The sequence below is a fragment of the Gymnogyps californianus genome, chromosome 4 (genome assembly GCF_018139145.2).
Source record: "Gymnogyps californianus isolate 813 chromosome 4, ASM1813914v2, whole genome shotgun sequence".
NCBI lineage: Eukaryota > Metazoa > Chordata > Aves > Accipitriformes > Cathartidae > Gymnogyps > Gymnogyps californianus.
The window spans coordinates 69,734,644-69,859,181 of NC_059474.1; the positions used below are offsets into that span (position 1 = coordinate 69,734,644).

Here is a 124,538-nt window from a genome sequence, read left to right on the forward strand (position 1 = left end):
CTGCTACAAAGGATTTGGTTTTTGAAAGAGAAGGAAGGGAAAAGAGAAGACAAAGTCTTTCCAGGCCTGTGGGGTGTTACCGGATAACCTGCATGTTGTGGGTGACAACTGTTTAATTATTTAATCAGAACACATTGTGCAGTTATATTTAACGCAGTCAGTAAGAATATCTTCTGAGTGAAACCTAGCTCTGATGGACTCATGGTACAGGTCTAAAACGTCATTTGCAAATTGTCCCTCAAACAGATCAGATTTACTGAATTTCAGCCTAAAATGAACATTTGTCAATGATATAAACAAATGAAAATGACCTTTTATATAAATATTCTTAATTGTGTTTTACTACATTTATCACAGATGAGTCTTAGTGTGCATTTTTTATGAAAAACCTCACCAAGGCATAAAATAAGTCTCAGATGAGAAAAACTATTTGTAAACTTTAATTACAGTCTAAAGCTTTATGAAATATTTTTGCATTGGTATACTGGTCTAGAATTTTGCGCTTGCAAAAACTTTTTAGGTTGATTTCACACCTGACTTCTGTTCTGTGTTGGTAATCCTGAATTTTATTGCCTGGTTGTCATAATAATGTCCTCAAAGGTTCTGATTTAAGTGTTCGCAGTTGTCTCTGGATCCTGTTTCATTCTGTGTCTTATTTCCTGGATGACACTTGACTTGACTGGCTTTTTGAATATTCCCCTGAGTAGAATACACAATTTTAAAGTGGGTTTGTTCTCTCTCTCTCTTATCTTAAAAATAATTAAAAGCCAGACATTGGGTATTACAATATTTTGTATATTGAACAAAACTTTTTGTGTATAATGAAGGAAGGGCTCCAAGAGGTGCATATCTAATTACCTAATGAATATTCAGGAAAATATTCAAAAAGAATTTAAAAAAGAAATGTCAACTGATTGTAGATTATCAGAACTGCACTTTTGCTTAGAAATATTACTTACCCTTTTTCACTGCTGCATTCTCTCATTCAGAATGCTAAACTGCTGGAAAAGTATATTCTTCTCTCTCTGACCTCCAAGTAATATTTGTATTCAACTGTAGAACTGTGTCTGGCAACACTGGTACAGAACTTTGTTGTTGAATTACCTGACTTGTGTTTTGATCCCAAATACGTTATCACGTCTCACATGTACTTTTAGTTTGAAAGAATTAGCACTTTATTAAGCTATTTTAACTAATGCACCAAAGCTCCAGCTGAAATGAACATATTCCTTAAAGAAATCCAGGCTTTGACAGCCCAAACGCAAGCATCTTCACAAAGTTGTGTGGTCCAGGGGTGTTGCTGACACCTTCCTATGGTCATTGCCAGTGTGTACCTGTCACTCATTGATCCAGACTCTCCAGATACTTCTCCCCAGGTTCTCTACAATTCTACAAAATCAAAGTTACCCTCAGGGCAAGAGACCTGAAAGTAGGCAGTGAGCTTTGGTTCCTCACAGCTTTCTCCTCAACAGTTCCTTTTCTTTTCACTGCTGAAGTTGGTGGAGTTGCAGTGCTCCATAAAGGTGAAAGGTGTCCTCTGCAGCAGCAAAATCTGAATTCGTGCATGTTAGTATAAACTTCCTTGTCCACAGGGCTTAAATTTAACCCTTTCTTCCACTTGAATGTTTCCTAGGCCTTAGCTTTTGCATGTGCTATTCTCTCCTTATTTGGAGCCCTTCTTAGAGGCTGCCAACTGCAAGGTATCAACACAGCCTAGAAGAAACAATCCAAACTCCAGCTCAAGACTATTCTAACTCTTGATGTTTCTGGATTTGTGGGTGGGAATTTACAGAAACGTTTATTTCATTTGTTTTCTGGGTTTTTTTGCATAATTTTATTCTATTAGTCGTGGCAGATAACTATGCTGGGAAAGCACTGGCGAAGGCTCTCTGAGACAGCGCTGAAATTTGATTCAAACTAACAAATACTTGTACTGACCCCAGGGTCGCCAGGTTCGCTCTCCATGCTAGCTTTTAAAGCTCCTGAAACAAGAGGCAGGTCTCCCAGTACACCTTTAGAGGTTTATCTTTTTGCAAATCACTATAACTGTGAGAGAATGTGTGTACATTAATTTCTTCCTTTTGAGTGCTGTTAGGACTGTACTCATGTATTATGCTCTCTTTTAATAGTAAGGCTCCCTGTCAACACTTTTCTCATTAAACTGTTGTGTAGGTTATTGTTTTTCTGCACCAGCGCTTCCATTTCCTCACTGCAAAAATTGATACTCATGTCTGTTGGCTGAGGAGACCTTGCAAGCTACTCATGGCCCGTAACAAATGAAAAAAACCCACGTGTGTGTGTGTGCACGTGCACACGTGTCTACACTCAGGAAGGAAGACAGTGGAAAGGGAAGAAGTTTGGTTTATATTTCCCATCTTGGCAGGGATTTGGACTTGGCAATGAAGCTGATGCATGCATCTTACTGCTTATGTATACTATTTTTAAAGACTTGTTGTCTGACCCTGTATATTACAGCGACACAGTTCCCCAAAGCAGACAGCCCTGTTTGGGTCGGCTAGCTCTCAAAGAGAGGAAGAGGCTGTGGGGTGTGTGTATTGGCAATGAGAATTTTGGCCTGACTTGTCAAAAGGGCTGGATTACCTTAGTTCTACACTCACTTGTTTTTTCCTTGCCCTAACTCAAATTGGGTTTGGGCCTTATTTATTAATATATTTCTCCCTCTTCCTTTAAAAACCAAAGTAGAAATTAGGAGCCTGAATACCCTTGGAAACATGGGACCCAAGAGCTAAAGCAAGCAGTTGTACTGATGCACGTGGAGAACAAGAGAAGGCTGAGAAAAGCAGTAGTTCTGTTTCCTCCTTTCCATTTTTATTTTTATTTTCTGTTCACAAATATTGTAGTGCAGCATCTTAATGAAAGTGCAGTAAGACTGCCGGAGTAAAAGAGGCCATCTATTTCCTTCTTGTACCTCCACTAGAAGACCAGTCAGTATGACAGGCTGGGGCAGAGGGTGAGTCCAGCGCAGCCCAGCCAGTGAGAAGTGACAGCTACAAGCCAGGCTCCCACCGCTGCCCTTTCCACCCAGCAGCCATGGGGCTGAGCTGCCCTGCCGGCAGCTCCAGCTGGGATGAGACTTCCAGCACCTTCCCTGTAGAAAAAGAGGTAACCCAGTCTGAGAAGTAGCGCTAATTTGTGGGCAGCTTGCTATCCCTGTCTATCTATATAATATGGGAGATGGGAAAGGTGGTGAGGTTTTGGGGGGATTGCTGTTGCGTTTTAATTTTAAATGCATGAGTGAATGCTTTGAATCCCATGATACATCTATAGCAGAAACTTAATTTTGGTATTTTCTTGAGAGTCATTTGTCTTTGATTTTAAATATTTCCACTAGTTTTTCTTGTAGGTATATGATAAATGAAGGGCTATCTGAAGGACCCTTGTTTTGTGAATGAAATTCTTCTGTGAATCTCATTAAAGGAGTTCACCTTTCATTTAAATGGATGATCAATATGTTAAAGAAGTGCTGTTTGACCATCTGGTTACCTAGTAAATGGGGAGATCTGTCCCTGGTAATCTCATCAGTGAGCTGGAGTAGGACCTTCCATCAATTTTCAACACAATTTCTATATACCTTGTGTCAACTTTATTGCTACAAAGGACTAAGAGGAAGAACAGGTTTAGAAGTCTGTCTTAAATTGCAAAAAATCCTAGGAAAATAGGATTAGGACTGAAAACCCATCCTTAATTTATTTCATCGTGCCTGTATATTGCAGGTGTATGTCTGCACTTGCACGTGCCATCACGCTTAGGCACACACAGGAGGAGGAAGTTTAGGATTGCTATTTCAGCCTTCACTCTCACTCTCCTGGCTTTTGTGTATTTTGAAAACATACCTGTGACATTATTTTAAAGATCTGTAAGCAGCTTATGAAAGACCTTTGAATAATATTGTGTCTGGAGTGCCCCAGACAGTGAAGTTTGAAGAGCTATCCTACAAGTGAGTTTAAATATAAGGAGGCCACATAGTGATATTGCAAGAATTTTTGCATAGGATGACTTATATCTGACATCCCATCTTGTTTTTTTTTTTATTATGTAGACGTGAGACCAACCCACAGAATTCAGGAATGTGCTTCACTGGGCCATATTCAAGCAAAAAAGATAATAAAAATTAGAATAAACAAAATACTACCAAATTCATTTTGCATTTGGAGACATTTTCCCAAGAGGGGTAGGCTGAAATTTCAAAGATAGTCTTCGCTACCCACAATTATCCCACTTTGTAACTGGCCCCCGAACTGTGAAGGTTAAAAGCATGAACACCTTTCTCGGCAGAATCCCGTCCCTCCTGCCCTGTGTCCAGTGGCAGCAGAACTCTGACTGGTTTGTTTCCTAAATTACTTTTATCTGTTTGAGAAGCAGGCAAAATCTTTCTTTCCGTTTCAAAAGGAGGGCTAATTCAAGCAGGCTTCGCCTGTTGTGTTTTGTATGAACAGTTTCTCATGCCTTCAGCTCCTCAGAAGAAATTTTTGGGAGAGTGGGTAAGCAGAGCTAAGTCAGTCAGCTGGCGCTGGGAGAAAGAAGTCTCACCTGGACAGTGAGACAGCCAGCGCTGTTATCTCCATCTGCCATTTTCAGAGAGCACGGGAAGAGGCCTGCCCTGCTGCCTCCGCCCTATTTGTGTATGTACACTAGCTATATTTCTCTATCCTTGTACCTGGCTAATAGGCTGGATGTAGAAGTGCGTGCAAGCTATTCTGCTAAATTCCAGAGTTTTACTGAATTGGCTGGGCTTTGCTTTACTTATCTGTTTCACTAGCTGTGAAGACAGGTTTTCAAGACAACCAAATACCATCATGCTTCATACTGAATTGTCATTTAAGTAGGAAGTAACTTGACATTTGTTCCCTTGTTGTAATTGATCACTCTATTTTTTTGCTGAGTGCCGTGACCATGGATTATAGTTTTGTTTTAAAGCCAGGAGACAGATGAATGGCAGGACTTCAGATAGGAGGAAAGGAGTTTGGAGTTTTACCTCTTTTTGCAGAAATTTCCAAGTTACATAATTGGACCCACTGGCTGTCTGAGAAGAGATTAGACACAAGTAGGATTTGTTAAAACCATACATTAAAGATACAAGAAAGTCAGTCAATTGTGAGGGTGAAGTAGTCAGACATCCAGGAAGTCTGAGAACAGGAGATTATGTATTGCTCCCATAAAGAGAGCATGTCAAGGAGAACAAGATTAATCAAATGCTTTTAGGTGTCATTGCCAATAGAGTGTTATTGTTAACTAAGTAATGTTACTTGAATCTGTCTGCTGGTTCTCCCTACCTGTGTAAATCACTCTGATCCTTCTAAATGAGGCTGATTTAAAGCAAAGCATTGTCATTGCCCACATGTAAGAGATTACAGAGCAGACAGCGGGATCAGTTACATGTCTCAGTTTTTGAGTGTTTTTATGAGAAAATGGAAAAGGAGGAAAGCAGCTTCTGATTTTTTGGGGGGATGAAAAAGGGAGAGTGTCTTCACGTATGCAAACAGGCACACACTGTACGTAGTTCCCTACAAAAGTTTCCTCTTTTGTTTTGGAAGTATGGCATTAACTAACAACAATGAATTATCATTTATGAATACTAAAAATTGATGAAAATTTAGTTCACTTAAATTCAAAGACGACAAGCAGTCATTCTCTGAAGATGAGAAAAGAAAAATCTTTCATTTTAAACAATATTGTCCTTGCAGCAGAATATTTTATGTCACATTATCATACCTCCAAACTTACAGGTTACATTGATCACACCTATCTAATCTGTAAGTCAAATTCTAATACCGTCTTTTTTGGCTTGCCTGTTTACTTTTCCTGTTGATAGATAGTTTTAGTTTGTAGAGGAACACTATTGCATTTTATTGTTGTTATGTGTTGGTATCAATTTCCATTCAAAGGCCAACTTTATTCTCAAATGATGTACAGTATACTGGAGCTGGATCTAAACTTCAACACATTTTTCTTGTAGGTAAAGACAATTAAAACCCCTAAGATATCTTCAGAAAAACATGATTAATAAGCAATTACTGATTTTTTTTTTTTTTTTCTGGGTAATTTTGGTGACCTTTCTTGCCTTGGAACTAATGACAAGATTTGTGGGAGCTTGAGTCTCTATTTTCTGGACTGTTGGTAGCATCACAGGGTGGATTGGCCCTGGGAGGGCACTGGAGCTGAGTTGCACCTGCATCTGCTCTAGTTCACCTTCCCCTGTAGAAGAACTGAGTAATATTACTGGCTTCAAATGAGTGAGAGTAGGTCAGTCAATAAGGTCCTGTAAAAGGCAAACAAAGCTGGCCAGCTGTGAGGAAATTTAGGGGAGCGAAGTTGCAAGAATTCATGTTAGTGGGGAGGAAAAGCCAAACTATTTAGACGCCCCCTAAACCCTATAGCTCCTCCTCCATAAATGTGGATTATGAGGGGCTTAGAGGAGGTTTGCAGTGACCTGTGTAGCTCTGGGGTATGCCACAAAAACAACTTGAGAGGTCTTTGAGAGCAGATCCAGGGAAAGCGATAGCAGAACATGGACGTGAGTGGGATCATTAGGGGAAATGTGCCTGGGCTGAGTCTTGGTGCACAAGTTTGTCTTGATGCACTCAAAGGTGTAGTCAAGTGAGATTGTCCTGGAAAGAGCAGGTCAGCTCCATGATAGAACTGTGTTCAAGGGAGGCAATAGAAGACCAGGGTAGCTGAGATGAGGGCAAGGTCTGGAGTTCATGTTAATCTAGCGCATGCATGCAACCATTACAAATGGGTAAAGTGTATAAAATACCTTGTTTGATCGTGTTGTAACTAAACCTTTCTTCCTGAATGAGGCTTATCTTTGTGTTTTGACTCTGACCTGAATTCCTTTTGTTACATGCCATAGCTACTTTTTAGGCACAGCCAGCCAGAGCCCTGTACCACTTTCGTAACTTCAGTTGTTCAACCACCAAAGTCGTGTGGGCAAAAATTTACGCAGAAATGATGGGATGTGTACACCTACACTAACATAGTTGGAATCTCTGTGTGTCAGGGAAGATGACTTAGACAAGAATGGTAGGAGAAGTGCTATTGGTTTCAATGTAAATGCCTGCCTCTCTTCCCTTCATCTGTTTTCCATCAAATGGGAATGAACGAATGAACGGAAATAAATGAAACATATGACTGCTGTCCCAACTCTTGTTCCTTTAAAAAGTAAAAAAGTGTTTTGTACTGTGGTTACTTACTTTTTGGCTTTTTATTTGATTAAAAATGAAATCTTATTTCTAGACAAGTATTCTAGGGAATGGGAACTTGCCCAAAAGAAGGGCCTGTGCTCACTTCGTTTGCAACACGTGATGGGCCCAACATAGCAAAATACCTTTTTGTGAAGCTTTGCAGTGTTCTCCATTTCTCAAGACCTGCTACTGCAGAGGTGTTTGCTGGCTGGCCTAATCATACCTGTTTGATTAGCATGCAGATATCTGAAACATGCAAAGATATTTTTCTGTACTTTAGGCAGAATAGGTGATCAAAGAAATGGATGAAATATGAAAGTTTGATGCTAACGAACCAAGTTCTTGTGGAACTTGGCTGCAAAGCTCCTGTTGACTTCAGAGGGACCAGGGTTTCGCTAATGTTAACAGGTTTGTGTGGCCAGGACCTTGGGACTGTGTTGTTAGCGTATGCTTAAAGAAGGTTATAGAACGCTTTTGTTTGGCAAACCCCAAGTTTAGCATACAGAACAAATATCTCTAAAGATATCTTTTTAAAGCCAGCTAACAATACCTTCTATTTCTGGTGACAGACACCTCTTCATTGCTATACAAAGATGAGGAGGCAACTTGTCAGAAACATAGGCAGGATGGAAATTCCTGTATTTTTTAAATCTTTAGGTTTTAGGGTCTCACAGACAACTGTCATTCATCCTTTAGATTCTAAAAGTTCTTGAAGAAATGCTAGGTATAATGCTACAGGGACAAAAGAGTTCCCTTGGGGGTAGTAAATGAGTTTTTCCACTAATTGGATGAAATTGATTGTATTGAGAAATATTTGCTGAACTTGATGCTGAGGCAATACAAAAACCCACATTGTTTTAAGTATAAGTAATATTTAGAAATATTCTGTATTATATTTGTTGATCAAAACCATTGTTAATTATAAAATACGTTAACAAGAGAGATTATTCTTTACGATCTTCCAAAGCAAAAAAGCACAGCATGCAGTGTATTTCCTAACCGTTAATAAGCACCTAAGGTTAATCCCAAGGGTATCGGCTTCTCTTGGTCACTTACTAATGTCCAGGAAATATCCTCTGCCTGCTTATTACTGCTTCAGTTAATGTTTGGTGCACTCAGTTTAAAGTATCATATTATTCCGTAGCAGACAGAGCAAAAAATGACAAAGGAATACCAATAGCCAGCTGTAAGCTTCCTACTGCTACCAAAATGTCATAAATTGCATCTCATTTCAGGGTAGATTTTTCAATTAAAACCTAGTTGAAAAAAGAAAGTGAATGTTTATTGAGCCCTAGAAATGCATTTTATTTGTTTTGGGGATTTTGTTTATTTGGGGTTTTTGCCCTGAACATCATAGTGGACTTGATTTTCTAAAATAGTTTAGGTAGGAATTGCAAGCTCTTTTGATGCTCTTGCTATTACACATTAAGAAAATGTGTAAAAGTGTGTGCTTTTGGGTAAGCAACACTAATTGCATTTTTTTCATGCCTTCTCAGAAAAATTAATCCGTAAGAAATTAGAAATCCTACCTAGCAAACTATTCACACACCTAAATTGTACTAGACATGCAAAAGATGACGTACAACCCTGTGCTAGTTAAAGAATAATTTTTTCACTTAAGAAAAGCTTGTAGAAAATCATAACATCAATTTAAGGGTGTGTAGTATTCACTGTAAAGATGTGTGGATCCAGTCTGAGGCATACAAGCGCTACAATTTCTAGTATTATTGGGGGAAAAAAGACCATGAAACATGCATTTAAGATCAAGGAATTCAGGCCCATATCCTGGAAGGCAGGCAGACCCAGAGCATAACTCAGTGTGAGTTTTCAAGTGTGATTAAGAAGGTTAATGTAAATGTTGGATGTATAACTAAGACAGTAACTAACAGAAGTAGGAAGCTGATCCTACCTTTTTGTAGCTTTGGTAATGGCAAGCACAGATACTGGCAGCACAGATTTCTAATATTTATGATAAGAAAGGCATTAAATTTAGTGAGAGTTTAGAAAACAGGGAATGTAAAGGCTTTGAGAAAATGCCATGCTGTGGCATACGTTTGTTTATAATAAACTTTACCATGCTCTTAAGGCTAAGTAGTTAGAAATATGTAAGTACATCTACAATACAGTAGTGGTATTCTTCAGATGAGAACTTTTGGCCACATAACCTCTGAGTGGTTGTTCAAATCAAAGATTTAAATAATTGCCAGAGGAATGAGGTCACAATAGCTTGCATCTTGGCTTATCAAAGGACATAACTTAATAAACTCATCTACCTGTTGTGAAACTCAGTGCTGTAAATGGAGAATAACCAATAGCTTGCAAATATAAGCTACGATGAGGGCTTGTACACACGCTGCAGCCTGAAATGAATTGCTGTCCTTGTTCAGTGTTTCCAAACATGCTGTTAGGGTGGAGAAGGAGAAAGTTTTGATGAGGGAGTTACTTCAGAGTGTCGGAGGGGATTGTTTTTTTAAATAAAGGACTTCAATATTTGTAATGGGTGACTTAATAATAGTCTCTTTGTGGTGGGCTCTTTGTGATAACGTGATTATTCTGCGATCTAAAACCTCCCTTTCTGCCTTCAAGACAGCTACAAATTATAGAAGGTTTTGCTGTGAAACCTCTTCCTCTCAAAAGTTATAAGCTTTAAAAAAAACCCCAAACAACAAAGTAATTATATAGTTTAGATCCAAAGCTTGTTTCTTTTCTTATTTAGCCTCTGGTCTTGCAAACTCAGAGCAATGGGGCAGTTTCATGTATGCGGTGACTCCATTGACCTCAGCTGCTGCTGGGGGGGCGGGGGGGCTGGGCAGCAGCACCTTCCCCAGGTGTAAATGAAAGCTGGTGCCAATCAGGTCAGCCGAGCAACACCTGTGTGTAACCCCTGACAGGAGAATCGGACCTTAAAGCACTGGTTTGCAGACGAAGCTAACTTCGGAGTGTGGAAGTTTTAAAAGAGCACTGGCAAGTCTGTGAAAATGAGTGTTTGCCACCAGCTGTAGAGGTAGGCAGGTCTTCTTTCTAGGGGTTTAAATGATTTAGTAAGTTTTCTCTTGGGTTTTTTGCATTTCTAAACTTGGGAAGGTTTGTCTTACTGATAACCCAACTGAATATCTCTCAAATTAGCCTTAAAAATTTTGTTCCTTGCTTAGTTTCTGTTTTGTATTAGAAATAGGTTTTGTTTGTTTTCTGGTTGGGGGTGTATGTTTTCTTTTTAAACTATGTGACTAGCCAAAATGTTTGTGACTACTGAGAAATACCAGGAGGCACAAATGATGCAATGCTGTTTTATCAAGGGAGAGAACAAGAAAAAGCTCTGTAGCATTCCATTTCTTAGGAGATTGTTGTTCTGATATAAAAACCAACTTCTTTTTAGTCAGAGCTCCTACCATGTTGCAGTTATGCTCCTAGCTAAAACCTGCCACGATAATGGCATGGTACAGAGTCTTCTTCTGGCATGTGCTATAAGCCAGCAACTTCCTAGGTGCTGAACCCTTAGAGAACACCGTGAGAGGTCCAATTTCTGACCTTGGGAGAAGCTCACTGCTTCTCTGGAACAGTTAGAACTGTGTTGTTTGTGGATGGAGGGTAACAGTCTCCTGTGTCGGTACCACTGAGGTTCCTTGTGTGCCCTAGGGATGCAACATGAACAATTGAATCTAAAATGCCATGTGATGTTCAAACTTGCTTTAAACTAGTGCAACTGTATTCTGACTTTATATCACCAAATAAATCAGTATAGCTGTTACCTCTTACTGATTAAGCTATTATCAGGGTTAAGGCAGTATTTATATTTTGCAGTCAGAGTGAGTAAGTTTGTATATTACTTTTTAAACAAAAACTACAATTATATGTGACTATTTAAAAAAAATTAAAGCATCAGCTTTCAAAGACTCAAGCTGTAAATGACGACAACTTTTTTTTCAAACTTTGTTATTGTGTGAGTGGGGGAATTGCTTCTGATTGGCCATAGTGACTGTAGGATTATAAAAATAAATGCCAGTTGGTTGGGTCTGAGTGCCTGAGGGTGTGTGAGGCTTGCTAAAGGAGAGAAACAGCAGGATATATTCTAAGTTGGTTGTAAGTTTATTTACAATTCAGTGCAGTGATAGTACTTTATACCTTCTGAGAGTCTCTTACCTGTTTATGTTAACCTTGCTTATGTATCAGATGGCTTGTGTTTGCTGCTGTTCCTGTGCACAGCCAGTTCTGCTTAAGCCCCTGATTGCTCACATGTGGTTAAACTGCCTGTGAGCCCCTGGGGTGTGTTATGGACCTTGCAAGTTGCTATTGAGTATGGTCCGTAAACTCATTGTCCATATCCAAAGAAGTTGTTTCTGAAGATGTATGATGATTGTTTCAGTCTGATGCTGTAGTTAAACAATTTCTTTACTGAGGTATGGAATCAATAAATAGAGAAGAGAGCTCAGTAGTACAGAATGAAGTAAAGAACACTAGTAATGTCAATAGCCAAATCTTATTCGATTATTATAAATTTGCTATGCTGTATAATGTTGGTATTTGTCCTTCTGTTTACACTGGCAATGTAAAGTATTGTATTAGTGAACGCTCTTAATGTTAAACTTGATAGCTCCTCCATTGAACTGTACCAGTTAGTTTTGAAAAAGTATTACAAATTTAAAATAAGCTCTCCAGTTGGAACAAAATTGTTCTTGTTGCTGCTGGAGCTCCTATGAACTTCCTGGTTGTTATCAGATTACACCCTATCTGCATCCTTAGCTGCTGCAAAGTGGTGTTAATGAGGATTTTAACACTAGCCTAGCAGACTTTCTGATCTCTTACTAAAGCTCAGAGAAGCACTTTGCTCTTAAACACTGTCTGCAGTTCCTAGCATGAAAACTCTCATTTGATATGTAGAGCATTTTATTTCCTGATACTTACCAGCTTCAACATAATGTGGCAGAATAATAGAATTATGATTCTTTAACAGTTTGTCTCAGACTTCTCTAGTATTTTATAGTTTGAGTTGAACAGAGTTATAACTTTACACTGAGTTCTGATAAGATATACAAAAATCTAGAGGCAGCTTTCAGTGCAGTCTTCCACATGTATGTATTCAACATAAAGCACTTCTGTCTGCTTGCAGACCATAGAACTATCAAACTTAAAAATAATCTCAAACATGAGATTTTCAAATATTAGGAAGACAAGCAGTTGCTCAGAAGGAAGTGAGTGCTACCTCTGCACAGTGTTGGACTCTGAATGTGTATTTGAGACTTATCCTAGAGAGACAAAATACGACAACATCCATGTTAGGAAATTAAACTGCCAAATACTAACCTCAAGGGTATTGCTGAAATATATTAAAAGTCAATCAATCGAGAGCACTTGAAAAGGTCATTATTCTTTAATTTTTTTTGGAGACCAAGGTGGCAATAAGAGTTGGATTTAATATAGTGCTGTGTAGGTATATGCATAGTTGAGGGACTACTGGCAAGTATAAGCTGTTACTGCTGTATTGATGGTGGCTACTTCTGGACAGGGGACTTGGAAGAAAGTACGACTGTTATGGGAGGCTCATACAGTGCCTGTAGCGTCTGATTCGTCTCTTGCTTTATTGCTGACTCTATATAGTCAATATATGTATATTGACTACTATATAAAGTCAATTATTTATATATTGACTATCTAGCAATATAGTACTGGAGAGATGGGTTGATAGGTCTCCTTCTACCTTAGCTGGAGGCTTAGCTGTTTGCTTTCCATGCATAGTTTGGGATCATGGGAGAAGAATTCTGACAGTTTTGTGCATAGTGTCTTATATGTAATGCTTTGATTAATGAGTGGTTGTGCCCCCACCTAGGCAATACTGCTTAAAAGAGGTTTCTTGCTTCAATGGGAGAGGTTTTCTCTCTCTCTTCTCTCTTTTTATTACTTTTCTAGCCTTGTATTTGTTTAATCTAACTATGAATAGTCTTCCTTTTCACAAAGTTGACTAGCCTTTACTTATATTGTACCAGTTCTTGTTAGTAGAAGAATGATTGTATAAAGTAAGTGTGTGTGTGGGAAGTCAGATGTCCTCATTAAAAGGCAAAGGTGACTCTCTTCTTGGGGAGGCAGGGTGGAAAAACAAACAAAACGAGACATGGCATTAGTTATTTCTTCTGCGTGTGGTCTCACTGAGCAGCATCTTTCTAGTGATGTTTGCAACATCTGTACTGTGCCTTGGAATGTGCAACAGCTAATCTGGGTACATGTGCAGGGTGCGTGAACATCCTACTGTGGACATTCATGTCAACCAATATCCTGTATATGGGTTTTTTGTAGATTTTATAGGTTTGGTCTTCTAAAAGACTTAAGTCAGAAACTGTTTTCTCAAAGTTGAGACATGGAAAAAGTTAATTTTTCAAGTCTCTTGCTGTTTCTCTACAGCAATGTGGTGACCAGAGTAGGCAAGGAACTGCATGCTGAGATGTCAGAAGCGGAAAAGCCGTAATAAGATGTGTTATGCTGTGTTAAAGGTAACCTGAGATTCTCCAAGGGGGTGGATTCACCTGATCTAGTCTAGCCTAGATATTAATTTGGGCTGTGGGAGATCCCTGTTCAAGTGCCCGCTTTGTCTTTTGCCCTAGGTTGCCTGGGGGACGTGTGCCACAGGTTTTCTTTTTGGCACCATCCTCCTGTGTAGCTGTGCTGCCTGGAGCCCAGACTTGAACCTGTCTCCTGAGTCCTGCCTGGAGTCAGCTGGTTCCACTAGCTTCATGAGTGCTCTCTGCACCATAAGTATCTACTTCATACCACTGAAGTAGATGTCTGTGTTGAAAAGCTGTTTTTTTCTGTCAAATCAGTGCTTTCCTTTGGAAGAGAACCTTTTTGTCAAAAAAGAAAGCAAGCAAAACCTCCAGGTGAACCCTGGTCTACTTTTACTTACTTGACATATAAACCCTGAAAAGTGGTTTTATTGCTTTCATTCTCCTCTCTGGGCTGTTTTGAGTAGCCTGGTAATATTACAAGCACCTACGTTCAGTCTCTTTTGTCCCATGAATCTGAATAACTTTCTCATTTAGCATAAATAGAAACAATGCAGTAAGAAGGAGAAGACTAATTCTAGAATCTTTTAAAGATTACGTATGGGTAGAGGTATTTGTGGTGGTGAAAAAGGGGATTATTTTTCAGATGGTTAGCATCAACAGTAGAGTACTCTTATTTTTCTGTGTTGCAGGGAAGCTAAACAAGTAGGAACTATTTCCACTTCACAGAATAGGAATTTGAGAAAAGTACTGCTGTGATCTAGCAATGCATTTTTGCTCTATTTTTTTTTTAAGAAACACAAGGATCTTTGTCCCAAAGAAAGATATGGATCAGATCCCCTGAATATTGGAGTGTGCATATGACTCCCTAGAGCAGAATGGCATCACTGACTAGGAGCCAACTAAATCCTCTTTATATTTAACATACAACAGCTAGAATTTGAACTTAGATCCTCTGATATCTATGTCAGAGCAGATGGTGCAGATAAGACAGGTAGCATCTGGTTTCATGGGTCCTAAGCAGACACATCACTGCGTCAATGTAGCAGCACATCACATGCCAAAACTCCCCAGTATGTTGTTGAAGATAAACCTGTGTGGAAAAACTCTGATACAAATACAGGACAACTTCAAGTCCATTCCTAGTAGAATATTGAAATGTTGGTTTTGGTTTTAATTTGTGTAAGCTTCTTCTGTATTTCTTTATCAAAGTCAGAACAATTTGAATAGTTGCTGCGGGGCTTGGGAATCTTAAGGGATAGATTGAGCTCAGATTCCTAAGTTTGGGTTGCACTTAGGAAAAGAATAATAGCACTAAAACATAACAGTACAGGGTGAAAATGGTGGCTCTTACAAATAAAACAGGGGATTAACCTGATTTCAGTTTCCTAGGACTTCTGACCAATCCCACTGCTCTTCCTGTATGTTAAGTTCTTTTAATCCATCAGTCATCAAATATTACAAAAAAACATACAATTTTCTCCTTTAAAATATTAGAAATGACCAATTCTTAGAGTCTCCCAGCTGCTTTTGGTTCTGTAAATATAGGGAGCAAGTCTCCTGAGTGGCAGTAGCTTCTAACAATTGTGGGTGAGCAAAGAGTTATCAAATTATACTCTGCTAAAGAATAGATCTGAAGAAAATTTTGCTGGTTTTGTAGTAAAGTTGCTAGGTTGCAGATTTGATGAAAACAAAACCAATTGATAAAATGGGCCGAACTGCCATAGAAGACCAAATTTGTGTAATCTATCCTGATTTAGAATGAATTAGAGCAAAGATAGGAAGAAAATATTTGGCGTATCAGCCATTTTCATTTTGCATGAAATAGAATTTACAGTGACAAACTCTGGAAAGATGTGTCAATACCTTATAACTTTTTTGTATTGGATTTTTAAAAAATCCTTTTATATCCATAAATATTTAATGGATCTAATTTATTGCTGTATTTCTGTATTGTGGTAAAATACGTGACATTTGCTTTAGCTTAAGGTTTCTTTAACTTCCACTGGCTTACTTTCTTGTCTATTTTTCATACCTACCAACTTTCATAGGTGGTGAGATGCATTCTAAAATTGCATAGTTTCTCTTCCACTAGGATGACAGCTAGAGGAGCCCACACCTCTCAAATAAACCTCAACGGTGAACAGTGGATCACAAATGTGCTCCTGTTCTACTCCGCAAACTTTTTGTCTCCTCCACGCAGAGGTGAACAGACAGCTCCTCTCTGTGCATGAGAGTTAAAGCTTTCTAGCCATTTCTCCTGTCAGAGAGTTTTGCGTAGAATACAGTGGGCTGCTTGCATGAAAGGCTGGCTAGTCTACCTGAGCAGATCTCTGAGGGTAGCTATCGATTCTGTAATTCTCTCTGACGTTGGTAGTGCTCATGTGAACAACCTCGTTGACCTTTTCCTAGTTATTCTAAAGAGTACTAAGAGGTATTAAGAAGAGAAGGACTAGCCTATTCATTTCAAAGAACCCAATGCATGGTTTGGGATTTACTTATTTAAGACGGAAGGAAGATTATAGGCAGCAGAGTATTAGATAAATTAGCAATCTGACCTACCTTGGCAGAAGTTTGTCTGTGTATCTTCTATAAAATCAGGAAATGTCACAGAGGGAACACCTGCAGCATGAAGGAGGGAAGGAAACCTGTGCCACGTGCTCGGTAAACATGCCTGGGTAGCTACTTGGCCACCAGAAATCAAACACAGATGAAGTGTGTGTACACTGAAATGTTTTGAAACTTAAGTGAGAAGAATGAAAGGCTACTTTCTGTTTCTGTACTTCCTCAAAGGCGCACATAACCATTGGGATCTCACTACATTTGTATATAAGTACAGTTTTAAAAGATGGACATTGTAAACTTTTTAGAATGTCACATATATTTATAGAAATATGAATGTATGAAATAGCAGTGTCTAGCCTTTGGCCATGGTCTTAACTACTTTCTTTCTCTTAATTGAGGTGTAAGGCAATATCTGTTTCTGCTCTGAACTATCATGTGTGGTTAGAGAATTTATCCCTGATCTTATTTTCATGGATAGTCACTGGATATGCTTATTGGTTTCTAACTACGTTAAATTGATTTGAAAAGCACATTGGTTCAAAATATGCCTCTCCCAATACAGCTGTCTAGTTCTACCTTTGTGTTCTGGAGCAATTATTGTGAGGTCCATGAGATGTTAATTTTCTTGGAGAGAAAAGGAAGGATTGGTTTTGTTGTTACACGCCTGGACTAATCAGGCAGTCTGGGAATGCATTTAAAGGCAAATGCTGCTCGTACTCGCTGTACAGGGTAGAACTGTTGTGTGTGCAGGAGTACATGATTTTAGGTGACTACCTTTCCTCTTCACTCTGCAGAACATGTTTCTGGGGGGAGACTGGGCAGAACTGCCCAAGGGCATATCTGGAGTCTGTAGCCAGATACCAAAGGCTTGTTGTTTCCCCCTCTCCTTGTGGTAGAATACCATTTTGTCTGGGCAGAATGTGTTGGATCTGACACTAACATTAAGATTACACAAGTAAAAAGTTGGTCTTTTCAAAATCCGTAACTATTTGCAAGCCTTGTGTATGTACCCCAGAATGCTACTGCAAATTAGCAAAGGGACAGCAAAGCCGTGAGTTTGGGAGCCTTGTGCACAGGGGAGCTTCCTTGATGTTTGCATGTGTCACTGCCCAATTGCTCCACCTTGTCAATCAAACTCAATGAAGCCACTGGCTCCATCGTAGGGGAGAGTTATGGTATGAAATGCCTATTGGAGTGTTCCACGGGGAGCTCCTGGACTTCATTTGTGCTCTGCAGCTGCAAGATGGAGAGGGTCTAAAGAGGTCCTGAGGATGGCAGCTGCAGCATCGTTTTTTTTCCCCTGTTTAAATGGAATAAACCTTTCTAAAAATTGAATAGTATTCAATCACTTTCAATATCAAATTGCTACCTGTTTTTTTTAATTTCATCTGACTAAGAACTAACCAGTCTGTGAGAAAAAGAATATTATAGATGGACTACTTAGTGTTTATATTTGCAATGTTAACACAGAAGGAAGAACCTTTATGTAGCTTTAGTTGGTCATACACTGTTTGCTTAGGAAACTTCATCACAATGTTTGTGACTGTTTTGTAATAATTACAAAGTTCTTCATTAGTAATTGTGTTTTTACAATAATATGCAAAGTTGTTATATGAACATGAAGCCACTGTATGCACTTATACAATGTTGGAAGATTCTCAATTCTAAGTGAAGACTGATCACTCATAAATTTACTTAAACTTCAGAGGGAGCTCTCTTACTCTACACATGGATTTAAATACCTTATGTCTTCAGAGTAATACTGTAATTTAACCCTAAAATAGTTTTACATGAAAATCTTCTAATTAGCGCATTAGTTTGCTTTCATTTATTGTATCTGCTCATCCAGAATGCAAGGAGCCCTGTGCTTTAACATGAAGTCAGCACTTCAACTGACCAGGGGTGGGGGGTGTTGCATGAATGATCATTTCAGATCCCATAACATCCTGTCTGTTTGAAATAAACTTGGGGAAGCAGGCCTTGACAAATGTCCCTGCATCTTGCAAGACTGGCAGCATCAGGTTAAATAAGAAAGAGTACATCTCATGGGTATGGACTCTTTAATGTGAATGGCCTCCTTTGAAGATAAACATACCTAAGGACTGTTATCTCAAGCATTATAGTAAATCCTTGTTGATTTATGGGGGGTGAGGGGAAGGAAGAATGAACAAGTGTGCAAGGTCCCAGTATCCTCAATATAAGGCTGATTTTGAGTCGAAGATGTTAGTCCTGACGTTTTTCCTATCACTATTTAAATAGCCTCTTGGATACTTTCGTTTTCCTGTAATTATTTAAAAAGTGAGGAGTCATTACACTGATACAAAAAAACACTCTTAAGAATCTGCTGAATCTCCAGTTGTGGAATGCTTACTTATTTGAAGTGAAACATAAAATTATACAAATTAAACACTGTACAAATTAACTTGATCTTTGTTAGGGGTTTTTTGCGATCTTTTTCCTTTCTCTACTGTAAGGAGATTTTTACTTACTGAGGATATTCTTAGCATTCCACTTCAACATATAGTGTTAGCCTACTTGACCCTACCAAATCTCTCTCTAAAAAAGGTGCGAAAGTGGATGGCTCTGGGTTCGTGCTAAAGTTCCTAAGAATCCCCAGCTATTCCTCCTTATGTTGACAAGACTTCAGCCAGTGCAGAAATCACATGGAAATTTATTAGGAACTGTGAAAGGGCTTTTAGACACTTTAAAAAACCCTCAAAAGCATATGCTTTATATAGGAAGTTGCAGCAGATGTTCTTCTTTGTTGGGTGTTCATCTATACAGCCAAAACAGCCAGATTCTAGGGGCTGATTTATCCCCAGGCTTTGTTTTCTGCTGGATAGTTATGTACCCTGAATTTAGGGAAGGGTGTTCAGTGATACTTTCTACTCCAAAAGTTATCCCTCTGCTTTTTTTAACTTGTATGAGTATTTCTAAAGGCGTTTAGAATACAACAGAAGAAAGGATTTCAGTAGTGCAATCCTAAGACCTTAGCCTGGATCTGAGGTTTATAAGCTGGTTCTAGTTCTTGAGGTTTTAAGGATTACAATATTGCTATCCCCGAAGACCTGTAAAGCTGCTGAGTTTTAGAAATCAAACTTGTACACATATACACACACATGTACACACCCATCTTTATCTATACACACACATAGACAGCTGATCAGGACAACTGTTCCTGGTAGAAAGCATTGCAAAAGGTACGGCAGAAGCATTTCAACATCTTATTTTACTAGAACAGGTACGTATATCTCATAGTATGAGATCTTGGAGATCTACTCTCTTTTCTTCTTATGTACTTGGTTCCCTGTAAAGTGCAGCAAATCTGCTGCCTGAAAGTGCAGGTACATGCTTGCTCTCATTCATTTGTCCAGTTAGACCCTATGGCATGATATAGTATAGCTTAATATGTCCTAACATAATGTAATGCCGTATGATAGAGTTTTTCTCTTCTCCTGAAGAGAAGCATGACAGATGGTGTTGGAACTACATTAATTTCAGGCAGGCAAAGCCCTGTATGAAATTCAAAGGTAGCATGTGGATGTGAATGCACGTATGCACGCAGAAACCCCAGCTGTGAAGTGCCAGGGATTGGTGCGCTACTCACAGCCTCTAAACAGGAGTGTTTGGTACCTGGTGTGTGGGCAGAAGAAAGGTAGATCACACAGCAAAAGCTCTCATAAGATACGGGGCAGGGTCCTGACACTTCCAAACCGGGCATCTCATCTGCTTAAGGTAGAATTTTTTTAAAGGGAGCCCTTGCTGGCTTTTGTTGTTATCAAAATCGTGTTAAGTGATAGTAGCAGCACTAGTATGCTCAGCCTTGCAAAGCAGTGTTTGCCTGACACTACTACTATGGAATTAAGATCTAATTACTTCCAGGGTAGAGGACAGATGTTTAATTTGGTCATTGGTGCATCTCAGACTGCCATTCATAAATGAAACAAATATATTAGAAAAACAAATGTAGTTATGCACTTAGCAAAATAGTTATATTCATTAGGTTAATTCAATAAATTACTTATTTTTAATGGAACAGGTGGAGATTTTCTCTTCCAGCTTAATGAATCCTCTAAGCAACTATTTTTGCTTGCCTTTTTTTTTTTTTTTTTTTTTTTTTTTTTTAAAAATGACCCAAACTTAGAACTTGAGGATCTAGCTGTGTATGTTGTGCTGCACCAAGTTTTGGACTGTCTCCTAGCTATGAATGCCTTATGCTCTTTTATGTGGATGTACACAGAAATGTTCTTGAGCCTAATTTGGGGTCAGGAGTATTAATAATAGATATATAGAACGTAGAGGAAAAATGGGCAACTTCAATTTTTTTAGTTGTAGTTATGCTACCATAACACTGGACTAACGTGGTGATAAATCAAGATCTCTACAATCTTTCACTAATATCAAGCATCCATGTTTTACTGACTTTCTGATCTCTCCTGTTAGTCATAACTTGCTTTAATATTGGAAGACGGTGGTGGTTTTTTTTAACTGGAATATGACTGTAGGAAGGAAGCCACTTGGCTATGTTTGAGGCACAATGGAGCTACTTGAGCAAGTAAAACTTTGTTTTCGTTTAACAATTCTTTGAACTTGATGCTAAATATCTTGTATAACTAACATTGTTCCAAAGCCCATCAAAGTCAACTGAAAGGTCATTGCAGGACTGAGAGGGCTTTGAATCAGGTCCTAAGAGCTGGAAAAACAAATACTCTTTTTCTGCAAATATATATGAAAGCATTTCCACCAATTTTAATATGTAACATGAGTACCTATGTCTACATGCTTATAGGACTGGGCTTCAGTGACATAACAAAGAGGAAATATTTTAAAAGCCAGTGAAACAGAAAGAGGAGAAAATGATTCTTGTACTGTGCACAAAGTCAAGAATTGGTGCGAGCGAGGCAGTCAGAACCATCGCATGCAGTTTGGATTTTGTTTGTCAATGCTTTAATGTCAGGTTTCCATAACTTCATAATACATCATCTACTTTTTTTCTGGTATACGTTCATATTTCTGATAAATTATACTACCTCACAACAAACTGAAAGATAGAAGCAGGTTGAGCACAAATACGTGGGAAGGCAATTCCTCAATTTTTCCTGCCCAACACACTCTTGAGATAAAAATTGTAATTGAACACATTTCTCATTCCATTTATTTTAATGGGAAAATTTGTGTTACCTTCCAGGAAACTTGATGGAAACAGTATACAATCTTGGAGTTTTACACAGACCTTGTGTACTGGCACTGTTCCTTATAGAACAAATGCCTAGATTTGATTAAGGATGGAAAAAAATGCAAATTTTGTGAACTTTGCATGCTTGTGTATATATGTAGATGTACACACAGGTTTCAGTGGGTAACTTGGGTTATTGGTTACATGGTTCTACCAAAGAACGGAACTTGGCATAACGGCTTTGAATCTATCAAGAACAGAAAACCTCTTTCTATCTGTAAGTGATTATTCAGCAACGTCTTTGTTACTGATTAGTCCAGTTATATTTGCCCAGAAATATCCTATTGGCTTGAGTAAAATAAGCTGGACATATTTAGGTTCCTGAAAGGACAAGTCCCAGTAAAAATTTGTTAGCGTCAGCCACACCAGGGGCTCAGTCCTCACTCCAGAGAACACTTCCATGGAGTACAGAATTGCTGTCTAGTGTACATGGAAACTTATATATAAGGAAGTCCTTATGCTTCCAAAAAAAAAAAAGCCATTGATAAACTAATAGCAAATGATTGTATAAACCTTGTACTAAACCAGAGAAGTGTACTTGGTCTCCCTAGGCACTTTATTTTCAAATATGTGTTGATTTTAATAAAGATACCAGAACACAAGCAAAAGACTTAAGAATGAAAAGCTCAATCCTGTTTTATGGTAGTTAAGAGTGGGTAAGCAATTAATCTTCATGCACAGGGGGACTCAGTAAGTTCCTGAAGAATTTGAAAAAAAAATCATAAACAGTAAATAAAGCTTTAAGCAACTTGTCCCTTTAATGAAATAGTAGGCTAAATGTCCAAACTATTAAAAAGTGCAGTAGTAATTCCAACAGAAACCTTGTTTTTTAAAATCCAGTAGCACTTGTATCTGCTGTCCTCAGCCAAGAGCCTGAGCAAGGACTGAGCACCTGCAAGTGAAACTGAATAGGAACGGTCCCAGCAAAGTGGAAACTGCCTAGGCTGCTTTCATTTTTCTAGCTGTGCAAAATTGCTTAGCAGTAAGCAACCATCCTAAAGTCAGTGTGGTTTTGCTGATTTCCCCCTTCTCCCCCTTTACTGTCTGCACATAGCATGAACTGTGTGCCAGGTTTGGAGGTGAAGGGGAGGAAGCTTCTGTCTGTACAAAAAGATGCGGTATCAGTAGAGCACGAAGGGATGGTTGTGTTGGCTTTGAAATTCTGCATCTGCTCCTCTCCACACTGAATTCGCTTCCCCCTCGAGCGGAAACTTGTATTTCGGGTTTTCAGCTGGATAGTTGCTGGCGGGCAGGCATTGCAGTAGTCCGTGCGGGCTCCTGTACCCCGGCGGCGAGATGAGCCCCGTCCCCGCCCGGGAAGGCTCGGCCGAGCCTGCCCGGCTGCCGCCGGCCGCCTTAGGTGCCTGCTCCCCTCTGCCTCTGCTTACACCTCCCCAACTCCGCCTCGCTCCTCCTGGCTTGCTCGCTCCCGCTCTCCTGCCTCATCTACCTCCTTATTTTCCGCCCTTCATCTCCCTGCATCCTCTCGCTGTCGCGCCGCCCGAGGGAGCGAGGCTGCGGCCGAGCCTGGGCGGGGAAGGGGTCCGGGGGCAGGGGCGGGCTTGCTGCTCCCCTCGCACCGCTTCGGCTCGGCAGCCCGCCCCGGGACACGGGTCGCTCGGGCTTTTCGCCGCACCTTGCCGCCGCGCCTGGCGTACGGCCACCTCCCGGCCCCGAGCCGCAGCCGGGGACGGCGGCCCCTGCCCCTGCCGCCGTGCTGGGGGACGGCCCTTCTTCCCCCCCCCCCCACCCCCCCACCCCTGGGGCGGCGCCCCCGCCCCGGCCCTTCAGTAGCCACGGCGGGGCGGGAGGCGCGGCAGAGCGCAGGGCGCGCCGCAGCAGCCGGGCCATGGCCAGGGGGTCCGGGGGGATTCCGGCCGCGGCGGCAGCGCTGCTGCTGCTCGGGCTCCTGAGTGCGCGGGGGGCGACGGAGCCCCCGATGGAGCCCGATGCCTCTGCTATCCTGGTCTCTAAGCGGGGGCTGCGCGTCCCCCTCGGCCGCTCCGTCTCGCTGGACCCGGCGGCGGACCTGGTGCTGCGGGTGCAGCCGGGGGACAGGTGTGCCGTGGCGGTGCTGGGGAGCGGGCCGGGCCCGCAGCCCGCCGGCGCCCTGGATCCCCCGCGCTTCCCCTGCGCCTTCGCCCGCGGGCAGGTCACCTACACCCATTTCGGGGCCCGCAGCCCCAGCCGGTACCGCCTGCGCCTCCAGCTCCGCTACGACTCGCCCCGGCGGACCCTCGTCGTGCCCTTCACGCTGGAGGTGGAGGTGCTTTTCCAGCAGCTGCGCCTGCTCAGCCGCAACCTGCCCCTGCCCGTGGAGAAGCTGCGGGGGCTCAGCGCCCCCCTGGACGGCAAGGTGCTGGGCTTCCCCGAGGGCGAGCCCGGCCGGCGCTGCCGCCTCACCCTGCTGCCCCCCGAGGCCGCCGGCGCCGGCCCTCTTCCCGCCTACGGGCGGCTGCTGGACGCCGAGGGGCGGCCCCTGCCCTCCGGCTACAGCGGAGGCTGCTCCGCCGTGCTGCAAGCGGGGATCCGCTACCAGCACACGGCGGCCACCGCCTCTCCCGGCCGGGACTGCATCCCGGCGCGGGTGTCTGTGCTGCCTGCCGCCGGCCCGGAGCAGCGGGAGTACTTTCAGGTGCTGGTGCGGATCCACGAAGGGGCCAACAACACGCCGCCCAAGCCCAGCTTCCTGGCGCTGCTTATGATGGAGGTGGACCAGTTTGCGCTCACAGCCGTCACCCTGGACATGCTGGCTGCTGAGGACCTGGAGACCCCCCCGGACCTCCTGATCTTCAACCTCACCTCTGTCTGGCCCAGTGACCCACGGCAGCAAGGTTTCCTGCTCAGCACCGATGACCCCAGTCACCCCCTCATTGCCTTCTCGCAGCAGGAGGTGAGGGAGCTGAAGATTGCCTACCAGCCCCCTACCCTGGACTCGGACCATGAGCGGCTTTTCCAGGTGGAAATGGAAGTGCTGGACCCTGACGGCGCCTCCTCAGAGCCCTTTGCTTTCATGATCCTGGTAAAGCCCATGAACACATTGGCCCCTGTGGCCACTTTCAGTCGTGTGGCTGGCCCACAGCTGATGCTCTTTGAGGGCCAGTCACGGCCCCTGTCTGGCAACTTGGAGATCAGTGATGAGGACAATCTGAAAGAGGTGAAGGTCTGGGTCACACGGGGCCTGCGATATGGGAAGCTCAAGGTACTGGGTGTACCGCCCAGCCGCAAGTACTTCACTGCAGCAGAGCTAGCAGCAGGGCAGGTGATTTACCAGCATGATGGCAGTGAGCACAGCTACAGTGACAACATCATTTTCCGCATGGCAGATGGGCAGCACCAGGTCGAATTTCTGTACCCCATCGCTATTGCTCCTGATGATGATCAGCCACCACTGCTGAATGCAAATACAGGGCTGGTGCTGAGCGAGCACCAGACTGTCCAAATCTCACCTTTTGTCCTCAGTGCCACAGACATTGACTCTGATGATACCTCTATCCGATTTGTCCTGGTTGGGGACTCTGCAGTGTCCCTTCTACACTCCCACCGGTTTGGTGAGCTGCTGCTGCGTCAGGCAGAGCAACCGGCATCTTATGAGAGCAAAGAAAGCAGAGCAGGGTTGGAGAGTGACTCCTCTTCCTCCCCCTGGCACTTTGTGGAAGATGAACGCGTGTATGAGAGGGTGGTGAATGAGTGGCTGCAGCAGGACATCCTCGATGGGAGGCTGTTCTTCAGGCACACGGGAGCTCACAGCGCCAGCCCAGTGATGAGTCGCATTGTATTCCAGCTGCAGGATGACAACAACCCCCCTAACCGGTCAGGGGACCATGTGCTCACTGTCAAAGTCCAACCGGTAGACAACCTGCCACCTGCACTGTACCCAGGTACTAGCCTGCAGATGACAGTGCAGGAATACCAGCTGACTGTCTTTAAGAAGCACTATTTACGGTACACTGACCTGGATACGGATGACAGGGAGCTGAAGTACACGTTACTGACACCCCCAACTGACACAGATGAGAACCGCTCTGTGGTCACTGGAGAGATCGTGTTGGCCGACAGTCCCGAGACGTCCATTACACGTTTCACCCAAGCCCAGGTCAACCACTACAAGGTGGCGTATCGACCCCCGGATCAGGAGCTGGGGATCACACCACGGGTGGTTCAGTTCACATTCCTTGTAGAGGACTCAGCTGGCAATTCTCTACAAGGTACCTTTACTCTCTTCCTGCAGCCAGTAGACAACCAGCCACCTCAGATCACCAACAGAGGCTTCACTGTGCTTGAGGGAAACAGCTTCGTTCTCACCAGCAATCAACTGGATGCCACAGATGAGGACACATCTGCAGACCAGATTGTTTTCACTGTAACTCAAGCTCCGGAGCATGGCCATTTACGTTATCTGGAGGAGGGTCTGATGGTGCAAGGGGAATCTTTCCTGCTAGATGATATTGCTGGTGGGCGCATCTCCTACAAGCACAGCGGCGATGAGTTTGCCAGTGATTCTTATCAGTTGGAAGTGAGTGATGGAATCCATCATGTGCCAATCACAGTCAAGATTGCTGTGCAGCCTGTGGATGATGAAAACCCAAGTATCGCTCTCCCTGGTGGTCACAGGCGGGTGGGAGCAGCCATTGATGTCCTGGAAAATGGTGCTACTGAAATTACTACATCACTTATCCAGGGTACAGATGAGGATACAGATGACTTGGTGCTGACCTTCATTGTGCAGGATCCACCCAAGCTGGGTGACATCCTCGTCGATGGAGTGCGATCAGAAAAGTTTACCCAGCATGACCTCATCAGTGGAGCAGTAGCCTACGCTCACACCAGCGGAGAGATTGGCTTGAAAAAGAGGTATGATTCCTTCAATCTCACCATTTCTGACCTTTCCAGTGAACGGGTGGTGGGAGGCAGCACAGTACAAAGGGTGCGTGTGGCTGTAACTATATTGCCTGTGGACAGCATTGCACCTGAAGTGATGGTTGCGGCAGAGCCGCTCAGTGTCCTCGAGGGAGGGAAGAGTACGCTAACACTGGATCAGCTGGATGTGGAGGACGTAGATACTCCCAGAGATGACATCTTGTGCATTGTCACAGTTCAGTCCACTTCAGGATATTTGGAGAATGTCTCTCCAGCCCCAGGGTCCGAGAAGTCTAGAGCCGGTACTGCCGTTAGTGCTTTTTCCATCAAAGATGTTCGTCTGGGCCATGTCAACTATGTGCAGAGCATTCACAAAGGGGTGGAGCCTGTGGAGGATAGATTCACTTTCCAGTGCTCTGATGGTGTTAACTTCTCACCTCACCAGTTCTTCCCCATTGTCATCATCCCCACCAACGATGAAAAGCCGGAGCTGTTTGTGCATGAATTCATGGTGCTTGAGGGGATGAGCCTGGTGATTGACACCCCCATCCTCAACGGAGCCGATGCAGACGTGCCTCCAGATGAACTGCGTTTTGTTATTGCTGTCCCTCCTAGGCATGGGCAGATTGTGCAGCAGCTGTCCGCAGGCATTGTGCCTATTCACAGCTTCACCCTGGAGGAAATCCAGGAGGCTTCCAGCATTGTGTATGAACATGATGACTCGGAGACGAAAGAAGATAGCTTCCAAATTCAGCTGACTGATGGACACCACACAGTGGAGCAGAATGTGCCGATTATGGTGATCCTGGTAGATGATGAGACCCCCAGGATGGCAATCAACAATGGTCTGGAAGTAGAGATTGGCAAGTCAAAGGTCATCTCTAGTCAAGACCTTAAAGCCACAGACATCGATTCAGAGGACAAGAGCCTTGTTTATGTCATCCGTTTGGCACCTGTGCAGGGTTTCTTACAGCACCTGAACAGACAAGAGGAAGTGCTGTACAACATTACACAAGGCACAAACTTCACACAAGATGATTTAGACCAGGGTTTTATCCACTATGTTCATACTGGCCTACATGGAGTGCGTGATCTGATTAAATTTGATGTTACTGATGGTATTAATGCCTTGATAGACAGGTACTTTTATATTACCATTGGTAGCATTGATATGGTCTTCCCTGAGGTGATCAACAAGGGTGTAACTCTGAAAGAAGGAGGAAAGGTGACACTCACAACTGATCTGCTCAGCACAAGTGATGTTAACAGTCCTGATGAAAATTTGCGTTTCAGTGTCACCCGGTCCCCAACCCGGGGCCATCTAGAGAATTCAGACAGTCCTGGAGTGCCTGTTGTTTCCTTTACTCAACTCCAGCTTGCTGGCAACAAGATTTACTACATCCACACTGCAGAGGATGAGGTGAAGATGGACAGTTTTGAGTTTGAAGTGACAGATGGGTATAACCCAGTCTTCCGTACCTTCAGGGTCTCCATCACAGGTGTGGACAATAAAAAGCCAATTCTAACTGTTGGTGACCTGGTTGTTGAGGAAGGGGAGACCAGGCTGATCACCCCTTTTGAGCTGACTGTGGAAGATGGGGATACGCCTGACGATTTACTCCTATTCACGGTCACTCAGGTTCCAGTGCATGGCCAGATTTTGTACAACAACAGCTACCCAGTCACCAGCTTCACCAAACAAGACTTGAATGAGAATCTCATCAGCTACAGACATGATGGTACAGAAACCAGCCAGGATAGTTTCTCCTTCTCTGTGACTGATGGGACCCACACGAACTTTTATGTTTTCCCTGACACTAGCAAGGAGATCCATCAACCCCAGATGATGAGGATTCAGATCAGTTCCCTGGACAACAGAGTGCCACAGTTAGTGGTGAACAAGGGTGCCCCTACTCTGAGAAGACTTCCAGCTGGGCACCTAGGCTTCCTGATCACTAGTAAGGCACTAAAGGCAGAGGATCGAGACAGTCCACACAAGCTGTTGAAATACAAAATAACAGATGGGCCGGAGCATGGCTTCATCATTAATACTGACCTTGGAAATGAGAGCGCTAGAACATTTATGCAAGGTTGGTGCTGATGGTTGTATTTGCTTCTAAACATTGGGCTCAGTGAGCTGTTATTTTGTGTTACATTATTTGAATCTTTGTTTCAGGGGATTTAGAAAGTAATGTCTTTTAAACTACGAAGTATATGCAAATGATCAGAATTATAATACATGCATTTTAGAAATGAAGCTTTGTTTTACCTATGAAGACACAATAGAAAAGTTCTGTGTTGTATGTGCGTGCATTAATGTGTTTCCTACTGTGTGTTAAATGTACATCTTACTGTGTACATAGCGTGGTACTGCTCATAAGAAGATGGGATAAAATCTGAAATGGTGATTTGCAGATCCTGCACCAGTTTCTTTTTGAAGACTGAAGTACCTGTTTGCCTGCCTGGAAATTAAACCCAGGCTCAAAAATTGCTATTGTCTTCAGAGAAAATTGTTTGGAAAGGTGCTTAACATTTCTGCACATCACTGGATCTAGTATTTAAAAAAAAAAAAAAAAAAGGGCAGGGGACACCCAGTATAGCCTCAGTAGTTTGGGTGACATTTTGTGTGATTCTGTTCCACAGAGAAAGCTGAGTAGGTAGGGGGGCCTCCTTTAGGTCAGCTCCACCAAACCTGTGCAGAGGGCAGAGCCTCAGAGGATGGTGGGGCACAATGACGGCAGCCAGACTCTCTACAAATGTCCCGGTGCTCCAGCCAATCTTAGGGAGCTGGGTTTAGGACTGTCATTCTTCTGTCCCGGATGGAATAGTATGTTGAAAGCTTTCACAAGGAAATTTCCAGCCTAGACTTTGCCTACCTCCAGTGTGCTTTGGCTATCAGCAGGGGGGACAACATTTACCAAAATTCTCATTAGACACTGTAATAGGATTAGAGGTCTCTGTTACTTTTATGTGCTCAGGTATGTTACCTTTCTTTTGCAAGAGAAAACAATCTGGGGAGAGAAAAAGTCTTTATCTCCATTTTATGTATTTATCTATAACTTCCAGACAGGTTGTAGCTTTAAGATTATAACACAATTTATTTTTAAAAGTCTGCAGTTCATCTGCCAAGCTACAGTGTTGTGAAAAATCATTTGCCATTCATTCAAGAATGTTTCATACATTTTTCAGTTGACAGAAAGCACCCAAATCTGCCTTGGCAGAACAAGAGCAACTGGTAACCCCAGGGGAGTAAGTCTCTTATTAGATCAGAATTAGGTCTAGAACAGCTTAATGCTGAAAGGAGTGTAAAGAACATATAAGTATGTCCCAAACACTTTTATATCAAAATTGTTGTTTATTTAACTAAAATAAAAGCAAAAGTAGAAGACTTCTCTGAAGTCTTCATATTGATGAAATGTGGCACAGGATAATACACCTGCAACTTTAGGGTAGTAGAAATATCCTGATGGTTTTCCCATATTCTCTAGCAATATCAAATCAAAGTTGTATTGACTTTTAGACCTATTTGTGATTTGTTTAATACATTCTCATATGCACTCCCAATGTGTCTGCAACAGTTTTGTGTCATAGAAGGGCTTAAAAAACTGATTAAAGTTAAATTGATCTTTAAAAAATGGGCAGATCTTTAGTCCCAATAGATTCAATTTAGTTATAGCAAATTATTCCTAATGTGCTGAAACAAGGATTTTAAACTAGTATTTAAAAATAAATATTTATGGTAAAACTATATCTCACTGTCTTTTTGCCATTGTTCTTTGAGCTAATAACTAAATTCATGTTGTGTTGCTGAGTATAGACCAGTGTAAGAAGCTATGCCACATTATATAAATTTGGTTGCTGAAATGCTTTATCCACAAATTAGCCAACTTATTAGTAAGTAATCAAATAGTAAAGGTAGAATGAACTATGTCCTATATTCTGTAGTAAAATTCTATGACGATTCATTTAGCATATTCTTTTCTTAGCTGATATTGATGAAATGAAGATCAGCTACATCCTGAAGGAAGGTGATAATGCTACCAGTGACATCTTCTATTTCTCCATTGAAGATAATGGTAAGATTAAGATGCTTAATTATACACATCTTAGAATTACACCATCTGGAAGATTGTTCACGTTAACTAAACAAGTCATCTATTATTTCTTTATAAGTAATATGTAAAAGTGCCATGAACACATAGGAACACAAATCAGGATATTTTATTCATTTTAATGTGTAATGTCACAATTAATGCAAACTGCTATGGCAAGCTATGAACTCTTAGTGGGATATACTGTTGTCACAATACTGTTTGTTCAGTGGCCTTTATGGAGGACTGTTGGCAGTGACAGTCAATCCCTCATAGTCAGCTGTGCATGTTACAGAAATTCAACCATACAAGGTGGAGCAATGATGGTTTTGGAATCATGGCCAACTACTGAATCAAAAGAGAAAATTAATGCTAACCTTTGTTAAATAAGGAGAGTTCAGTTGATCTAGATCATGGCTGAGAGCCTGGCGAAATGGTAAGATAGGCTGGTTAAGTCCATTTTGCTCTTATTTATACAGAAGCACATCCTTGTTTTGCATAGATTGTTATTGTTTCAAAGGCTTATTTATATCAACTGACACACGTATGTTGCATTTTTTTTGCATATTCCTTTGACGACCGTTGTTTCAAAATCTGTTTTGTTCTGTTTGTGTATTGTTGTTTTCCTGTAGGCTGCAATATTTTTCCCCAATCATCTACATGAATTAAGTTCACTGAGAATTCATCACAATTTTACAAGTTCCTCTTAATTAAAGGCAGACAAGAAGATTCGTAAAAGAAGTTTGCCAATTCAGTTAAATAACTTCTGCGTAAGGATCTGCCTTCACAATAATCTCTGTAAACTTTCTGACTAATTTGATGTAATCCTGAGTGCACAGAACGTGTCAGAATAGCATTCTAACACAGTGTTTGACAGAAAGTTAAATTTGTATTTCCTAACAGGCCTCAAAACAACTCTGAAACACCGTTAAAATATTTTGTCCAAAATTGGCACTCGATAAAAAGAAATCCACATTGATAGTTATGAGGATAGTCACTGAGAAGCAACAGCTTCGAGTTTGCTAAGGCTTCCTATTCTAATTATTGCAAACCATAAAATGTATATCTTGATCTCTTGAAAACCAGTTATTACGTTCTATCTATAAAGAGTCTGTTTCTGTTCTCGTAGCGGTATAAATCATTGTAGTTTTATGTCCACCATTTGCTATAGACCAATCCAGCCACAGATAAGTATGTGCCTGAGAAATAAGCATTCTGTTATGGATTAAGAACTATCTTGCACTTCGGTTAGGTGAGACATTTTGATTAGCTGAGATGAACCCATTCATTTTATGACTTGAAGATGAATGCGAGCACCTTGGATATGACTTCCAGTGTTTTCTTTATGCCATCTGTAGGGCAACACTTACTGTTTTTGGGCAGTGCACCGAGGCTATCATTTAGCAAAACAATGAAATGTGACTTGTTTATTTTCAATTGTCCAAGAAGTAATTGAACGTTTTGAACCAGTCATTTGGTATTGTCACTTTGCTCATATATGAGAGATTATGTAGCTTAAGGGACATTAAAAACATTTTCAATATTAGATCAACCACACCTCTGGTTCATTGTGATCCTGTCAGGGACAAGTTTCTTTTCTCATGTTTACAAATGAAGATGGAATAGTAGGCAGCTGGGGATGTGCACAGTATTCATAGCTTGAAGGAAATTATTTCCTTTCTAGTTAAGGTTTGGGTAAGCAAATCATTTCATTCAGCAGTTGTTACACCAGGCTTCAGGAAACTGGAAGACCTGTTTCATAAGCAAAGAATGCACCCCCATGGCTGGCACTTTGTATCCTTGACAACTTTACAGCTGGAAAGGTCTTCTCTTTTAGGAGCCAGTAGAGTAATTGGGAGACAAAGCTATGACAGGCTGAAAATGGCTTTTGGTTTGTGCTTCCTCTGGTTATGCTGAAAGAAAAAGGTTGAACATTGGCCAGCTGAGGAGGATGGAAAAACAAGCTAGATTTTACAAGCCAATTATTTTCTAGCTCATTTTGGAGTAGTGTGCAACCAATGCAATTAAAATCAAATGGGGCTATTAATTTAAGAAAGGTTGGAGATGCATTCTTTGTCTATTTTTGCTTACATTTCACTTAGCACATAGGAGAAGGTGCTGTGAACTGCTACCTGTGTTTCTTACAAACATCTTATTTTGCTGTCACTTGATCAATATACAAGTCTTTGTGGCATGACTAAGTGGGGTAATATAATAATGATGAGAAACAATGGAGAAAATGGAATGACATAACTGAACAGATGGTAATTCTTATTCCTTATACACCCAGGGACACAAAGGGAGTCAGTTACTAGATGTTTTCATTAACAGCACTTTCAGTCTCTGCTAAATGGAGTGATTCTTTCAGCTAGATTACTTCATCATCTGTCTGTTCCAGATATCAACGGAGTAAGAAAAGCTGTGGCAATAAATGTGTGCAGCTATGCTTATAATGAAAGTACGTACTGACGGAAGGGTTGTTGTCTACTGATGTGACTGGCACAACTACAGGAAGAGTACATGGCTACAGGAAGGTGTGCTGAGCGAGTAACATCTGGAAATTCACTTAAAACTTGTTTGCTGTGGGAAAGAAGGTTGAAAAGTCAATGCTGTCATTACTACTATAGCACAAGGAAATGCTTTTAAAAGAAATTCTATCTGGATTAGTCTTTTGATGACTTTGGTGCTTAGAAATACATTAAACATATTCCCTCAGGGGCATTTACCTCCCAAGGGAGTGACTGAAGGAAGGCACAACTGTAATAGCTGTTGTACAACTCAGGAAAAAATACCTAAAGGCCCAGCAGGAGGAGAGAATGTACACTGCTTTAGTACGCTTTGCAACTGCTTCAGCGACGCTCAAGAAAGAGCCTGCTATTTTCTATGTTTTTATGTTCTAGCTGCTAAAGTCCTCTTAAAAGCATTTAATTTTGCATCAGTGCAAAGGAAACTCTGAGCAATGAAACGTGTGTGTGTGCATATCGAATGTGAGGAGAAAATGCATGCGTTTTTGTCTGTCTCATCACTTCCCTTGCACAAACGCAATCAGGTTCTTCCAGACAGAAGTTTCACCCTTTAATAGGAGAGTATACCTTTTGAATAATAGCATTTTGTCTAACCTGAGGGTAGGAAAGATTCCTTTAGGTTCTTTATCTGGATAACTACTTGTTCTGCTATTTAAGAGAGCTGCTGGGAAACCTTTATCAGTGAAAAGTGTGAGAAAGAATGGCTGGCAGCTTTCAGAAAAGTCGATCCCTCTAACTTAAGTAAACTGTTCCCATTCCTGCCATTAAACTGAAGATTTGGGCAGAAGTACTAGAATTTTAACCTACTAATTATGGTGCACGCTGACAGCTCCAGTTTGTGAGTGTTCAGTGTTAGGCCTGCAGTTCATTTCACAGAACAAATGTTGGTACAAATTGAATACAAAGTAGGTAAGGTTCAGCTGGTTTTAATGATTTATTCTGGGGTGAGTATACAGGTAGCATAATGTTAAGTTTGTTCAAAGATTTGTAATGGAGCAATGACATGCAGTAAACTTACAGTGGTTATTTTCGACTTTACCATATTTGATTTCGGAAGCATTTGTTGTTTTTCCTTAGTGATTTTTATGCAAAGATCAGCTTAGTTAGACTTGGTTAGTCCAATGCCTCTCCACCTGGTTTATGTTCCGTGATGTTTTGTATGAGTAACTCCTTTATTTACCTGTAGAGTTCACCTTTGTTATTTTGTAGTTTTTTAGTACACTTGACCTTTTGACACTCCTGTCATTGCTGCCCTCTAGACCTTGTTTTCAATTACTACTGCCAAAAGAGTAATGAGAGCTTGCTGATACTGAAAGCTACAATGTTTTGCTGATGTGAACTTTGTGGGTCTAGTTCAGGCTTCTTTCAAACCTTGTGTGGAATGCAATTTTAAAACTTAGAATACCCTTTGGATAAAGGAATCGTACCGAAATGCACTAAAGAGTATTTGCAATCCATAAAATATTAAAGAAAATATTGTATTATGTACTTCTAGCTACTAAAAAATAGCTCTGTAGAAAGAAAAATTTAGAATGTGATCTAAAGTGTGAATTTGTTCTGTGCATTTTGCTCGATGTGGTCCCAGGTCCATGGGGTGAAAATCTGACCTCGCTAAAGTTAGCAGGAGCTTTGCTATTAATTCTAGTTGGCCTGGGATTTCACTCAGAGGCCTTCTTACCCGTATTTGATTGGTGCTACTGCAAATAAACTGCATGGGGGAGGCATGGTTGGGTGAAAACCCTAAGGAAAACCCAGCAGTTTTCTGGTAGTATGTGATTTTTTTCCACCTTTTTTTTAGCTTTTGCTTTCCAAAGACTTAGACTGTTCAGCTAGGGAGTTGATCCAGCTGATCCAGGCTTCCCTGAGGCTGATATAAGGACCCTCAGCCTTTTATCTTTAAGCTTGTTAATGTTTTTCTAGGCAAGGAGTATGGCTCCTTAATTCTGAATAACTTCTCGGAGTTTTGATTGAAGCTGGCACCTAAGGAGGTACAAGAATACAGGCTTTTGTAATTCTGTGAGCTACATAGTTCTCACAGATTCTAATACAATATTATAGTAAGTCACATGCTTGCTTATAAAATCTAGAAACGTTATGATGTCTGGTCACTTAAAAATAGGTATTCTTGTTAATGCACAATGTGCAAGTGAAAAATTAATCTCTTGACAGAATTAAAAGGTGTTTTGTTGTTTCCTTTTGTAACACAAACTGAAATATGGCAATTCCGGCAGCCTGTTAGCAATCCTTGGTTTGAATTTGGTCGCCTAAACTGGCAGAACGTAGTTACTGGTCAAACTTAATATCTACTGAGGTTTGTGCGTGTTAACGACAGTATTTATCTAACACAACTGTCTACTCTTACATGTAGGTAATATTTCCTCTAATTTTACTAATGATTTTACAAATCAGTTTTGTGTTACCATACACAAGTCAGTGTACAATCCTCTTGCTGAATAATTCTCCTTTTTAGTAGGCAGGTTTTGTGCACCTATCTCCTCACATCCACAAATCTGAAAATAGTTTGCAGACCTTGCAAAAGGTGTTGCAGTAGTATCATTTCACCACTTTCAGACACAAAGGTGCATCATTTAAGAGGCAAAGAATTTCCAAATGATGAGCCATTTTCAAGCAGCCTTAAAACAAACCCAAAGCTACTCTTCTCCCAAGTTAAACAGAATTTTTAAGGGGTTTACAAAAACTTTTGATTTTTAATAAGGTTTGAAAACATTAGTCAGCAAAGATGTATGAATTCTTATGCAACAAAGCTTGTCAAATAACTTGCACTGCAGGAATCTTTTGAATTCAGTAGGAAAATGCCTTCCATTTGTAATGTGTTTTTGGTGTGGTCTAATTTGCTGTCATGCTTGACAGCACTGAAGGATGCAGTTTACCTGTCTTGACCTCAAAAATGAAAAGCTATTAGGTGGGGAGGCTTTATTTTGATACAATTGTTTGCAAAGGCATTATGTTTCTGCTGAAAGAAGAGAACTTGAGCAACTGTGGAATGAAAACATTGAAGTGTTTCTGACATGGCTTTGATTCATCCTTTCATCTATTGCTATTTCAAGATATGCACTCTCCAGTGTTTTCAATTCTAAAGCCAGATTTTCCAAGTGAATAAAGTTACACACCTGAAGACAAGGCTTTATTTATTTTTTGTTTTATTTTATTTTAATCCTCCCCTCTGAGGTATTGGATACCATTTCTGCTGATGCAAGTTTTTTATTTTTTTTACTAATAGAGGACAATCATACTGGAATAGAGGAACTGGATGACAGTAGTGTTTTTAAGATGCAAGAAATAATTGTTCCACTCGGTGCTAATAAGTCCCATACTAGACTTCTTGTACAAAGTTTGTCTGAATTTGTGAAGATGTAGAAAAACTGGAGAAACTGTCTTGGAGGAAGAAATGAGAATCACCAGCGATCTAGAAAACTTGACCAGTAAGAAAAGATTAAAGGATTTGGTACTGTTCAGTCTGGAGTAGAGGAGACCAAGAAAGGATATGGCATTTGTTAATACAGATAAGAGGAAGAGAATGAAGTGTTATTTACCACTATGGTTAGCAAAGTTTACATTTAACACCCTGTACAATGTGAGATGCCTGGCATGGAAGAGAATAGTCAAATCGCAGGGCCCAAGAACATCTTAATTCACAAGTTTGTCTATTTTGCCTCCTCACTATGTATATGAACATTATTAATATCTTGAGCTGCTTGATGGGCCTGAGAGTCAAAAAGATGCAGAGGCTAATGGTCATCCCTATTCGAACATTTTCGGTTTCATTTTCCTCTCTGTGCCCTGACGCTACTAGGTTCTATCATTAATCCTTATTTTGAACTACTACTGCAACAAGGTTTTATGTCCACTCTTTCCCAAACGTGTTTCTTTCAGTCTCCTTTCCCTTCTTTACTTCCTAAAGCTGCTTGACTGCTCTCTTCTTCCCTTACCAATCCAACTTTGCAGCCTTCTATTAGTTCCCTGCTATGATGCCTTTGGTGATGTTTTTAAAAAAAAGAAAAAAAAGGTATGTTGAAACCAGACATTTCTTCTGTAAATTCTTCAAGCCAGGTGTTTTCAGCTGAAGGGGACCACTAGGTCATTTGCTCTCTTCTGCTATGTATCCCAGGTAGTTTCTCTCAGTTATTTTACTAAGTCCAGAAGCCTCTTCTTTGAACTAACACATTTCTAGAATTTCTAGGCTTGATTTTTAGATTAAAAGCATAAATAAGTAAAAGGAAAAGCCATAACGTTCCATGCTAATATGCTCTAGTAATTAATCATCCTCACTGAGCAAAATGTGTGTGTTTACAAAAGCTCGAGTAGTCTAGCTTCCGCTTTGGGCTACAGATTCCTCTCATGACAGTGCTAGATTGAAGAGTTGTTATCACTCTTGGTTTTCTCCTAGAAATAATATTTCTACTCTGCAGTGAAAGTACCTTTTGGTTTTCTTTTGACTGAGCTTTTGAAGCCCAGTCAGAATCCAAACCTGTATCTCTGCACATGGTGCTGCTTTGTTATTTAAATCTATTTGCCAGCTAGAGCTGTCAGGTTTCTTGCCACAGCATTATTTTACACAATGTAGTGTACTTCATTCTAAGTACATACACATACTCTATGTACTTCATTCCTAATAGGAAATACTTTTTCAATGAGGCAGTAATTATTTTTGTGTCCCTTTTGCTGTGCCTACCCCGCTTTCTCAAAGGCCTTTTTTAACTGTAGAAAGCAGAACTGTGTGCTGAGTTCTGATTCTTAATAATGTAGAGAAGTAAAATAACCTTAAAGCTCCTAATTGCTGTTCTCCCCTTTGTAAAGCAAAGGATTCTCTAGCTCCAGTATTGCAGTGGAAGATTATTTATTATTGATATTTTTTTCTGCTTTGCATAATAGATCCTTTTCAGAAATGCAGCTTTCCAGGACAAGGTGCCTCATTCCATACGTACTATCTACTTTATATGTTGATAAGATCTACGAAGATCTCTGTAAAACTTTGCAGTTGGAAGTATTGAAACATGGGAATCATTTTAATAGACTCTGCCTACTGAGCAGCTCACTCAGTTCAGCAAATTTTTCCCTGTTCTTGCCTCTCTTTTTTAACTTTTTTAACAATCTGTTATCATCAAGTATTACCACAAAAGACGTTGTGTTCCTAGATCACAAAAGGAACAGATTAGCATCCCACCGAGTACCAACCTTTGTTAATCCCATTTAGAAATAGTGTTTTCGGAAAGAGAGTAAGATCTGCCAGCTGTTTTATTATTGGCACATACTACATGTGTTTGAAGAGTACATGGGATTGTTGTTTTTTAAAAATATGGTGTTTAGTCCTTTCTAGTGGCAGTTTAGAAATTGGCTTGTGCTGCTTTAGAAAGTAGTTCCTCCTTCTCATATAATACAAGGCCATCAGTCTGCTTCTATCGATTAAAAAGAAATCTCTGCTGAACATTTCTGTCCTTCCTGTATCATTAGCAATTTAAGCATCTCTTTGTAAAAACTGATGTTGTTATTTAGGTTTTGAATCTTTGGGGATGGAAAGAATGATTCTTTGATTTACGAGTGTTAACTTTTTTTCCCTCGTATTGTTGTCCCTTATCGATACCCAGTGTCAGGGCAGGCCCAAAACAAGAGACAAGAAAATAGGATGTGAAGGCTCTAACAGGCAATAGCTCAAAGAGGCTGATCTCTACCTGCTAACCAGTTCTGTTCTGACGACAACAACAACGGCTACCAAAGACATAATACTTACAGACTATCATCTCCTTTGAAGGGATACAAGCATAACCCTGACACTTGGCACTTGATAATTTCTATTTCACACTGATTACTCTCTGTTTTTCATTAGCTCATGTGTTGCTGTTTTCCAAATGGCTGCCTTCGTGTCTTCACTCAGACATGCTGGCTATTTGCAGAGTTGCCATCTCCTTGATTGTGGCTTTTTGGTACTTAAGAATTTTGGTTCTAAAGAGCTAGAAGGTTGTATTCGTAAAAGCCTCATTATTTTCTGCTATGTACAACTCCTGTCCTTGCGGAGTAAGAGTCTTCTCTAGCCAGTAGCCATAGGGTTCAAATCTGTACCCTTTATGTGTGTGTAGCAAATAGGATGTGTATCTGAAGTGGGAGCAGTCACCCAGAGTAGTACTACTTACACTGTAAGCTGACCGTATGGAAGCAGCCCCGTATGCAAACCAAGTATTGTGAGGATGCTGCCCTCTGTTTTGCCTTTACGTTTGAACTTTGTTTTTTGTCTGGGATCTTACAAAGCCTGGATAAAGCAGCAAAGATGCTTTGGCAATTCTGAAGCTGAACCAGCTTCGAGCTACTCGCTCACCTGCTATGCATCTAATAAGAAAATTGTATGTTTTGTTTGATTTTTGAGGACTTCCTCAACTAAAAGAAAAAAGTCCTGAGTCTCATCTCATGTTGATGCTACTCCACTGACTATTGTTTCTTCTAATAATAACAGCGTATGAGGCCTAGGACTGGGATGAGATTTGACTGTGACTGAACTGTTAATTTCAAGAATTTTAAGAAATTAAAGATGGGTGCTAAAAAAGTAATTCTAGTATTGCATCAGTATGAATGAGATTAAAACCAGGGCTCTCTAAATCCTGAAAATTCTCTCTCACAGAATCTATTCATTATCAATGTCACAACAAGACCTACTTTAGAAGATGTCAGCTGGGAGGGAGTTTTGGCCAATATTATGGCTTTTCAGAAATTACTTTTTAGTCCCATAAGTTTGCTAGATTCAAACAGTAATACAGACTTTTAGAAAAAAGTACTTGATTTTTCTTTCCTGGGTTTTCTTGAAAGTCCTATATGCTTTAGCTGGAGATCCACAAATGCAGTGACGTCTGAGTTCAGATTCATTCTGGAGTGTGATCTTTGATATTCCACTAAAAGCTTTTAAAACCTTAATGGTGAATGCTGAACTGTGAAATACTATTATTAATTAAGTTCAACATTATTTGAGCATATTGAAGGAATTTAAAAGGAGATAAAGGGATTTTTGCAGCCTAGAGCACAAACTTTTTCACACTATTTTCTTGTCAGTGCAGTGGTTGTCCCAGTATTACGTACTGGGATTCAAATAAAACCAAAATTCCCCCAGACTGTTTGCACTGAACATACTGAATAGTGTTAAATCTTGAATTTGTTAAGTAGCTGGGATCTGCTGCACAGCTTCGTTCTCATAGTGCCCAAGATAATTGTTGGGGCAAGCAGGGCAACTATGCTTTTGCCTTCATTGATCTTCATCTGACCTCCCTATTAAGTGTGTTTAAAGGCATACGCGGAGAACTGATTCTGAACACTACTATTTCATTTGTCAAAAATATTTTCATATTGTTTAAAGTTAAATACCGTATTTAAACATTAATACCAGCATAACCACCTGTAAAGAGACACGTTAATAGGAAAGGAAACTGTATTCATTTAAAAATGTCTTAAGAGTACGGTATAGAAAAACTAAACAACAAATGCACGTGAAATTAGCAAGGTTTAAGGCACATTTCTTTGTACATAGAGGATTTCATGGTTGAGTACTTGTTTTTAAGCATGCAAAACAGAGTACAGAGAACTCTGTGTTAACTTTTCAAAATCATGTGTATTAAATAATTCCTTGCTGGTATCTTTTCACTGGACTAAACTTAGGATAAAATGAATTATTAAAAAAAAAAAATTGCTATCTTCTTGTTTATATACTAATTGCACTCAAACCTACATCTTGCCCTTCAAAAGCCACAGTAATCTCTCTTGTACTTTCTGTAAGCAGACTCTATATAAAAAAAAAAAAGAAGTAGTTTTTCCTCTTTCCTTAGAAAATGTATTTATCACCTATGGTAGCCCAAAGGCCCTTCCAGTCAACTCTGCATAGATTTAACTGCTGTCTTTGAGCAACCCACAAGTCTGCTTTTCATTTAACCTAGTGATAAAGAACCCAATGAATGGTATGTGCGTATTTTTTTAAGTATACTTTAAAAAAGATAAAGCTATGTTTTTGCTGTACAATATGATTTACAATTTTATTTTAATCCTTCACTTTTTTCTATCTCTTCTTCATGTCCCTTCTCATCTAGGAGCCTAATAAAAACTTTTTGAAGTCAATGGAAGTCTTTCAAAAAAATCCAGTGAGCTTTGATTAGGCTTCATAGACTGTAACTTTTTCTAAACAGGAGCAACAGTGCAGGTCCTCAGTAAGCTGCTTCCATCTACACAAAGCTGCTCAGATGGTGCAAAGCAGCTGGAAAGTTGCTTGCTGTGAACCTAAGGTGTCGCCTACCATGGAGGCATGTTCTTGGATAAGGTGTGCAAAAAAAGAGCACCTTAATATAAGCACCTTTACTATTTAATCTGGATTAAATAGTAGTAGCAGCAAAAGACTTATTATCATTGACTTCTGTGGTTTAATTTTCTTTTAATAGGTAAATTAAACTTTATTTACACGGAGTACTTTTTTAGAGAGTCTTGGCGCCTTGTTATAAAAATTATTAATGTTGATGTAAAGTGAACAGAGTGGACTAGAGAATGTTTGTGTTTTCCCCTTTTTTAATTTTTCATAGGAAATCTGAAGGAATTTTTTGTTTGTGATTTAAATCATCATGGACTAATTCAGTCTTTTGGGGCAATTTTTTACTATAGCATATGCTGGAGGTAAGCAAATTTTCAGACTTGAATTTTATGCAAACATTTTGTTTGTCTTCATGATTTTAGCTCTGTATGCTAATGACAGGAGATAAAGTATGTATGCATTGCCACTTTCTTGCATCTGGGAAGATGGGGAAAGCAACTACAAAATGTAACAGAAGATTTTTCATATACTTTTGAGAGCAAACAAAATACTTGATTAAAATTTCATTGCTGGTTCTTTCCGGTTAATACATTGTTGCCGGTTTACATAGGATTACTGTGTCAAGCAAAAAGTCAGATCAATTTCTGTATTTTTTTGTATAACTATCACAGAGATTATTAGAGCTTCAGGCTTCATAAGTAGATTATTTTCCTGATGGCTACCAAAGAATGTAAGAAGAATGCGGGTTCTACAAATACAGTCCCACTCAAAATGGTACTTAACACTTATTTAAAGCATGGCTTCAAGAGTATCATGGATTCATATGCTCTCCATGTGTTTCTCTCAACACCTACATAAACTCAAGAAAATGGGACTATGGTAATTTCTGGCCCTCCCCCCCCACCTTTTTTTCAGTCTTAGAGCATGTACACAGAGTTATTACAGATCAGCTCTCATATGTTACTGTCGTAACTTGCTCAAGTGTTGAAGCCCTCTGATCTGACTCTCTCCCTCCATCACGTTCCTTTGAATGGGCTTGACTAATCTGGCGGTTCCTACAGAAAATTTAACTGCTCTGTTTTATTCTTTTCACTGGTTGGTTGGTTCAGTGCTTGCAATAGAAGGGTTCACCAAGAATGATAAAAGCCTTAAAGCAAAATCTTCCTCTTCTTCTAACTTATCAAATCCAGAATACCTTGCCTGCACCAGAACATAATTTTTCTTAGTTCTCTTATTTTTACTACAAGGCTTTTTCTCTGTCCTTTTAGCCGTAAGACAAAATTTAAAAGAACATGAGAGAGCGCAGGAGTGAGAAAGAAGGAAAATTATATGAAAGGAGGAGTCTATGGGATGGCTGTCTCTTGCAATTTGTCTATGGACACTGATAAGAATTTCTTCATGTCTCAATCTGTTTACATCTTCATTTGACAATTTTAGCCTGAGACATTTAAAAGATAACATTAATAGACATTTAAGAACTTTTATGACTTACTGTTGAAATTAACCTGTCTTTAGACCATCTTTTTTTTTTTAATTCAATTTATGCATTTGCCTTCCTTTCCCATTACCGATGAGTTAATGTGTTCCATAGACGTTTTGTTGTAACTATAATATGAGATAATAGAATTCTTTGGGTTTTACTTGAATGTATATGGGTAAACAGGCGTGCACATGTTTTAGTCTCTGATGTATTCAATGTGTTGTTATGAGATATGTAAAACATATCAGGAAGATTTTTGTGTATCAGGCGCTTGACATATTTGTCATTGCTTCAAAACAGTAACAGAAGTTGAATGGAAACTAAAGCAAAACACAGTTACCCCAGTCAACTGATGTTGTATTGTGAATGTGTGGCAGCAGATAAGTTCTTCCTGGATGGCATAAGATTTTTCTTTTTAGAAGACCTGATGTAGGTCAACTCTTTGATTAGTTTCTTTTTGTCTGCTTACCTGACATCTTTGCTAATATTGGATTTCCCCCCAAAATACTGAGTAAATATTTCTCAAATATATCACTTAAGGAGGATTGCTTTCCAGAACAGGACATACTTAATTAAAGGATGTAATTTTCTAGTGCCACTAAAATTGATGACTTGATGGTCCATGATGTTCTTCCTGAAGACATGACATGCCTTGGGCAGTCTTCTGTCCTCCTCTGGTTCTTTCAAATCTCAGATTCTTTTCTTCTACATGTCTTTTAGCAATTCCTCTTTACCTCATTCCTTTTTTTCCTGTGTTATGTATCAGTAAGCTCTGCAAAAATAAATTCAACTACTGTCTCTGTGTTCAGGATTCACATGGGCCTGTGATTTGTCTTTCTAAGGTCTTTAACAGCATAAGTAGGTCATTTTCTTTAAAGTATTATTAAAAGGAAAATATTTCTGTTCCGTAAGTGTTGTCAGTGATGGGAATTTTAAGCATGAGGATTAAATGTGCATTCAAGATGTTGTGAAACGGCTCCTAGTTTAACTTCTTGTAATTAGAGGGGCAGAGATTCCCCTGTAATTCCCTTAACATCTGGTGAATCATCTGAATACATAGATGGGCAATTAGGAATTGAAGTATAGTTTCAAAGTGCAAAATCTGAATCCAGAAGGTATTTATAAATAACGTAGAGCTAATTAACTTAAAAATGTATTGATCATGCCATTTACATGTGTGATACGTTCAGGAAAGTGTGGTTATTCCTTTCTCTGTCACTATCCAGAAGTTAGGGGAAGAAAAAAGAACATATAAACCTGTTCCATATAATATGCCTGTCTCAAACAGAATACAAATTTATTTATTCTGTTCAACATGTATCTCCTATAGTACTCAAAATGTTTTTAGGATACTATGGGATTCAGTTTCAGATGTTTGGAACTCAAGCTGAATTATGCAAAATGGAAATTGAAATAGTGACAAGTTGCAAACCTATCTGATTTCACCTACTTTTCTTTGAAGTTCATTGTCAGTATCAGCACAGAGCTTCTCAGCATTAACCTCTTTGATATCTGAGTCTAATATTTTCCATTTGTTTCAGCCTGTTATCAGTTCTTAGAAGTCAGCCATTCTGAAACACTAGAAAATGCATTTTAGTATTGTTATTCTTCTGTGAAAAATTAAGTGAAGGTACTTTAACGGACAGAATATGCAGACCAGACATTGCTCCAAAGCAGTTTCTTCCAAAGGAGGTTTATAAGGGGGTTGTGTCCCAAGAGGCAAGTCTCTGAGTCTCCAGAACTCATGAGGGACACAGCTGCTGCATTGATAGCACTCATCTTGATGAAGGTGGTCCCAGATTCTCCCTTGTTAGCTTCATCTTCTCTGTAGACAAAGGGAAGAGCCATTGTGCTCTTCCTAAGGCAGGGCCTGCACTGCCTTGTCCCGGCTGGCTGATCGTTGCTGGGATGGGAAGGAAGGGTGCAGGATTTTCTACTTCCAATGCTGTGACCAGGAAAATACTTCTTAAGGTATTTGACTTCTCACATGTCATTTGAACTTAACTGGCATGAGTGATGAGACCAAACTTTCCAAGGTCAGCCCTGTTCCTGTCCGTTACTCTGGCTTGTGCCCTTCTTACTCAGTGTGTATTTCACTTTGTTATGCAGGAAATGGCTCCACAGGTCAGCAACAATCACATTAGCCTTATCTGGGAAAGAAATCTCTCTGAAGGTAGGCAGCTGCTTTTCCTGATGTTATAGAGGTTTATGACTTTTCTTTGTGATTACAGATAAGAAATGAATAATATATTCTTATCATTCCCAGATGGCAAAGCTCTTTCTCACTTCTCAAAGGTACTGTCCATTGTTCAGCCTCAGCCTCTACCTAATATGGCACTTTAAGAAGCCTTCCCTAATGACTGCCTGTAGTATCAACTGTGTTGCCTAGTTTTGACACGTTGCTGTAATTTGGGGAATTATGAAGGCCATAACTTCCCAAGACAACCATCATGCTTATGAACCCTGCAGCTTCAAACTATGGATGAGTCAGCTGCCTCTTGCTGGAACACTTTAAAGGTCAAACTATAACATAAATCTCTTGCACTGATCCTTGATTTACAACATCTCCAAGGTCTCACTGTGAAGCCTCAACTTCTTCAGGGACCTGAAATGCCAAGCGTATTAAAGTATGTTGCAAAAGAGCATTGATTCAGGGGAGGAACTTAATTTATGATTAAAGCTACTATTTCCATTATGGATGGGTAGTTTTATCTCATGTTAGCACACATGGAAAGTTACCTTTTGGAAAACGTAGAGGCTTTCTGTTTATAATGAAAGCTCTGCACTTCTGAGTTACAATTAGCATAACATAATTGCACCCTTTGTGCATTGCATATGTGTGTTGTCAGTCATTATGTTACTTTTGCACAGAGAAAGATAAACTTGGTAATATATCTTTCCTCTCTACTTAATTTGAGAGTTATGAAATGTAAAGCATTTTGGCACTGACCATGTAACTGCATAACTGAAATTATATTTTGTTCAGGATGGAGTATGCAGGAGTATCAGATAGAATGAATGCATCCATTGATCGTTCCTCCTGCTTTCTCCTACAGGAGCCAGAGAGATTCAAAGAATTGTTGTTCTCCAAGACAGGGGTTGCACTTGTAACTGTGTGATGAGTACCGTTTGAAGAACAAACACACGAAGAACAGCCTTTTTTAAGATTGTCATGTATATCTGCTCAGCTGTATGTATCTATCTACATCACTTTGATCTTGTCCCAGCACAGTGAGCAAATTAAGCTTCTTCATGTAATCAGGCAGTTCAAACAATAATAGTGTACCTCAAAATCAGGCCTATGGTTCACTTGAAAGAATTATGGAGTTTTCTTCCAATCCAGGTAGTAAATTTTGAATTTTTATATTCTATAACATTACAATGCATAGTCAGTTCATCATAGTTATCATGACTGGAACATGTCACTATACCTTTGATTAAATTTGGTCAATGTGAGGCATCAGATAACTTACTTTGTTGTTGTTGTTATATGCTCGCACAGTCATAGGCAGTGACAGAGCTGTTGGGAAGGAGACTGCAAGTTCAGCTGATAGGCTTTACTCTAGCCTGTCACTGACAGGTTAGAGATTCCTTTTGGATTCAGTTCATCTTAGCAAAAGGGCTAGGGGATAATTTAAGACCAGATCCAAAGATTTTTGTCTGCCGAGTAATGTAGTTTCTGGGACAGAAGTTTAAAGAGCATTTTTAAGAAACAAATGTGCACCAGTTAATCTGTCTGCAGTTACTTAATTAGGTTGTGATCTTTTCTGCAGATTCAAGGATTAGCATAAAGGAAATACTTGCCAAATCAGTACATCCATAGGTAGAAATATCATTCTTCTCCTTTGTGTACCACATTCAATAACTCAGTCATCAGTTTTTCTTCAGTGGCAATTATTCACTTGTGTGGTTTGGCTCTTCTTAGATTTTCAGCAGTTATCTCCTAATTTCAACCTGCTCCATGACTAAATGGCATTGGCATCACTCGTTTGCCATGTCATGAAATTGCTACCAAGCTTTCTTTATTGTGATACAGTGTGTAAGTAATGATGAAGCTCTTACCAAGGACAACTTAGCTGCTTCATGAGCTCTGTGAGTAGAAGTGAGCAAGGTTGTATTCAGAAGCTTTCATTTCTGTTTTGGGTTCCTGCTTTGCCTTCCTTTACACACGCTTGCCTAGAGAATGTCCTGGCCAAGTGTGAAAACATGAGCACTTTTCATGATGCTCTAGTGCTTCTCTTTATTGTCTGCAAAATGTAATTATATAAAAAATGATCATTCTCTTGAAACACAAGCAGCACGCTTCTTCGGGCAACCCAGCTGGCACTCCCCTTTGAGGATATCAAAGGACAGGGTGTGTGGGCAAGCAGCCTTCGTGTGTGAAGAAATCAAGACTGTCATGGAGTTACAGGGGCAGAAAATCTAGAGAAAGTGAGGCAGAGGCAGTCATCACTTCTTGTAATGCTGATCCTTGTTAGACAAATACTGATTTCTATAAGGTTACTGGAGAGGCTCCAGGTCATTACTCTGTGGTGGAATTTCAGCCAACATCAAGTGGCTGGAGGGTTCAGGGAACCTTTTTGTCATCATCCGTCCTCATCTACTGGTCTTACTATGGCTCTGCAAAATAGCCATGTGGCAATGATCTCTAAGGCTGAGCAGGCATTTCACCAGGGAGTAAGAGGGAAGGCCTCTGAAGCATGAAAGAAACGTGTCTTACATTTCTGTGATAGCTCTTGGCACCTCTCCAGAATTTAGACAGATGTCTGTGGAGCCTGGTGATCAGTCTTTCTACTTTCATTTATGGTTTGTTACTTCCTGTATTAATTTCCCTTGGCTGCACTGTACTACCATCCATAAGGCATGTTTATTATACTGCCCTTTGAAAAGCTTAGAGTCGAGTCTGTAAGGCACTTATATTCTCGTGATAAAAGGATCATGGTTAAAAATCATATTCTGTATATTGTTCTTGTGATATTTTAGCGATTTGGCAAATCATTTGTATAGGTAATCAGACATGACAGCTTGCAAATGGATTGATAGCTGTTTGAAACAACTGATGCTGAGGAAGCCTAAATTAGATCAGATGTATTGGGTTGGATTAGGATCAAAGCCCAGACAGACCATAAGTATATGCAAGATGATGACTGGGTAAGGAAATTTCTAATGAAGAATTTAACACACAAGTTTTGCTGGTTTATCAGTTCAAATGACTAGCAGAATTCTTGAATGTGTTTTTGTTACTGTGAAGCTCTGGTAGAATTCTCTGGTAAAATAGTCTTTAGTGTATGGATAGCTTGTAAACTGAATATTGCACAATTTAGAGTGTCTAATTAAATGAATTGATTGATGTTGCTGCTTGTATAGTGGCAGGTAGTTTCTGTAATTAACCTAAACACGGAAATGAAGATGATTCCTTGGAATATAATTTTTTATGTAATTAATACAAAAAAGGATGGTGGTGGAAGAACAAATTCCCACAGTTACCATGACTTCTTTCAGGCCAAATACAGTCCAGAAAAGCAGGGACTTTACTATTAGCTTTACCTGCAAACATTTTTCAAGGAACACTCATCGCTTTCTGCAGACAGTGTATTTCCTTAATAGTCTGCACAATAAAAATCCAAGAACCATCTAGAGCAAAAAAGTGTCAAGGAAGTTTTTCAGTTCCTTTTTCTGATGAAGATTTTTTCTGGCACAGAACCGGTTAGCCAAAAATTCATTTTTCTGCTTGTTCAAATTAATGTGAAAAATGACTGAAGAGCTCACTGTTAGCTTCCCTCAGGGGCATGTTCCAGGTTTTTAATTTTTTTTGTTGTTGTTAACTTCACTATTCTGATGTTCATTTATTCTGTCTTTTTTTCTCTCTCCTTTCTCTTTTTTTCTCTGAGTCTTTCCAGACAAAGAGACTTTTGTGAAATAATAGCTAGCAAACTCCTGTTTCCCATCTGTCTTGTATATATCTTTGTTGGACCATAGGCCCGATTTCAGGGTAGTTTATTGTTGTCTGAGCTGCCTGGTTATGTGAAGAAGATTAATTTGCTCTTAAATTAAATGAGGAGTAGGAGTTAGACTTAACTCAAAATGAGCAGAGTATGTAAGACTATGTATGTGGATGACCTCTAATAAATTTTGTTGTATCTCTGTAATGATATAAAGTTGCCCTCAGGGACAACTGGAAATTCCTTGGATGGTGGTAAGGAGTGTCGTTGTGCCTTCGTAGCACACATCCTTCTACAGTAGCTCTGTCTCAGTCCCTGCCCCATCTCCTCTTCTTGAACCCTCCACTTCTAAATTTTCCATCTCTTTCTAAAAAGGGGAATGTTTCTAAATAGAATGTGTCATGGCTAGACTACCTTCGACTGAGGCTGTTAGAAAAACAGACAAAAATTAGACAAGCCTGTGATACAAAACTTCTTTTCTCTTTATTTTTCTCCTAATTGTACTATTAAACGCAACTCCTGTCTACCAACAAACCTAGTTTATTTAGAAGTGCAGTGATGATGGTTTGTTGCAAATACCAAGTTCCCTTTTGCCAGAATAAAAATTCTTGGGCTTCTCATGAACTCCTCTACTTGAAAACATTTAGTCTCTGAAGCAGGAGTAAGTTTGTTTGAGAGCTGCTTTTACCATCTGATCTCTTGCAGTGTGTCCATATATCAGAAAAACTCCAAGAATTGGGAAGGCCTAGTTGATGGAAAACACTTTCCCAGCCATGCAGGCTAAACCATGTTACTCCATGCTAATACTTACAGCAAATTGGAGCATGGCTTTTGTGTTCCAGTGAGCTACGCTGGCATGGATGAACAGTGTGTTATGATGACTTCCACCAGATAAATAGTTTTAGTACAGAATTACATAGTGCAGCAAAGCATGTTATTGTGAGGCTTTAAGGACATGTTTTGTCTTTGAGTTAATGGCTTCCAGAAAGAGAAAGACTATAAAGATACAGTGTAAATGACAAATTTTAACAGAAGGATATAATACTTGATTTAGGTGGAAGATGACTGGGTCTGGGTCAAGATTACTAATTCATGATAAGAACAGGCCAAAGCAACTAAGGCAAATAACGTGAGTAAAAACACTGGAGTCACAAATGAAGTAACGCTCTTTCCTGATCGAGAATGTGGCAATGGATCAGGGTTGTTTGTTTGTTTGGGTTTTTTTATAAAATGCATGTTGTTTTTGTTACATAGACAATGCACTGCAGCCTTCCAGTCCTGGAGCAGGAGTGGGGAAGGGTGGGCAAGCGAAGGCAAAGATGAGATTGGACTTTTGATCTCCTGCTGCACAGGCTCGCCTCATGTTTCACTGTAGGCACTGGCTTATCATTCTCAAATTACAAATCTTTTAGTCAACTTCCAGGTCTCTTGGAATTCAGCAGGATGAAAAGACAAAATCCTCATAATTGGGTTAGATTTAAAAGCAGAAGACAAGGTAATTCATCCTGTGTGCACCAGCCCTCCACCACAAGCTGCAATAATGAAAGTGGCTCCAATGAAATATGAACAGTGTGCCTGTTCCTTTAACCCCGCCCCGTCCAACCACACCAAACAGGAAAAAAAAAATCTTGAGTATAAGCAGCTTTATGTAGATTCATTAAGGCCTCAAAATTTCTTGATGATAACTGAAATCAGGCATGAATTGTAAAAGACCTATTAAATACTGATTTAAAGGCCATGTAAAAGTCTTGACTATGGTGCAGTACCACTGTTTTAGATTTGTGCACTCAAAATGATCAGGTGTACTTTTTTGTCAGCTGATTTTGCTCTTTTGATACTTAGTGCTTTTTTCCAACACCTACAATTTTTTCCTATTTTTGACTTGCATAGGCTGAAAGAAAAAGCGTGATACGATACAGCAGCCACTTTTGACATGTATTCTGCACTTTGCATTTGGATATTTAAAAAAAAAGTGTTTTTATAACTTGCTTGCTCTTTTTTTTTATTTATTCTTCAAAGTCAACTCTGATGTCTTTTGAAATGCTGGCATGTCCTTAAAATGGAATTTATGTTATAATCAGACTTAAGGTATTTGGGAGACCAGAGTGATGCATTTCTTTAGAAAGCCTTTTCACCAATAATTTGATGTTTCTCTAGATGTTCCTTTAGCTCAGATAAAAGTAGCTGCTTAGTGTAGGCCAAGGAAGATGACTTTTTCCTGAAAAAAGTGTTTTTTTCTAGGTTGATAGCCTATGCTGTTATTTCAGCTCTTGAGACATTCAGGAGAGGAAAATCTATTAATTACATCAAAAGTAAAGACAAAGAACTAGTCCCTTTTTACATCTTCTAATTTTGCAAGTTGTGCTTACAGTATTAATTTTATAGAAACAGTTTCTAGAATTAAAAAAAAATAAATTATTTTTAGGAACAGTAAGTCCACTTCTGAATTTTCAGTCTGAGGTTATTGCTGGCTGTTTATTTATTTATTTAAAGTTTCTTGGAAAATATTTTTGTGAGAACAAAGTTTTCTTGAGTCTAGTAGTATGCCTGCCTGCTGCTTGTCTGAGTAGCATGTTAGACCTTCTGTGCATGCCAGCGAAGAAGGAAGATAAAAGAAGATGAGGGATTAATAGCAGCTGTTTTAGCTGATCTGCTCAGAACAGCCACTTGTTCCTTCTGAGCTAGAATGTTTGCTCATTACAAATACCAGACTGAGAATATTCACTCATTACAATACAGCCTGATATTGTGGTACACACAAACAAACACCCACCAAACAAACAAAAAAAGACCAAAGCCCTTTCTAAGTGCACCTATGTAAATGCAGGGGAAAATGAAATATCTGGGGCAGGGGACGTGTTGTTTTGCTTTGTTGTGTTGGGTTTTTTTCTTTTTTTTTCTTTTTAGTTTCTTGGAGCATGACTTCTCTGAAAAAATAACTCCTTGAGCCATAGTACAAGATTAATTTTGTTCCAAATAAAGACAGCAAGAAAAACTGCCTAGTTCCCAACAAACTTTACATTTCCTGACCTGCTATCTGTCCCTTGCCCAAGAATTTTTGAAGCTTTTTGGGTGGTAGGAGGATGAGTGCCCATTTGTGACTTTGCCACCCCTTAATTCATTAGCTAAAGTTACAAATTAATTTAGATTTTCCTCTCCCTTTCATCTTCCTTTTTAAGTTTTCCAACATTTGGAACTATTTCCATTTCATACATATGTATGTTTACTTTCTTACGCTGGGCTGGTGGGTTTTGTTCTTTCTTCCTTCTGTGCTTCTCCAACTTTTCATTCCTTTTATTTCCTTCACTGTTTATTCCCCTGAACTGCTTTCTATCTTTCTGATCCCTTTCAGTAAATTTTAGCTATCCAGCAAATCAAAGCCAACTGCAAATATGCTTGTATCCACAGAGCAGCTGTTGTAAAGAAACATAACTTCACTTGAAGGAATTGATAGAAACACTGCCAACCACCCAAGCTAAACCAAAGTCTGCGATGGTGGTCAGATGGACTTTTCTCTAGAGCAAAAAGACAGAAAGTGTCCTGCCATTTGGCTATTAATCTACTATTCCTTACTAATTTAGAACTGCTGAATATATATTTATGCTGTCTGTGAGGGTTACAGAAAGAAAATCTGTGTTTCGTAGTGTGCAAGACCCATGTGCCAAGCACATGGCCAACTTTTACCTCCTTGTATTAATCTGGTCTTTTTCCCCAAGATCTAATAACACTTGGCATGACATCAACCCTTGCCTAGGGGTAATAAAACCAAGAAAGCAGTAACTAGGATAGTATTTTTAGGAAAACACTGAAAATGGAGGGCTCTCTTTTATGAAACTCAGGAGGTTTTTATGAAATTTTCTTTGACAAGAGAAAAACAGTTCTCGCTTTGTTAGATTTATGAAGCTGATGGTATGAGACATCCCTTGAAGGCTTCCCTCTTTGGCCAGGAAAAGGCTGATGGACTGTGTAGTGAAAGAGTTAGGGGCCTTATTCATTGTAATATCTTGTTGGAGTACCTCTGTTTATCGTAACTGTAGAACTGACAACCATCTAATTTCATACTGGCCTGTTTTTAAGATACGGTTTGTTGTAATTTTCAGTGTTGTCTGTTTCTCTGAAAAATGCAAATGTAAAATACTTAATATGAATGCTTAATTTTTCCAGTAATTGCCCCTGCACATATATTCTTCCTAAAAATTGCAAAATGGGAAGCTGCAAGATTTTACAGCTTCTGATGCATATGCAAGTAATCTAATGAATTTGTGGTTTACTTGGAAAATAGAGATATTTAAGCATATATTTGGAGCACACTTTACAGAATAAAGTTCTCCTGCTTTGTTTTTTTTTAAAAGTAGAAGTACTAAATCCTCAACATAAAGAGTGGATTCCTTAGACTACACTTTATTATCTCTTAAAAACTACAGAAAATGTATTACCTTAAAAATTTAACCACCTCGTGCTCTAGCCTTTTCCCAGTTCTGAAATAAGGAATGGGTGAAGAAGTTGTGAGGTGGTAAACAAGTGTTGAACCTCACATTAGTATTGTGCATTGTACAAGTCCCTCAGCTATCCTGATTTTCACTGACGTTAAGCAGCCCAAGGTTGGGAACCTGCTGTTGGAAGTGCACCTACCAAATGAGATGTCTGTTTGGAATGGGGAAAAAATTGTCTAGGCGTACGAATGGGTATTTTGCTATTTGCGTATTAAAAGACAGGGCCAAAGGGTGTTCCAGACATTTATCTTCTAGGATGCTGAGTTCTGTGATATTCCCAGTAATAGGGAATTATATGAGTCTACTTTGAGCCTACTTTAAGCCTACAGAGTGTTTGGGGTCTGCTTTTGGGATCGTTTTTTTTAATGCAGGAGTTCACAAAAAGCCAGGTCTTGAGTTCAGTTGGATGTGATATACATACCACTGAAAAGTGATGTGTATCTTTAGCTCTCCTGCTCTCTGATCTTGCCTAGCGATGATGAAAGCAAAAGACGTTTTCTAACGATTCAGGGCGGCTACTTTGTATCATGAGCTCCAGCAGTCGGTCATCAGACCCTGTGATTCACACTGTGCTGAGATTGCCAATGCTATAGGTGAACATATGCAATATCCTCCCCCCCCAGTGTTTCCCAGCAGTATGGTTTTTTGCATGTACTGCACACTAAGGAGAACAGTTTGGGAGGTGTTTTACTTTAGTTTTTCAGCAACGTTATGTTGTGACTAAATGGTCTGGGGATAGTTATATTGCAGATTAACCTTCCTAAAACCCTTCCCACTCTGGCAGTAGCAGACATTTCCAGAAGAAAATATCTGTAGAATACCTGAAGAATGATGAATATGTCTTTGCTAAACAGCCATATATAGTAGTGTATTCACCTACACATGTAAGCGTGTTTTGTATGTATGGAGGGAGGAGGCTGTATGTGTTTTCTGTGTATGTAGGAGGGCTTTGCAGTGCAAATGGACGACAGATGTTGGTACTTGTGACTGGAAACAAGTGTGCAGGTGGTCCCATCGCATCTGGGTTTTAGCTCTGTATAGATCTATACAGCAGTTCGTCAGTAATTTCACACTTCAGAACTAGCTTTTGACTGTAGTTGTTGACTAGAAGGAAATTGGCTGGTTAATCACGAATTTATTATTGAATTAAAGTTTTTTCATGTTGTGAGCCTTTTGGTTGGTTTTTTTTTTTTAATCCAGCCTTAAGTCAGAGTTTCCCTTTGTTTCCAGTCCTTCGTTTCTAAGCTGGTATGTCTTTGTTGATTTGGAGCACACTGTGTTCAGTCTTATTTGTAAAAAATGGGAATAAAAAATCCCAAACACTGAAGTCTGTCAAGAGATGAAGGCTGTGAAACAAACAGCCACCAGGAAAGATGTCTAGCAGAAATATGATGATCATGCTGAAAAGCATTTTTTAAGCAGAAATAACGTCATTTGTTGGGATGTTTCTAGGATAAAAAGAAGCCTTTCTGTTTTCTGCAAGGGAGTAGTCACCAAGAAGCACGTGTGAATTATGCTTTCAGAGGTCTTTTTCCAGCCTACATGCAGCAATAGTGTGTCAGCCAAAGCAGCAGCCAAACAGCTAAATAGAGTTTTTTGAAAATATTCCAGTTGGTAAATAAGTTTAGGCTTCAGCTTACAACTAAGGTGATTTTTCCAAAATCTGTTTTCTTCAGTGCTTTTTTCACAGTGTTGCTGAATGACTTGCATTTTTTTGTTTGAAGGCACAATTAATTCCAAGTTGTAACTACTTAAAACATCTTAAAATTGATTCCAGGTTTATAGGTTTTATGCAGCTGTAACCTCACTAATTACTGGAATTACTTGCCATGTATAATCTGGAGTTGCTTCCAGCTAGCAGGACAATCCTATGCTGGACTTTGCCCTACACTTTTTAAGAGCCTGAGGCAACTCTCGTAGAGATAGTGTTAGTATAAGAATTTGCAGCATTAAAGCAAATGAGAATTATGTGGTGATTTTGATTAGATGTCAACCAAGCACTAGTAGAGAATTAGATCCTTTAATCCAAAAGTTTTAGTGCTTATTTTATCCAGTGCTGAATTAGTCAGTTGATCTCCTGTTGTCACCATTCTGTAACAGAAGTACATAATCATAGAGCAAAACGTGGGTTTCATTTTAAAAGAAAAATGTTAACCAACATAATTTTTAACAAAAAAAAAAAAGGCAAAATGCTAGCAGGATACAATTTTCTATTTTATTAAATTGTCTGTTTCAGTAAGTAGAGGCTTCTTAAATATCTGAAGTACTCTTTTTTGCAAATTTCTGTTCATTGTGTGGAAAATCATCAGGCAAGTGGAGAACAGAGTCTTATTAGTTCTTGATGTGAGCAACTTCTTTCTTGTCTATTCTTATCTTGTCTATACCTTGTCAATTATCTATAAGCAATGAAAACTTTCTGAAATTAGATGTTATAATCTTGTACTACAAAGCATACTGCATGCAGCATAAGGCCTAATTTTGCTAGAAAAATTAATTAATGAGCTGGAAGCTTATGGCTTCAAGACTAGTTGTTATTTGATTACCTTTGTTGTGTGGAAACAGGGGATTTGCCAGATCACATAAGAATTTTACAGAATACTTCTAAAGAGTTATTCTCCAAAACAGAAGAAAATTATGACCTAAATTTTGTTGGCTTTGTACATTTTAAATAGCATTACATTCATAATTTGATTTTTTTCAGTTTTCCTTTGTGTAATACAAAATAAATACTGTTTTTAATAAATTATTTTCCTGAAAGCAAAGAATAGAAGCTTAGTCACAGTTTCCAAATATTTTTGCACAATCAATCGTCATATAAATCATGATATGATATCTTCCTTACGTGATACTACATGTTGCCTACATTTACTAGGAGATGCTGAATTCAGCTTGTGCTCATATTTGATGCTGATAGGCACATACTAGCATTGTTAAAAAGAGTCAGTAATGCGAGGCTACAATGTGACCCACCTAAAGCCTCCCAAAGAATTATTTTCACAGCTTAATCCCACTCCTGACAGAAATAATCTTTGCAAAAGTAATCTTTGAGAGTTAATAGGTAGCTTAATTAGGGAGCCGGTGTGCTAAGACACAGGCTGTGACCCCTGAACTAGCCTCCAGTCTCTTGGAAGATGTGTGCTGGTCAACACTGGAAGGTCTGGGAGAGTGAACCATTGTGGTTCATGTGATGCAGCTCTGTCCCTCATATCTGCAGGTGAAAAAGCAGGCTGGCTTTGTCCTGGGGTGATATAAATATACTTAAGCAATGACCTTAGGGAATTCTAGTTGTGTTTTGCGAACTATATGTAGTATTCAGGATACTTTTTCTGTGACACAGGGGGCAATGTGTTAAAGAGCCAGCCATTTCGATTGAACTGGGCTTGGATTTCACTGGAGAAGGAGAACTACATCGTAGATGAGAACTCCAAATTTCTGGAGGTGACCATCAGACGCAGAGGATACCTGCAAGAAACTTCTTTTATCAGTAAGTAAATCTTTAATGTTTGAAGCTTCTTGCACCAGAAAAGGCAGCTGTTAAGGAGCTGTTCCATAGGTGCTTGTTCCTCTGTTTACATAATAAATGCCAAATAAGGAGAATAACAATGGTATAGATTTTTACTGCTCAGATGTGGCTATGTGTTTCATTTTCCACTGCTGCCACCCAGAAATCTAAGTGAGTATGTGTATTAGTAGATGTAAGAACAAATCAATAGAAGGAACTTCTGTTTGCCCAGTGTCTTTTTCCTGAAGTCACTTGCCAGACAACAAAACAGAATTTGGGATACTCTGCTTTGCTTGTTTTGGCAGGAGGATACATTTTGTAACATATTAACTTTAGCTATAAGTAAACAAATAAGTTCTTGAAGTAGCTGGTCTCTGCTTGCAGAACCAAATTGTGGAGGAGTTACTTACAACTCCTCACTTTACAAGGGCAGTGTTATGCTGGCCTTTGAGCGACGAGAAAATCTGAAAGCCACTAGAAATTCTCGAAGGGTCGTCTGCTAGCAGAGGCGGCAGGTGTAGAGCATGCTGAAGTTACGAGTGTGCTGTCATGGGATAGCAGAGTGCCCAATCGTGACAGCTCTGCAAAGTAAGTAGGAATCATAGAAATCTTTGCACCAGTGGAGCGACTCCAGGAGCACTGAGCAGAAAGGTCTTTTTCTCCCTGATTTAAAAACAAAAAGAAAAAAGGTTTAAAGTTTTAGGGTTTTTATCATTTAAACTCATGTGTGACAATATTCGCTTTGCGCAACACAAATATATTGGGCTATTATCTGAGGATTAATTAAATCAGGCATTTAAAACCTAAGCAGTAGTGGAATAGAAAAACTGTGGGAATTTAGGAATTAAATCATTTAGGAATGATTTCATACTCCACAACCTTCAGAAGCTCTTCACTAGTCATCAGATTCTCCAACAAACACGTAGGCCATTGACTTGAGAGGAATTAATCACTCTCAACTGGGGAGGTAAAGTGACTTGTAATTGCTGGTGTTGAACCTTAATAAAAAGATGCTTATATATTTGAACTAGTGCTGGATTGAAACCCCAAGGCGGTAATGAATTTCAAAACCCCATGGTGAGTTACAGATCTTCACTTCATTACATCCACAGTTGGATTCTGCCAGTGTGTGTGCACCTGTGATTAAAACAAACAAGAAACCTAGCTATAAAAATATGCAGGCTTAAAAATGTGTAACAATTCTTTGTATTTAAAAAAACCTTTTATTGAGTGCCTTCCTATGATATATTTTTATGTATGATACAGTCTCACTTAAAAAAAAAAAGTTTAAAAAAAATAAAAAAATTGAATGTTTGTGCTGCATTAAGTAGCAAAAGCTGAATGAATCCTTGTGTCAGTTGTAGCATGCTCCAATAAAGCATGTTCACATTTCTGGATGTTGTTTTTGCTCTTTCAAACGTTCATGGTTTATCATCATTTTATGAACTCATACTGCAGCAAAAGCCATCTGATCTGAATAGCAAACAAAACCTACTTGGAGTTAAATCCTCATCTGCTGCTTAACTTTGAACTAAATGGATTAATCTCTAGCCCTAGAATCTCTATGCAACTATCCTCTGTGTTTTTTATTAAGATGAGCATGTGCAGTCTTTTAAACCTGTACAATGAAAAGCTTCTGCTTGGATAAGACCCCAGCAGAAAGGATGGATATGTGATTAAGTATTGCAGTTTAGAGTTACATGAGGAAGATAAAATGGGAGTAGGAGAGAAGGAGCAAATTTGCGTAGTGTAGTAACCCAATAAACCCTGAGAACATTGTTCTGTTGCACTGAGCTGCAATTCCACATCAAATGTTCAGTTATTTACTCACCTAGCTAGGAGAGCATCTGCAGAAGCAAGACTTGGACAGATGGCAAAACTCTTTAGGGCTTATTTAGTGTACAGGTAAAAGTGATAAAAGAACTTCACAGGTCTTAAATGTGTGTAAGTACAGCATAGATACAGAGCAGTAACAGAAACTGTAAGCACAAAGTATTAAACATATAATGATTAGTTTCTCTTTGACAGAGTTGAGCAGTGGGGTTTTTTTGTTTGTTTGTTTGTTTGTTTTTATGTGAGTGACTAAATTATACCTTCAATGAAGCCTTGAACACCTTAAGTGACATAACAGGCTGATACATCTTTTCTGAAGGCATAACTGGAAAACTTGTTTCAAAAATTTTTATATAGATGGGAAAATTGGCCCTGTTGAACAGTTCTGTTCAGTCATATTTGATAAATAACCTCATGCCTCAGTAACTTTGTTGATGCTTGTATAGGTTTTAAGTGCCCAGCAGATGAAGTCAATTGAATTTTTCCTGCAGATACAATTCTTTATGCACACAAATGTTGGCAGGACCCTATCCTAATTACCTTTTTTTTTTTAAGAAGTATGCAACAATGTTAGAGAAAGTGCAACATAACCATCCTTATTTTTTTCTGAAGGTCAGTAACTGCCAGATTAGCATTTAGCATAAATAGTTTTAACTATTTTTTGTGGTGGTTGTTTTAATTCTATGAAAATACTGAAATGCATGGAGAATAATTCCTCTGAATTTTTATGCAGGTATTGGAACCAAAGATGGTACAGCAGTAAAGGATAAAGACTTCAAGGGGAAACCTCAGAAACAAGTCCAGTTCAATCCAGGACAGGCTTCGGCTACCTGGCGAGTGAGGATATTTGCAGACAATGAATACGAGGCATCTGAAACATTCCAGATTGTTCTGTCTGATCCGGTTATGGCTGCCCTTGAGATTCCAGCAATAGCAACGGTTGAAATCGTGGATCCTGGTGATGGTATGTATCACTTCTCGTTCCCTTAGAATTTGTGATTAGGCGCAGTATTGTTCACTTGCGGGTCCTGTGAGTACCTGTATACCTCATCTGTCTTTGCTCTGTTGTGGTTCAGCCCTGTCTTAAAGCTTTACCTAGCTGAACAAGGAATTTGTATTTCTTATTAAATCTCTTCCCTGGCTAAATTCATACTCTGTGTGTAATGTCATACACGTGTTCAACCTTGGTCCCCGCCTTCTCTCACTATGTTTTTCTTCAGTATCTACAGTGTATATTCCTCAGCTGGAATATAGAGCAGAGGAAGATATAGGTGAACTGCTGATTCCTGTTAGAAGATCTGGAGATGTCAGTCAAGAACTGATGGTCATTTGTTCTACACAGCAAGGTATGTTATCTAGCTAGGTAACAGATTATTCAGCTGTAATATTCACGTTTAGGTAAGTAAGAAAGCAAATGCAATTGTTAGTCAGCAAGTATTGCCAGTAACTTCAGTAGCTGGAACAAGTGATTTTTACAGGCAACTTATGTGTGTCTAGTTCTCTGCTTACAGAGTGTTTTAAAACCCAAAATGTAAGAATATGTGTGTGTGTGTGTGCACGCACGTATATACGTATACGTGTATATACACCTTCTTTTGAAGAGGCACATTTTTTTTCCTGCTGAAGAGGAAATGTCTGTCCCTGCAATGATTGTTTAGAGGGAAAAAAGGATTCTTCTAGTCTTAAGCCCTGTACCTTTCCTGTTGTTGAGGATCTGCACCTTTGTATATACCCTGAATGAGAACTAAGGTCCCCAGTGTGGGGTTTTTCCTGCTGTCAGTGTTTTGCTTTTTGACTATAGCTGAAAGAAGCCGAGTCAGGGCTTCAGATGATTCAGCAAGAACTAGTATTGCAAAATTGACAGACTACAGGCATTGAGTATCGCTTTTTGTTTAAACATAACTGACACAGAAGGCTGCATGAAGCAATGATCTGTCTTAATAATGCTTTTTATCTCATTTGTGAATCTGTGTTATCAAAGAAGGCAATGCGTGGAGTTTGTCATGAACCACAGAGAAGAGATGTAGATTTAGAACTAAACCATTTCTAAAATCAAATGAGATTTTGGGGTTTTGGTTAGGTTAGTGGCCAGCTATAAAGTTCAGATCACAACCCTGTCTTCACTAGATATTCAGAGATGTGTGAATGTAAGTTTGTGGTGGTGCGCTGACTTTCAGTATGGTGATAGTCACTCAAATACTATAGTTAATACAGACAGCTAATTGATAATATGATTCTTTCTTCAACTCATTTGAATCTTAAGTTTTCCAAATATAGTTCTTGACTACAAAATAAGCCTGCTATAAACTGAAAAAGCAAGATGGCAGAGGAGAGAAAATATTAGATATTGTAAAAATACTAGATGTTATAAAATATATCTGATAACTCTTAATCAAAATGAAAATGTGCATTCAAAAATAGATTTAATAAAGATAAGGTGATGGGCATTTAGAAATGAAACCAGGCTTAAGATAGAGGTTAGCATTTATCCTAAGCAGTGAAATATGAAAGTTTTGATTGAAAAGACTCGTTTTCATATAGAAGTCTTCTATCAGCTAGTCATAGCTTGAGATACCAGCATTCAGTATGCTTCGTGGGCAGGGAAAACGGGGGGTCATCCTCAGTTCTGTGACTTATTTAAACTTCTGGTTCAGAAAATCCTTCTAACATCTTCTGTTTCTATTTTACCCTTACCTGTAAGAGTGAGCCTGAGTGGTTGGCAGGAATCTTCAGTGTCAGGCATTCAGAGGTCATTTGTTCCTTCATCAGTGACTTATAAGGGCTTAACAGAATTTTCCCCGCTTTTGTTGTCTATTGAGGCACAGAAAATCTTACTGAGTTACTTAAGGCTTTTTGTCCTTGTAGGCTGTCAACCTGTCTGGCCTTAATAACACTAGCCATTTACCCAAATGCACAATTGCTGTAGTTGTTGTCACGATCTGTGTTTTTCATAAACATGCTGCAGTAAAATAATTTTTCTCAAAGTTTTAAACATGATAAGCGTAGTAAACATGACGCTGTCTCTCATTTAATCTTTCTCAGCCTGCTCACTAAGTGTCTGACACATTACTAACGCCTGTCCGTAGTAAAGGAAGGCAATCAACGCATGGTGCGCGTACTTATGACCTCTGAAAATCAGGTCACCTAACATACTCAGAATTATGTGGGTTAGAAGGGACCTTGAGAGGTCTCCAATTAGATCCGCTCCTCAAAGCAGGGGCAGCTGTGAGGTGGGACAGGGTTGCTCAGGCTTTTGTCCCCTGAAAATCCCTGTGGACCCAGGGCAGGCCGCTGAGGAACTCCACTTGTAAATGGCCTTCAGGTGGAGTAAAAACTATTAACCACCATCCTTTGATCCTGGTGATCTAGCCAGTTTTCACCCATCTAGCAGTCCATCCAACCAGATAGTAACATCCCAATAGGCTACAAGGATGCCAGTAGTGCAAATCCACAGCGGTTCTTAGGGTCATATTGCATATAAGCCTTACTTTTTTTTTTTTTTTGACAAGTATTTCACACAAATAAATGCAGCAGAAGTAAGAGGAAGGGATTTTTTTTTTTCCCCACCTTCTAAGAATCGCACAATGAGGTAAATGTGAAGATCAAGTTCACATTCATTTGTTCAGGAAAAGTCCTCATCCTAAAGTCCCAGTGACTTTCATAGGCATTCTGATCCATGAAGGAATAGTGTGTAGAAGTGAAAAGGGAAAAAATCTTACCATTTTTCAGTGCAAATGTTATGATATGTGGTCAGTCGTGTGTGATGTTAAATCGGGTGTGGCTCCACGTCCTCATCTTTCAACAGCAAAACCTATTTGGGGGTTTTGCCCCTTGCCTCACCTAACTGCTCTTGCACTCTTTTCTTCTTCCCTCACAAAATTGCTTTTTATTGTGACTGTTCAACTGCTGATGGGGCTGTGCTCTACATAATTCAAATCAAAGCATATTTTTCGAGAGGTTTTTTTTATCAGTTGACTCACTTCTTTCACCTCGTTGAAGTGCAGCCCCACAAAAAAGTCAGGATAACTGGAGATAATAGTGAATTGGGAGCAGGAATGGTTTCATGAGGGTGCTGGGTGATAATAAGAGCCCTCTGAGCCACTTTGCTACTAGAGAAGTTGTAATTATAAATAGGAAGAATTTCTTGTGTTTAACTTGTTACCAAAGCACATTTATTAGTCAGTTCCAGCATAAAACACTTTTTCTGCGTTTGTTTCATTTAAAGGGCTGTTGTTCTGCTTCTTTAAAGTCCTGAGTCCCTGTAATTCATTTTTTACCCTCTCTCCTCATAGGTTCTGCTACTGGCACAGTACCATCCACTGTCTTGTCTTACTCTGACTACATCTCACGTCCTGAAGATCATAGCAGCATTGTTCATTTTAATAAGGATGAGACTGAGAAAATCTGTCGTATTATCATTATTGATGACTCTCTCTCTGAGGAAGATGAGACCTTCAATATTTCTCTGAGCATGCCAGTGGGTGGCCAAATTGGCACTGAATTCCCAAGCACTAAAGTAATAATCTTGGCTGACACAGATGACGGTGAGCATGAAGAAGCAATTTTGTTTTGCTGCGACTTTCCTTTTTGAAAGTTTTACTGATTAAATAATCTCTTCCACTGTTTTTGTTTTGTAAACAGCTGAAAACATGGGTCTAGGATTTGCTTACTCAGTAGAAAAACTGGCAGAACAGATATGAACTATGTTTAAGATACAGTGTAAATATGTATCATGCACTTTGGCTTACGCTTTTTTGTTATTGCAGTAGGAGTTGAGGATTAGATTTTATTTTCTTTACTGGCATAGGACTAGATGGCTGTTTTATTACTCTGAAGTAGATCTGTGAGGATTAGATTTACTGTTACTGCAGCAGAGTCCGTGATTACAGTAGTTTACACGGGTATAGGATTAGTTTTGTGACAATATTATAGATGAAAAAATTTGTATACTATCAGATAAAGCTAAAGAGTAGAAATAGTTAACAGAGGCTAATTTGGCATGCACAGTAATTCCCAGTGTGTCAAGATTAGTGCACTTTTAAGGTAGAAATGCAAGTCTTCCTTTTTTATTATAAAGTTGGAGACACAGAATTCAATTCAAGAATTGATACTATTAGACAGAAGCAGAAGAAAAGCCATGTACTTTATTGTCATACTTCTGCTTGTTCTTTTAGTCCCTGTCTAAATCTTTCTTGCTAATCCAATCTTGTGAATATGATTGTGCTAAATAAGGCAGGCGTTTCGTACTGTGATTAGACAAATCCACGATATACAATAGTGGTCAGGTTCGGTATTTAAGCTATACTGAGCTGATTCTTTGGAGCTTTTGATTAACTTCATAAATAATGAGAATCTGGGGGCTGATTTCTGTGTCCTGTAATAAAAAAGCAATTTTCACTCTGTTATATGAAGAAAAGTAAGAAGGTAAAGATCCAGGAAAATATTTCTATTAGCTACTGTTTATTTCTACCCTTTTGTATGTCCTGCAGAAGTCAACTAGTCAAAACAGACACAGTCAAATTGATGAGGGCAAAAACGTGATTTTCTCAAATGGAACATGAGTGGGGCAAAATAATCACTGGTGTAATTCCTCTGAGGCCAAAGGGATTTACATCAGAACTGAATTTGCCATAAGAATGAAGTTAATAAGAGTATCACAGTCTTTAGCTTCATGATATTTGTCGAAAGGCTTCTTCATCCTTTTTGGAGAATAGGAAAGGAAAATAATGCAGAATTAAGCCATTGCAGCAAGGAAAGAGTTGTCTTCTTTACCAGACTCAATGACCAGATTTTTATTTTCACGGAAACCAAAATTATTTATCATCAGCAGATCAAAACTGATTTCTATGCAGTTTTTAATAGATAGAAAACTATTTTATATATATAAAGCTAAATTACTATATAGATAATTATTTTATATTAATTGACAGAAAATTATCATGCTTCTACTTTTCAATACAACTTTGATAGGTTATCTTATATACTTTCTTTCTTTCTTTGTTACAAAGCTTTCTTTCTAAGAGTACCATCTGGCAAAATTCATAACAACCTATCATCAGATAAATTTGGAGTAATTCTGAACTCAGCCCGTGTCATATGGAAAGATAGCCAGGGCTTAAGCTCACTTTGTTAAAGAGTGAGCTCTGAAATAAAAAGTCTCTTAAGAATTTTGTAAGACTTTTTTCATTTTGAATAAACAGACAGGAAACAGGCTGACACGCTATTTTGATCTGACCTGGAAGTAGACTGCTGGCATTGGATTGATTGATAAGAAACTGGACAACCTTCTTTCTCAAATGTGTAAAATTTGAGTTTCAAAGAGTAAAGTTTCACCAGTTTTGGTTTTCTGTAGAATGATACCTTGATCCACCAAACGTTTCTAATACTTATATAGTACTGTAAGTGGATAAGTATATATACTTACCACTCCTACAGTGGATCGTCCTACAGTCCATTAAAGTGAAAAAGAAGATCTCATAGCCATGTTGCCTGGTTGTGTCTGAAAGATGAATGCTTTGGGGTTTTTGTTAATACTGGGAAAAGTGGGTTGTTGAAACAGATAAAATTTCCCATTGTAAAGAGCAGTATGCTAACAGCTGAAGTATGCAGCCCAAACTTGGAATGATTTTTAGACTCAGCAAAGGAATAAGGCAATAGTAAGCCTGAAAGTGCCTCTTTCCAAATGGAAAAAAACTGAGCACAGCTTTGATATGGGATGTGACTGTATTCGCACAATCCTTTGGACAAGTTAGTCATGATGAGGTGTGCTGTGATGCCTCTAACAACAAGGACCGGAGAACCCTACAAGGAGAAAAAGAAAGAAATTGAGAGACAAAGACTTTAAAATATATATTAATAGAATTATTTGCAGCATTAAGGGATAATAATAATCCTGTATTAGCCAGCCCTAGAAAAAGAAAAGGAAAATGCAAAATTTTATTATTAAGGTCTGATAGTGTTCCAAAACTACTTGTATGGCTAAGTGACCATACACAGCATAAATTAATGTTGATTCAGGCCATGACTAGCTTTAATATAAATGAACCTGGAACATGATACACATTTTTTACATTTGTGGGCTTTTGCTATATTACGAATTTTTACAGAAATGTCAATAATATTGGCAACACTTCCACAATTTTACAGTTTTATGAACTGCTTAACAGTTCAAATAAAAAGTAGGTAACCTTGCAACAAAGTACTAGGCATAGTCCTTCATGTGTAATGGCAAGCTCTGAACCCATTTACTTGTAAGTACAGAAGGTAAAAATATAGCTGGGATTGAGTAAAGGGCAATATAGCAGATAAGCTTGCATAATTACATCATAAGTGCTTAAATACCTACAGAGGTGTTAGACTGCATTAGTGCAGTCAATGGAGTTTTTGTCGACAGCAAGATAAGGCCTTTTGACAGGGCAGAGAAGCGTGCAGCTATGACCACATACAGATACATGCAGTCTGAATGTGTTCCTTGCTATAGCAAGCAACACAGGAAATACTCCTCACATTTTTTCTAAATAAAAGTAATTTGGGGATGATTCCTTTGCTCTTTTGTTCACCCATGATGAGATTCTGGGAACGCTCCCTGACATACATATAAAAGCAAATGCCTTGTGCTAATTTTATTCACAGCATTCCACATCTCACGATGATCAAATACAAAGAAAACAGGTTATTGCTTGGTGTTAGTATTGGTATTGCTTAACATTAGTAAGATTTGAAGTAACAAATATATTTCTTGTCAACAATTTAAAAAAAAGAAGAAATTTTGGAGAGAAAAGGCTTGAGTTTCTTAGGCCAAAGAAAGCTGTATGTAAATGCCACGGCTTTAATGTCAATCACTTTGGTGCTGCGCATGTCAGTGAAAGTTGAAGAATTAGTTATATTAAGTAATCTGAAATGTTTTTACTCACATTAAGCTTTACAGCAAGAAGGAAAGCCACTTAAAGTGTCATCAAGGAAAGCAGTCAGGTATGTTGTCAGAGTTTCTGTTAGTGGAATTACTGCTGTTTAAATATTTATACAGAGTGGTTCACAAAGTATGTAACATATTTCAGAAAAAAAACATTTTATCAGTAAAGATAATGTTACCATAAGGCGAGATAAATACCAGGCATTCAAACATTATTAAATTCTCTTAGTCACTATTCCCATTTTGAACGTCTGATACCAGAGCACAGGCGGGAATGGAAATTATTTTTGTCTTGCTGGCTGTTCTCTGCTGAGATGTCTCAAGAGAGCTTCATAAAACTTGTGAGATCACTGGTATCCACGGTGCTATGTGTGTGTGAGGATGGAGGAGAACGCAGTTTCTTGGTTTTATTTTTTCAGGGTTTGAGGTTTCTTACATATATTCCGCTTAGGTCTCCCTCTCTGAAGGGCCCTACCTTACTGCATTTTTAAATAAATGGTTCTGTATAATGGCCTTATACTGGAAAATAAAGCAGACATTACAGTGACTTTTTTCTGTGAAATGCATGAAAATTTTCAGTATTAGTTCTGTACACAGGCCTATTTTCATCTCTCAGATTACAACTGTAGAAACTTATCCCTATTTAGCATCTGAAGGATTCTGATTTCCACCATCTCTACTCAGGTGTGATATGGTTTGTGTGTTATACGGAGGAAGGCATTGATCAAAGCTTGAAGTATGGTTTGAGAGGCATATGCCCAGGGATTCCTTAAAGAGAAAACAGACTTTTAAAGAAAAGAGTCCTAAAACTTTCTTGTCAATGTCATAAGGAGAGGCCTGCCACAGACTGCCTCAAGTGAAGATCCATAGCTCATCACAGAGTCATGTTACATGCACATAAAAAGCAGAAATAACTTGTTATTAGGTCTCAAGAGTCTTCAGAGTCACCAGTTTCATATAGCTTAGTGCATGAAAAAGTTTAAAACTTAAATATCTCTAAAACTAATTATTACTCCATGTTCTCATTGCATCATAGTAACATTTAAATAAAGGAAAATGTTAGGTCAAGAATTAAAAAGAAAAAGAAACAGCAAGTTAATAGTCAAGACATAATGTCCATCCTTTGATCTAGGGTCTCTCCAAGCCAGAGAACAATGCAGGTTTTGTAGCAGACCCTTGATCCTAAACCAGTAAGCTCTGAGTTGTGTATCATTTTCCTGTAACATGGGCGCCTGGGAGCACGCTGTCCGTGTCCAGCTGAACAAAGGGTCCGGTTGTTCAGTAAACGGCTTTGAAGAAATAGGTGCGAACAGCTTGTGGTTTTCTAGGCAAGCGGAAATCCACATTAGCTCTTTGCTTGTGTGTTTAAGTGGCATCAGAGGTAGAACAGGTTTCAGGACCACAGCTTAAAAAAAAAAAAAAAAAAAAAAAGAAAATTGGCTGGCTTTCCAGGCCAAACTAACTCTTAGAGCTAGTATTTTATGAAGGAAAATTGATTTTAAATAGTTTATGGCATTTCATGATTGAAATCACTATTGTTTACTAAAGATTACCAGTTAGCTCAGATGCTGTTCTGCTTTCTTAGTTAAATGTTCAGTAATTAATATAATGATTTCTTCACTGACCATCCTAAAAGGGAAAGAAAAGAACAGTATAAATACATGAATGACCTCCACTTTAAAAACTGCTTTTCTTTTTTCCTTTTTTTTTTTTTTTTTGGCTTGGTGTGTCAGCTTTTGAAATCCTAAATAAGGTATGTGTCTTTAAAATATATTGCCTTGGTAGAATTTAAAGGATACTGAGGTTATCTTTGGGCTCCATAGTACGAATGGATTGTGTTTCAGAGACAAGTGATTAATTTACTGTAATAATTGAGTCACAAGTGTCATCTTCCTTGAGGGCTGGACCTGTATCTTTAATAGCCCATTGACTGATGTTTATTATCCCTATTATTTTTGGGAGAGTAGGTGTATCTAGATTAGACATTCAGAAACTCTGAAGACACAGAAAATGCTGTTGAATATTTCACTGGTCACAGTATCCAAGGAACAATTCTCTCTCATTGTACTACATTTATATGGGAAACGTGTTCATCTGAAAGATTAAAAAAAAAGAATTATAGAGGTACTTATTTTTTTTTATCTTATTTTCATCTGCTTGTGTTGGAAACGAACAAAAGTATTTGTTTACTCAGTATTTTTCATTGATAATACAATAAGACTGAGAAACTTGGGATCATTGCAGCAAGCATTTCAAGTTCTCTCAGCAGGAGAATTATAAAAAGCTTAGCACAATTTAAGATGACAAATTACAGTGAGTATAATAGAAATAGGAAAGATGACTGTAATAAGAATAACATGACTGATTATTGCATTTCCTTAAGCTATATTTCAAAACAAAAAGCTTGTTATCAAAAGGCGCAGCACTGATTTCTGAAGTTAAAATGTTGCAGTCCATGTAGTTGTAGACACAGTATGGACATTCAAGGGGGGAAAAAAGCTACTCTCCCAATTAAGGAGGCTGGTATTTAAAGGCCCATTCAAGACAGTTATCATGGACTGCAATAAGCTGAACTGCCTGATCTCTTAAAACTTCAAAGGAATTTACAACCTGTATTTGAAAATCCATTAAGCTGTGCCTAAGGGAAATTGATGGACTTTTGATATTTGAAAGCAGATTCCTATGTAAATATAGAAAATTAACCAGTCTAATTTTTAAACTAAATCTGGACACTTGGACAGTTCTTTCAGAGGGGAAGAAGGAATGGGAAAGAATAGACAATATTATATTACAAATATTTTTTTTATTTTTTTAAAATATAAGTAACAATTTTCTTTTAATTACAAAGATTCTTGATTACTCTTGCCAGAGTAAATACTTTGCAGTGATCATCTTCATGAAATGTGGCCAAAACTGTAACAGTTTTTGTCAAATTGTATTTTTCCAAATGATTTTTCCACTCTTGGTGGGGGACCCCAATGATTTTTCTGCCCCCTTAGTTGAAGTAGGATCCTGGTTCCAGTGACACCAATATAACCTGGAGTGTTCCATTGCCTTGTGAAGAATTACTCTTTCTGTGCTTTACACAAGTTAGTTAAACAGAACTGTAAAAACTTATAGGGCATCATTCGTCACTTGATAATCCATTAGCTGTGACAAAAAGGCATGTAAGTTTGGATATTTAGACTCCTCTGCTCCCCACCATGTGGGGAAGACTTCAATAGTACAAAATGTGTAGCTGGTGGGAAGGGAATGTGATCATCTTCAAACTCGTACGTGTCACGGCAGAGGGAAAAATGCCAAAACTGGCAAATAACTGATCATTAAAACTGCTGATTGGAGGGGTGGGAGGAAGGTGGGGAGAAAAATTTCTGTTGGAGTACTGCTTTAGGCAAAGCAAAATTTTCTTTGAAAACAGCTTGAAGTATTTAATTGCATAAAATAAGACATTCAGTTTGACTTTCAGTCATGATACCCTTTTTCTTAAAACACAAAAATACTTCAAGAATTGAAAGAATTTTTCAAGAAGAGCCAACACCTTCAATCCCCCAAAGGCTGTGATTTTTAGCTAGAAGTCCTGCAGTCCTGATGAATAGATCTGTCCCTCAAAAAACCACATTTTCAAAGAGCTTTGTGTTTTGTTAAACTGTTTGATCCATCATCAAGTGTCTGGTTTCATTCTCTAACCTTTTTCTTGAGTTTTGCATGCAAAAGCTTTGCTTTGTCAGACATCCTGCTGGCCTGACTAAGGAAGGAATTGTTTCAGCCTGTTTAAAGGTAATCTATCAAAAGGTTGAAAATAAATTATTAATACAGTCCTGCTTGGAACACTTGTACCTTCCTTAATACTGTGTGCTGAAGACCTCATCTGCTTCTGCAGCAAGTCTTTGTGATTATCAGGGTTTGCTCTGATGGTAAAGTAACGCAAAGGTTCACAGTTCACTGGCTCATGAAAATTACAGTAAGTATTCAAAGGTGCCTGCAAGCTGGAGTGGCAAGGTTTATATAGGTTTAGGGCCAGATGGTGTTCTGATGTTTTTATATATACATGGAAGAAGCAGATAGCGCCTCTAGGCAAATATAAAATTTGCAATTAGCTGAGCAGTGCTGTCTGTCCCTGTTGAGAAAAGAACTTAGCTAGATATTCTCCCCCATTCGCAAAAGAACATTTATTTAGGTTTGGGAAGGTGAGATCCAGAATGTAAAAAGTTATTACTAGGATGAGGCACTTTTATTGTTGAGTTGCTGCACATTATGCAGAAAAGCCTGTGTATTTTTCTATGCTCTACTTGGCACATTTAGTCATTGGAAACTGTCTGTCCCTTCTGTAAAGCTGGCTTTAAGCTTGGTAATAAACTAAGCTCTGGAAAACACTAGGTAGCCAAAAATTAAAAACTCTTTATGGACCATGGTGCTTTGCTCTAAGCTTCCATTTCCCGAGCTGTAGGAGACAACAATCACGACTTCTAAAGCTTTTTTCAGAGTTCTTTGAATTTCCCAAGAGATACAATAGAAATGCAGCGTATCAGGTGAGTGCCAGGCTTTTGTGCAACTGCGGTGGTTCTACTAAAGAAGACGCTGGCTATTGTGATAAAATAATGTTGCTGTGGTATTGGAGAGATTCTCTACATTGTGTTAATACAGATGAGTAATAATACGCAACGCAGACAAAATGCGTCAGGCTTTATTAATACTGATAGCAAGATAAAGCTTACTGTTGTTTAGGTGACAAAAGTAAAGGAGGCCTTGTATTGAATTTAGCAGACTCAATCCATTACTTAGTAAGAGCAGCAGGTATAACATGTCTCCAGTGTCTGCTGCTTCATTCTTCCTGATGGGTATTCAGACAGGCGGCTAAATTGGCGCTAGTTTGAGACAGTCTCGTGATGTTTGATCTCTTATGCTAAACAACAGAGTCTGCTTAAACCCAATTTAATATTGACCTTTTCCATGACCTGGGTTGTGCAACTTTGTGTATTCCCTATGAGTAACTAAAGCCCGTTTACCACACTGAAGAAAAAAACCAGCTTGTAACCCTTTAATCTGCCGCATCCATGTCAAATGTATGCTTTGAAAACAGTTTTAAAAAAAAAGTCTAAACTCTTGAAATCCTGCAAACTGCCTTTATCTTTTAGGGAGGGGGCAAGGTATATTTAGGTATATATTTCCTTTAATAGTAAATTTAAAAAAATTTCTGCCTTAGTTTACTTAACAAAAATGTAATGGAAGAACTATCCCATGTCTTACGTCTGCATTATGCTACATAGACAGAATTTTTGAAATGGCTCTTTTACTTCAGATGGTAAGGTAAACAGCCAGTAAGCTAAGCAGCCGGCTGTGGAAGATCTGTCAGCTGCAGATAAGATCAAACATACATAGATATAACACTTAATTCAAGGAGTGTTTAGTTTGTTTTTTAAAGGATAAAAAACCCCCTTACATTAAGTGGTAGACAGGTGCATAATAATATTTATGTAAGTGGATAGTAGATATTACTGGGATTTGCAGGGGAAATTGGTAATGCTTTTTTTTTTTTTCCCCCAGCTGTTAACATATTAAAAGTCAGACTGGAGAGTTTAAGCACTAAATATACATGTACACAAGAGCAGGCCAAAAGAGGCTCTTTCAAAAATATACACATTTCTCTCTGTATTTAGAACCTGCTTTGTACTTTGGTAACACTGAATATCGAGTGGATGAAAGTGCTGGTTATGTGGAGATTCGTGTCTGGAGGACTGGAACAGATCTGTCCAAAGCAGCCTCTGTCACGGTGCGTTCCAGAAAAACAGAACCAATGTCAGCAGAGGGTGAGTTACTCGTCAAAATGTTGCTCAGGTTGCTTTAGAGTATGTGAGCATGAAAATGGGATATCTGGCGTTCACTCTTATTTATCTTCAGTGTATATATGGGGTGGAAAAGTTAAGTAAAAGACACCAGACATGGATTTGTCAAGTAGAAAACGTTTGTCCCCCAATTGTGTGTGGCAAGGACAGCTTGGCTAAGCTCACTGACTTTCTGATTGAGACTGCAGAATGGATGTGAATAAAATGATCGTTAATTTACTCATGCCTTAACTGATGGCAGACATTGGGAGAAACAATTGGAGTGAAAGTGAGAGTATTGTCTTTATAGCACTGTGTTTCCCTGGAATAAAACTGCATTTACAGCATAAATCTGCAGTTGCCCTGAAATGATGCTATCAGTACATTAGCCAAGGAAGTTTTATTTATCTATGAGAGCTGGTGTATCTGAGATTTTAGGGTCTCTCAGTTACTGTGGAGAGAAATTGTGGACAGCACCACCAGTGTGACCTCCAAGGATTTTCTCTGTGCAACACTGAACCAAAATACCCAAAATCTCGTGACTATCTCTGTAAAACCCTTTTTTGGTTTCTCAGTCACAACAAAAAGTCATTTTCCCTATCAGACTTTGGGAATACTTAGGCTGGCCAAAATTTTGTGGTGCTGTTTAAATATGTTGCTTGACTTGCTAGCTGCTAAATTAATTTTAAGGAGCAGTTATAGCTGCTGAGTGTCAAGGAAATGAGTTGCATTAATGAGAATTTCTCTGTTCAGCCCAACAAATTAATGACACACTTAGACTTCAGAAGATAAGGCTTCAGAAATTTTTATATTCACCAAGCTGAAAGCAAAATTGTCTTTTTTAATATGTATGTGACAGATGATCAGATATGCTACCAAAATAACAAAGAATTAGAGCAACTAGTAATGCAGCGTGTATGATTGAAGGGACAGTTAATTAACTTATAATGTACATATATGAAAATAGAATTTGACTACAGTTACTGAAGAACAGAGAAGTGATTAGGAAAACAGACAATGTATATAATGAATATGTGAAGACTCACTTATCAGGTGAAGAAATATGATTGGGTCCTACAGGATTTTCTGTGTTGTGTATAAAGTAGTGAACTAATGTTGCATTTCTAATCTTGTATTTATAGGTTTTTTTTAAAAATCACTTCTGTTAACGCCTAGTTATGAGATTTGGAAAAAATATCCTTTTCACTAAATCTTTTCCTAGTTTCAAGTATTTATAGAGTTTTGCACACAAAAAAATATTCATATGGTTGTATATGAAATGCCTATGCACACAATATTTGATTAAGGAAAGAACAAAACCTGTGCAAGAATTGTGGTTCTTCATAGCGCACAGAGCCGACCAGGGAGGTCAGCTTTTATGCAGGTAAGTGTTCCTTGCCTCTAATCCAGAGGCTGCAAAATGATGTGTAAAAGAAAAAGGCACAGTTGCTTTTAAGTATGTAAATTTCAACATACTGTGACAAAGAAGGGAAAGAACAAGCAACATTGTCATTACAAGCAACAAGCAGAACATTTAAAAGGGGATAGGGAGGAACACTCTGGCTAAAAAGAATGCAAAATTATGGAAATAGTCAGAATCTCAGTGAAACAATGGGACACAAGCGGAAGGAAGAAGTGAAGTCGTTATACATCTTCCAGTTTAGATTTAACAGTCTCATACACACAAAAAAGTCATTCTAGGTGTTTTCACCTGCACTCCAGCTGTCTGCTTCTTTTAGTGATGAGGCAGTAGTAACAGCATGATTTTCAAGCTCAGTGATCTAGCCTAGTGCAAGACACTTTTTCTTAGGGTACAGCTGGAATTATTCTGGGACAGACATCTGCTCCTTTAAAGGTAAATAGCTAAAACCTCATGTAGGTAGTCCAGAGTTGAGGAAAAGGGTCAAATTGCTGTGGAGATCAGGTCTGTTGCATGTTGTTGAGGCTGTAGCCTGTTTACTCTGCAGTTTAAGGGATCTTAAACAAGTTTTAATTGTGCTGATCGCATAAAGAGTAAATGATGATCCAGGTATGAATTGGTGTGTGTGTTGCACTGTATGTTGGTTGTTCCCAAATTTATTTGCACGTGACAAAAATCTAAATTAAATTTTCTCCAAGACAGCAATAGAAACAGCTGCAAACACACTTCACAAATGTACAAGTGAATGTTAACATATAGTAGAAACTGACCGTACAAGTCTTGTTGCTTCCCAAACAGCTGGAGTCGATTATGTGGGCATCAGCCATAACCTGGATTTTACACCAGGAGTCAACATGCAAGTGTTTCGAGTGATCATCCTTGATGATTTGGGCCAGCCTATTCTGGAAGGTCCGGAGAAGTTTGAACTAGTTCTCTGCATGCCCGTGAATGCAGTGCTTGGAGAGCCTGGCAAAACTACTGTCTTTATCAATGACACTGTCACTGACTGTAAGTATAAAGAGGGTGGGGGAGAGTTTTTTCAAGGGTTTTTCCTCCTAGTGTTTTAAGTGCACTTAGAAGATGGAAGAGCTCTTTTGGCAGTAGCATAAATTACTATGTGTATAAGTGCTGTGATATATCATTTACCCCAACTACATTATAAAGATAAACAGCTGTGTGTTACACCTGAAGCTGGAACATAGGGCTATAGTGCAGGTTCTTTACTCTGGTTTGTCTTCCTTCTCATTATGTACTTGGAGATAGTGTTTTGGATAAGATAACATAACAGTGGAACTGTGCCATGAGCTGAAAGTACATTTGTTTATGCCTGCTGCATTAAGGCTATTTGTTTGAATGAATATTCATTTTGAAGGTAGAGAAGCCATAGGGATTAATTTTTTTTTTCCCCTAGTAGTTATTTGAATGCCAAAAATTGTAGGGAGCTAAGTTTTTCAAATAATTATGCAGCTATTCATGCTTATGCTATTGCATGAAGCTGTAACTGTATTGTCTCTTCTAGGGGAGCATTAAGGGGATTTAAAAAAAGGTAGGTGTAAATCTTTAAAAGTAAACAACACTCAACACAGCACCATTTAGAGGTTCTCCAGCACTTGGTAAATAAACCAAGCTGACCCTTAGCAGTCTCAGGTTTCTGCAAATTCACTGCACTTCAAAGACTTAAAGAAGCTGTATTGTTTTAGAAAGCTCGTTCTCAAACAGAACTCTGAAGAGCAGTTACAGTTTCACTGTGAAATGCTCACTTGTTGAAGTCGGCGCAAAGTCTGATACTGATTTCAGTGGAATGGAATTGTGGCCATCACCCCTTTTTGCCCTTGTGGTATCGTGCACCTATTTCCTCTCTACATCAAAGATAAAAGAGACTGCTTTATAGAAAATAATCCCACAGCTCAGAAATGGCTCAAATAATGTTTTTTTTTTTTAAAAAATCACCAATTCTTAGCTAACTGTGAGAAGACTGGTGACAGAATTAGTACTAAGTTGGCAATTAGTTGCTGTAGACCAGGAAAGTATTTGAATTCATCTAGATTCAAAATCTGTGTTTAAAAAGCATGTGTAAATCTGAACCTTCTTCAGTTTATTGTAAAATGTTAGCAAATAAAATGCTAAGTTAAAGAAAATTGCTCCTTTTTTTTTTTTTTTAATCGAGGAACGTAGTTAATATTTTCTGCCCATGTGTGAGGGTCCTTTTCAACTTGCGTAACATGTTCTGTTGTCAGTACCCAAAATGCAGTTCAAAGAACCAATGTACATGGCGAATGAAAAAGATGAACAGCTGTTGGCCCTCATTTATCGAAGCGGTGACATTAACCATAAATCCACAGTGCGTTGCTATACTCGCCAGGGTTCTGCCCAAGTTATGATGGACTACAAGGAGAGGCCAAATACAGATGATTCTGTAGTGGAGTTTCTCCCAGGTAAGCTTTTCCCATTGGAATTTGAAAATAACGTGTTACTTTTGTCTGACAAGTAATCTGATGGTAAATAAGAGCTAGACCTCCAGGACATTTTGGGACTTGTTATGCCAGTTGAGCTTCTGCGGATGAAGAAGGCAGCACAGGACTATTTAACAGATAGTTTTGTGATTATGACAGCCAACTTTATGGCTCAAGTTGGACAATAAAGAAGTCGGTAATACTGAACATCCTCTGCTACGCTTTTGAGCATAGCACTTGTTCATGAGAATAAGCAGGGATAGTACTAATACAGTACCTTCAGCAGAGGAGAATCAGAGCAGCAGATTCTTTGCCATACAGCACCCTGCTAAACGGTGCACAGATGCTGCTTCGTTCCCATTGTGGCAGAGTCATGGGATTTTTCCTTAGCACAGATTGACTCAAACACAACAAAAAAATGAAGTGTGCCAGTCAGCGCTAGTCTCTGCTTCCGTGTTCTTGAGACTGTCTTTTCTATGGCAAGCCTGAAAAAGTGTGGGGTTTTTGTTCTGGTTTTGTCCTGGTCTTTTGTGCTCCTATGAAGATAATGTCTTGTTCTTGCTTCATACCTTCTGCAGGAGAAACTGAGAAGCCCTGTGTGGTAATTCTGGAGGATGATGTAATTTATGAGGAGGAGGAGGAATTCAGATTGGTGCTTGGAACACCGAAAAGTAATTCTACTTTTGGTGCTTCCCTTGGGGATCAGAAAGAGACCATGATCAAGATTAAGGATGAAGACGACAGTGAGTTTTATGTTAATTGTTCATTATATATGTAGCTGCAAATGGGAAAATGGGACTAATTCCATTCAGTGTTTGGTTCAACAGTTTTCAAAGTACCCAGTACGAAGTTTTTCAAAAAACTGTCAAGTAATTTATTTTAATGTTTTGAATTTTCACCTTTTTAGTCTGTTCTGAATGCATCACTGGCTCTGCCTTTTGTGAGGTAATGGGAAGAGAAATTCTCCTGTTTATTTCCATTCTGTTTATTACTCTATATGTGTTGCTTTGATAAGAGTATCATAAATTTCACTAAGTTGAAAGAATCATGGATGCCTTGGGTCAAATTCACAAAAATTTCAAGAATATAATAGGGACATTTACATCATCTGTACATAATTGTACAGATTATGCATCTGAAAATGTCAGATGACGTGTAAAAAAAAAAACCCAACCAAACAAAACCACCCAAACAAAGAAAAAAACATAATATAATTGATAATGCTGTAAAATGGACTCCTTACAAATTGTAGAGTCATTTAAGAAAATCAGATTTATCCTGTACCTTTGACAAGGCATTAGAATAAATAACTTATAAAGGTAACTGCTTTCTTCAAAAGCAAAACATATTTTCTCTCTAAATATTCCACTCTAGACTCCACTAAAGGAAACACCAGGGGACCAAGTATTCTCCTTTTAATAATAGCTACAAACATCTATCTGAATTCTAGTTTCCAAAGTATTTTGCTTCGATCATTCCACGCAGCAATCAATGAACCGAATAAATTAATAGCCAGACAATCACTTTGAATTTTCAGGTTTGTTATGACCTTCTCATTTCCTTTGGGCTATCCACTCTCAGATAAGGTATTTGCACTTAGTCTAGTTGACATGAGTAAATTATTATTATATTTTTTTTAATGTTCAGGTTTTTGTTGTGGTTTTTTTCTTGTCTAGAACCAGTGATTAAATTCTCTGAAATAAAACACAGCATTCAGGAGCCTCAGGAACCTGGAGAAATTGCACTAGTAAGAATCCATGTTCTACGCCTCGGTGATAGCTCCAAAGTATCTGTTGTCAGAGTGCACACAAAGGATGGCTCAGCCACCTCAGGGGAAGACTACAATCCAATGTCAGAAGGTGAGGGCTTCATTGGGTGTGGCGATGGGAAACATTAGTTTGGAAAGTGCCTTCCTGCAAATGAATGCTGGACAGGGAGCTGAATTCTTGTTTTGATAACCAAATGGCAATTACTGTACTTCAGACTAAGAGTTCCTGCTTCACTTCGTGTGTTTTGGAATAGGAGATTTGAGTGTTGTCTATTTTTTTTCTCCAATTTAATTGTGGAACCTACAAGGGACTGTATTCGCATTGGATTGGACGTGAGATCCTGTTTGCTCTGGGCTACCTTGAATTTCCTAACCTGGAATACAAACTCAGGATTTCTTCACAAGAATGAAAGTTCAGCCTAGCTCGGGTTGTTATCTACCTGAGTCATGTGTTTGAGCAGAATTTGGTTCTTGAGCTTTGCCTTCAAGTCCCCTGAGGTTGCAGAGGGTTGTGGTATTGTTATGATAGACAGCTTAAGATGATACAACAATATGCTCAAATTCCTGGTTCTGCTATTTTAAGGCGATTGTCTAGATTTATTCTGCTTTCATTATCCTGCAGTATGGAAGAGAGAGATCTGCCCTAAGCACTTACAGTAAGGAGTTGCCAGTGGTGGGATGTTTTTCATAGAAAAGCACACTCCTGGGAGCTGGCACCCAGGTCCCCCATCTCCCAGGAAAGAGTCCAAACCTCAAGGTTACAGACCCATATTCCCTTTCTGTGACCCACTGCATTTCGATTTGCTTTCCTCATAGTGACATGGTTTTGATGGAGTGTCACCCTCACAGGAACAGTTTATAGCCCGGTCGTTATGTAGACTCCCTAGGGGAGTAATTTTTCTACAGTGTCTTCTGGGGAGGTATGACCTTGAATACAGTTAAAGTAAAATGAACAAAAGAAGTGTCTCATTTCTTGAGTATTCCTGCTATTGACTGGGCTGGTGTCAGAAAAATGGGTACTGCTTCCTCCTGACTTTTAGCAAGAAATAACAATCCCCACTTGGTTTCTGGAGGAAGAACCACTGTTACCTCTTTCTAATAGACCGTTCTTGTCTTGAGATTTCTTGTAGATGAACATGTCCCCTAAAGACCTAATGCCAAGTATGTTGACTTTTCAGCTCAAAATGCAGGTGTTTTGGATCCTGCTTAAACATACACTGCAAATGGAGCCTGAGGCAGTATCCATACTGGTATAATAATGTACCTGGGACCATTCCTTGTCATGCAGACCCACTTTGTTGAACTTTGCCACTGAAGCATGCAGACCCACTCTGTTGAACTTTCTCTGCCATTGAAGCAGGATCTCTGCATGCAAACTGCTTCCCTGGCCCATGCTAATTCTGAACTGTGTCCTGGAATTGTTTGGAAGAAAGCTAGTTGGCTTGGCACAAAATCATGTCAGGATATTATGTTTTGATATTATTTTAAGTCTTCCAACAAGGTATCAATATCAGCTTGTATTTATTTTTTCTGTCCAGCAAAAGTGGGTTAGTTTTACTTGGTCATTGTGCTGAAGAACAGATACTAACAGCTCAGTGTACTACTACGTTTTACTTAGAGCAAAACCATGTTATTGCAACAGAATACATTACTTGAACACAATTGACAAAGAAAACAATTGTTTGGCTCTTGATTTTGCATTCATTTATTGGGGTTTTTTTAAATCAGATATTGAATTTGGAGAAGGAGAAACTGAGCATTTTGTTGAAGTAGAGATTCTGTATGACGGCATAAGAGAAATGAGAGAAGCGTTTACCGTCCACCTGAAAGCTGATGAGAACATGGTAGCAGAGACGCAGGTAACCACTGTTGACAACAAAAGTTGCCATTTGTAATGATATTTTTTTTTATTTGTATAAAACCATCTAAAAAACCATGTACTCACAGCATGCATGACAGCCTGGTATTCATACGCTCCTGTGGTTAGTTTGGTGCATACACGTCTAAATACTGGTATAAATTAGCTGTAAAACCACACACTTTGAACAAAGTCTAGAAGCGCTGAATTACAAATTTTATGTGTGACCCCCTATATGCTTCACAGAGAGTTTGGCAATGGAGGGCACTCTCATTCTTTCCGAGTTATTGGTATACATCTTAGGAAAGTATAGCGCACTAACTGGCTTGTAGAAATCTGTTCCGACTTTTCCCATTACAGATGGTGAAAAGTATCAAACTATTTAAAAATATTAAAAAAAGAAAGCAAAAAGCTGTGATTGGGAGTTTTTGTTTGTATTAATAGTGTCTCTGGCTGCTACCAGACACAGTACAATGGAGAGCCTGCATCGGTCCCTCTCTAAACGTGCGTGGAGGGATGTGGCGGCAGCAGCTGCAGCCACGCTGTGGTGTTCTGATCAGTGCTCTGCGTCACTTCATGGGCTCAAGTACGGCTCCGCGAGGCCTTCTCACCCGTTCCCATGGTAGGAGGTCTGTGGGCAGTGAGGAAGGCACAAATGGGGACAGACGGGCATGCTGAAGATGGGGAGTGAGTGAGCAACTGGGTGTGTGTTTGACCGTTTGCCAAGGCTAACTTTTTTTTTTTTAAGAAAAATTGGAATATTTTTATTTCCCTTTTCCTAGTGTTTGGGGATTAATTCTTCCTTCATTTTTAGCTATTTGCTGGTGAACAGGTTTTAAGTGGAAAACCTGTAAAAACCACTGAGGAGTGAATCTTCCTTAATACAAGTCACCATTTTAGTAAAGAATCCTGGGTAAAACCATAATGAGCTTGGTGGCAGAAATTAAGTTGCAGGCACTGCTTCTCCTTCTCCCTCCATTCCTTATTTTCAGCAGTATACATAACCTTTTCTCTCTCTCAACTCAGATGAGGAAAGCCATTGTGTACATTGAAGAAATGGACAGCGTTGCAGATGTGACGTTTCCAGCTGTGCCCCAGGTTGTCTCTCTTCTCATGTATGACGATACCGCTAAAAGCAAAGAGAATCCACACCCTCCAACTGGCTATCCTGTTGTCTGTGTAACGGTAAGGCTTGTTTCTGTATGCTTTTGTCCAACTTACTCATTCCATGCTCTGGAGCATGTAAGAAAGTTGAAAAAGTATTCAATTCTGGAAAATGACAGCTAAAAGCAGCAGGCTGTTGTCGTGTCAGAGGCACTTGCGCAAGTCTTTCTGCTGACCTAACTCAGAAGGAGAGCTTCCAAGAGAGGGCCACTAACGCCCCTACCCTGTGACAGCTGTTTTTGCAGTGAGTGTTTCTTGCTCATCTAATTAGATCTTTGGTACTGGGCTGTGCTGTCAAACTAATAACCCGTTCCAGGGGATGACTTGGACACGTGGAATTAGGGCCAGAAAAACAGAGATTTCTAAACCCAAAGCTGAGCAGGCAGGAAGGTGAGGAGGAGCTAAGTGCTGCCCAAACAAGGGCCGTGGCTGGGCCATACAGAGCTTTGCAGAAATGGTTTGCATCCTGGGCTTTGTGAGCAGAGCTGTGCCATGAGCAGCTGAGCAGCAGATTTTACCAAAGTTGACTGAACAGCCTCTGGTATCAGCCATCTGTCCCATCTGCAGGAGGCTGTTCTCCCAGACAGAGCTGGCAGAGGGACACGTACTTGTGTGCCTGCTGCTTCTGTGTAAAGTCACGTGTTTTAAACTGTTGATCAAGGATGATTTGGGGGGGGGGGGGGAAAGCTGAATTTTGCACTAGCAAAAGGCACACATACATCTTCATTCCTGCTTGATTCTGTTGTGGGGGAGCAGCAACAGACTGCTGGGAAGGGTGCAGTTGTAACTTTGCAGCTCTTTGCCAGGGCTGTATGAATTCAGGCCATTCATTTTATGTTTCTAACAGTTTCTAATTTATTAGAATGGTTTCACACTGGGATTTTTCAAGCTAGCGTATCTGAATTTGAGAGAACTGACTTTGTTGTCAAATAAAAGTTCAGGTTTTGGAGTTAGCGCTAGCATTTTCCAGGTTTGCATGGTCAGAGGTGACACATGAATCATAACAGCAACTCACTACTATCTGGTGTTTGGGTTTTTGTTTGTTCTTGTTTTCAATTAAAAAAGCCCCATGGCATTCATTCATATCCCCTCAATTAAGGGGAAAATAGCGTGCCTGCATGAAGGTCTTATTTTGCTGATACAGTTTTAGTAATAAGCATGGTAATGTTAGAATAATGCTTAACAGTTTGCTTGCCTGGAGCAGGTGTAGGTAAGAATAGATAACCCCCTTTATTTTGTGTAAATGCCAACCCATAGGCATGCAATCCCAAGTATTCAGACTACGACAAAACCGGATCCATCTGCGCCACGGAAAACATCAATGATACTCTGACCCTGTACCGCTGGCTTGTCAGTGCTCCAAGTGGGAGTGACGGTGTCACCAGCCCGATGAGAGAAGTGGACTTCAACACTTTTTTTACCAGCACCAAATCCATCTCCCTGGACTCTATATACTTCCAGGCAGGCTCCAGGCTTCAGTGTGCAGCTCGAGCTGTGAATGCCAATGGTGATGCAGGTCTGGAGCTGCTAAGTCCAATTTATACAGTAAACAGAAAAGAAGGTAAGTTTTTAGTGATGGGAATTAGGTAGCCTTTCTTGGGAAAGATGAGGTAGTGTTTGCAGCTGATGGAGGTCTGCTATGGAGTATTTTGTTTTAGGGCATTAGTGCTCGTATGTTAGTTAATTGTTTTTTCATACACATACGGGACTGTTGCTAGTGAAAGGCAAAAGCATCTTGTAATTGTCTTATCAGCTCTGGTATTTCACGACTTTGCTCCCATTGTAGGTCATATGTAAGTGATTGGTGGGTGTATGGTGACAATGATTTTTTACACCTAATTTGACTGGTGACTAGAGCAGAATTTGACTTGCCCAGTCTTGAGTCCTTTGCTTTTCTCAATATACATATTTCAAATACACCTCTGTTTCCATGTGTTTTTAGTTTAAGCCACACAGCTACTGACACTGAGAGCAGATTGTAGGTGTATTGAATTTGATATTGTCTAAAGACCTGCAGACTAAGGACAGTTAAAATGCAGGTGCTTGGAAAAGGGTGCGGGCATGAAATCCATGTAGAAATTCAGCTATTGCAGCACTGCATGCATAACTCTGCTGAGAGCTTACGCTATGCCTCAGAAGGCAAGGGGACATCCTGATTTTGGGTTTAGCCCACATCCCTCAGGTTCTTAACTGTGATCCGTATCTAGATGTGTGCATCTAATCTGTTGCTTTTTTCCAGAAATTCAGATGATGAAAATGCTTCTTTTTGCTCAATCAGTTAGTGACTAGAACAGTTACGTGGGAGTTACTTTGAAGTCCTATGCTGCCCAGATTAAAGCAGGAGCCTGACATCACTGCATATCAGGATTCACAGGGCCAAAGTGTTGGGTGCTAGGGGGTGACTCTTCTCTGTCTTTTTAGACTAAAATGTTCTCATTTTAGTCAGCTCACCGACCATGCAAGTGGGTCATGCTGTGGTTCCTCAGCTCTCTCTGTTTTATGCAGTTCAGTCCTTCTGCTACATGGATTCCTTCACCTCCATCTCCTCCAGCTGCAGTGCAAAACCCTGGGGTAGGATTGAACTGTGGGAAGAACTGAAAAAGTTTTGTGTTACCAGGGTATTAGTGACGGTCCTATTGTAGTGGCAGTGGCCTGTCATCAAGACAAGACGAGGCTTGTGGATAGAGGCAGTATTTTTTTGTTAAGATCACAAGTTGGGGAAGGAAGGGAAGCTTTTGGGCAAGTAATCCGGACTGAAATCCGTCAAGCTTTTAGGCAGTTGCGTTCATGCTCAATGGCTGAAAAATAGCTCCCTTGAGACTTTCCATTGTTAGGAAGTTAGGCAGTAGCCTGTGAAGTTTTCAGGGTTCCCTGAGGCTTCTAAGTGTTAGATTTATAGGGCTAAAGTGGCCATTATGCACCGTAGCTCCTCTGTGGATTTACCGCTATGGTCCTAAAGTGCCAGTTCTTTGTGTAATTTAATCAGAAATGATCTTTGCCTCAGTCACACACAAAAAGAAAGAACCTGAAATACCTCTCCAGTGTAAGTGGTGGACCCTGCAGAATGGCACAAACTGCCTCTATGTATTTTAGTTAGCTGTTGTCTGCAAGATGTTGGCTCCTCTCAGGCAGCCTGGTTTTTTGTGGCAAGAGCTCACGTGTGGTTGTGAACCGCCCTGCCCTTCACCTCAGTAAGTGATGGCTGCCAAGGTAAATGCTGATGTAAAGTTGCCATCTCCCCATTTCTAGGGAGGAAGAACAAATCCTTATCAGGAAGAGGTCAGGTTCGTCAGCCGCTGCAGGGCACTGAAGAGTTTCCATACTTCTGCCCTTGCCTCTCCGGAAAAGGACCTCTGGGCCCTAGGAGTTAGACCAGGCAGCATGGGCAGAGCTGTGAGGAACTCCCTAATTAGCATGTCAACGTTTCTGCATTCGTCTGACCTCGCTCTATGGACAGACATCTCCAAGCTGCTTAACACAGATATGACACAGTTTAGCAGGCATCTCAAAACCTGTCTTTCCCCTTTGCTCAGGTCTTTGCCAACCTCGCATCCCAGGAACAGTAGGAGCAGAACCTTTCTCAGCTAAAATTCGCTACATGGGTCCAGATGTTCCTGACCATCCCAATCTGATCCGACTAACAGTCACAATGCCCCATATGGATGGTAAGCATCAAGTGGTGAGTGTAACCACTTAATTAACATGTGCTGCTTTGGACTTTTCCTCTCCCACAGGTCTGTCTCCACAGTTGTTTGCTACATTGTGGCAGAACCATGAATAATCCATGTTTAATGAACAACTTGCCAATTGCAAGGTTAATGTACGGATGAAACAGCTCCTATGTTTCCAGACTCCATCTCTAAAAATATGTTCACAAGCAGTTAATGAATACTTCATTTGCTCTTTTCCATTCAGGCTGTTAATGGGTCATGTGACATTTATGTTTTAGGAATGCTGCCAGTTATCTCCACGCGCCCCTTATCCAACTTTGAGCTAACGCTTAGCCCAGACGGCACTCGTGTGGGACACCACAAGTGCTCCAACCTCCTGGACTATAATGAGATCCAGACCAAACATGGGTTTATTACAGAGGAAACTAAGAACCCCAAAGTGGTTGGAGAAATGTCACCTTACCAGTACAGCAGTGCTCTGCGGTCTGCCAAAACCTTGCGTTTCTACCAGAACCTCAACCTTGAGGCTTGCCTTTGGGAGTTCAATAGTTACTACGATATGTCTGAGCTGCTGACGGACTGCAGTGGCTCCGTTGGCACAGATGGGCAGGTACGTGGCACTGAAGTGCCTTTCTCTCTCAACAGGAGGCTTTGGAAGCACAAGTCCAACAGAAAGTGTTACTGAGGATTGCATGAGAAAGGATTTAGTCACTATGCAGGCAGTTTGATACGCGTTCCCTTAGCACAAATGTTTTTAGAAGTACGTATTTGTTCCTTTGCACTGTATTTCTGTGCACAGACATGATTCGTGTTCCCGGTATTTGAGCACAGCTTACTGCATTGCTGTTGCTCCTAGCCTGGACTTTAGAAACTCTGCTTTTTTGACTCAAAGAGCTTTTCCAAAGTGTGTATGTGCTTGTGCTATCACCCAAAGGCCGTGTAGCAGCATATTCAAAGAAGAGGCTACAATTTTATTGCCTTATATGGAAGTAAACCATATGTGTAAAGTATGTTATTGACCCTGGAAGTGTGTTCTAAGGCTTCATAAAAAAAAAATGCTTTTTTACAAAAAAACCCAAACCACTTTTTTAATTAGAAGCTCTAATTTAGGTTTACAGTGTTTGGGCTTTAGGCAGAGCTGTGAAGTAGGTGAGATTTTATAAATAGAAGCTTGGTTGATAAGGAACAAACAAACACGTAATTTTCCTGAGTAAAACAGGTTATTGGTCCAGGTCTTTGATATGAGTTACATCAACATCGATCACAGAGCAGGCATGGCGGCTCCCCTGTGCAGTGTCTGCCAGCACATTGTGTTTACTTGGAAAATAACCCAACGCACAAGCGCCCTACAGCAATTGCACTTACATTAGAGGAAATTCCAGGGGGCTGTAGAGCCTCTGTGCTTGACTCCACCTTGGATCAGCCTTGGCTCAGCAGCTTGATGCTTTCCCATTCCGTAGGTGCTCAACTGTTACCCTCTCAATTGATGCTCAGTGGCCAAAGAAGATTTATTTACTAATTATCTGCTTGGCTGCCCATTCTGGTTGCTTGTTAGCTGCTTGGTAGAGAGAGACCTTCTTAACTCAGACCATAGTTTTAAATTGCAGTGTTTCAGGGTGCCATAATCCATAGAGTTCAATGTATTGTAAAGGTAGGTGTTACTTACAGGACTCATTTCTAAATTTGTGTTTGATTTCTGAATGCCTAAGGAATCTAGTGGTTCTGATCTGGAATTTTAATTTAGGCCACCTTCAATTTCTATGGAGCTTGTTTTGAAACCTTTTTTTGTTGGTTTTTTTGTTGGTTTTTTTTTTTAGTTTTAAGGTAAAACAAAATCTTAGATGGTCCTTATTTTGGAGAGGTACAAACCCTGTTATGTTAAACTGGCAAAGATTTGAGGGCACTATCAAATGAGGTGACTTGCAGGACCTGAAATAATAGTGATGTCAGTAACAGATGTAAAATGTTTCTGTGCAGTTTTTTTTTTGCTTAGGTTTAAAGAGTGCAGTTCATGAGAATGCAAGGTTGGCAGTGAAAGTAATTTTTTTTTCAGGTTGCATGCAGTAACCTGGTACCTCCATGTTTTTCAGATCTTAAATCTGGTGCAGTCGTATGTAACTCTGCGGGTGCCTCTCTATGTCTCCTATGTCTTCCACTCCCCTGCTGCCCTTGGTGGCTGGCAACATTTTGATTTGCAGTCTGAACTGAGACTCACCTTCGTGTACAACACGGCTATCCTGTGGAAAGATGGGATAGGCAGCCCTCCTGAATCAGAACTCCAAGGTGAGCTGTTTCAGATGTCGTCATTTCTAAACTCCATCCTCTTCAACGTTCTGATGATGGGAGACGTCAATAACTCGATGCTTTTTAGCCTTGAGAATCTCAAAAGCAGTAACAGCACACTGACTCCCTCAGTTAAAACACCCACCCAAAGGACAATTCTGTTTGGTTTTTAAAGCCATATGTTACTAAACTAGATGTTTTGAATCTTCACTCAATTGCATGCTGCTTTTAATCTATAAAAAATGAGTTAAATTAGTGCACAGACCAACTCTAAAGCAGATGTTCTCATAGAGAGAGAGACTCCAGTGCTGAATTGGTACACAGTTACAGGGCAACAGAAGCGCTTACATAGCCCTGTGCAGGGGAAGTGCCCGCAAAAGGGACCTTACTGGAGTGAGCAGCCTTGGTGTCCGTGTGACAAAAAGTCCCAGACTCCTCCTTTCTCCTGCCTGCACTCTGTTGTATCAGCATATGTGGATATACTTCAGGTGAGTCTGGTCTTATGTCAGCAAAAGGGAGAAAAAAAAACCCCAAACAACTGCCTTAATGGCTTGACCCATTAGCAGGTGTAAATGAGTGCATTTCTTCTGAAGTTGGTGGGTTTGGAGATCTGTCTCCAAACAATCAATGTGACAGGGTTTAATATCTGTGAAGAGCACCAGGGTTTAGGTAGAGTGTTTCAGATCTCCAGATGCAGAAAATACATGAAGAGCCTTCCTTTAAAAATGCACTTGGGAAATGCTGGTGGTAAAATCATTGGCTTTTCCTCCCTAGGCTCCCTCTATCCCATGAGTATGCGGATCAATGACGAAGGGCGACTAGTCGTGAACTTCCGAACAGAGATTCGTTTCCAGGGCCAGCTGGTGATGTCCCACCCAGGTGCGTACCCAGCCTGTCCACCTGTGCTAGCCAGAGTGTCTGTAGTGCTGTCTACCTGGCAGAGGAGAAAGGTACCACAGTAAAGGGTCTGTCTCAGTGTAGAAGGGGAATAAGTAACTGAGGCACTTCCTTTTCTGGGGTGTAAGTTAATTTCTTTCCAGTCTCTTGCTTCTTTGCTTTTGTGTGCTGATTTTATACTATGCCAGGCATCAGTATTAATTATGGAAAATTAGAATTTGCCTTTTATTCTTTCAGGAACACCTCTGGCATCAATGGTGATGTCCGCCGACCACCCTGGCCTCACGTTTACACTCAGTCTGTTACGAAGCGAGCCCACCTTCCACCAGCCTGTGCAGCAGTGGAGTTTTATCTCTGACTTTGCTGTGAGTTTGCATTCAGACTTGAATTTAGGGAAGCAAAGGGAATGTTGGTTTTTAACATATTTTCCATGCAGTCGTCAGCACTATAAGATCAGTAAGCATCAACTCATTTGGATACGGTCACATATTTTCTTTACGTAATGAACAGCCAGAAGTCCCTAGTGTCCCTGGAGCTTGAGTCCAGAGGCCTGAACCCATGCTCCCGCTAGTGCTAGCCGGCACCATTCATTGAGCAAGCCAGTGCTAGAGCTGTGGCCTCTCTTGAAGAATTTGCCTTAACATTATCGCCCTTGGCATTGCCAGGAAACTGTGATTCAGGAGTTGCTGCTGCTGTTATGAGAAGCTGGATTTTTCCCCACATGTGGCAAAGCTACTTAGGTCCTGCTGAGCTCAGGAGTCAGTGGGGAACTACTGTGGCCCCGAAGCCTGTGCCTCTAATAGGGCAGAAGAGGCTTGCTTACAAGCGTCTTGCTTCTGTGAGAGGGGGACAGCCCAGTTACCCAGCTCTTGCTGAGCTGGCAGGAAAGGAGCCGTTTGCATTCACTAAAAATCCGGCCAAAATAATCTTCTCTTCAGAGAGATTTAGTATGTTAGATTTGGACATTGACATGTTTGAATCCTACCACCACCGCAGCAAGGTCAGTCCCTCAAAGGCCTCATAGTAGGTATTCTGTATTAGTCCTTGTTTTACAGAGAAGCAGAGGAGAGACAGCATGTGTCAGTGCCTTGCCTATGCTGCTGAAGTGTGCTGACGGTGTTGGTGCACACGCTTCCTGCATGAGGTAAAACATCATGATGGTAAACAGCAACGTCCAAGTTTGTGAAAGTGTTTAGGATGCTGCTGGGAATTCAGCTTCACCTCAGGGGCAATGTGAGCTGAAAAAGTGATTGTTCAGAGACTGTGGAGAAACGCTCATTTCTCTAATCTTTTCGTAGGTACGAGATTACTCAGGTACCTACACTGTGAAATTCATCCCTTGCACTGCTGCACCCGGTCAGCAATATGCCCTTCCTGTCATCTGCAACCCACGGGACCCAATTGCGTTTGATATGGACATCAGGTTCCAACAGGTACGCCATTTTACTTAGGACTTACACATTTTTCCCTGAAGCCTCATGGGCAAAACCAGCCAAAACCAAATTTAGGCTGAAAGGCAGGTATTCGGTAACCACTGAAAGAGATGTTCTGGAATAGGCCATCCAGTACCAGTTGTCAAGAGAAAAATCATGGAGTATTTCAGATGGCTTCAGAAGGAGTTTTACAGTGCTTGTAGATTGCTCTAGATCTCATCTTCTCAGGTGAGAATAAAATCAAACTAATTTTTTTTCCAGTAATGAAAATCTTTTTTTTCCATTTATTTACCTCATAGTCCAGCCTATTCCCAAGTATTTTGCTGCTTTTTTTCAGGAAGGTGGGGGCTGAAGGGGGAAGGAATTTTAGTTCTAAGTGAGATTGTTTTCAAAAATAACTTGTAGTCCTGAGGTTGATTTTTTAAAACTGAGATTCAATGTAATAGAATTGTATCAAGAGGGTCTTTTTCTCAAGCAGTGGGAAACACTTCATTCAGAGTTAGTGTGGCTTTGTGACAATTTTCCTGTATATATTAAAGCAAAAAAAAAAAAAAGCAGCGCACCAAGTAGCAGTAACTTACTATTGTAGACTGCTACAAAGACCAGATTTTCTGTTTCAGTTAGCTTGAGGAATGACTTGAATAGCAGTTGGAGAGGAAGGGCTCTGAATCTGAGACTTAACTTCCAGTGAACATACCAAACCTCTTAGTATAACATTGCATCCTTCAGTCAATACATGAAAAATGACCTGATTTCCCCCCCCCCCCCCCACAAGTACTGGGTACCTCAGAGGCCTTGTCAATGTCAGTCAGAGCCGTTCAGCCCTGTTTGACCATTAGAGCTGCTCTTTAGCCTTCTGCTTCATTATCCAGTTGCATGGCATGTGTGGCAAGTGTGGAGACAACTGTATTACATGCAAATTAACTGAGTGTCTCAGTCTTGTTTGCTCAAACAACTGGCGTTGAATTTAATTTAAAGATACTGCTTCAGCAGTAGTCTTCCTGCTGCCACCTTGTAATGCAGGACATGAATGCTACACAGGAAAATGATATGATGCAGAAGGAAATAACTGGAGTTGTGTTATTATTGTGTTATATTAAGTTAATTTTGCACTTCTGTGTATGTAATCACACCCTTACGACTGTTACCCCTAGATGCTGGGTTTATTGTGATCAACAAGATTAAACAGTGGTATGAGAGAGTTTAGTTCTTCACCTTATTTCTGTGCGGGAGCGCCGTTTGCCTTCTGTTCCCCTCTACATCTCCCCGCCATTACGCGTGTGGTGGGTCCCGCAGCTCTCCAGCGTGCCAGAGCCCCGGGGCAGGCACAGACCCGTGGCCCCGTCCCAGCTTCCTCCATCCAAAATGCGCTGGGCTCTGTTGGGCTCCTGCAGCCACGAGGCGTTTGCGGTGGGGAAGGCAGAAAGGCGGTGACTGGGAGCAACCTACCATTGCATCAGAGGAATTAATCTACTTGCAGGGCAACTCCTCTGTTGTCTCCAGGCGTGGGCCGTTGGCCAGGTTACTTTTCTGGACAAATTGCAGGCAGCTTCTAGGTCGCAAGTGGAACATGCACAGTGCAGCCGGGGGTTGAGTAGGGGCAGATGAGGTTTCTCATCCTGTGCTCGCTGGTTTGAATATGCGGATTGTTGTTTAGAGTAGGGGAAATGAGTCGGTGTTGAGCTAGGTTCTGGTCCTGATCTAGTTTTATTGGCCTCTTGCCCACAGCCCTGTTCTCCCAGTAACTTTTGCAAGTGTCACCGAAAAGATACATTGCTGTCCTGTATCTGAGGAAACAGATATCTTTTGCTGTTTTACTCGGCAAGGTTGAAATAAAGCACTACAATTGTGTATTTTAATGGGTCATGATGAGAAGCACAACAGGAGATTTATGTATGCAGGAGGGATTCTTATAAATGCTGGATACTGCTGAAAGGGTTGATCAGCACATCAGTACTATGGCAATGGTGTACAATGATCATTGTAAAACTACAACCAAGGCATTTTTTTGATCATTTAATTTCACATTTCCGCACAGGTCAGTGACCCAGTGGCAGCAGAGTTCAGTCTAAATACTCAAATGTTTCTGCTGTCCAAAAAGGAGCTTTGGATATCTGATGGATCAATGGGATTTGGAGAAGGAGCTGATGTAGCCTTTACCAAAGGTAAAAAGTCAATTGTACGTTCAGAATATTATGAAAGCTAAAACAGAACCACTTTTAACACGAGCTGAATGTGTATTTTACTAGTTTTATAACCCCTACATGGTCTATGTATTTCTACTGCAGAAAAGTAAAATACAGAAGCACTAAAATATGATGTAATTTAGTGTAATTGAAACAGGCTTTGGTTCTGTTTATGGGCTCTGAGAGGAAAAGCATTCCAAAGGTAGGTGCAGAATTTGGGTGCCTATATCTGAAACTGCAGCTCTGAAAACTCTGGCTCAGTTAACTGCATAATCACATATTCCCCTCACTCTGGTTGTTTTGCTTTGAAGCTGCCCACACTAGAACTTTTTGCCCCATTTTGAGGGGGCTAAGTAATTTCAGTGCTTAGGTTATTCTAGTCAGAAATGCAGGAATGGAATACTTGTACACCTGAGGCTCCTTGACGTGGTCATGCAGCTGTTCTCAATTGCAGACTGGATGCACAGTAACTGCAGCTGGCTTCAGCCAAGCTGCTCAGACTCATTCCTGATTCCCCCCCCCCCCCCCCCCCCCCACTTCTGGCCCAGGGCAGGTGCTCTCACACACTGTACTCACTCACTGCCTGGAGCTGTTATCAGGTTCCAGGGAAACTCCTGGTAATGGCAGTATTGGACCAGAAACAATTTTGGTTTTAATTGGCCCCTTATTTGAGTTATCAGTCTGAAACCCAAATGTCCTGTTAAGAACTTTATTTTGCTTGATATAATGCTATCAGGTTGGATAGTTTCTTATACATGAATATGGGTTGCCCTCTAGTGAAGAGAAGGGAAAAGCTTGCTTAAAAAAGAGCTGCACTATAAGAACCACACGTCAGTACGAATTGTAACAGAAAATAAGACTAAAGCCCATGATAAATTAGTAGTAAAAGCCATGGAACACCCGGTCTGCACATGCAAAGGGAAATACACTTAAAGCTAGGTAATTCCTGTCCTGAGAATTTTTAACAACAATGATTTGGTAATAACTTGATTTAATAATTTTAAATCGACTGGAATAATGTAAAATGTATTCATCTGCTTCACTAGGATCCGAAATCTACGGCCGAGTGATGGTGGATCCAGTTCAGAATCTCGGTGACTCCTTCAGCTGTAACATCGAGAAGGTGTTCCTTTGCACTGGTGCCGATGGGTACGTGCCCAAGTACAGCCCAGACAATCAGGAATACGGATGCCTGGCTGACTCACCCTCCCTCTTGTACAGATTCAAGATCCTGGTAGGTAAACAAAGAGTTAGGGTAGCATGCATTTTTCGATCCCTGATTTCCATGTGAATCTAGAAATACTAAACTTCCTTTAGGATAAAGCTCAACCTGAGACACAAGCAAGAGCCTTTGGAAACCTGGAGTTTCACGCTACGTTAGCAGCTGATCATGCAGATGCTTTTCCCCTAGTAAAACAACCTGGTTCTGATGGTTTCAGCCTGTCATCTGCTCCGCTCTTCCAGGTAAGTTGTCCGATAAGTATATCACAGAAATTCTTTCATGCTAAAAGGTGGCTGAGGTGGAGAACAGCGCATGCAGGTAACCATGGGCACTATGCTATTCAGTGACAGACTTCAGCAGCACATTTACTTTGTTCCTTCTGCCTAACAGTGTAGGAACAATGACAGCATTGCTTTGTAACGCTGAGCTACCCTTCTGCAGCCTTGCTGTTACTGCAGACGTGTACAACTGAGACTGGGAGCAGAAGTCATGGGTTTAGCTTACCGTGGGGGCCTTTTTACATAGGAGAAAACTAGGAAATTAGACTTTACTTTCTTGCAGCTGGGAAAAAAAAAAGTAATTGGTTTGTATACAATATGAAATTTAAAAAGAGAACTATGCGTCCTGCTTTAAGCCAGATTAATTCAAATTCCTGAAGTCGTCTTTTGGTCTCCTGAAGTGGGGTGGTTCTTGCCTAAATTAAGACTAGTGTTTTGTTAGGTAAATGCACTAGCCTTTCTGCATTAAGACTAGAAAGAAATAGGCTCTCTCAGAACATAGTTTGTCTGACCTACTTCAGCAGTCTGCATTAAGAAAAGATTAATCCTATCTCCAAGTGCCTATTTCTGCCACTGACTTTAATTAGATGTATTTGGCAGCAAACTTGGGACATCTGTCTGGATGAATCTGATGCCTGGTGTTTTCCAGTTTATAGCAAATGTGCATGGGGGGTTGTTCTGGTTTGGGATTTTATGTGGGTGGTTTTTTTTTAAGGTGGCAGCTGGTCGAGAATGGTACATTCACACTGTTTACATGGTCCGAACGAAGGAAAATGCACACAGGCACAATGGCAAAAGAAGTCTTGACTACCACCATGGGTTGTCCTCTGCTAAAGGAGGAGTTAGCACCACAACCTTTAAACGCAGCAGAAGAGCCAACGCAGACGCCCCGGTCTTCATGCAAGACATTGGAGCAGATAAAAACAGGGGCACGAACATTCAGCATATTGCACTTGACCGTTCTGACAAAGCCGTCATCATCCAGAAAGACATGGTCCCAGCTGGCACACCGCATCACAGGCCAGTTCTGGAAATCACGAACGGGGACTCTGGAAACAGCATTGTACCCGTTACGGGAGGCTTGACAGGACTGCTCTTTCTGATCTGCGCTGTGCTCGTAACTCTTTTTTTGTTGAAGCAGAGGAAACGTCCCTCTGCTGGGAAAAGCAACGCGCCCGTCAGCCACTGCAGCAGCAGCGACACTAGGACCACACGGCACAGCAGCAGTGACAGTTCAGAAGTCTAGCCAATTTCTTGGGTGTTTGTCTTTTAACATGTAATTCCACCAAAAAGCAGACTCTCAAATCTAGCTCTTGGCTGACGCCTTTGCCCAGACAATTGGCTGCTCCGGTTCTAACGCTGGTTCAATTATTTGTAATTGGCGGCTATTTCTGACAGGGTTGGTGTACTAGGTTTGAGTGTGAGTGACTTATTTATAGAATTCAAACTAGTACTCCATCAATAGGAGTTGATGCTCTCTTTTTTTCTAAACCTAGTTTTTCTTCAATGTTTTGAATATATGCAGCTGTAAACATGCCTTATATCCACCATGAAAGGGTGGTGCTTAGAAGGATGCTGGTTTTGATTACATGTACAGTATCTAGCTTTCATATAACTGTTTTTGGGGTTGGGGGGGGGGGGGGCTGTTGGGTTTTTTTAAAATAATTATTGCTGGGGAAGGAAGAAGGTAATAGTATTAGAATGGAAGCTAAGGAGTAGATGATAAGTGTTCTTTTAAATGAGTGATACCAGCAGGTTTGTCTCAAATTTTAATGAGGACCTCAGGCATACGGACAGCGGTGGGAGACTCACACAGGTAAGGCTGTAATTACAATTATCATCTGTAAGGAGAGCATTACATGTGATCAATGAGAATTACAACTGTATTGTAAAGCCACACTAGAAAAATAGTATGTTAATGCTTAGGTGCTGGCATTAAGTGTTTTCAAACATGCTTAAACAGAGTCTAGTACTTCAGAACAATACTAATGACCACTTTCCCATATTGTACAATAACTGCCTGTCTGCCTTTGCTTGATACAGACATTATAGCATCAAAATACAGGCAAATACTTGTAAAGGCAGCTTATTTTGCCAGATGGCACTGGGGGAACACGCTTGTATCATCTAGAGCAAACATTTTCCTTTGGTTTTTTACTTCGTGAAAGAAAAAGCATTTTCTATAACTAGCACGATGCCATTTGGGAGATGAAGGTTTAGTTCCTTTCGCTTTCTGCATACTGGCACTTGAGAATTGTTAGCACAAATGAAGTGCTCCTCAGCTGTTTAATGAATTTTTCCCTTCTGCTTCCTCTAACGGTTTTTATTTAGGCTAGTTGTAAACAAGTGCTTGTGGCTTGTTGTGGTTTGGGTTTTTGATGGTGTTTGGGGTTTTTTCATGAAAAGGGATGCTTTGCAAAGGGATGCTTTTAAAGGCAGGCTTCAGCATTGCAGCATTTTTGTTTAGGGTACGCTAAGTGAAAGCAGTTAGACTGATGTCTTCTAGGGCTGCCATGACAATTCCACTTGTAAAGTCTTGTAGATTGGCTCTTAACTCTGCTGTACATACCAAGTTCTTTTGCCTTTTTGAAGAGCAAAGTATGGTTACTCAACCTGTTTTCAGCTGGTGGCTGCAAATCAGTCACCTGCAAATAGAAACTCATTTAATGTACTAGTAAGAACTGTACTGCTGTACGTGAAATCCACGTGTGAATTCTCAGCTTTTTCTTAAGTCTCATTTTGCTTAAGTACTTAAGCTCCAAAAAGCTGATTTTTCTAGGGATGCATTTCTCCCTGTTTACGCAACACTGACGCCTTTTGATATGTGTTCTTGAAAGGGCCAAAACTGAGCAAAGATTACTCAATGCAAACTGAGCATTTGTTCTGGGTTTTTTTTTTCTAGTAAATTCCAAAATTATGCTACATTGGCTGATGGCATTGGGAAACACACAATTTCATCTCAGTCATTATATGCCAGATAGATACATAAAAAAGAAAGGACAGCATAGGCAACACTCGTGCATGGCACAGTTTGACTAGCTCAGTGAACAGTGTGGATTGCCAGACAATTACAATCTTGCACACCTAGAGTCAGCAGCACCAGTTCTTTTCACAGCCATCACGACTGTCTCTGCATTTACCACAGCTGTCTGACAGAAGCGGGTTGTTTTACGTGTTGTTACGTTTTCTGTTCTGACTTGTTGCTGTTTGCCAATAAAAACAATTCTACCCTTCTTAGGCCACTCTAATTAAGTACAAACCTCAGCATGACTGGCTGACTTACCCTTCTTCTGGCACAGATTTTAAGCAGAAAAATGTTATCGTTTTGTTGATCATTGGTTCTTGAGGTATTTACCTGGCCTTTCCATTAATGTCAAAGAACAGAGTATATTTGTGCAGTAAAATGAAGTTCAATAAAGGTAAGGTCAGAGCCACAGAATTTCCAGAAATGGGGTTTGACTGGTGGTGGTGGCTTGTAACAAGAAAACACAACTAAATAGAACTATTGATCATAACAGAAAAAGTGTTCACAACACCCTAAGAGGAAAAAAAGTTGGGAGATGACTAAAGAAATAGGTATTCAAGTGGAAACACTAATGAAAAAAAGTCACGTGAAGCTTTATTAATAAATGAAGCCTATTTATTACTTCAAGTGTTAATGGTAAAAAAAATTCAGCACAGCTGTTGCATTTAAAAAAGTGAAACTACATTAAGTACTATGTTTCTAGTTCAGTAAACAGATGAACCCGATGTCCTTTAATGACATAATAGTTGAGCATTATACAGTACATCTTATGAAGACCCGTAAATTAAAGAACTACTTTTTAAATTTAGTGATTACAAAAATTCTGCATTCACAGCTTTAGCTTCTTTTTTCTTCCACGACCATCAGGAGTACCATCCATTTTGCGCTTCTGTGCCTGTAAGGTAAGTTTTTTAGTAAGTTATTGTGATACAGAAAGCTTGTAAGCAAGCAACGTGTTTCAAGTCAAAGCAGATGGAGATGATTTATACCCTGGCAGCTTTAAAATGTGATAAATTGCAAATGTTGTAATACGGCAAATATGTACATCCTCCTCAGGACAGCCGTCATTTTGTATTCTTCCAACTCTGGAAGAGTACGGTTTCACAGAGGTAAAAAGTGTTTAGAAGCAAATAAGGGTGTTATAAAGCTTCCTAGTTATGAAATGGTATTTCTAAATACCTGTTTAAATATTCTGTGAACAGTTCTAAGAAACTTATTAATCCACAACTCTTTACTGATTTCTGCACATCTGCAAAGTAAGTTGTGCTTCTAAGTTTTTGATACAACGGCTCTAGGCAACAACCTGAACAACAAATCGAGGCGAGAAAATGGGTAAAGTTCCTTTACAAAACAGGCCTGCATAGTTAGCAGTACTTTAAATTTAGTCAGCAAAGACAGCAGTCAAGCATACGTGCTGTTTTCCCAAATCAAGCTCTAGGAGCCCACTTCATGACCAGCTCCCCAGACAAGGAAAGTGATGGCAGACAGCAGAGTCTACATAGGAACACTTGTAAACAGATCTGTAAAGTGGAGTGCATGGTCTGCATCGCCTATGTATCCCTCAGTGTGACATGCAATTTCTTTTCAATTTCTGTGAAACACAGAATTTCTTTAGGGATAAAAATTAATCAAAAGGCCAAATATATCTCTGGTTTATTTTACCAGGGTAAACCTATACAGCGTACCAACTCAGTGATCCAAAACATAACAAGCTCATCTGCTCCAAAGCATGTGAGCTATAACTCAGAACCTAAACTTATTTTCCTTTATTTGACATCCACAACCATACTAGCTGAATGACAGTGAACTTCTTTAAGCAGCTCTTAACTCTGCCCTGTAAGGTTTTGTGGTGGTGGTGTTTTTAAGTAACTTTAGATATCACTTGTCCTAGACAATTAGAAAAGCACTCTGTCTTCCAATGAGCTTTTCCACAGAAATGCCTTTTTAAATCTTACCGAAGATGGTTTTGGTCCACGTTTCTTCTTTTCTGCCTTTTCCTTTTCTTCCAGTTCCATGTTTTCTCTTTCAATCAGGGTGATTAAAGTATTGCATCTCCTTTGCAGCTCCTAAATTGCACAACATACATACTCACTCACTACATTAGGCAGCCACTTACTTAAATGTAAAAATCATGTTAGAATATTAGAAATGCCTGTAAGTAGGTAAAAGGTTTTTGCTCTATCTTGGCAGAGGCAGAAAGGAATGAAGTATTTTTTGATTCTTACTGGCTGGCTTCACAGGAATGGATTTGATCGCAGATGTTTGCTTTTTAAAACATGTTTGTATTTAACTCAAATTCACGTTGATTTTGAAAAACGGTACCTTGGGATTTTGACTTTATCCTCCCATAAGACTTTTTAGTTTACTGCATTTGCCATCCACTACAGTTGTCAGAAAGCCTATAAAAATTTTACGCATTGTACACATGCACATATCTCAGTATTTCAGAAGCTAATTAATTAGGCTGGTGTATAACGGTGTTGTCATAGGCGTTCATGAACAAAAAGCAAACCGGATTAATACATACCATTGCAGTTCTGGACTTGAGAAACCAGTCAAATCTGAATTGTGGGGAGTTTCGGATACACTGTCTTAATTCATCATAGACATTTTCTTTATCAAATCCTAGCTTGTGAAGCATACAGATTAGAAAGCGATCCTCCTCTTCAGTGTAATTCTTCCCTTTATTAGTACCATATGATATTCTTAGCTGGTGGAAAGGGGCTTTGTATCTGCCAATCTAAACAAAACAAATAGGATCTTATGAAACTAATAGTTCAGAATTAGCATGGAACTGTTTTATACAAAAGCAATGCATCACATGAAGACAGCCAGATGAACAATACCAAGTTAGAAAGCTAGATCTTTTATGAGCTCTGGTGCTAAGTCACCACATGTAAGGAACTGTGGGTTCTAGAGATACTGCATTTACCAATACCATCTAAACTGGGAAATTCTGGTTTAGACAACAGCCAGCTTTGTCTGTGATCTTTTGATTAACGGCAGACTGCAGACCTGTCACTAAATTTGAAAATAGTCAAGACCTGCCAGGCTTCAACTGGCAGTGATTCTTTTTAACATACAAATCCTCAGGAATGGTCAAAATCAGAGTAAGAGCACAAAGGTACAGGAAACTGTAGCACATGGTTCGGCTGCATTCTGGTGAATTGAGTCAGACACCGTTCTTCCCCTGACTGCCCTAGAAGAGAGAACTAACTAGTCAAACCTGAAGTGGGGGGGCGAATGCTGATACACTGTCTTAATTTACTACAACTCTGTTCGTTACCAAACACTGGTTGGGGAAACATAGATGTGAACAAAAGCCTCCTCTGCTTGGTAAGTCTTCCCTTTTTAAGTAAGTGTGTGCGCTAAACATATATATAGCGTTTTCAGTTACGTGGGTCCAAAAGAAATTCTGCTTCTTCAAAAAGCATGTCATTATTGGGAGTTTGTTATACAGCACTAGGAACTGTTCTATGAGAAAGACGATTGTTACAAACAACAGGTTAGGCCACACCTAAAGTTATCATCATAGCTATCGGCCAGGACAGCACTTCACTTCTATAGAATGGAAAAGCTATAGGCAGCAACTGCTGAGGAATATGCAAGAGAGGCAAATACCATGCCCAACGTGGTGTCTTCATACATTAGTAACGCTGGCTAGACAGAGTCCTGCATCTCACCTCACTGGCACAGGGAAATAAAGGAAGCAAGAAACACAGCAGATACCTTTGTATCAAGTGCTTTTTTTATGCTGATGCGTCTCTGAATTCTGGCTTCTCCTCTTTCTATCTGAGCCATGATCTTCTCTATGTCTTGGAGTTCATTGCATCTTTCCCAGAACACAGCTAGGAAAAGAACAATTGGTTAGTTTCTTATCATGCATCTTAAAAGTTAGGAGTTTTTAACCTTAAAAAAAAAAGATGTTACTTCCTTTTACCAGAACTTACTGCTGTATAAAAACAGGCATGCCTTTACCTGATAAGGAACCTTCACTTCCTGGTATCATGTGTTGCAGTACTACAAATGCTATTTTGAAGAGGGCAGATAGGAGTCCTCAGTTTAAATGAGGTGCGATACAGGCCAGAAAGGTTTTTGTTAGCCAGTCTCCTCCCCAAAGAAAAAAGCTACTTAAAATGAAAACTGAGGTAACAGCAATAAATTTTTTACAGCGGGAAGCGGGAGGGCAACTGAGTGGCCAAAGACAAGAGCAAGTGTCTGAAAGACAATTAGGTGTTTAAATAGAAGGGGTTTTTTTAAAGAATTTTTCACATCTGTAAGCTGCTATATACCTTTAGAAATTTAGCCCCACGACCTTGCAGCTGCACTACAGCAGAAAACACTTCTGAGACATCAGAGGTAGGTAGCCAAGTGGACTTTTACTTAAGTTACAAAAACCAATGGTCATTATATATTCAGTCACAAAATGTTTACTGTATCCCACTCTTGATGAGGATGAGGCAATAAAGGTGTAAAGATTCAAGAAAACTACTGGCTAGTGAATACAAGGAAAAGTGAAATCTCTCCAGCTAAGCATTGTTTCTCAGCATTGCCTTTTGCAAAAATTAACAAGAATTGAAGGCAGCGCTATCCCGTTAGAGTAGATTTAGGCTATATTAAAGTGGGTCGGTAATAGTTTACATGCACATTTTAGTACAGCTTTAATCATGCAGGGGCTAAACATGGTAAAAATCTAGATCAGTAGATCCCAAATCCATCAGTACAATTCTACCCTGAAAGTCTTGAAGAGCCGTGTAAGAAATTCTCAGAAGTAAGATGTTACCATGTTCGCAGGCAGTTCAAACTAGGAAAGCAGCATTAGCTATGGGCTCACAGAGCTGACTACTTAAAAAAGTAAGTTACCTGAGTACTCAATGACTTCCTCTGGGGTTTTTCCTTCTACTTCTCGTGCTATATTTTCGATGTCATCACGGCCCCACTTCTCATTAGCTTTGATGAACTGGTTAAAATCTCTCTTATTCCAGTTAGTGAATCCCTTGATAGCAATCAAAAGGAAACATTGCACAGAAGTTCAGGATTTGTCTGTCTCCAAATTTGTTTCAATAGATTTCTTTAAATGGCCTGCAACACTTCCATCATTCCAACAATATTAAACCTCTGCTTTCTCTGCAGTTTAATGTTAGCAGAAAAACTTTTTATCCTGCTGTCACTGTAGTCTCTCCATCTAAATACTGCATAATGATTAGCACTGGGTTTCTACCTACGTACTAATTTCAGATAAAAGACGCTTCAGGTCATAAATTAATCCCTCCTACCAATATTCTCTGAAAGAGAACATGGGATCGCTTTTTAACAACAAAAGTCCCTCAAGTGAAGGAAGTAGTGTCTGTAATGGTTTTGTTTTGTCAAAAAGGCCCATGAAGTGCCTCACAAATGCCATCAGCCATTTTCCCTGGTCACCCTCCCTCAGAAGGTCTAAAGCTATTTTGTGATGATATTCAGTAGGGACAGAAATAGTACTGCTGAAGTTATCAGCTGCCAAAATAGGCTAATTTCATGTTAGCAATAACTTTTACAAACAATTAGCAGTAAAACAGTCTGCCAGCCATGTTATGATTTAGCCACAGCTTACTTGATTGTACTGGTTTTAATAATGAACTGTTCCAGTGCCTTACCACTCAAGCAAGAGATCTTGTCCTGTAATTCCGCCCCCGCCAAAATACAATGTGAAAATATAATAATACCCAAATAAGGTGTAACAGGCATTAACCTGTTTTAAATGATTTAAAGGTACATGCTACCTAATTATATACCTATTCAGCTCATATCCTCTTTAAGAGATGGACACTATCCACTACCAGTCATGGTTTAGGAAAACTGACCATTCATTCTGCAGGATTCACTTCCCCATGGGAGTGATACTTTGGCAGAAGATACGCTTTAAATAATGTGGAAAGCGGCACATTCAGCTCAGCTCTGCAGCTAGCCTGCGCGGTCCCACAGCTGAGGCAAGATGTCACTGTCTACAGTCAACGCAAACTTGGCAGGCCAGACTCTGACACTGGGCTATGTCTTACTCTTTAGGCTTAAAATACACAGAACGTAGATCAGATTCAGAAGAATCTGAGTACACTAATTTGGTGCACGTTCTTCAAAGGTATCCAGGCCCATGACAAACGGAATGCTAAACCTCTTTTCAGTCAGAACCAAAATCTGCAGCTGTGTGAACTACGGCATGTGTGAATCAATGACCAAGAAATGTTCCTATACCACTGTAAAACACAAAGCAAGCTTCAGCTGATTTCAGTCTTGCTAAAGAGCCAACTATACCTGGGTTAGAAGCTTCTCTTTTTCTTCTAGTTCTTCATCATTAAGAGGTTCAGCCTCATCAATCTTAAGCTGCTCTTCCTTTTGTGCTTGGGCTGCATTTGGCAGATCAGGATTCCGAGGTACCTGAAAGGTTTTGCATTTTGTAAAATTTGAGTAATTTTTCACAGATAATTGCTAATTGTCACTTTTCTGTTAAGATAACCTCATCATTTGTTCAGCTTAACATGATTTATTTCATTTAAATTAGTGTGAAAGGCAGGGCAAGTGCATATTCTCCTACTGTTGCAGTAAACTGTTGCAATGCGTGAATTCTTCAATTACCTTGTACCCTATTGTTTTCCTGTAGTAGAGAATCTCTTTTTCCAATAGTTCAAACAGGCGTGGAGGAAAGAACTGAAAGTCCTGTACATTTGGCTGTTTTGGAGGCCGTGGTGCCTGAAATACATACAAAGTTTGTATCTGAGTCCCTTTCAACATCCAGAATCTGTTTGCTTGTGATGATAACTGATTTCAGTTTATGAGCAAAAACAGAAGCTTTACTGTTACAAAAATGTACTGTCTTAACTAAAAAAACCAAAAGGCCACACCATGCAAGAGACAAGTACAACCATGAAGAATTCTAAAAGTAAAAGACCTGTGAGAAAAGGGGAGAGGGTCTTTTGGGAGGAGGCGGCGGCTGGGGAAAGAGTCACACATGCATCCCCTTGAACAAAGTTCAGGTGTTCTGAGCAGCAATAAGGAAATCTTCCACAGGTACGGAAAATTCACAGCTGCTTAAATAAAAATAAAATAAGAAACACCTTGTTCTTACCCTCCTAACATCTTTCTTACAAGTTTCATCTTGCTCTTACTTTTTTCTCCCAGAAGTTTGTCTCAAGTCCTTTGGATTTTTCTACATTTAAATTGCCTCCCCAATTTATAAAAGTGAATAGAGCAGGTTTTATGAATAAAGACCAATTTCTCGCTTTCAGCTTTAACCGTTTATCATGCATGTTTGAACAATTTATTTTTTTAAATCAGTCAACTCACCTTGGGTGCTTTTGGCTCACTGACTCGAAGAGCCTCTCTGAAGTAAGCATCCACAGCATAGTTGGCTTTTCTTTCTCGTTTAGGTGGTTCAATCCACTCTGTAAATGCCATCTATACAAACAAATCCCACCGCCCCAAAAAACATTAAGACTAAGCCTTGCAAAATATTCACACCAGCTACAAGTTTTTTATATATATAAACTAGGTCTACATTTACTTCATTACATAAGTATTAAAACTTATAAACTATTTTCCTAGATTATATTGTATTTTAACGAACACTTCTTAAATAAAGATGGTTCAATCATACAACTTAGTGCTTTCCTCCAAAAGAAATTTAAATGTTACCTTCTGTTTTTCTCTGTAGTCTTCCCCTTCAAAATTATACACGCTGGACTCTGTATCCATTGTGAAATTCCTGAGTGAGCTTTCACCCATCTTTGAAAGTTTTTCATTCATTTCCGCAGTCTTGGAGGGGGGAGAGAGAAAAGAACAGTAGCAATTTTGAAAGATACTTCATTAGAAAACATCTCATTTACAACAGTAGAAAAAACAAACATGTCTGACCAATATGAAAACCCTCAATAGCAAAACCCCTATTCTCTCCAGCTTACAATCAAGTTATCATCTAGGGATATACTATCTTGCCATCAAATTTAAGTCTACAGGTGGGCTTCCATTTTTTTTAAACTTTTTCTCACCTTCTTTGCACCTCTTTCCAAAATGTGGTCAATATCTTCATCGGTAATCTCACTCTCCTTTGAGGCAAACACATGTGTCGCTCCATGTCTAATCATTTGCAGCATTTCATCCTTTCCAAGTTTATTCAGGTTTTGATCCACCAGTCTTCCTGAAGATAAAAGCATTGGAGGATAGCAACTAACTAAAGAGTTTACATTATGGAAGGAGCAATACATCATTTTTCTCCCCCTTACACTTCGACGTTAGAGCTATCTCCCTTTCTCTCAGTAAAGGAAATTCCAAATGAAGAAAAAAAAAAAAGGGGGGGGGGGGAGGGGAGAAGCAAGCAAAATCTAGCCAGGGATCACATACATTTGCTTTATTACACATGAATTATGTTCAACAAACATCATTTTGGATGTGAGGTCTTCCATGTAAGCTTTGTTATGGCGCATGTTTTCACCATTTCCAGACTAAACCTTATTGAATCCTTTTTTCAGAAATAAAGTTACTGATTCCAATCAAGTCAACCAAGAAGGTTACACTGTCATCACTTCTCCCCATCTATTAAAAAAAGGCCAGGCATTTATTTCTCCAGTTCAAAGGAGAAGTTGAGTGCTTTAAAAAAACCCACATAAATCTGACTATACCCACTTGTACATACGTATCGCTAGGGAGGTAATCAGAAAGTTAGTGAGGAAAAGCCTACCCCTACAGTAAAATAAATTTTCCAGTGGATCAGGCCTTCGCACTCTATCTTCAGAGTTCAGCTGAGGCAAAGCAACATTCCCATTGATTCTTACTAGTTGATTTCGCCGTAGTTGTGAAAAAAAGAAGAGAATCGTATCATATATACAAACAAATTGCCTTCATATACTTGCCTTGCTGAATGACTATGGAATCTAGCCGGAGTTTCATTTCTGCACGTTCCACTATTCTTTCTTCCACTGTATTGTCTGTGATAAACCTGAACACTCGAACAGTCTTTGTTTGGCCAATTCTGTGCGCTCGATCCTAGGCAAAAAAAAAGTAACAAAAAATTCAGTACTTGGTTTCCAGCATGGCTATATAATTAGTCTTCAATTTGCATTAGTTTCAACATACTAATTTACAAAACAGAGTAGCATAGGTTAGTTAAATCTTTATAGACATCCAGTTAACATGACTACCCAAGATAGCACATTCTTATCTGCATTGCAAGTTTTGGGGTGGTTTTTTCCAGTAACATCAATAATGAGTATGTCTCTAGATGTCATACCTAAAAATAGTGTGTGTTTGGGGTTTTTTGTTAAATCATACAGGGGAGAAGACTGGATGCTCCTGCCCTTATGTAACCTTCTGTAAAATCAAATTATTTAAGAAATTATCTCTGTACTGACCAAAAGCTACCTTTCTCAAAATCGTTTAGTTGTGCCATGAATATTTCTAGAAAAATACCATGCACCACCTCACCTGACTGGCAAATCATTAACGACCGTGAGAATTAGTATTCTGAACATACGCCTTTAGTGGTAGCTGGAACTCTCTCACTTTAACTTCCAGACACCAGTTCCATCATTCTTTTGAACTAATTTTTGCTAGAATACTTGAGAACCTACAGCTTAACTGAAATAATTAAAAAGAAATTTCCAAGATTTGTCACTGAAAGGCCTCATTTGTCCAAATACACTTGTAGGTTTTAATTAGCTTTACTTTCTTATGTATGTTGTCAGTAGTGTTCTTGACATGTCCCGAGGTTGGAGATGCATGCAAATCTACTTCAAAAAAAAAATTAAAGACGGTTGCTAAAAGGAGCTTGCTCACTTATCACCACCATAAAAGCAGTTTTGGAAAAGTTTAATTCAGCTTTTCTTTGTCTCTTTTGCAAGGTCTCAGAGAAGACAGTGTAAACACATTCACCTCCACTCCCCACAGAAGTAAAGCTTTATAGTTTTGGGATCAACATGCTAGATCTTTTTATTTTTTTTAAAGAACAAAGTAGGCTATTTTTGTTAAATACTACTAAGAGTGCTATAGCATACACCCAGCATTTCTCACTGCATAGAACATTGTATAGCCAAAATGTGACTAAGGGTTCCACACAGTGAAAGCTGCACTGGAACTGAAAATCAGTCTGACAAATGCTACTCCTGTGCTAAAACAGGAAAAATACCGATTTATTTTGGAAATACTACGTCATGCCACACATTTCTAGGAAAGTTCCATGAGAAAGAGAAGAAAGAAGAACATAATTTCCATCTGGATTCTTACCATAGCTTGAAGATCTACTTGGGGATTCCAGTCTGAATCATACAGAATTACAACATCAGCGGTAGCCAAATTGATTCCAAGACCTCCTGCCCGTGTACTCAACATGAACACAAATTTTGAGCTACCAGGTTCATTATATGCATTAATAGATGCCTGAATAAATAAAAGGAACATATCAGTTGAACGAAATGTTTTACGAGTACTATTTTTACTTAAATAAAATACTTAAGATTTTAAATACCTGTCTCTCATCATGTGGTGTTTGTCCATCCAGTCTACAATATTCGTAATTTCGCCACATACAGTAATCTTCCAGGATATCTAGGACTCTGGTCATCTGACTGAAGATTAAGACTCTTGAACCTGTTTGGGTAAAAAGCTTTCTTACATTTTCACCAAAACTTAGGATTTATCAAACTCTGCAAGTCTGCACTACCAGAAAGGGAAGGAGGGCAGTTCCATGTACTAAGAGGAAAAGCAGTTAGAATTTCAGAACCCAGTATATAATGCAGGGCTGCAGCCGCTGCTGTCATAGCAGCTGTGTGGGGCTTAGCTGCCTACCGGGGTTAAACCACAACGGCTCCTTTCTGGTGCCCAAGGTGGGGCTCGAAGGGTTCCAGATAACAACACGTGTGACTGGAGTGTGCTAGACCGAATTCATAGCTGTTATAGCTGTTTAGCTGCTAACTGGCAGGCTCCTGTGCTTGCCATGGGGCTTGCTTGCCTTACTGTATATTAGAGTCTAGTTAGTGGCTGCCTTTTTGCTTCTGTTTTCTGTTGTACTCCTTATCAAAATGTTCCCAGACAGAGCAGAGTAAGATAACACAAATAGAAAAACATCAAGGAGTATAAAGAATGAAATTTTGAAGTATTCGTTTTGGATTTAAGATATCTAGAAATAAAAGTTAGTTCTTCTCAAAGACTTGTCAGTTTACTTACCTGCCAAGAACAACTTTCAAAAAATGTAAATGTACAGTAATTTACGCATATAACACACAACCATTTCCAACCTACTTGAGAGATTTAAGTAAAACACAGAATACTACAAAGCTTCCACTTCCCCCTATATTCTCCTAGCATGATTTTTTTTTTTGTCCTTTGGACTCAAGGTCTAATACCGAACTCTCTTCTCTTTAAGATGATCATTTGATTTAAGACCAGGCCAATTGTAATTGCCACGTCTCAACAAGAAGCCTCATAGCAGAAAGAAACCAAGATCAAAAAAAGCACAGTAACCACTGAATTCTTCTTTTTCAGTCTTACAATGATGCATATCGCCACAGCTGCTTGAATGATATCTGGATACAAAGTACAGGTTACTTTTATATTACCTAAGGCTTGGATTTGGTTTTGTTTTTCTGCAAGGAGGCTTTATTTTTCTGCAATTTTGGAGGTTTGGATTTGGCTTTATTTTTCTGCAATGGCTCCACAGTCACAAACTTTCCTCCACTCCTTTAGCCAAGTTACTTCAGTAAGCACACTCATTAAAATAATGAGTTAAAAATTTATTCCAGAGTCAGAAATTCTGTGGCGACTGAGTTTTACAGTAAGGTATTCCAGAGCTTTGTCCCTGCTATCGAATAACTTTAAAATAACTGAGTGTTCCCCCACATTTGCGTGCCTTAAAGAATTCACTGAAAAACCTCGGGTGCCGCTCAAAATCACATCCAGCAAGAAAGACCAACATTTCACAAAGGACTGGACTTTAACCCTACATGAAGACTTTGAATCTGAAATGGTACTTCATAGTGTATCAAAGGTGTGGCTAAAATACCATGATTATGTTGCAAACAGCTAATAATGCTAAGAAAGAAAACCTAAAGTCCAGACCAACTGATGTTTCTGTGGTCTCAATTTAGCTGGGATGAAAAAAAGGAAAAAAAAAAAAAAAAGAGAAGAAAAAAAACATCAACACACTTCACCATCACAAAAAGCCACAATGGATCCACTTATTTATGAAGGCACTTCACAAATTGTTTTTGTATCAACTATTTAAGATACAGTGCTTGACAAGCTGGTATCACGCTAGAAACCAACAATAATCCTAGCTAAAGCATGCTGGTTTTCGCTCAGGATACATGGAAACATTAAAAAGCACTGACTTCCATTTTTATCACTGAACCAAACAACTCTCAAACAACAATGACGAGGTGCATACCTTGTTCTTTCAACTTAGGTAGCAATTTGTCCAATACTACCATTTTGCCACTGTTGGTGACCAAATGCATATCTGTGGTGTAAGGTGGACCAGGTTCTGCTCCATCAAAGAGATATGGATGATTGCAACATTTTCGCAGCTGCATGAGGATATTCAACAGTCTCATTTTGTCCAGCTTCCCAGCTGAATTCAATATATCTATATCCTTCATTAAGATTCGTGTATACCTACATCAAAGAAAGAAAAAACTTATGTAACTCTAAAACAAAGCAGGCCTTTCTTTAAATGATAAGTATAGTCAAAAGCTCACCCTCCCCCTCATTTCATCAGGTAACTCTCCCTGATATGCATGGTTTTGTCATCACGAAAGTTTCATAAGGAAATACATATGAGTTGGGAGTACACCAGAAGGAATTAAATCAAGTTCCACACAATAATCAAGTCACAAGCAGCACATTCCTTCTGAGCCTTAACCACAGCACAGTCAAATATGTGAATTACCATTCTCGTTGCATTTTGCTGAGACCCACATAAATTTTAACTTCCTTCTTTGGAGGCAAGCTTTTCTCTACATCAGCCTTAATGCGACGTAGAAGGAATGGTCGTAGCACCTGAAAGAGATTGCATCATTAAATGCATTTTGGAAACTGAAACACTGATCAGGTCAACAGACAAAAGCAGTGCAGATACTCTCTGTCATAAATGGTCAAACACCAGACCTATTACCAGATCATCTGAAAAAGCAATCTATATGGACAGGTTATTATACATGGGAATATACATGTGCTTTCTTTGGAAGACTCAAAGATTAGGTCAAAATCATGTTTCAGATGGTTCTATGCCCCTTGATTCTTTTTTAATTTTGGTTGACTGAAATATTTATAGTCTCTTCATAGTCAATATTTCAAGAAATAGATCATCTGCTGAGCTTCACCAACCTATTCTGAAAGTCTACCATAGTTTCTGGAGTAAGCTATCTTACCCTAATATTCCGTCACAAGAAGCATTAGAAGAATTATTTAGAACCTAACTTAGGTAAACGTTAACACTTATACAAAAAGCAGAAAGACTTACCATATGGAGACGTTCCACCAACTTTTGATCCCCTAGACAGTTGTTTGTATCAAACCATGAATCAAAGTCCTGTATCAACAAAATCATTGGTATTTAAGGGGTTTCAAGGTGCAATGTCATTACAATGGTGAATAAATACAACTCAAGTGATTCTCTTACACAGGCAGTGAGTAAAAGAACAAATTACCCGCTTCGGTCTATTTTTATGGAAAGCTCTATAACACCTCTTCAAAAAACAAACAAACAAACAAAAAACCCCCCGACGACCTCATTCATATCACTCCATTGGACAAAGTCCATCTGGAAGAAGCGTACTACTGCAGCATTTGATGAAAAATGAAAAGGAGAAAGTAAAATTTTGGTATAAAGCACCACAAAGCTTCCCCTTCTCCAGATGTTACACTCCCAATTCATCACAACAGTTAAGCACATGCTTCACTTTGTGAAGTCTAATGCTCATTATACAGCATCTCCCAACTCACAGGGAAGAAGTCTTAGATAAACAATAAGGTAACTTATAGTTAAACGTAAGAAAAAAAGTAAGTTGGTTTAGCCATCACAACGTTTAAATCTATTTTGAAATGCAGTAGAGATCATCTTCACACTGTGATTTTAAAAACCTCTTATATCTGCTAGGCTCACAACAGCCCTTAAAAATGGCCAAGCTGAGACAAACAGTCTACCCTACTATACCCTCACAAGTCTGGAAACATTTCTAACTGTCAATCTATCGTTACCAGTAACTGATACTCCTAAATATACATATTCAGGTCTATTTTCAAATCTGGAAAACCAGCAAAATTCATTTAATTTGATTAGCAGAAATGAAGACTTACTTCAGATGAGTTAAAGACATCTGGCAAAAGGAAGTTAAGAAGTGCCCAGAGTTCATGTAAGTTGTTCTGAAGTGGAGTTCCAGTTAATAGCAGCCGATTTGTAGTCTTGAATTCTCTCACAATTTCTGATAACTAAAGGACATTGAGACATGAGCAAATATAAAAATATTACTAGTCCCCACACCACCACCTAATAACCCACACAAATCTCTCTTTCAGTGAAAGTATAAATTACCTTTGACTTTTCATTTTTAATCCTGTGGGCTTCATCTATAACTAGGTATCTCCAGTTAAACTTCTTGAATACTGATTTCTCTTTGATAAGCATTTCATATGATGTCACGCAGACATCCCATTCTCCAGGCAACAACACATCTCTGACAAAGGCAGCCTAGACAACAAGGTGACAATTAGTTACTGAGGCTTTGTCAAATCTAAAACAAAAAGAACACACGAGCGCCATTAAAATTTTAAAACAATTTTGCTACTAAATTTGGGAAAAAAAAAAAGATAAAATTAATTATAGAAGCAATATAACATACAACTGTTGTAAAGCTTGACAATCTTGCGAGTGCTGAAGCTGCTAAAACCCTTGGGGCAGAGCAGAGAAGGGATCTCAGGTCTAACTTCTGGCTTTGGAAACTGCAGATGACTACCTACACACGTGAGGTTTTCAATAGCTGAACTATAAGATCAGAACTCAAAATTAATTTTCTGTAGGTTTGCTTTGCTTTTTTTTAAGTTTTAAGTTTAGAAATGGTAGGTTTTGAATATAAAAAAATAATCCCAAGCACTGCTTTATTTGGCTAACTGAACAATTTCTAGAACGCTGACATCCGAGGTTAAAGGCGGACGCAGTAATTAGTCAGAATTCAAAATACAGAGATGTATAAATGTCAAGAACTTAACTCATACAAGCAAGAAATATACTGAAGAAAGAGTAAGAACTTTTGGATTCAAAAAAGATGCACTAAAAAAAAAAAAAAAATCACAGGATATCAGACCTGGACCAATGACCTCCAGAACTATTGAAACTTTCATCAATATTTTTGTAATTTCTAACCCAACAAACTCTGAAAATAGAGCTAGATGCCCTTAGAATAAAAAAATCTGCTGACAAAAGCAGAATTTTAATGGCATGAGTAATAACTCTTCCTTCCATAAATAAATGGGTAACTCTAGTTGACAAATCTACAGATGCGCCATCACATTCCATGTTTTTTAAGTTTTCTTTGCTGTGCTAAAAAAAAAAAAAGTAGCAAAGAACTAATACTGAAGTAAACAAAAAGAGAATGGTTGAAATAGTAAGGCCATAAGAGGCTGAACAATATTTTCTTTTAATTGACAAAATTCCAAGCCAAGTAAGATCCATTTGCATACCACTTTTACCAACCAACCCACCTTGCCCCCTCCAACATTAAGCTGACAACTGTTGTCAGAAAACAGTTCCTTAGTGACAGACCCCGTAATCCTCTTAAGAGCTGCTGTTACAGCCAATACAACGTACTGTACTATGTAGAGCATAAAACAAATTACTTTTTTACAGATTTATATATCCGTACAAATGACAGCACTTTACATGAAACACTTTATTTTCTTATTTTAAGATTTATGGGGTTTTGTTGGTCTACATGGTGTATTGCCTTCACAAAAGGAGAGAGAAAATCTTTGGACAAGAAATTATGAGTGTAAAGTGATGGAGCAATAGCTGGGCAACATACGTGTGAATTCTAAGCTGGTTGTATTTAAAGTAGGTAGCACTTGTAGGTCTTACTGTTTAACCACTACAAATCCAAGTAATATCCTTCCCTATGAACAAACAGTAAAGGTAAAGGGCAGCAAGATCACATGCTAGATTTACACAGGAAAAACAACCACATCAAAACTTACTCGCTGGTCTTTGTCACCTATCAAACAAACTGCTCGAAGTGTAGGTACCCATCTCTTGAATTCATTCATCCAGTTATGTAGAGTGGACTTAGGAACTAACACCATGTGAGGACCAGGAATATTTCTGTAGTGTTTCATATAGCCGAGAAGAGAAATTGTTTGCAGTGTCTTCCCAAGACCCTGTAAGAGACATTGACGTGTCAGAAAAAAAGTCTCTCAGGAAACACCTTTAAAAAACCCAAGAGTGAGCTCCAAGTACAACATGGAAGACACAGCAGCCTGAACAAATGAGTGAGATGTATTAAAGACAGTGCTACTCACAAAAGGCGTCAAAAACTTGGTTAGGAAAAGCTTGTATGGCTTCCCACATTTAATAAAAAAAGTAATAAGAGTAACATTTTCAAACCTTGGATTATGAAGTCAGAATTTTGCCTTACCTTTCAAATAAGACACATTCTTAGAAGTGCAAGAAAACATTATTTCATAGAATTTTGTTTTATAGACTGGGGTGTACTCAGATTATTTATTTAGAGGTCAACAAACTTTACAAACTGGATGTATGCATTCTCTTAAACTTGAAATAAAGTGAATAAATTAAGAACCCTGTAAGGAGGCTTTTACAGGCCACGACATGATGTCAGTTCTTGTGAGAAGAAAGCCAAACATAAATGTAAACAGCTGCATATATCAAAGAAGAAAACAAACACTGAGCTTCTTTAGAAGTACTTTTTTTAAGCGCTCTGTTCTTTATTCAACAGAAATATTTAAAACCTTGTATCTTCTTGAGGAAGACATGCAAAAAACAGATCATTCGTATCATTTAAAAAATTCAAAAAGATTATGACTCAAACACATGGGATTCAAAAAACCCAAAAACCATCAGTGCAAGTTATTTTTGCTTCTAAAATTCAAGTCTTTGTCTTCAAAATAACCACATTCCACCTGGTGTAAGATGTGGAACAGTGTTTACAAGCTGTGTGAAAGGCATTAAGTTCAAAAGGATTAATAGTTAAGAATGAATCAAAAAATATTTAATAGTAAATATTTAAACTCCTCAACGCAAGACGGATTTTGGAATACCACAAATCCAAGGACTTATAAAGTTACCCAGTCATTTTTGTTAAAACAAGCCTGCTCCACTTAGAACTGTACTCAGCAAAAAAAATTTCCTCTATTCATAAGCACATATATTGAAGAAAATCCTTGCTCTATTTCAAAATTAAACATGTTACTAAACAATAATTTAAATTAATTTGTCTCTAATTTATCTTGAAGAAGTTTTATCACACAGAAAAGAAATTACCCGAAGGTATGAGAAATGCAATATACTCAACTGTAATTAGATTTTTGTTTTTCCTTATCTGCTCCCTATGAAAAACAGATACAACTAAAATCACTTAGAGGACACAAACCTATCTGTCCGTCAAACTACAATTTCTTCTGTGTTCATCCCTTGTCTTTCAGGGAGAAAGAATAAAAACAGAAGCAAAAGCTACTATGGCCAGTGCTGACTGAAATGTCCACGGTCACGGTGTGAAAGAAATTTTAACACAGCTCTCTAGCCACATCTATCTTTGTACCATTTTTCCCAGAAAATTTCCCACTGGTGTAGCTCTTGCTGCTGAGACCAGTCCGTACAGGACATTCGTATCCTGCTATCTGCATTTTACCCTAACAACAACAGGAAGTGTTACTGCATTTGTTGCTCTTTTCATACATGACACTCTTCACAAGGGCAGCCTGAGAATACCATAACAAAATAGCTGCAATTTAGAGAAAAAAAATAGAGGACACGTCATTCTATAGAACAACTCCCCTCCACTGAATTTTATTTTTCTAAAGGTTGACAGATTCCCTTTTCATATGCCTATTTCTAAAATTGCCTGCACAGTTTAATTTAAATTAAGATACCTGTGACACTTTTAACATTAGTGACTTAAAACATACTAGAAAAAAAAAAGATTTGGCAAATTATGTATTGCATTTTGTGCTATTAAAAACCCTACATATATAGCTGAACTAAAATTGTATTGTATCACATGTGTTCACAAGTCCCAAGAAACATGGGCTATGTGCATACCATTTCATCTGCTAGGATACCATTGATGCCATTTTCATACAAAGAGATGAGCCAGTTCAATCCTCGGACCTGATAATCACGCAGCTTTCCCCATTTAACATCTAAAAGACAGGAAAGAATAGACTAAAAGATCTGTAAAAACTTACCAAAGAATTTCACCATCCCTTGCCTGCTAATTGACACTGATTATCTAAGCTACAGAACAAAATCAAGTAGTAAATTTCATGCAGTAAATTCCGAGGACAATGCAGATTAGAGACAGTGACATGTTAATTTTGTTTCTGCAAGCTGCTCCAACAGCTTTGTTTTCTGCAAGAACTCAAAATACGTAGAAATTCTAACTCTATCACCACCCCCCAAATCAGAACACAGTCAAATGTTAAAACAACAGAATATCGAATTCTCTGTTAAATGAACTGGAAGCAGTTAGGTACTTTAAATTGTATCAGAAGATAGGTTACATATGTAAAAATCATACGATGACAGACTTAAAAACAGCTAGCTTTTTTCCTAGTAACTAAAGCATAGCAACTGGATTTCTAAAGGACAAGACTCACTGGACCATCTTTCTAGCCTGATTGAAAATAAACAGTCCCTCTTTAATACATTTTGTCCCGTTAGACTAGTGCTGGATTTTTTTCTCCTTCTCCTGTCCCCCAAAATTGATTCATTGTCCTCGGGAAGGATGAAAATAAACTTCATTTTAAACAACATTTTGAAGGAAAAGAACGGGGCGGGGGGGGGAAAGGAAACACACATGATGGAGATTCTTCAAATCGAGTGCAGACGTTAGTTGCCTTGGAGCTTTCTGTTAACAGCTCCTCGTCTTCTTCCTGCTCTGTTCTACGATGGCGGTAGCTGAAAAAGTGCAAGAAAGAAGTAAGTTTCTGGCTAAACTGAAAAGACGTGAAACTGTTCTGAAATTAAATCTAATGTCACTGCAGTACAGAACGCAAACACCTAAAGAAGCTTCTAGCAAGATTCTTCAAAAGAGCTCATATTTAGCTGATCAACTGAAATGCTGCTTTTTAACTCTTTAGAGCCACCAGCTTCTTAATAAGATAAGATGACCACGTTGTTAGCAGGCTCAAATATTACAGCAAAGTGACTGGAAAGGGATAAACTATGTGCATAAGTACTGGCCTTTAACTACAAGACAGCAAGACAGGGAACAACACTGTATTTAAGAGTTCTGGAACATCTCCCAAACGCTAGATATACTGTAGCCATATAAGCTGCAATGAAGGCAATCCAAATTTCCAGACTTCTGATTTTCAAGCTGCCTGTAAGATGCAGGATACTGATGTTCTCCATGAACTCTTACAACTTAGAGCCACAAGTGCTTTACTTTTCTGCCCCCACTTTTCTTCATGCTGGAATACTTTTAATCATGATAGTGCTTTACCACCAACACAAAATTCTTATAACTCCTAGAATTCTTGAATAACCTTCAATTTACAGGTGGGCAGTTGAAAAATACCACAATCATACAGCATAAAACACACATGGAAATAGGACAAAAGACTAGCATGTTTAACTTACGCTTCTAAAGTACAATAAAATCCATAATTACAGTACAAGCTGGCCTACATGTCATCACTCACTCGCCAACTGACAGTAAATTCTGTTTCTCATCCTTCTTTATTCGTGGACGTCCAGGCTTCATCTTCAAAGGTGAAGTTGGAGTTTTCTGAGCAGCAGGCTGAATGAAATGAGCAAACAGCTCAGTCTGCTTCAAGAGATACTCAAATCTGTTTGCTCTGTCTGTTTGCTGTTGACAAGGAAAATTAAGTGGAACAAATGTGAGACATTACAGTATGTATTCATTCAAAAGAAAAAGCTATCAAATGCTTTTTAAACAATATAGATTCACATTTCTTTATATACATAGGTACAATAACAAAGAAGAGATGATTAACATCAATAATATAACTGTTGCTGACAGATTCAATACTCTTTTATTGGGTCAAGGCTAGCCTTTGCTACGCAGTAAGATCAAAGTTGCAAGACAGACCCGTGCTAAGACTGAAATCTGATTTTGGCACACAGATTGCATGAGTGTCACTAGACAAGGCCAGAGTCCCCTTAACAACCTTATCCTATCAAAAATTATAGTCCCACTCCCAGAAATTTACCCCCACCCAGCATGCACAGGATTCTTCAATGAACTCACTCATTTCACCAACCTGGCAACAACTATTTTCTACCACATGCGTTTCCTGCCTGCTTAGTGAGATAAGCAAAAGAGCTGGCATTAAAGGGGGCGGAGAGGGCAGAAGAGCCCATAGCTAGAAGCCAGAACACCTATTTCAGCAGCAGAGACCTCTTAGATATGCTCAGCCTAACTTGTCAGACTGCCCCCTTTCATATGAGTCGCTGCTTCTGCTGCGCAAAAAAGATTACAGGAGACAATATTAGTATCTAAAAGGTTCAGTTCCTTTGAGACAGCTTCCATTTGGAATCAACACATCTTCCCAAGGCCACATCAAGACTTTAGAACAGACAATCAAGACAGAAAACAGCTCCAAGCTTAACAGCAACCACTCTGACAATCTGCCAGCTGCCACAACATAACCTGGTATTTAGCAACTTGCACAGTTACAGGAAGTCAGTTTTCTTAGTAAAAAGGAACATATATTCCAGACTTCTGCAAGAGCAATGCCAGCTCTGTGAGTGTCCTCCTCTTTAAAGCAAGCAGTTCCTGCACTATGTAAAAGACAGGAAGACAGAGGGTTAGAGAAGAAAGAGACCAAGAAAGAGATCCTGTATGTACCACAGAAGAGTCAGACGCACTCCAACTATAGTTTAAGCTTGATTGACACAGCTACAATCCACATCCACTGAATTAAAGTTTTCCTGTCTATTCTTCATAGGGTGTTTTTCTTTACTTTGCAACAGTTTCTGAAGTTTAAGCTAGGTAAGATCTTACTGCTATCCAAATTGCTGACCCTTATTTTTAAGTACTTGTTTCACTGGCTGTGCAAAAGAGAAGAGATACAGACTGCACTGCAAAAGTTTCCTCGTTCCAAAATTTTAGTGAGGGATCTTCTGCAAGTTTGGCACTGCACACACATCCCCACAACTTGTTTTCATTGCACTTAAGGACACTCCTTTAAGAGACTAACAAACATTATCTGTATCTTTGAGATAGGACACAGACAAGAACAGGCTGTACTGTGCTACCTTGAGCTACCCTTCTACCAACAGAAACTTTTCCCATTTTCTTTTCTAGTGCATCTTCTGACTATTGTGACAGTAAAATACAATCCTCCTTGTAATTGTGCCTGTCTAGAGACTAGAAGAGACAACTCCAAGTTCACTTTCTTCAGTTTGCCAGGAAGTAGCACAAAAAAATTAGCAGAAGACTGTGTTATTTTCAGTGGCAAGAAGAAACAACACAGGAAGCAGCAAATTATAAGAATTAGTTTCACTTTCCTACGAAGAAATTCCACATGCAGCCACAAACACTGGAATTACGAAGAGGAAGAAAGGAAAACAGGGAGGAACAGAGAAACAAAATGCAATGAGATGGTGAGGAGTGGACGGCTCCGTCTCTTACATTGAGTATGTTATAAAAACTAAAAAAATAAGGAAAATAGTAGGTTTTCTAGTAGCACAGAATCACCCATCTTCAAAAGCTCACGGACTCTAACTAGAGCTTCACAAAGAACAGATTAAATTTCAGAAAAAGCTAACAAAATCCCTTTCAGTCTAGACAAAGTAAAAGGGTTGAAAAGTTGGCCAAGGCTTACAGTCAGCGCTTGTCCTAAACAGTAAACCTTTCCTCAGCCTCTTATGAATTTTGAAAGTTAACTTTTATTTACTTTGACCTGTAAACTGTACTGTTTGAAAGAACCTGCGTATTTTGAAGTCCCCCAACTAAAGCATATTTCAACTGAAAATGAATGCAGTGCCTACTCAAAAGCCTTATGCCAAACCTTTCTTTTTACTGCTCGCCCCCCCAAATAGAAATTAATATACTTTTCCTACAAAGGACTGCTACTCCTGCAGTTCAAAAGTAAGTTTGGAATTATTTTCCTGTGTTCAACAGTGATATAAAAAAGGTCCTAGACTTCAATTGATTCCATACATTGAGAAAGTAACGTAGCAGCCATTTAAATACTTATGGACGCTTCCCTAGAGGATCTTTCCATTTCTGACTGAGAAAGTGAATACTCAACTTTTCATAATCCCCCTTGCCTACAGGAAGGACAACTCTACAGATAACTCCAGAACCAACTTGACAACTTTTTATTACATTTTTTGCCCTAAGACATTTGAGTATTTCCCATTATATCATTCTTCTAAATCTAGAGCACCTCAAAGCTGCTAGAAACAGCAAAACACATTAACAGTTATTCCCACAAATGACTGCAATGGAAACGGAGAAAGAGCAGAGGACCAGTGAACAAAATGCTAAAAAGGAGAAGGGTCTAAGGGTTTTTTCCTGGATGTTTTTTGGTTTCAAATATTTCAAAATATTTTTGAATAACTAGACAAAGTTTTATAAATCCAGTTAAGAGATTTCAAACAAGCAGAAAACTCAGTCTACTTTAAGCAACTACATAAGCACTAGATAGCTGTACACAGTCCCAAATATTACATACCATTTTCTCTTCGTACGTAGGATCTGCTTCCTGGATTTCTTTTTGTTTTCCTGGTGACGCATCCTCAAAAGACTCCTGAGATGAAAAAGAATTAGAAAAAAATTGTTTTCTGAACAAGGGAAGATACACATGTAAAGGAGAATAAGCTTGTTTCAAATTACTATCTATCCACATCAGATAGCACAGCCATCTTTTGCTGCTTTGATATAGTCAGCTTTCTATTACTTACCGTAAAATTACCTGGAGATGGATCAAAGATCCCTGCCACAGGGTGAGGGACAGAGCTAGATCTCTGTAATCCGATTTAGCTCCATCATTAAAGCATCACATCAATGTGAATGAGAGAGACAGCTGTGGTCCAGGAGCTCGGCATGCCGCTTCTAGGGTGCTGAGCCAAAACCCTCCTAAAGCTGGCTCTGGAGAGTACTGTGAAAGAACTAGCTCCGGTCCTGAAGCAAGAGTAGTTTCAAGTTTTTTTCCCTTTTTCCAGATTACCCCAATCCCTCATCACTCTGTATCAAGGGAACAAGTCTAAATAAGAACCTGGACCGTAGTTTTGTCCTGGAAGCAGAGTAGGAATTTAGACAAACTGCATTTTTCCCTTATTTCGTTTACTACATCAAATAATTGTCGTTATCACCAATGATACCACTACGAACAGAAAAGTAAGTTGGTTGGGAGGGGGCTGTCCTCCCTCATCCCCTTCCTGCCAAATCCTTCATACTGCCTTCAATTATTCTTTCAGATCAGGGCTTTTTTAATCCTTGTCTCTCCTGTTATTAGGTTAACTCTTTCCCCATCATCTCCCACGTCTAATTTCATCGTCTGTTCCTAAAATCAAAAACAATGCGATGATCCTTCCCTGGTAAACCACACCAAGGCAGTATATTACAAAATAATTCTTGAAAGGGTGAGAAAAGGAAACAAACGAGAGGACTTCAAAATCGTTATTAACCATCTGTTTAACTGAGCCAAGGAAGAACTGAGCTAAATTCAATCTTTACTGGCCAATGTAGAACAAAGGAACAGGAAAATCAGAAACAACATGAAACAAAGGCAGGCACAACACGGCATGTTTGTGGGCGGGTGCTTCCTCACAAAACTCTGGCAGGTAAGGCGTGTGGAAACAGAAGAATCCTAACACAAATGTTTCACTCACCAGTCAAAATATAAAGAACTGAGCATAAAAAGTTCTAGCTAAAGATCTTCTAAACTCATACTCCAATCTTCTCACTCATCTCCCACTGGATTTAGCCAACACCCACCTACCAGTGAGCACAAGCACAGGACCATTTCAACTTCCGTACAAAATTCATGTTTCTCCTGAAATGCCTAACACGCAAAACACAGAAACGCAGCAGCGCGCCATCTGATCTCATCACGTGCGATAAAGGTGACAGACCCTTGCAATTTTGCTGGAGAGCAAGAAAAGCAGTATCTCAGATGATCAGGACTATCAAGAAGCTATTTCAACTGAAACTTCACTTCATGCAAGGTAATCCCTTCCCCACGCGAAAAGGAACTAACTTAGCAAGCACAGCGAGAGCCCTCGCGCACGGGCGCCTCAAGAGCACGCGTTTCACAGCCTCCATGCGCTTAGCCCCAGCCCGGAATTGCCCTATTTTTGCAGGTTCGAGCAGGACTTATTACCCACAGTGCTCTGGCTACTTGCTCATCCGAAAAATATGGCATTTGCAAATTTATTTAGATCAAGTAGGTTGGACTGTACAGAATGACTCAGAGTACAAAACACCCAGCGCTGAAAGCAGGACCAACCAGTTTCCTCATCTCATTTAAAGAAACAATGCTGCAATAAAATTAGCATCTCGAGGCAATCACTCAAACCCCTTGAAATTTCTGGAATAAGCACCTGTTGCCAAAAAAAACCCCTCAAACAACCTCCCCACCCCCCAAAAAAAAGTTCTGAACCACTTCAGCAGGCAGAAAGCGTTACTGCTTTTTAGAATACGGACTCGCTCATCCCTGAAGCAGGAAGCACAAACGATGGGAAGGCTTTCGAGGGAGAAAGGAGAGGAGAGAAAGGCTACTTGCACCAAGCGGGTAACGAGCCCAGCGAGAGCTCTGCGCTTTCAGCGCGTACGTGTGTGCGTGGGGGGAGGATGGCGAACCCGCCTCCCGCGCGGGAGGACGCGAGGGGGGCTCCCCCTGCCCTCCCGTGACCCCGCTTCAAAGAACGTAAATAAATGAAGTGACCTGGCGGCGAGGCCTCCCCTTGTCCCCGCGGCGGCGGCCGGCGGAGGAACACGGCGCCCGGGACCCGTGTGCGGCGGCCGGCGGCGAGGGGCAGCGGAGGGATGGAGCCCCCCCACACACACCCCCTCCCTCCCCAGCTGCCGCCGGGCCGTTTCCCGGTCCCTCCGCCCGCCCGCCCTCCCGCCGGGGCCCGGCAGCGCCCCGGAGGCGCCGCGGCGCACGGCACGGCGCGGCCCCGCGCCCGCCCCCGCCCGCCCCTCCATTGTCTCCCGCGGCCCCACGCGGCCCGGGGACGCCCCGCCGGCGCCGTCCCTCATGGCGGGCACCTGCCGCCGCCCAGTCGGGCGCGCCCCCACCGCGGCGCCCCCGGAGCCCGCCGCCGAGCCGGGGAAGGGCGGGGGGGGGGGGGGGGGGAGTGTCCCCGCCGGGGGAAAGCGCCTGACCTCCATCTCGGTGTCGCCTCCGGCCGGGCCGGCGGCGGAGGGAGCCGTCCCCGCGGCCTCGCTGCTGTTGGCGCCGGGCGGTGGTGGCGGCGGCGCGGGCAGGTCGTCCGGTTGCGACGGCGGCAGCGGCAGCGCCTGCTGCCCGGCGGACATGATCCCCGCCGCAGACAATGCTCCGCCGGGGCCCGGGCCCGCGCCCGGCTGGCTGCGCGCTGAGGGAAGGGGCGGCCGCCCGGCGGGGGCTCAGGGGGAAGCGGCGCGCTGAGCCCGGTGCGCGGCCGCCGGCAGAGGCCCGTCCCCGCTGCCGCCCCGGCTTTCCCGGCGGGCGCCCACCAACCAGGAACCGAGCCGGCTCCCCGCTCTCGCGAGAAGCCCCGCCGCCGGCGTGCGGCGCGGCGGGAGCGAGTGCGCTGGCGCGAGCCGCCGCCTCGCCCCTGAGTGGAGGCGGCCTCGCAACGCCCGCCGCCGCCTCCGGGGGCGTTGTGACGTCCCCGCGCAACGGCCGGCTGGCGGGGCGGGGCCGGCGCCGGGGCGGGGCCGGGGCGGGGCGGGGCCGCGTGCCCGGCGGAGCGTTAGGGCCGCCAACCGCCGGGTGCTGGAGGCTGCGCCGGGGGCCGGAGAGCAGAGGCCGGTCCAGCGCTGAGGGGCGGGAAGCGTGCGGCTGAAGGTTGTGTCCTGGCTGCGGGCGTGACAGAGCTGCTGCGAGAAACAAACCCTGAAGGCCTTCAAGGAAGGTTCATCTTCCGAGGAAGGGGAGCAGAGCTGAGATGGGGCTGTGCCCCTGTGCTCAGCCCAGGGCTTGTGCCTGGCACCACCTCACCGCACCTGGCACTGGTGCTGGCTTAGTTTGAGCAGCAGTATTTTGTAAGGAAAGCAGGCGGCCACAATGTGTTTTAAAGTAACATTACTAGTAAGGCAACTTCGTTGGAAATTGGTCAGGTTACCGCATAGGTTCCTCATGACAGCTTCTAATTGTTAAAAGCAAGAGATGGGCTAACATCATAACAACAAGGTCATGAAGGCTTGTTACTCAAATGTATTTGGTATCCTCACGGTGTGCTCTTCAAAATAAAATACAAGGAGGACACCACTGCTATGAAATAAGCACTTGTTTTTATGGAGATGTGCTAATAGAACATCTCTCCAGCAGGAGAGAGTGAATTTTGAATACAAGGACTTCAACATTCACCAAAAAGGGTGCCAGAGCTAACCGCCCAAGTCACCTTCCCTCACTTTATCTGGTTGAAGGAGCCAGACAAAGTTTCTAGGTATAGAAGTATGGTTGTATAGACCAACTGAATAAAACATAGGATCTGCTCCTGGCTTGAAGCCATCACAGGCTGCAGAGCCCTGCTTTAGGACATGATTGAGCACATCTACACTTGCACTACCTTCACTCAGGCGAGGCGTGCTCCTCCCTGATCACCCCCACTTACCCTGCCAGGTACCACGTACCAGAGCACGCATCCCAGAAGAACCCCTGGAGTGCACAAAATGGATGAAACTGAACAGGAAAGTAAATTTAAGGGCACCACTATTGCACTCCAACTGCTAACACAGGCTGAGTCCAAAGGGCCAGACCTGAGCTAGTCTGAAGCAAAAGTCCCCCTCATGGTACACAGTGTGGACAACCGGGTACTCCACATCAACTAGATTGTTCTACAGATCTACTCCTGCAGATTTGTTACATTTGTAGGTATGTCCACATTTACAAGTAGCATTAATGTAGATGCAGCCAGTGAGTGTACTCCACACGTTTGTGAAGCTGCGTCTCCCACGTCCTGAGAAACTACTGTAACCATGAAGGTAGCAGCTAAATGGAGACCGTCTCCGCGATGATTATTACAACTCTTCATTCCATTGTTTTTTTTATTACAGACATCCTTTAAAATTTTTTGAAGTTAAAATGATTAGCTTTGACATTTCCCAAAGATTGTGTCACTTCATTTCTGCCAAAACTACTCAGAAGAATAACTTCCCAGAAAATCTCAATTTTTCTAGAATAGAATTTCTCAACTAATAACAAATTTACTGACATATTTTCCCGCTGCTTGTTGCCATCTCTTATCACAGATGAAAACCCAGTCCCTGAGCTTTGCTGAATGCTTTTCTCTGCATTCAGGGAGACAGCTTTAACTTTTACATATATGCAGCAGCAAATTATACTAAGTTGTATTTATTTAGCCACCTATACTATTCCAGCATAGTCTTGTGTCCAGTTTTAATCTGCTCTGCCTCAGCTTCTGCCCCCTCTCCTCTTCTAGAGTTGCTTCAGACGATGCAGTGCTGTGTGTGTGGTGTGGAGTGTAGGTAAGGGTGGGAAGCAAGCTACACTCCCCCTCCCCGCTTTGCACTCCTTTGTCTCCCCTGCAAAGCACTGAAACAAAACCACACGTGGAGGATCACTGGTGAAGAAAAGAGGGGTAGAAGGTCCTTGGGAAGGAGTCAGTTATTTGGGAAGAGAGGTGAGGATGTTTCAGCACCTTTGACACCATCTTTTGTAATCAGACTAAAATCGCCAGGTAAGATCTGGCTTGGTGGAGAAGGTGAGAAAAGTTAGTAAGGGGAAAAGGGAGCAAAGCACCACCTCCATCCAAATCTCATTGATCCTTGGCCATCCAGCAAAATAAAACAGCACCATGTCAGTGCGTGGTGTTGAGATACTTGTATGCTTGGTATCAGAAAAGATAAATATGATCTCATTCATCTCTACTTCAAAATTGTTTCTCTTCTCTTCCTGGCTACTGCTTTAGCTTCTCCATTTCCCTTACTTCTCAGAAACTCTGCCTTTACCATAGGGGTAGAATAATTTTTGCTTACATTTCAAAGTAAATATGCAAGAAAATACCAGCCTCAAATATTTCATTCACAAAAGGTGAAACATGATCAAAAAAATATTCCTAGCCAAAACCTGAATTCCACAATAGAAACAGGAATATTTTTTTTCTCTCTACATCAGAGGTAGGGGAAAAAAAAAGAAAAAAAATTAGTCTTGCAGTCAAATACAACCTGCAATATCATATGAGTATTTTTGGATAATCCTAACAGGATAGTAACGAAATACAGTTTTATAGACC

General features: G+C 39.9%; 2 protein-coding genes across 3 annotated transcripts; one reads left to right on the top strand and one right to left on the bottom strand.

Annotated features, from left to right (window-relative positions):
• The first annotated feature begins 23,346 nt into the window (after nucleotides 1–23,346).
• FREM3 (FRAS1 related extracellular matrix 3) lies at nucleotides 23,347–94,474 on the top strand. The gene is made up of 24 exons (XM_050896412.1): nucleotides 23,347–28,447; nucleotides 30,344–30,433; nucleotides 56,519–56,665; nucleotides 59,250–59,480; nucleotides 59,737–59,862; nucleotides 62,809–63,060; nucleotides 72,086–72,235; nucleotides 74,469–74,678; nucleotides 75,908–76,105; nucleotides 76,702–76,866; nucleotides 77,800–77,982; nucleotides 79,620–79,750; nucleotides 80,776–80,934; nucleotides 82,171–82,474; nucleotides 84,447–84,578; nucleotides 84,863–85,194; nucleotides 86,675–86,867; nucleotides 87,642–87,746; nucleotides 88,002–88,129; nucleotides 89,063–89,197; nucleotides 91,236–91,362; nucleotides 92,430–92,617; nucleotides 92,701–92,847; nucleotides 93,599–94,474. The coding sequence occupies exons 1-24, from the start codon at nucleotides 23,347–23,349 to the stop codon at nucleotides 94,127–94,129; spliced, it is 9,465 nt and encodes a 3,154-aa protein (XP_050752369.1). The 3' UTR covers nucleotides 94,130–94,474.
• Nucleotides 94,475–96,470: 1,996 nt separating this feature from the next.
• Nucleotides 96,471–121,691, bottom strand: SMARCA5 (SWI/SNF related, matrix associated, actin dependent regulator of chromatin, subfamily a, member 5). Of its 2 annotated transcripts, none has more exons than XM_050895521.1 (24): nucleotides 121,462–121,691; nucleotides 118,805–118,879; nucleotides 115,802–115,968; nucleotides 114,955–115,055; nucleotides 114,198–114,298; nucleotides 112,118–112,297; nucleotides 110,463–110,618; nucleotides 110,228–110,359; nucleotides 109,392–109,460; nucleotides 108,819–108,928; nucleotides 108,318–108,544; nucleotides 106,401–106,522; nucleotides 106,160–106,312; nucleotides 104,791–104,923; nucleotides 103,930–104,078; nucleotides 103,577–103,696; nucleotides 103,229–103,339; nucleotides 102,521–102,634; nucleotides 102,200–102,322; nucleotides 100,772–100,904; nucleotides 99,638–99,756; nucleotides 98,436–98,648; nucleotides 97,864–97,974; nucleotides 96,471–96,803 (listed from the first exon to the last, which is right to left on the bottom strand). In XM_050895521.1, the coding sequence occupies exons 1-24, from the start codon at nucleotides 121,612–121,614 to the stop codon at nucleotides 96,738–96,740; spliced, it is 3,138 nt and encodes a 1,045-aa protein (XP_050751478.1). In that variant the 5' UTR covers nucleotides 121,615–121,691; the 3' UTR covers nucleotides 96,471–96,737. The 2 variants fall into 2 exon arrangements, with proteins under 2 accessions (XP_050751478.1, XP_050751479.1); XM_050895522.1 differs by having other exon boundaries at nucleotides 103,930–104,074; nucleotides 104,787–104,923.
• Nucleotides 121,692–124,538: the final 2,847 nt, after the last annotated feature.

Excerpts from the sequence above, each read along its gene's own strand:
- FREM3 (XM_050896412.1), top strand. The coding sequence starts at position 23,347 with ATGGCCAGGGGGTCCGGGGGGATTCCGGCCGCGGCGGCAGCGCTGCTG. Across the intron at positions 30,434-56,518 it reads TTTCTCCATTGAAGATAATG|GGGGCAATGTGTTAAAGAGC; the intron begins GTAAGATTAAGA and ends TCTGTGACACAG. Across the intron at positions 74,679-75,907 it reads CAATGACACTGTCACTGACT|TACCCAAAATGCAGTTCAAA; the intron begins GTAAGTATAAAG and ends TTCTGTTGTCAG.
- SMARCA5 (XM_050895521.1), bottom strand. The coding sequence starts at position 121,614 with ATGTCCGCCGGGCAGCAGGCGCTGCCGCTGCCGCCGTCGCAACCGGAC. Across the intron at positions 103,340-103,576 it reads ACTACAGAGAAAAACAGAAG|ATGGCATTTACAGAGTGGAT; the intron begins GTAACATTTAAA and ends TTGTTTGTATAG. Across the intron at positions 100,905-102,199 it reads AAGAGAAGCTTCTAACCCAG|GGATTCACTAACTGGAATAA; the intron begins GTATAGTTGGCT and ends ATTGCTATCAAG.